The sequence below is a fragment of the Centropristis striata genome, chromosome 7, assembly GCF_030273125.1.
Source record: "Centropristis striata isolate RG_2023a ecotype Rhode Island chromosome 7, C.striata_1.0, whole genome shotgun sequence".
NCBI lineage: Eukaryota > Metazoa > Chordata > Actinopteri > Perciformes > Serranidae > Centropristis > Centropristis striata.
The window spans coordinates 18187892-18295051 of NC_081523.1; the positions used below are offsets into that span (position 1 = coordinate 18187892).

At 38.9% G+C, this 107160-nt stretch overlaps 2 protein-coding genes across 2 annotated transcripts; both read left to right on the plus strand.

Annotated features, from left to right (window-relative positions):
* Positions 1-18352: 18352 nt before the first annotated feature.
* opn4xb (opsin 4xb) lies at positions 18353-28364 on the plus strand. Its single transcript, XM_059338168.1, has 9 exons — positions 18353-18519; positions 21172-21305; positions 21417-21620; positions 22527-22698; positions 23204-23365; positions 24596-24703; positions 25937-26099; positions 26495-26641; positions 26727-28364. Exons 1-9 carry the CDS (start codon positions 18353-18355, stop codon positions 27123-27125), a joined length of 1656 nt encoding a protein of 551 aa, XP_059194151.1. The 3' UTR covers positions 27126-28364.
* Positions 28365-31023: 2659 nt separating this feature from the next.
* On the plus strand, positions 31024-102940 carry pdlim5a (PDZ and LIM domain 5a). The gene is made up of 13 exons (XM_059338146.1): positions 31024-31149; positions 40178-40423; positions 56663-56814; positions 78281-78320; positions 79076-79500; positions 84002-84174; positions 84579-84615; positions 96165-96247; positions 99183-99384; positions 100718-100898; positions 102150-102270; positions 102496-102611; positions 102851-102940. Exons 2-13 carry the CDS (start codon positions 40325-40327, stop codon positions 102938-102940), a joined length of 1719 nt encoding a protein of 572 aa, XP_059194129.1. The 5' UTR covers positions 31024-31149; positions 40178-40324.
* Positions 102941-107160: the final 4220 nt, after the last annotated feature.

Consider the following 107160-nt stretch of genomic DNA (forward strand, 5'->3'; position numbering starts at 1 on the left):
AAAAAGAGTATTGAGTGAATCAGAACAAGAAAAAACAAGACTTTTCTTCAGAGAGGCAATCTTCCCCTTAGGTCATTCAAGTTCCTTTAGTTGCCGATACTTCAGCTGTGTTAAAATAAAAAACACTCAACAACATGTGAAAAACCCACACAGCAGTTCAGCATCTAAGAAAATAATTTTTATCCCACTTCTAAAGCACAGTGTACAAACCCACGGGAACACAATGTTAAGGAAAAGAACAGTCTGCAAAAAAAGAGAAAAAATACATTGAATTCCTATGTGTATATATTTATATTTATTTATTTTGACTCTTAACCAGTGTCATTCATTGTTGTTTCTGGAGGGCCTTTCAATCAGAAACAAGCTGACACGATTTGACATTACAGAACATTCTGGTTGCTTTGTGACCTCCAGGTGGTTTCAACATTTTTTTGTCATTCTTCAAAGATAGGGCAGTTTGATACGCTTCTATAAGCTGCAATACAACCATCTATACAACCAACTAGGACTTAATTAGTCAAGTTGATGTTATGTAACGTCGATCCAGCCAATCACTGTTCACCTATGGTTTTGACGTAAAGAAGGATAATGGGCTAATATGTTTTGTTTAGATGTTTTGCTACATCAGTACTGAAGCTCTGGAAAATCACATTTACTTTAGGTTTATTTAACAGGCTACTGATTTCAAGTTCTTCTAATTTCTTGCAGCCTTTTTTGGCAGCCTCCCTCAGGCACGTGGCAGAGTATTGGCACACATCACAACACCTGTCCTCATAAAGTGTTTACAGGGTGTTTCCTATGCTATTTAACCATTATGAACAAGTGAGATTCATCATTTGGCACAGCTGGTTAAAATAATATTTGGATTGCTAAGAGCATTAGTGCATTTGGAGTTGACTTCTCAATGTTGCTGCATGAGGTCCATTGTCCTGCTTAAATTCAGCACACAGCTCCATCACATTAATGTAACTGTGCCACTGATTAAGATTATCCTTGTGATGTAAGCTGCTAATAGCTAACAGATAACCTACATTGGTGTCTCATTTGCACATAGCTGAAGAACACATGATACAGTTAATGGAGGCCAGAGCGTTGCTCAGTGGAATTTTTTATTGAATTGTAATCGATGATGCAGCTGCTGCTGCTGTTGGTCTGTCCTGCCTCCTAAACACATGCAGGAACACTTTCAGGAAAACATTTTTCTGCGCCTGAGCGTTCACTCTGAAATACTGAGAGCAGTGCAACTAATGAATCCAGCTGCTTCAGTTACATGAAACTTATATGTATTCAGGTCATCCACATATAATCACAGTTTGAGGTTAAAGGTTACCTCTGAAAGATTCACTCTAAATCTGACACATTCAATTCACTGATAGTGAGCTAAGAGCAGGTGTTATAATTCTGTTTTATCTAATCAATCTGTACGTTCCCCTGGTATTAATACTGTTATCAGAACAGTTACCTAACCTGGACGCTACTCTAATCCATTTTCTCAACTAGAACATTAATGTCAACTTGAATTTCATCATAAACCATATTATCTACACCGGGACCACTATAACCTTATCCCACTCTAAAGGCTTGACACATCCAAATCACAGATTTTTTTTCACTGGAAGGTCGAAATAATTTTATCCTGTGTTATTTACCATAGGGGCAACTTTTGCCGTGTTTTCTCGGACATGAGGAAACCAGCAGTGCCGGTCCCCCTCCCTGAGCCCAGCACCACCCAGTTCATGCTCTATGTACAGGTGTTCAGCTATCAATGCCAGCCCTTTAAATAAACACAGGTTCTATCTCCAGACCATAACATTTCAGTTACACTTAGGGTAAAAGAAAATCAAAAGGCTGTGGAGGTAAGAGTTGGTGAGCCTCAACCTTGCAAACCGTCTGAGTAAAAACAAACTTTTTATGTAAGATTATATTAAAACAATGCAAATAGTTTGAGGTGTGAAAGATTTCACATTCATTGCATTCTGTATGGTGACCTGGCTTTTCTATTGTTGTGAAGGAAGATGTAGAACTGGGAGAAAACCATACTCTGTATAAAATAAGTGGACGTAGTCACAGTGATGTCACCCGTTGGTTTGTGGACTGCTGTTTTGAAACCTTAAGTCTGACCTTTTGACTGTGGCCATCTTTGGCTGCGTTCAGATTGCAGGCTATTTCTGATTCAAATCAGATTCCTACTCAAATCCGATTTTTAGGGCTGACTGTCCACACTATTTTTAGCAAGTGTCCAAATCGGATATGGCTCTGTTCAGACTGGGCCACATTATTGACTGATCTGACAGGTTGCCATAGTAACGGCATCAGACGTCATATAATTGCGACAGCGATAAGAACAACAACAACAGACATGATGGAGGCAGGTCACCTCAGTATATTGGCCTTATCACTGTCCAGTAGAGGTGCACAACATCTCAGACGCACCAGGGGAGAAACCGGGCGGATGGACGCCCCCGGCGGGCCACATAAGTCGGGCGCGGCTGCCGGTGGACACCTCATCTCCGCGCTGCCGGCGCTATGCGTAGAGTGAAGTCACGGACAGTCAAAACCGATCTGAGTGTTTGGAGCGGTTCAGACTGAGACATATCTCTCCAAATGCGATCTGAAACTACCTCCCGAAGGTGGTTTCGATCCGGTCTGCAAAAATCGGATTTCATGTGATTTGTGAGTGTTCAGACTTCAATAGAGCCATCCAGTTCCAATCTGGATGGGCTAAAAATCAGATTTTTGCTGGCAGTCTGAACGCGGCCTTTGTTGCATGGAGCCAGAAGTGACCATTTCTGAACAAAAGGGGGCGCTAGGGAGGACTATAAGTCATGTTGTATTGAGGAAGAATTCCAACAAGCGATTAAGATCATAAATACATTGGGAAAGTGTTTACTGAGGTAAAAAATCAACTGAGAAGTAAGATCTCTCTCATAGACTTTCATACAATCAGACATGCAATCGCAAATAATGCAGGTTTAAGGCACTTCCACATTGGCTTCACTTTTCAGACCCGGAGGTTGCCACTTGGCTGAGACAGAAATGGAAACACATCTTGCATTCATTAGTGTGGAAGTTTACTTTCACCTACTGGCTTCTGTTTCTCTGTACCGAGTTATCTGGCCGAGTTGGAGAGCCTCGAGGTGATGGATGAGAATACGAGGAAAAGTGACTTGACCTTTGTCTTTGTCCACAATTCTGTCTCTGCTCACAAAAGCCTTGAGGAACTGTGTTACCAAACAAGGTGATGTTCTGTTGGATCTCTAGTCCCCATGTTCACTACACTAACAGGAGCAGACTAGTAAGTCCCACCAAATAGGGATTTGTGTTAGTTTAATGGTTGCCACTGATTTGTCCTAACAACTTACATTGCAGAATCTGTGGAGATGATAAAGATGATAAAGTCAAAGTAATGGGAAATATGTATATCTGTAAATTCAGTTAAGAAATGGTTTATTATAACATACCACTTTCCATCACATCTATTTTTCTTCTATTATTTTGAACTTCCATAGGCATAATACTATCAGTTATCATCAAGTTGCCTGTAAGGACTTTAAGATAATATATAAAGCAGAACACAGTGTACAATGACAGTGCATGGGAGATAAATTAGTTAGCATGTGCCCCATCAATGTTTCAGGAATCAGCTGGAACAAAACACTATAAGACGAGAATATCAGACTCCGGTGCAGCAGTGTGACGCATGAGCCATAATGCTTCTTGAAAAAATATTTAAATCATGTATCCTTTGATAAATGATGAAAGAGTACAGTCCCTCCTCTCAGGCAAATGTACATTTAAACAGTTGAAAGCCAGAGAGAACTTGCCATGGTGCCCGGCTCTGTTTATAGTAAAAGCACAGTCAGCTTCTCCCTCTTAGTGTGAGCTTCACACCAGTTGTTCTTTTATATGTAAAATGAATAATAGATATATTCTACAGACATCAGACAGGAAGTGTGAAATGTTGGACTGAGAGACAGACCTTCTGTCTGCTCTGTGATATTAATCATAAGTGAAGAGAGATTTATTCTTGTTATTTAACAAATCCTTTTTGAGAAACAAAAGATTAGAAAGTTTTAAGGACACTCAGAAATACTCTTACAAATGAGAGACTAATCCTTTAAGCACACAGATTACACGGGTGAATGAAAAGGGATTTTTTCGCATAGTACTAAAGAGACTCGACAAAGAAAGGGAAAAATATTAAACAGCGTAAATGTCAAAAGAGTTTTTTATTTATTTTTTACTTTGAGTGAAACCTGTTTCTTATTTTAATGACATAAATGGCTTCAAGAGGTGTCCTCAGGTCACTTATACAGGTGCATCTCAATAAAGAAGAATATCATAGAAAAGTTTATTTATGTCAGTAATTTAATTCAAAAGGTGGAAATAACACATTATATAGATCTATTAAACACAGAACAACATTTCATGTGTTGATTTATTTGATTCTTCTTATTATAATGAGTATGGCTTACATGTAATGAAGACCTAAAATTCAGTGTCTCAAAAAATTTGAATCTTACAAAAGACCAATTCTAAAAAGTACGTTTAATATGGAAATGTTGGCCTCTGAAAAGTTTGTCCAGCTATATGCACTCAATACTTGGTTGGGGCTCGTTGACTTGAACTACTGGAAATGTACTTGATATTCTAATTTATTGAGATGCACCTGTATATTGACTTCTAGCTGTTATCAGCAAAGAGCTGGTTGAAATAGGCTAATTATCCTGTTCTCCTCACACAGTGTAGAAAAACCAAACTTTTGTTCTTTGTTGCTATCAATTAACCACAGCTCTGCCTGATTACAGGAAAACTTTGCCTTTCAGCTTTCACATTAAGTAACCACTTTCTGAACACATGTGGTGCACAAACAGGGACAATAGTTAGGGCGTCTGGTCTTATAAAAAACATATCCCAATGTTTAACTGAAGCTTATATGATGTTTCAGCACACTGAGTTGGACAAATCAAGTTGTTTTCTTCCAAAATTAAAGTGTTTTAGCACAAAGTTCGTTCCCCCTGACATGAGAGCTAAACTGCCAAGTCAAATAATCTCCAATGACATATGGTCAAAATAATCCCTGAGAAAATGCATTACTAAGCATCTGCCTTTAGTTTTTTGTTTTTTTTTTAAACTAAAGGCAAAGGGATTTTGGCTTCATAAAAAGATGCTTTCGATTTAGGACTGTGGTGCTAAAGTTTACACAACGATCATGTGATTTTCATTCTTATGTTTTATGATCAACATTCTGACAATTTGTTTTCCCAGGAGGAAAATTTTGATTTGTTTCAATAAATCATGAGAGTTTTCATTTGAAAATGACATTTCATGGTTGGAAATTGACTCATGGAGAAAATATACACTTTTAAAAAAGTCTGTCATTTTGGTTCAGTTCTCAGCAGCTATTTAGATATTTGTGCCTGCCGTGCAGCAGCTTCTCATTCAGCATGATGGAGATGTTGCTGCCTGCCTTCATTACGCTTCAGATGCTCTGCTTTGTTAGCGGCTATCCCACTGGTGCTCCCTCTGGTGCTCCCACTGGTGCTCCCACTGGTGCCTGTGAGGACGAGCTGCCTTGTGACACTGGCGTGCTGCCTCAGACTACACCAGCACCCTACAGTCTTCTCCCCAACACCAGGACCTGTCAGCCAGGCAAGACCAGTACAGGTAAGACCTCCGTGGTTTAGTTTAAATATTAGAATAAAAACATCACAAATCATTAATGAAGCAGGAGATAGAAAGCTGTCGGGGGACATTTATTAAGAGAATGAAATCATGCTTTTCCACACTTTACAGATAAAAAGGATTTATATTGCACATATATATATGTGATAATTGTTTAAAGTTAAGACAATTTTTCGTTTGATTTTTTATAAATTTTCTTATTCTGGGGAATTTTCTTCTCAGATGAACAAACTCACCTTATACTTTGAAATTCTCTGCTTGGTTTTCATATGTGGTTTATGTGATTCAGATGTTAAAGAAAATACATGTTTGCCCCTTTATAATCATGTTAAAGCTGATATCAGAACAATTTTTTTCATGTATCAAAATGAGGCAAAGTAACAAAGTTTTTTTGTACTCCTTGGACCTTTTCTATGTGTTTGCATCTGTATGTGAAGGACTGAAGTGCTAACTCTGCAGCACTAATGTTCTGTGGAGCTGGCAAGTCCCTCCTCCAGACACAAGATTTCTTCAAGTGAAACTCAAGTTGCTAGCTGTTAAAGTCCAAAGCCCAAAGTCAATACTGGGCAACAGTCGAAATCATCTGCGGGTGAGATTGATCTTCGCAAGAGAAATTATCTACAAATTCTTATGTGTTTTATATTAATAGTTCACAGGGAATCCACAAGGTGCTGTGACTCATTCCAACACCAACCTTACTCTACAGGCTCTGTCTACTTTATGTATTACTAATTACTTTTTTATATGTTTAATGCTACACAAAAACAAATATATTCTGGTGTCATAGGACACAAATGTCTGTTTTGTGGCTTTTTTTCTGTAATAGCATGATTTTATTAATTTTTTAATAGCCAAGTCAAATTTCATTTTTCAGCAAAGTTTATTTGCCTACCGCACTTTAGAAAGCTGGTGCTTCATCAAATCTGGCCCTAAAGAGATAAGGAGATTAATTTATTTACAAACTGGATCTTCTGTAATTTGAATGCAGCACAGCTATCTAAACCTGATACGTGTGTGTGTACAGTGTTAAACACTCAGAAATACATTTAATAAGAGAAACACTTTGTGATGATTCATCCTCATCTTCTGTTTCTCAGGAACACAGGAGGTCCCAGTCTGGCTACAGATGATAGTGCAGGAATGACTGAAGAGAAACCTGTGGATCTCCTTGTGATGTGTTTTCTGATGGTGCAGGTGCTCACCTGGGGAGAAAACATTTCCTGCCATCTGTTTGGCTCTGACTGACTTTGCTGTGTATCAAAAACCACAAATAATTTTTGATTGTTTCCTTGTAAGGCGAGACACTGCAGGCAATAAAAACGTTTTTTCATGCACTGGCTAACTTTGGGATTTGAGGCTGTTTTGCTTCAATAAGAAGTCTTGAAAGTGGAAAAAGTACAAATGCACGTTTTATTTTACTATATACTTCTACTATACTCTTTCCTAAATTCACTAGACATTAATATGGTCCCTGTGTTTTATATCACACTGCAGAAATAATTGGCTTCATCCCTTTTAACAATATCCATTCACTTACCACACATTTATTATAAATGTATCTAAGTTATAATGCGTCATGCAGTCTTGTCCATAGCTTTTATCGTGTGTGTCCAGTCCCATTTAATACGTAACAAAACACGTGGATGTCTGCAGAAAGAGGAGCAGGGACGTCTTTACAGACCTGAGCTGCCATTTAAAACATCTCAGCAAAATATAACATTCAAAGTTTCCAAAAGAAAGGAAAGAATATGAAGATAGGGTTAGTCATCCCGGCTTTTATCATATTTAACATTCTCCTACAGTACAATGATATTGTATAACAAAAGCCAGGATGCAGTCCTATTCCCTTATTGTTCACAATTCATGTGTGTTCATGCTTGCCCTTCATGTTGTCCTATGCAAACATATTTTATGTATCTGTATTGTTTCCATGATGGTGATGAAGTTAATCCCTGACATCAAAGAGAGAGAGAGAGAGAGAGAGAGAGGCAACAGGAGAGAAAGAGAGAGATCCAGAGTCCTCTGGTGGTTTGTTATTGACTGAAATTCATTCCACTTATTGAAGAGCGAGTTATGACCTGCTTTTTCCACACCACTTGATCTATAACCCAGATTCCCTGTATGGCAGTGAACAGAAACTCTGGCAGATACTAAAGAGGCTTAAAGCATGCATTACATGTGAGATTTAAAGCTCTGTACCATATCCATAATTTCCTGCTTGACTCCATTTCAGCTCCACAGTAACAGCTGCGCCTGAAACCAGAGGAGCAGGTGCAAAGACTGCTTTTACTAAAGCAGGGGTTAGCTGTTAGAATAAATTGTTACAACCAGTTTAGGGCAATTATAGATACAAATCTCACTATCTGTTTACAGTGGAAAAACACATGGGCACAACTCCAAGTTTTAGTGTAATTCAAGGAACTTTCAAGTTAAAAAGTGGTATCTAAGACTTGATTCCTCTGTCTCAAAATTAATTACAGAATCTTTAGCACAGGGACGGCAAACATAACAGCCTATTGACAGGGATAACAGCCTGATGACAGGGATACATGCATGCAAAACTTCTGTTTGCTTTGAAATGAAAAAAAACAACAACAATGTTTCAATGGCCAACATCAGTGCCTTTGAGACTGTCCTCCCCCCAAAAGTGACCTTGTACTTTGTTTTAATATTGGTGGCGCCCTCTAGTGGCCATAATAATTATGATGGAAGACAAGGTGGAAGTGAAGGTATCGAGTATTAAGAACAACAAAATACACTAAGGGCGGGCGGAGGGGTATCGGCTGAGTCAAGCAAACACAGGACTTGACCTGATGGTGTCCCCAGTTTAACTCAAAGTTGATGTTTTATTATAAGATCTGTACGCCAGTTCACTTCTGTGCATAGCTTATGTGTAGCTACATCCTGTCTTTATATATTTTCCTCAATTTTAACCAAACTATGACTTTACTCCTGTGGGTCGTATTAGGAACAATTCTATGATTGGTATTAAAAATTATTATGTTTAAGATAAGATAATAATATGCCTTTACTGATCCCCATGGGGGGAATTCAGGTGTTGCAGCAGCAAAAGTACAGAGTTAAACAGAATTAGATAATAAAAATAGAATAGAATAATAAAATTAAATAAAAATAAATGTTATAAAAAGAAAATAGAATTATAAGACATAAACAAACACCAAAACACACACACACACACACACACACACAATGAATCAAATTAGTTGTTGGTGCCTTTGCAGAGAATCGAATCAAAATTGTGAGACAGTATACTGATTAAACTGATACATGCACCATCACACCTGACCATCACTATGAACAATATCTATAACCTATTTGCCTCTGTGAAGAGAAGTATTGATCTCCAAGTGAATCATGTGCCTGAGGACACAAAGCTGGCCCCATTCAATAATAATTAGTATCTTTTCCACTGGGGGCCAAAAGCCAGCTGTAAAACCCAGGACTTAAGCACAAGAGCTACCAGCTGATCAATACTAATTGACTCACTGGCATGGGATTACTGACCTCCTTTGTCCAGTTCATGCTCTTTCATTTTTACACTGCTGATCTGCACCTTGAAGATCAGAGACATGCGCTTGTAACCTGACAAACTATTATTAAACTATTTTTGTATGATGCTTTCCATACTGAAAACCATAAACATGTAAAAGTGTATATATTAAGTGTTATGAGTAGAGATTAAACTGCAATATTGTCAAGCTGTTGTTATTTTTTATTTGATTAGATTAATTAAACATAAGGCCAAATGTCTTTTCTTCTTAACTACAGTTTTTCACAACCGCTATGACCCATTGTTCAATACTTTTACCGCTTTTTCAAAACTCTTCACACAGTTACCACAACATCAGCCTGTGTGGGCGATACAATTAACACAATTCTTCTTCTTTTGACACAAAATACACACATTTTACACATTTAAAATTAGTTTTAACTCCTTTTACACACAAGCTCAATCAAGACCAAAACAGTAGATGTTAACTGGTGAATTTTCAATTGCTTTCACACAGTTTGTCAAAACAGAAAACCTCATGTTCAAAACTAATGAATTGAAGATTACATTGATCACAGCTTCTGCTCCTTTTTCTTTTTGTCTATTTGGCAATACAGTAATGAATGACAGCTGATTTTTTTTTACCTCTTTACTCTACTGTAAGTCATTTTAATTTGCAATACAGTAAAGTGTTTACTGCAAATCCTGTCATTCACTATCTTCTTCTTTCATACGTAAACATTCTGCAAAGCTGCTCTGACACGGCTCGTTCACTTTCTGTACTGAGTGTTGTACAAAAAAGGACCAAAATTCATGGCCAACAAATGAAAAATGAAGAACATCATCACAAACATTGTCTCTATGGAGGCTATTTTGTCCATTTTTGAATCATTTTCATGTCTTTTCATGTCTTTGTAAGTCATTTTGTGTCTTTTTTAGTCATTCAGTCCAACATAAAATGTGATTTTGAATCCTTTTTTACTTTCAAAACACTATCATGCTCAATAAAGAATTTTACAGTAAATGTTGCAAATGTGAACAAAGGTCGCAAATACAACATATACGTAAGAGGGTTCCATCCAGTTCTATCATTTTATACTAAATATATTTGAGCTTGTCTCCAGATTTACTTGGTATATCATCATCAAACTGAAACTGGCCTCATGGAGTTTACAGCCAGAACTTTAGAGGTAAATTTACAGTAGGGCTCCACGCTGCTTTGTTTTCTAGTCTGGATGATGAAGAAGTCATGCTTTGGAGCTTTTGGAGACTCCAGAGGGTTAATTTACATGTATGATCAATACAATAATCTGTTGATTGTAAAAGAAAAAGGAAAAAAAGTAGATAAGAAACATGCAAAGTGATTCGGTTTGTGTTCTTCCATCAGTTGTCAGTGTTTTTTATGACACGGTGCTGTGACTGACTAAATGTTTCTGTTGGAAGACAACGTGTGTCAGTGTTTTGGTAGATTTGGTCAACTGTGTTAGTGTATTATTGTATTTTGGAAGTGTGTGTCTGTGTTTAGTTACACTGGGTGATTTTGACCATGAAATTAACTGTTTGGGGGATTGTGTGTATCAGGTGTGATGTGCGTTAACAGTTTTGAAAAAGTTTTTAAGGTTCTGACAAACGGGTCATAGCGGCTGGAAAAACTGTAGAGGTAAATTTACAGTAGGGCTCCACGCTGCTTTGTTTTCTAGTCTGGATGATGAAGAAGTCATGATTTGGATCTTTTGGTGACTCCAGAGGGTTAATTTACATGTATGATCAATACAATAATCTGTTGATTGTAAAAGAAAAAGGAAAAAAAGTAGATAAGAAACATGCAAAGTGATTCGGTTTGTGTTCTTCCATCAGTTGTCAGTGTTTTTTATGACACGGTGCTGTGACTGACTAAATGTTTCTGTTGGAAGACAATGTGTGTCAGTGTTTTGGTAGATTTGGTGAACTGTGTTAGTGTATTATTGTATTTTGGAAGTGTGTGTCTGTGTTTAGTTACACTGGGTGATTTTGACCATGAAATTAACTGTTTGGGTCAATTGTGTGTTTCAGGTGTGATGTGCTTTAACAGTTTTGACAAAGTTTTTAAGGTTCTGACAAATGGGTCATATCGGTTCTAAAAAACTGTAAGCCTTGAATGTATTGAATACTGCACTAGAGTATTTATGCTCTAGGATTAATTTTTTTGTGCTTAGTTTCTTAAAGATGGCTCTGAATACATATCTACAGCAAAAGGGAAGGTCTGAAATGTTGGAGGTGTATGTATGTATTTGTCTGTGTTCTACATCATAATGTGTGGTCTTACGAGTCTGGGCTGTGGTGAGTAGGCTCTATATTCGTTGGGAGTGGGATGACCAATTAGTTTGATACCATGGGTGATCTTTAAAAGTCTGTGCGTGTTGGTGACCGTGAGCACAATGACGTTGCGGCAGGCAGCGGGCACTGTTTGGACTAGAGGACATGCATGAATGTTAGAGATGCACACAACGATGCACGTACTGTGTTTCAGTTGTGTGTATCAGGTGTGATGTGCGTTAACAGTTTTGAAAAAGTTTTTAAGGTTCTGACAAACGGGTCATAGCGGTTGTGAAAAACTGTAATTACATATTTCCAAATATGTATTCTAATGCACATTTTATGACATGCAAATTAAATATATATTTTTTTAAAAATACTAAATTTGAGCTGTCATCTAGTGCAGAGTTGGATGTGGAGGATGACTTGCCTCTTTCATCTCTCTCTAATCCCTCTCTAACTCATAGTCGTTGCACATGCACATGTATTAACATGACAAGTGGCTTTGCAGTCACAGTCAATGTGAGGCGAATCAACATCAAATTTGACCCAATTTATGCAATCATAAGTCTATAAATTAACAAAAAAAATTGTTTTTAAGCTTTTGAAAGTTGAAAGTATTTTCAGCTTTATTAGTTTACTTAAAGAGCATATTTGGTAGCTGTTTATCATAAATGTTTGTTTGCAGGAGGCTATGGTCATAAATGTGGAATTATACACATGATAAATCTCCACTTACAGTAGCACTAGATGTTCTGTTGTATATTTCCCTGCTGAGTTGACATAAACATAAACAAGACTGTGATTAGGTCGTCAAGGGCAGCAGGACCCTGCAACTGTAATCCCTAAGAGATCCACACACACACACACACACACACACACACACACACACACCACTTATCATGTACATTCTTATTCCAGGCAGATCAAACACTGGTCCACATGCATGCACAGTGTGCAGATTAAGGCTATCCCTTGCTGTAGGGGCTTAGTTGACATCTCTTTCTAAGCTCTGCATTCTTCACCTCCCTCTATTCCCTTCATCTCTTTTACAACATGTCCAGCACCATAAAAAGCAATGACCAGCAGATGAGGCGTGCTTCCGACCTATGTTCTGTCTGCAATTGTAAGAATATCATTCTGTGCAGAGCGTTATGATGTCCACATTTGCTGAAATGGCATGAGCACCAATATTATAACAATTATTGATATTCTAGACCATACAATATGTGCACTTTATTTAGATTTATGTTGTGTATTGAACCATGCTTCACCCAATGTCCACCCAATGTGTATGTGTTTACATGTTATATAGTCCTCACAGATTAATTCTATATTTTAAAATTTGATGCTGCATGCTCATAATACAGGTTGTTCTTGTTACTATATGAATGAACAGAAATGCACACTTACTCATAATTTATCCAAAAATTGTAAGCCGGAAGCTGCAGCTTATTATGTCTCCAATTAACCTTTAGGCAGTGAATCAAAAATTGTAATTGGGGAACATTTCTTATTGATTTAGTCATTCTGATGTGAGGAAAGGAGTACTTGAGGAAATGAGATGGCCTTGGAAAAAAAGAGGTTAATTAGGTTGTTTATTGGGTCAAACAAACACAGGTGTCATTGCCCCCTATAAACAAAAAAAAATCAATGTTAGTAATGATATCGTTATTTTATGTTATCTTGTAAATTAACTTCTGTTCATAGATATTTCTCAGTTTCCCTATGTAACAGTGTCAAGTAGCTATATTAACCAAAAACTTCTTTTTTCCTCACCTTAACCAAGTACTTTTATTGCCTGGACCTAACCAGGTATACTATTGCTCATGAAGTCGGAATAAAATATTTTTACCTCTTTCCATGAAATGATTGTGACAAATTGATTTATTTTTGACAGATTAAGAGTATATCCTCTATTAATCAATCTCTTGATTGTGATTACTGATGCATTTAAATAGGAATAAACTGAGTTGTATCTGACTGTGTCTTTAAAATAGTGACTGTGCAACCATTTCTTAACGTAAAATTGAACCATCATATGATATGAACCGTACATTAATATGGGACATTACATAATATGAGCTATGAACAAACAAGTCTTAAATATTACTGATTATATTGATATGTTTCACAATTATCTTATTATCTCTCTGATGCATTTCTATTACAGTTTTTTACAACCGCTATGACCCATTTTTCAATACTTTTAACGCTTTTTCAAAACTCTCCACACAGTTACCACAACATCAGCCTGTGTGGGCTACACAATTAACCCTGTAAAACCCAGATATAGAAAAACGCAAAAAAAAAATTTTTTCAACCATTAACATGTTGTTGTAGGAGGCCTTTGGGGGTGAAAATGGAGTGTTTTCAAAAATGTTATGTTTTAGTAAGTTTTTACGGAAACGTTGTAATATTGCAACGTTGGGCTTAATGGGTAGCAGAATCTCCTGTATTTCCACTCATTGTCTGAACAACAGTACAGAACTAAGGATTCATTTGCAGGGTTTTGCTTTTCCCAAACCAGTATATAGCATGAATAATAATCTTAGTCATGTTGTTATGAAGTGTGATTTATTCAAACAAGCACTTTGACATTTATTTACATTATTTACATTTTAAGTTGCAGTCAGTTGCAGTGATAGTCCCAGAAGCAGTTCTTGTCCTCTGAAAAGCAGAGGCAGACATCACACTTGCTGCATTGGGTATTTGTATACCCTTTACTGCAATGTCTGCAGCGTCCTCTTGTCTTGTATGGAAAGTGTCCAGTGAGGTCTCTGCGCACATCCAGAGGGGGGTGTGCACATGTTTTTTTGGAGGAGGGACCGTTTGGACTCCCATCACCCAAGGATGGTCTCTTTACAGCATCAGAAGGGCTCCCTGCTGCGTCTGGGCTCCTGTTGCCTGCCGATGGCCATCCTCTCTTTGGAGTTTTGGGTGCTGTGCCCACCTGATTAGGAAAAAAAAGAATCAATATATCAATTTATATACATCTCAAATACGCATGAAGATACCAGTCAAATATATCACAAACAAGGTAAATAGCAGGAATAGATAATTACCAGAATGAGGGAGGATGCAAGCTCTCTTTGCTGGTGGCATTCTGAAATGGAAAAAATAAAATTGAAACAAATGTACACTGTATATACAAATAGCACACATGCTTACTAGATTCTGGATGACGAGCAGGAAAGATAAGGTGGTGGGGAGACTGATTTCATTTTGAAGTGTTTACACATTGCACTGAAGTAGCCAATTCACACATTTCACAGGCCATACAATACTGTATGATTGATCTATCGTAGACTGTGATTATCATCCTAATAGGAATGCATGTAGCCTCCACCTTACAACCACACCTTACATTCCTGAACATTAGCACCTGTTCCAGAACAATGCAACAAGTGCACCAGGAGCATCCCCCACAACTGCTTTGACTATGAATTGATAGGAGCATTTTCTTATCAATAGAGACTAAGACAAAGGGCAGACATACACAAACAGAATTTCTTTGGTAAAAAGTCCTGCATTCTGTGATAAGGAGAAAATACTGAGAGTGTTTTTGAAGGTGGTTAAAATCATTATAAGTAAATGAAAATGTTTAGATACAGCAATATATCTTTGCACTTTAGTTTCTAATACAATAAATATGTAATTCAATATAAGGCTCAGGCTAGAATGTGTAAATCATGTGTAGTTTAAAGTTATATTGTAAAAATTTTAATTGAAGTTCCTCTCAAAAACAGGGCTGTTTTGACTACCACTCTGACCCAACGTTGTAATATTGCAACACTTATAAAACAAGCTCTAAATAAAATGTAGGGCACATTTTCCACAAACACTACATATGTTCATGTTCTAGACACTGTAATAAACACAAAAAAAAAATATTCAAAGCATTTTACTTACTTGAATCAGATTAATCCAGTCCAGTAAATCGAAGGGATGTTGCTCGATCAAAAAATTGGAAGTTGTGTGACTTCTTGACCCTAGGGCGGGCCTTATATACAAATGTTGGATCCAATCGCATTGTGAGAACAAACAATAGGACCCAATGATCATGTTAACGTGGTTGAACCAAAAAAAAATAAAAAATTTTGAGGTTTTTTGGGGATAACCAAAATTGTTGTAATTCTGCAACACTGGGTCTTACAGGGTTAACACAATTCTTCTACTTTTGACACAAAATACACACATTTTACACGTTTAAACTAATTTTACACACAAGCTCAATCAAGACCAAAACAGTAGATGTTACATAACTGGTGAATTTTCAATTGCTTTCACACGGTTTGTCAAAACAGAAAACCTCATGTTCAAAACTAATGGATTGAAGATTACATTGATCACAGCTGATTCCCATCTCACCCAGCTCAGGTGCTGGGCTTTTTTCAATCACATCACCAACCACATCACCTATATTTATAGGCGAATCTTGTGAGGGAAAAGAACAAAAGATAAGACAAGGGACAAGGTGGAGGACTTGCAAAAAACAAGTGAGAAAAATGCCTAGAGGTAGAGGGAGAGTTAGAGTTAGAATGCGTGGTGGGGCTCAAAGAAGGACCAGAGATAGGGTGACAGATGAAATACGAGCTACCATCATCAACCATGTCACCAACCATGGGTTGTCACATAGAGAGGCTGGAGAACGTGTGCAGCCAAATCTCAGCCGGAGCACAGTGGCATCCATTATCCGGATTTTTCAAGCAACCAACAGGTAGATTACAGTATTCACTGTATTGTATAAGGGCCTTTCCTAATGAACAGTGTAACATGAATTACAGTAACTGTATTCTTCTGGCCCCTACAGTAATATATAACTTTGTTCCTCTAAGGGTTCAACGTTTACGTCCTTTAGAGGGCAGAGGCAGGCTTCTAAATGAAGAACAGGAGCTTGCCATTGTCATTCTGCAAAGCTGCTCTGACAACGGTTGTTCACTTTTTGTACTGAGTGTTGTACAAAAAAAAGGAACAAATGAAACATGAAAAATTAAGAACATCCTCACAAACATTTATTTACATGTATGATCAATACAATAATCTGTTGATTGTAAAAGAAAAAGGAAAAAAAGTAGATTTTACTGTGCTGTGACTGACTAAATGTTTCTGTTGGAAGACAATGTGTGTCAGTGCTTTGGTAGATTTGGTGAACTGTGTTAGTGTATTATTATATTTTGGAAGTGTGTGTCTGTGTTTAGTTACACTGCATGATTTTGAGCATGAAATTAACTGTTTGGGTCAATTGTGTGTTTCAGGTGTGATGTGCTTTAACAGTTTTGACAAAGTTTTTAAGGTTCTGACAAATGGGTCAAATCGGTTCTAAAAAACTGTAAGCCTTGAATGTATTGAATACTGCACTAGAGTATTTATGCTCTAGGATACATTTTTTTGTGCTTAGTTTCTTAAAGATGGCTCTGAATACATATCTACAGCAAAAGGGAAGGTCTGAAATGTTGGAGGTGTATGTATGTATTTGTCTGTGTTCTACATCATAATGTGTGGTCTTACGAGTCTGGGCTGTGGTGAGTAGGCTCTATATTCGTTGGGAGTGGGATGACCAATTAGTTTGATACCATGGGTGATCTTTAAAAGTCTGTGCGTGTTGGTGACCGTGAGCACAATGACGTTGCGGCAGGCAGCGGGCACTGTTTGGACTAGAGGACATGCATGAATGTTAGAGATGCACACAACGATGCACATACTGTGTTTGCATGCAAAAGGGCTCACAGACTGGTCAGCTCATTAAGTGACGGCTGCAATGAGTTACAGACTGAAAGGAATCAATACACATGAAAGGTGATGTACGTGCATCGCTGTGTGCATCTCTAGTTTACAAAGTCTGACCTAAAATGACTGTTAATGCTGACAGTGAACAGAATGTCTGTTATGTAAGGATCTCTTAGTTAAAGGGTTGGAGCTCAGGGCTGGGCCACATTACATGAAGGGGGGTGGGAGGGAGGGAAGAGAGGGAGAGAGAGAGAGAGAGAGAGAGAGAGAGAGGAAGGCAGTGTGTTAGAGCAAAAAAGAGAGAGTATGACAAGAGGGCAGGGCTGAGAGAGCAACACAGAGCATCATGGGACAGTGAGAGAGAGACACATTGAGAGAGAGAGAGATGAGAGGTTAGGAGTCGCTTGTTGCCAAGATAATCAGAGACAGGCCACTGATTCAGAGCTTGTTGCACAGCTGGTGTGACGGGTGACGAGGCTGCAGGCAAACTTTGAGTGGACGGACAGTGACAATGTGCAACGAGTAGGGGATCTGATACACTGGATGTATATGATCAACTCACTAACACAAGATTCAAACAGGAAACAAGAGGTGAAAGACAAGTTGTTGAACTGCAGAGGGACAACTGGATGGATGTTGCTTCGTTATCTAAAGACAACTAACGACTGAACAACTGTGGATGTCATCTTGCATCGACCAGTGCTGGACGAGGAAGGAAAAGAGGAAGTTTTTCTCATTTTCTAGATTTTATTATAGATATTTTCTGAATAACATTTACAACTTGGTAGCATTTGGCATTATAACATTTTTTTTTTGCTCAGAGCACCCTTTTTTAGCTTTTACTCCACATGCAAACATATGGACTTGACATTTCACATCGTCATAAAGTGGACATGTTCCTTCAGATTTAGTGCATGGAGCAAATTGAAGGTTTATGATGGAAAGAACAAGGTCTTCCCCCAGGAATCTTGATCAGTTTATAACTTAATGAAGCACAATCTAAAGAAGACACATGCTTCTCTTGATCAAATGATACTACTATGGAGGCAAGGTACAAGCAAAGCAACGCTGACAGACTGGTGAAGCCACTGCACCCTGCCAGGTTGGCAGTCCTGATGAGGTGTTTGAACCATGTTGTCCACTGAGAGCATGGAGCCGGAGGAAGCACACACCCAGAGCAGCTTTTTCAGTAAGGTGGATGTGCCTGACCATGCTCACTATATCATCGCCTTATTCGTCTTTGTCATCGGGATGCTGGGCATCACTGGCAACGCGTTGGTTATGTTCGCCTTCTATAGGTAGGTTTGTTTGTGGGTTGTTGTTTTTTCAGATTCATTGTAGGGCTGACCGAAAATGTAATATGATTTTTTTTTTATTGAAGATATTGTGATACATAGGTCTACATTGATAATAATACAAACTCAAATAATAGTTGTTGTTTTTTTTAATCTAAAATTTTAACAGAAAATGTGTGTCTTCATTTTGCACTAAAGTTCTTCATTAAATGAGAAAATGCTCCTTTTTGTAATTTGCACAGGATGATGCAAAAATAGACTTCAATATGTGATTATTTTTATATGGACTGTTTATTCAGTGAATTACCAGAAAACTATTGTGATACTTAATGCTAGCGATATCAAAGGCCATTAATGAGGGGACGTTTTTTCCCTTCAGCCCTGAGTCATTGTATGCATCTGTTCTTTTCCGTAAAGCCCTTACAATTTTTTATGTGGGTCTGACTTTTACTCAAAGCCCCGTGGGGATGTTATAATCATTCAGAGTTGTTATGGTTCCAGAGAGCTAGAAAGAGAGGGGAGATTTGATATTTTTGTGGCCTTTGATTGTTCTTGTATTGTGGCATTTATATTTATTCTCTTACTAAAGTTGGTCATTTTTTTTGCTGTCCTTATTTCACCACAGAATGAGATTTGACACGTCTCCATATCTCCAGGGGATCAAAGGGCTTTCCAAAAAGCTGGCGATTATCAGTAAAATAATCTTTGCTTCTTAGTATCCTGGCCGAAAGATCGTCTTAGTTGCATGGCAACAAAATAGCATATGGTGTTCTTTACAGTGTATCTGACCTGTTTCTCTAAGAAATTATGTTAGGTACAGTATAGTAGACCATGTCTTCAATATTATGTAACTTTGCCAGCAAATATGCTTCTGCTGCACAGTGGCGTCAAAGCCATGAGAAATATAAGATCACAACTAAAACCTTTTACCCAATAATTAATAATAATAATAATAATTAGCAGTCCATTCTGTAAGATGAGTTACCTTATATTGTAACATTTCTTTAAGAAGTCAACAAAGAATGTATGTTTCTTGTTGTGTAATTTGGACTAGCATTGACCTCTTATAGCACTACTGACATTAACTGGGTCAAAGATACGAAGTGTGCCTTTGTGTGTGTCTGTGTGTGTGTGTGTGTGTGTGTGTGTGTGTGTGTGTGTGTGTGTGTGTGTTCTAGGGATTGTTGGAAGCTTTTATATTCCATCTGTCCATTAATGTAGATAGATTAAATGGGCTCTCCATTGTGTTGTGCTGATAATTTGTGTGTACTTACTGTAATCAGAAATGCAAATGATGTTATGGGTTCCAAGAAATTCATTCACACACAATAATATATGAACACACACACACACGCACAGTTTAATCAATAAACAGCATGCAGGCAGACAGCAGGTCAATACGTTGCTTAACAAAGCTGGGGTGAATGCAGGTTCATAAAGACTTGACCAGTTCGGCAGAGAGCTTATTTCTGATTCATGCTGACAATTAAACAGTGCTGTGAGTTTATTGGATTATGTAGTCTCACAAGATGTTGAGAGATACAAGTGTAACTCATATGAGCCTTTTCCTTCCTCTAGAAAAAGCATAACTGACAGGCATTTGGCACAGCACACACAATTTCCTTCCCAAAAAGATACAAGCCTCAGAACATGTTGATTAAACTAAGTCTTCCAGCCCAAACAACGACATTCATATGACCCACAGAAGTGTTTTCTATTTTAAGTCTGTGGCCCAGAGGTTAGGAATCTGGCTTGTCGTTGGTTCCGATCCCAGGATTGACAGGCCAAGGCCTGAAGTACCCTTGAGCAAGGCAACAAGGCATGGTGTGTTCACTGGTATGTTCAAAAGGATGGGTTAAATGCAGAGAATGTATTTCCCCATTGTGTGACTGATAAATTAATCTTAATTTAGTGTCCCTATCAGTGAGAGAAGCTCAACAAGTCCTTATACCTAAAAATAACTGTTGCACTTTTAAACATGTGGTTGATGTTGTGAATGTTTGCAGTTTGGTTAAGTTTAGGCACAAAACTACTTGGTTAAGTAAAACACGATGGTTTGGGTCTAAAATGAGTATGTTCATTATGTTGATCAATTTACGTTGATCAACATAATAATGTGATGTAGTTACACATATGCATAAAGTTAAAATAACTCAAGTTTGTTTTTTGGTTTCACACAGGACATGAAGGCAGTCAAAGTTCTTTGCTGATTTCACTGATCCCTCCACCCCATCTCCTCTCTATGCAGACTTTGTCACTCTTTAGACAATGCCAACTGACTTCCTCCTTTGCTTCCCTTTGTAAAAAATACTACAGTCACTAGAGGTCGCGGCCCAACAGAAATATGTGTCATAATAAGCTGCTTGTGTAAAAGACATATAGGGTCTACATTTCTTGGGGAGGACATTTTCTTTATATATATAGTTATTGGCTGTATAGTCATACAGTTGTTCAGAGGAGCAATAATTACACTGACATATGCCAACAGATTCCTCACATATCCCTCTTTAATTTAAACAATATTATTTATTATAGCAATATATTTCCTTTTTATATATTTCCCTGCAGTGCTGCCATGAACACAACAAACAGACTTCAACTTCCCTTTCTTTCCTCCCTCTGTGCGATTGTGGTTATTTGTGTGTATGTGTTTAGTAACAAGAAGCTTCGTAACCTGCCCAACTACTTCATCATGAACCTGGCAGTCAGCGACTTCCTCATGGCTTTCACACAGTCCCCCATCTTCTTCATCAACTGTCTCTACAAAGAATGGGCGTTTGGAGAGATGGGTAATGCTCTTTTGTGTCTTCTAATATCTTTAAATCTTACTTTTATCCATAGTGTTCTGCTCTTGTTGTTGTTGACTCATTTCAATGTTTGTATGTGTTCGTTCTCTGCAGGCTGTAAGCTGTATGCATTTTGTGGCGCCTTGTTTGGCATCACCTCCATGATAAACCTACTGGCCATCTCCATCGACCGCTACCTGGTTATCACCAAGCCTCTGCAGGCCATTCAGTGGGGCTCCAAACGAAGAACCAGCCTGGCGATCCTCATGGTCTGGCTCTACTCTTTGGCCTGGAGTCTGGCTCCTCTTGTTGGCTGGAGTAAGTTTCTCCTACCTGGATGTCTTTTCTTATCATCTTCCTTCCCTTGCCACAGAAGTGCTGTACATGAGTCTAACAGAAGCAGACAAATGAAGTCTTGCAGAAAAAAACCTGCTACCATGACATGATTGGTTTGTGGATTATGGTTTTGAAGCACTGAGTTTGGCTCATCGCTCTCTTGTTCTTTTGAAGCCATCAGTGGCCATATTTGGATGATAGGGTGGTTACCAGCCAGGTAGCACTAGCCAGCTAACTTGATTATCAAGGTGCAAGTTTACTGTGATGTTAACTGGAATTCAAATTTGAAAATTTAAGATGAAACACACTGTGAAAGGGTCAAAGTTCAATGATGAACAAGGACAACACTCAAAACCAAACTCTTGGCTATATATATATATATATATATATATAGGCTATATATATATATATATATATACATGCAGGCATGGATGTGCATGCTGATTGACAGGTCACAGCAGTAGCGACTGCTTTTCATCTATTTTACTCCAAATGGGACCATCATTTACCATCATATGAGCATCATGCTGTATTAAAAGGACTTGGAGCAAGTGATTGATATTTATAAACTTAGTTTGCTGAGGTAATAAATCAATTAAGAAGTAGAGTCATTTTCTCATAGACTTCTTTACAATCTGATTTCTTTATGCACTAAGGCACTTCTGCATTGTCATTCTTTTATGCAGCCTATGAAAAAAACTGGTGTAGAGATTAATGTAAATGATCTCCATTTACATCCACCTGCAGTTACACAACTCTCCTGTGTTCTTAATCTATTGCTCCTAAGGCATTATATAACAACAAGAACATAGATTTGTGTTCAACATAATGTAGAACAATTGATCTTTTACCTGATATCTCACCCAGTCTATGATCTCACTCCTTTAGGCTCGTATATCCCAGAGGGCCTGATGACATCTTGTACATGGGATTATGTCACATACACATTGGCTAATAGGAGCTATACGATGATGCTGTGCTGTTTTGTTTTCTTCATTCCGCTGGGAGTCATCTTTTACTGCTATCTCCTTATGTTTCTGGCTATACGGAAGACAAGCAGGTACTGTTTCTCTTATATCAGACAATGTGAGAATGTGTATGTTAAGCATTTTGTACTGGTTCAGGTGGAGGTTACATGCAAGTCTGGATAACAATCAAAGAATTTAAAAAATAGGACTTTTAAATAATCAAGAAATTCACTTTTCCCCCTCTGTTTTTATTGTTTCTTAACACAGTCCGTGTGTTTAGAAACTGCTTTTATTTTGTTATTTACAGTATGTTCAAAAATGCTGTATGTTGTGCAATGTTAGGTTCATTAGGATGTATCTAAAGAAGTGCAGATTTTCCGTTTCAAACAAAAGAGTTTGTTCTAATGAAGACATTTTAAAAAGTGTAAAAATGTCAATATACTTACAAATGTTCAACTTCTGTCACCAGAAGTTAATATTAAAGCTTATCTCTTCATTTTACGGCAGATTGGTTAACAAAAAACCCCACACTTGCTTCATTATACTGGGCTCTAGCACTCCCTTTAACTGCCCTCTCTGTCCTTTGGCCACCTACAGGGAGGTAGAGCGTCTGGGGACTCAGGTGAGGAAATCCACCCTGATTCATCAGAAGTCCCTGAGGAGTGAGTGGAAGTTGGCAAAGATCGCCTTTGTCGTCATTGTGGTTTATGTTCTCTCCTGGTCACCATACGCCTGTGTCACAATGATTTCCTGGGCAGGGTAAGACTTTTTTTTATGCTGCAGTGGTTTAATTGTGCTTGTACATTTTTTAGATAATATTTGTGAGGCAGCGTCCCTGCTATGTTTCAATCAGTGTTAGTGAATACTCCAACCAGTTACCTTTTTTGGCCAATTATTGGTAAAATAATGGTAAGGACAATGTAACCATTTGCACTCAGTTTATATGCAAGGGGAACTCACTCCATTTTAGCACAGATTCTCTGCTGATGTTGAGTTTCCAGAGGCATTCTTATAACCAGTGTAGTGTGCTACATGCAATATCTGTAGGTTTAAAAGTTTTCCAAATCTCCTCTAGGTCTTGACAAATTTTCTCTTTGCTTATATCTGTGGAATGTGAGACACTGTAGGCAAAAACGTTTTGTCACGCATTATTCAATTTAAGGATTTGTGGGCTATTTTGCTTCCATAACATGTCTTCTTTCAGACTAGTGGAAGTAAAACATCCAAAATACACATTAATATGTTTATTTTTCTACACTTTGTCTATTTGAGTCTGTGTATTTCTCCTAAATTCACTAAAAGTTAGCAATAGATAATGCCTTATTTTTACATTTAAACATATCATTTCTGAAAACCTTATAATAAATAAAAATAATTGTCTTAATGTAAATAATCAATTGAAGAAGTCTTAAACTTACTTGATTCTATCCACCTGTGGTGTCTCCCCTGAAGTTAGAATGTGTAAATTACTGTGTATGTTTCAATAAATTTGCACATTCCACATTGTTTTTTTAAACATAGAAATTTGAAAATACATTGTCAATAAGCAGAAAAAGTTTCCATTTCATGTTTTACTGCAAAAATATAACATAAGAAAAATAACGTTAGCATGTGTTAATAATGTTAATGTTCTTTTCCATCTTTCCATTAATATTTTCTGGGATTTCTTCATGCAATGACTCACAAACTAACCTGTAACATAAAGTTATCCATAAACATGAGATTTTTTATCTGTTTGATCATATTTCTATCTGCTTTACAGTACAAATGTATCTCAATGCATCAAATAATTTATTGCATATTGCGAATGAGGCTCAGCTGGACACATTTAGGAAGCCCACATTCAGCAGGCATGCAGTAATATTAAAGTTCCACATGACAACCATGCTGCATGCTAATCCCTGACTGAGTTGTGCTGGGCATGTGGGGTTATCACGCACAAACAACAGGATAAACATGTTTTTTTTATTGTTGTTCTATCTCATTCAGGCATGCTGACATCCTGTCACCATACTCCAAAGCTGTCCCTGCAATCATAGCGAAAGCCTCCGCCATCTACAATCCTTTCATCTATGCTATCATACACAACAAATACAGGTAAATGAGGAATCTGTCTCATTGCATATATGTTTCACCTTCACTCTTGATCGTCTTGTATTAGATCTCATATAGCTAATATGCATTTGACATCACATATCAGCGAGCAGAAAACAACAACTTGAATCCTGAATATAAGTAAAAAATATCTTAATATAGGAAGAGCTAGGTCAACTAACATCAATGGATAACATTAAAAAGTTGCATTAAATAATTTTGTGTTGGTATGGCCATGCCATTACAATGTGCTGTGAAAGAGGCTTTGTGCTTTTTTAGCTGCAAACCAGGTCTTTAACTACATTTCACTAACAAGAGCCACACCAATAGATGCATGAATTTGGAATTGTTTAATGTGAGATAGAGATGGGCTCTCTCTGACTTAGTAGGAGGGTAGGGGGATGGGATGAGATGTTAGATGAAGAGGATGAGCGGATGAGAGTAAAGGGGAAGGAGGGGAAGGGTCTTGGGGATAGGATGGGGAGAGGGGTCATGGGGATAAGGGGGTAGAGAGGACGATGGACCGGGATCCTCTGAGGGTTGGATAATAAAGTAAAACTTATTAATTCATAAAGTTCTGTCTGGGTGGGGGAATGGAGCCGCCTCTGGGCGAGCCTCGGCAGGGTAATAGCCCCAAGGTCCTGAAAACCAACAATCAGAGAGAGGAGGTAGTATGATAACAACGGATGACATGATAAAGAGAAAGAATAATGAAAGGAAGAAAATGGTTCTTTTGGCTGGGAGGGATATGACAAACAGAGACCAAGAGTAAGGGAACAGATGAGGTGTGCCAATATCTAAAGCTAGTAGTCTGAGTTTGAGTTGCAATAGCAATATAAAAAGACAATAGTTCTGTAGCATAATACTTCTTTGGTTCAAGGTGGTGGGCCTTAAAGCACACAAAGTAGTTATAAGCACTTTTAGGCTTTCATCTGCCTCGCTGTGTAGTAGGAGGTACAGAGGTTGAGGTCATTTGTAATGAAGATTATGTTTACACCAGGCAAATCAAGTTTCAGTTTGTCCGGATCTTATTGGATCTGAATTTAATTTTTAGACAATGCCTGCTCCCTGTAGGTTTCTTCAACCCTGCTATGTGGTCATTTTCCTCTATTTCCAATTTGCATAGTATTTGGATTTATCACTTCCTGTAAAATTTGCCCGATACAATAGTGATGTGATTGCAAATTAGCTATTTAAAGTAAACTATTTATTTCCTGTTGTTCTGTACTTGATTAGGATGACTCTGGCAGAAAAGGTCCCGTGCCTGTGGTTTCTGTCTCCTACTCCTCGGAAGGAATGTATCTCCTCCTCCATCAGTGAGTCCTCTTACAGGGACTCCGTCATCAGCAGACAGTCAACGGCATCAAGGAGTCACTTTATTTTAGCTTCTCCTGACACGGTAATCATTTTTTACATGCACTTTGTTGTTATTTAAGATGGTTTGTATTGGCTATTACTAATGACGATTCTTCCAACAGCTCATTTAGTGAGCGAATTTTAAGTTTTTATCTATTATTTATGAGATAATTCCTGAAAATGATAACCCTTTTTTCACCAGAAGAGTATTTTAGTATTTTCTTTGAGTAATGTCCAGCACCATTGTGAAACGTAGAGCAAATGTGAGCCTTGCCAAGCACGACCAACATTAGCTTATGCATCCGTAAAAATGTAAAGTTTAGTTTTTTAGTTTTTAAAGTTTTTTGACATTTTTTGAGTTTAACCCTTAGAGAAACTTTTATTTGAAGTTAAAATTAACTGCTGATCAAGTTCAAGTTTTTCTTTTCTGTCCTGCAGGTATTAAGGGATGTAGAGGTGGAACCTTTGGGAAGGAAGTCAGGTGATTCCTTCAGAAGCATGCCATCGTATAGACAGTCTTCCAGAGGCAGGTCCTATAAGAAACAATTAGAGCAGAAGTCTACAAAGACCAACGCAGCAGAGAAGGTGAGAAAAAACAACATCAAAATGTATGAATTCAGTTTGAATGTGTTGTGGGATTAAGAAAAACTTTTTTTGTTTTACATTTCAGCATTCATCTACCATGAGTGAATCATCGAACAACTGCGACCATGAACTGGTTTCCAGCTCTCTCACTGTCGCCAGTCTCCCCCTACTGGTTCTCACCAGGAAGCGCAGCCAAAGTCTGACCAATGACATTTCAGATGCACAGGAGAAAAAAGGCAGCATCAGTGATCAACACAGGAGTGACTCTTTTGATTCCCTGAATTTAGGAAATATCTCATGCACTGATCCCAAGGCCCCTCAGGGAGTCCCACGCATAATCGTCATCAGTCCAACATCTGAAAGCAGCCTCATCAAACACGACAGTTTCTCTTTAGAAGACAGTGTTGAGGCAATGGAGAACAATGTTTTTGTCAGCATGAACTTCTCATCAGAAGTCTTTGAGGCCGTGGAGCTTCTCTCTTGACCAGCTGGACTAGGCTGGACAGTGATATCCCCTTGTACTCTTTTCCAATGAAGCTATATTATTTATTATAATTTGTCGCCACCGGCGACAACATCGTTCTCTACTCCTCTCAAGACTTTTTTGGCCATGGACAGAGTATTTCTCAAACTAAATGAATGATTGTTCCTGTTTGTTGACTCATCCTTTGAAGTTATACCACTCTGCTGCTTCAAAAACTGGAGTGTAGAAGAAAAGTTGGTATGCAAAATGAAACAATATGACCCAGCTCTGGTATGCAGTGTGCATTTTTTGTCAGACTTTGGCAGGGAAAGGTGAACCCTGAGGGGCGAAATGGGCTGCAGCATATTCTGTTAGATCCCTTAAAATGACAAGTGTAACAAGCTTGACATATTGGATCCAAGGTGAAGCAGTAAAGTGAAAATATTCTAAATATAGTGTACACTTTCATAAATTTTGATTTTATCCCTGCCTGCTTCTCCAAAATGAGGGCGTGCAGACCATCTACTGTAGGTAATATACTGATTATGGATAAGTGCTCCTTTAATAGGAAAAGGAGACAATTTAAATGAAAAAGAGCAAGATTTCTGGTCATTTTCTTATAAAGTATATATATTCATTTGTTGTCTTGTGGTATTAGTTCCTTTAGGCAGTGTGGATCTCTCTGACTCATTGAAACTTTACATTTTCTTTGTGGTAGCTTTAATATGTCTTCCTCCTTGTGAGGACCTGGTGCTTTGTAGCAAATGCTCCACTCCTTCCGTAAGCTATTCCTTGTCAAAAAATATAATTGTACGTTTTTGTTGCTTGTGTATGTGTTGTTGCCTTGTGTGACTCAGAATCCCATTATCGGAAGAACGCACTAGTAACATAGATTTATATACAGTACACATATGACCAAAGATGTTTACTGAACACTGAAGGATTTTATGATTATTAATATTAAAAGATGGACAATTTATTGCACTTTTTAAAAGTTTTTGTTTTTGTTTTAGACAAATACCAGAATCACTGCAGTCAATGAATGGCACCTCCCTTTGCTCTTAACTGGCTAAATATTCCTAATCCTATTTCATGTAATCATTCCAGTAGGATTTATTTGCAGCAATTACTGCAAGTTCAAAAAGCTCTTGATTTACAGTCAACATTTCGTGTCTGTTTCTTCTGCGTTTCAACCTTTGATACTTGTGCATCTGTTGATTTTATAACTATAAAGATTATGGAGCAACGATGGTGAGGAAACGTTGGAGAAGCACTTTTTCATGTTAGTACATGTGCTGAATAAACACTCTCAATCCACCCTTTGTGATATTTTCATCAATCTGACAAGAACACACATGGTTACACTAATATTTTACTGATTGCAAACCCCAGATTACTTTCAATGACAACACTTCAGCCAAACCCACTGGCCTGAAATTTTATTTGCATGATTAATGCTGCCTGGATTATTGATGTATAGTTATATGGCATGCTATTTCTGCACCACTAAGTCATTAGAGGACAAAAATAATTAATTCTGATAAAACATGTTTGTTTGTGGTGTACCTCTGCTTTTTATCTCAATGCTGTTGTTTAGCAGAAGTCCAGTATTTCAGTGTTGAGGTAAAAATGAAAGAAGAAGAAAGTATTAAGAAGTCATTTTTGTTGAAGTTGAACACAATGAACTGGCATTACTAAATGAAAGTTGGTGCAGCTTTAACTGCCAAATGGACAAGCAGGGAAGAGTAAATAAGTCCTCACGTGGCTCACTGGAGGACTCTTGCATAATTATTCTTATGCTATGTATGTGTATATATAAGAGTAACATGAGGGATTACTGTTTGTGTTTTTGTTGGGGCTGCAGTGTGACCTTTGACCCTAACGAATCCCTCTTCCTCCTCCCTCAGTTTCTCAGTTTTACATGATCGATGATTTTCAGATTACATCTCTGCAACAAATTAAGGCTGACTGTTGTCAACATTTTGTGACTTCTCAGAGATTTCTTCAGTTCTGGAGAAAAAGAAAGACAGAAAGACATAAAAATTTGAGCAGATAGTTGAGGTGTCAGTTAGGCGTCAGTGCCTTTGGTGTGTCCTTTATACCCAGTTTCTTTCCTCCAGTCTGATGCCCCTGATCTCAAAATGCTGTTTCATGTATTGCTTTTCTTATCCTACAACTAATTACAGTGCACGTTTTCACTGTTTGGATGTTTTTTTTTTTTCAATATTGGCGCATTAACATGTATGTTGCATAGAGCTAACTTTAATTGATGTACAAACTGTTGTGTAGTTTTATCAACTGCAGTGGAACATATTCTATGAGATTTTGCATTTCCAGAACTCTCCAGACTGAAACTCTCCATCTATCCACTAGATGCCCCCAGACCTCCTCACCAGCCTCAGTCACCTGACTTCGACATCCACCTGCTCACCTCTTCCTCTCTCCCCAATGACCAAGGTGCTGTTTGATTTTACGCCTCCTGTATTGGATTTTCGGCAGGTGCATGCCAGATTTTACTGCGCAGGTGTTGTACCCCAAGGATATCATTTGAACCCGCGTCATCTGCATCATCTACACTCCTTGCCAGCAAACTGGAACCTACACCTGAGCCCTCACCTGTACCTGTCTGCATCTCCCTCTCCTGCTCTGGTCTTCTTTGCCTGTGGATTCTCTGTTTGGACCTGCTACACATGCCCGTAAGCTTTATTTCGTCACTTTTCCAATTAATAATAATAATAATAAAGATACAATAAAGATCATCACATTTGTAGTGTTTTCATGTAATCTTAAAAGTAACTAAATCTGTCAGATAAATGTAGTGGAGTAGAAGTTACAATATTTAATAGAATACAGAGAGAAAGTGAACATTTGCATAAAACAGTAATACTAAAGTAAAGTACCTAAGGTTATCTCATATGTTATGATGGTAAATGGCCACTAGAGGGGACTAGTCATTCATATTTAGATATCTGAGTTCACTGTGTGGAAGATAGTGCAGTTTCTTCTTTATATCTCTCTTTTAATAACATTTCCAGCAGTGGCTTGATATTAAAGTGGAAGTAAAAGAGCAAAATGTCTCATTAACTTCCACTCATGCAGTAAGAGAATACTGTGTTCTTCATTAAAGATGCACCTGTCACCCCAAACAACTGAATCTAAAATAAAAATCTTCTATATTATCATGTTGTATAATACTAAATATATTGTATTTTATTTGTAACTTTAGTATTACTTATTTGGACCAGAATTTGAAAATGTTTTAATATTAAATGTTTGTGAGACTGATAACTGCCACCTAATTAAGCAATATGATCTATATCATCTATGCTTTCCCAACAGACGGATGTGAATGAGTGTATGTGACTGTGTCTGTGAAGGAGAGAGAAATTACATCACCATGCTGGGAAGCAAGCACGTGCAGGGAAACCAAGACTGCTCCTGACTGAAACTGGAGATCCATAATAACCAGTTTACAAGCAGGACTGGCCTCTGATGTCAGTCATACCTGGCAGGACGCTGCTCTGCCATTATGTGAACGGATGCGACCACTTTTATTGCAACAATCCCACCATGTCTATGAGCCAGTATAGGCCGATGCTGTACTTGACCGACCCCGCCCACGCAGGCATGCGACTAAGCTCCCCGATCTCAGGTTCAATTTGTGTTTATATAGAAAATGAATTAAAGGAGATTTTGCAAGTGAAAGATTAAATTATTATAGGCTATAACGGTGTTTAAAGTTTCTTTAACAAGGTCACACTACAGCTGTCAGTACGTTAATTTACAGTGGAGGACTTTTACTCCCACATAAGTAATTATAAGTGCATCTGCAGGAAAAAAGCACCTTTGCAATCAGGGGGAATGCATTTCACTCCACGTTGACCGCACTCTCATAGTGCGTGCGTAATGACGTCGCTCCATTACTGACGGACCTATCACACAAAGAGCTCAATAAGTGGCGGCGGGTGTATAATAAACTGTAATTTGTCCCGGGACACCGGAGAGGACATACGCAGGAGCGAGACACTGCACACCAACCGACACGGTGAGTAACCCCCTAAAGGACTTTTCTGCTTTTTGTTCTGTAGTTTTGTGGTTTATTTTTGGTTACATTAACTCGTTATCAGCTATCTTTTAGGGGTGTTTTTTCCCCCACTTTTTAAACACAATTAAATGGTAAAGTACAACGCTGAGGTATAGCTCGCTAAATGGTATCACTCCTTTGCTGTCATTCTAATATGTTTGTAGACGTAAATGAAAAAAGAAAAAAAATGATGTGACTTTTCTTCAAAAATGCAAATGCCGCATTCATGATGGTGTTGCAGTTTTCATTCGATGTATTTTAAAAAAACAGCAACACATATTTAATTTTTTCTGTTGTCAAAAAGTAAATCCTAGGCCGTAGTAGTAGGTAAAATATTATATTTAAAGCTTAATTGGTGCAGATAGAGAGAAGATAATGTAAACGATTAAGAGTGAAATACAGATATATTCACATGGAGAGAAAGAGGGAGAGGTGTAGGAAGAGTGTGTGGGGGCGGGGTAATATTGACGTTTGGTCATGCTTCAGTCTGCTGGATGGAGCAGATGCTTTGATCTCCCCTTGAGACCCTGCTAATACTAAAGCTCTGCCTCGGGTCACTGATATATAGGTAGCAGTGGCAAGTGTACACACACACACACACACACACACACACACACACACAGCCTACAGCACTTGACTGAACATAGGTTGAGGTTCAGTTGAATTGATTGATATGTCATTCACCTTCTTCTCTCCATCATTCTGTAATATTGGCTGCCCTACTTCACAGTTTTTCTCTTTCTATCCTGTGTTCATCTCTTCCCCCAGTTTCTGGTCAGTCAACACATAACAGCTGCTGTCTGGTAGAGAGGGAGGAAGTAAAGCACTGGAAAGGCCCATAAGTCAGTGAACTAAAAAGTGTCTGTGTGTGCTTGCAAGTGTATATTTGATATGATCACCCTCAAATAAGACTAAAGGTTATTCTAATTATACCCTGTATTATGAAACTATAAAAATATGTTCGAATCACTATGTTGTTTTGGCAGTTAGTACATAAAAATGTGTCCCTTGCTGTTTGGTGTGCAGGAAATTATGTTAGATGTGGGCCAGTAGATGTCAATCATACTGCAATTGTGAAAAGCCAATGCTAGTACTGCCAGAACTTCAAATCAAAAGGCAAAATGCTTTCCCAATATTTAATATTTCAATTTTTTGTTTTCCAAGATGTTCCTGGAGCTGTCCACCACTGCCTGAAATGTGTGTGTTTTTTCCATGTAGCTCCACCATTTCTGTTATGCATTGCACTGTGTGAAAAAATGTGTCCCCAGCACCAGCATATTGTCATCTTTGAGTAACTTTAAGTAAGTTTGTCATTTTTTAGGGTCAACTGGAGGCTGAAGCATTTCTCCTGTGTAGTTCCTGACAGGGCTGGCAGCCAGAAAGTCAGTCACAGTGGTCAGCAGCAGAGGAGGTTTCACCAGTGTCACACGGGAACTGAGACGTCAGGAACATAGACTGTATAAAATATGGACGTAGTTTCCGTGATTTCACCAATGGATTTCTGCAGAGCCAAAATGAAGCGGATTAATACAAAGAAGGGGCAAAGAGGTGAATTGGGAGGTGGGCTGAATGCAGCGACAAGGCCCTCTGAGGGCATCCGCCAGTCACTCAAAGTGGCCATGCCCTTTAATTATACATAACTTTAAGCCTTAATATAGCCTAAATCAAATGGATGAGTTATATTACATTTCACCCCCTCTCAGTTATGAGGGTATCCGTGAGGATTGACTCCCTTTTGGAGCTAGCTTCAAGTGGCCAGTTGAGGAATTGCATTTTTTGGCACTTATGCATTGGCTTTACATTTCAGCCTTGGAGTTGCTCACATAATGCATGATGACTCAGAATCTTCTGAACTGATGACCGAGCATCGATTTTTAGGGGACAGCGCTAGTGTCAACACACTACAAGCTCAAAACACAAACAGACATACATATAGTATGTAGAGTACTGCAGTGTGTGACCGAGGCAACAATTCTTTAAAGACCTGCCACTGACGCTTTTGCTCATATCACTGCCTTACCAGTTGTTGGGTGAACAATGTAAAGTTTGGAGGAGCATGACAGTGCTCATTAAAGTCCATGACCACCTGTGTTTTGGAAATGTATGTCTTTGAGTTGTGCTACAACAAAGTAGAAAAAGGGGACGTAAGTATTTATTGCTCTGCTTTGAAAGAGCAGGTGGAGGGAACAATTAAGAGCAGCTGATCTTAAGTAGTGGATGGGCTCCTTGAAAATTGTCCCAGAGGCGGCATCACTCTTGGCATTAAGCAATTGTGTTTGTGTGTGTGTGTGTGTGTGTGCACGCACCTGTGTGTTCATGTCTCTGTGCGGCTATTCTCTCAGTTTATCTCTCTTAGGATGGACAATCGTTTGGGCTGAGCTGCCTGTCTCCCAGTGTGTTTGTCTGTCTGGTTGGCTGGTAGGCAGGGAGGAATATTTTCCACTGTGAAAGCGAGCAGTTATAAACAGGGACTGAGCTCAGACAGGAGATACAGGGTTCTGATTGTAAGCTCATCTCTGGATTCAGGACAAGCTTTCAGCAGTATTGTTTTAAAGTACATTGGATTTTGGGAAGAGAGCTCTATCTTGGCTGCTTCAAATCAAGACAAAATCACATTTTATTCCATGTTTCCATGAAAACCTGTGGCCAAAAGGACTTGGTTTGCTTGACCAGAAGCAGAAAAAACAATCTGTCCATATCTAAGGCCTACTCTGTTTATATTAGGTACACCGTGCAAGGATTGTAGTAGTTTCAAAACTACCTTACGTCTTACTGGCATACAGTCATGGAAAAAGTTATTAGATCACCCTTTTTCTTCAATTTCTTGCTCAATTTAATGCCTGGTCAAGCTAAAGGTACAATTTGTTTGGACAAATATAATGATAACAACAAAAATAGCTCATAAGAGTTTAATTTAAGAGCTGATATCTAACCATTTTCCATGGTTTTCTTGATAGTGATTTTGGTTATTATCAAGAAAACCATGGAAAATGGCTGGATATCAGCTTTTATGTGCTATTTTTGTTGTTATCATTATATCTGTTCAAACAAATATACCGTTAGTTGTACCAGGCATTAAAATGAACAGTAAATTGAAGAAAACAAGGGTGGTCTAATAATTTTTGTTTCATGACTGTAGATTCAACAAGGTGTTGGAACATTCCTCAGAGATTTTGGTCCATATTGACATTGAAATTGACATTGCACTGACTTCTGATTAAACTATGCTGTAGCATAGTAAATGTTTTTCCCAATCTTCTATGGTCCATTTCTGGAGACCCTGTGCCAATTGAAGCCCCAGTTTGCTGTTCTTAGCGGCTAGATACTCTTCTGCCTACCTTGGTTATATCGAGTGGTTATTTGAGTAGCTGTTGTCGTTCTATCAGCTTGAAACAGTTTGGCCATCCTCTGACCTCTGCCATCAACAAGGCATTTTCACCCAGAGAATTGCTACTCACTTTAAATGTTCTCTTTTTTGGTCCATTATTTGTAAACCCTAGTGATTTTGTGTGTGTAGATCCCAGCAAATCAGCCAAGAGGCACAGGTTTTGGAGGAAAAAACTGCATTTGATGAATATCGAAAAAGCATTAATATAAGTATGTATATAATTATGTAGATAGAATATTACTAACATTGGTTTGACAGTAAATTTAGCTAAATTAAACTGTTTTTACCAACATACAGCACTAGAATAAACCTTAAGAAAGAAAAGGCTAATGCCACATGCCTACCTCTAACTGTGCAGTATTTACAGAGATGGGTTGGGGGATTAGTTGAGCTTATATCAGTCTGGTGGGGTCAGACTGATTAGATGGCTGGCAGACAAATACTCTCCCCAATACAAACAACCTCACCCATGCTACACGCCTGTCTACCTGTAGATAAGTGTGCATTCACCTGTGAGTGAAAGTAATGTTTGTATACACAATCCTTCTGTGAGTTTGGAGTTGTCTTCTGTTGTTATTCTGTGATTTGTGTGTCTTTTCACACAGTTTATTAGGTCTATCATGCTGCCCATGTCCCTTAAGTCCACTAGTCTAACTGAAGGAAACACAAAAATATCTACAATTTCCACTCTTTTACTTTGCCACTAATCAAAACTGCCTTCACAAGGTGTTTTGAAATCAGTCATTTTTTATTTTATTTATTTCTAATCTTTCTACTTCTAAAATAAAATAACTTCTACTTTTAAGCACATTGCAGTACTTGTTGAGCTGTAGAATACACAATTGTTTGAAGAATGATCCATCAGTTGTTTCAGCAAACAGTTAGATGTTCACACTTTCAGACCTTGCTGTTTCACATCATATTTGTAGTGTATTAATGTTCCTTTAAAAAAAAAAAATGTCTAAAAGGATTTTAAACAAATTAGAATTAATGCTATTCAGACCACAGCTGTTGTCTTCTATTTTGACCTGAAACATATGATTAATACATGTGTGTATGTGTGTGTGTGGGTGGCAGCTGGTAGAATAAGGGAGCGGGATCCCCCTCTTTATTCATGTGGATGATGCATTAAATGTCATGTAGAGGGGCAGATTATCATACCATTAAGGGGTGGGGCTTGTCCCACTGTGTGCATGTGTGTATTTGTGAGCATGTGTGTTTGGCTGGGGGCTAAGCTGTGATCATTAAGCATGTGGAGAGGTGAGCATATGGGGACTGGAATAGACCATTTGACAGAACAAAGGGTTGGCAGGGTGTCTGAGGTTTCGAGCTATAGCACACTCTCTATTGTTAGTGTTTGATATCATTATCCTGTGGCCCACAAATCTCCTTTGTTCTCTCTGTTGCAGTTTCTGGCCATTGGCCATTTTTTTAACAATACAAGCAATTGATCAAATGTTTTAAGACGGTGAAATAGACTGGTGGGCCCATGGGATGGCCCATATTTTAGAAATTATATCTTCATGGGACTCAAAACCAGAACCTTTATCACATGGGAACAACACATTGAAAGGTTATTATAAATCCACCTGCTTTCTCAGCAACACCTGCCCTGTGGCATTCAAGTGCTAGGATTGGCCAGGCTAACCACTCGAGGTCAGTTCCTAACCTCAACCAATCTGGAAACATGATTAAAGCGCAGTACACAGTTATTGATTTATATGCAGTATCCATTTTTATAAAAAAATAACAATTCCGTTTTAGCAACAGTGCAGAGATCAATTGTGCAAGTCCATAGGCCTGTTACTTTTCCCCAGAATCAAGTTTGTACTAATTCAAATTTTTATCTAATAAGAACCGTCTATTATGCTATTGCTATCATTTCTACTTTTAACTCTACTTTAAATTAAAATTATAGTATAAGGACAATATGGTCCTTGTTGATAGCCCACCCCCGGACTGTGTACGTCGAAACCAAACCCTGGTTTACTCCCATGAAATATTTGTTTAAAGTGGATTTAAACACGTCAAATTAGCGCTGAATCCTCTTGCATTAGTTCTGAATGGTGTTACCCTGGTGGGAGGTTTTGCATAATGAAGCCCTAAAAGAAAAAACAAAGTGCCTGGGGACAGAGGTTTGTCTGTGCATATGGTGCACTGTAGTAGAAAACAGTGTGATGTTCTTATAGCACAGCCTAAAGTAAAGGATATGAGAGGTCGGAGTAGAGGGGGGCTTTTGAGCAGCTGGTTCCTTTAACTCTATCACTTTGTGTGCTGCTCTGAGCCTCTACACCTGACTTCCTGTTGTTCTCTGTTTACCCTGGATACCCCTGCACACAATGTTAAATGTGGGATCTTATCTAGAAAGGAAAGAAAAGTATGTTATGGTAACTGTTGTTGTGACTAATCAGCAGTGTGTTTTTAATTAATTTAACAGCAGAGGCTGCTGGCGTTTGCTGGTTTCTGCAGTGGCAGGCCAGTCTGAGAAAGGTAAGGTCCCAGCAGCATCAAACAGCCAGAGCTCACTCATTATCCCTGTCATCTCGCTGTATAAAGAAGCGGTTAGTCCTTTTTACAACAGTCATGAGCCACGATCTGTGCTAATGCTTTGAATAAACACTGTGTCTTTTGTTGTTACATTTGCTGTAAAATTGAAGTTAACCTCATCAAGACCCCTTCAGCTCTGCAGCGGAAACAGGTTTAATGACTCTACCGGGTTTGCTCTGCTATTGTTAAACCTGGCTGTGCTGGAGAAGTGTGCACTGTCCGTATTATAGGCTGACTGTGGGAACGTCCATTAGCAGGTTAATGAAGAGCATCCTGTGTTTATACGTGGGATATGTGTGTATATATGTGTGTATATACGTGTGTATTTAATCTTCTCATAATGTGTATCCCTCATGATGTTATCTTAATAGAAGTGTCAAAGGCAGGTTAAATGTTGTGTTTATCTTTTTTTCTCCTCTCTTGCTCCTCCATCTTACTTCTATGAGCACTTTCTCTTCTCTTGTCTTGAAGCTCGTCCAGTCCCTGTCAGTCCACCTCCTCTAAGCTCATGTCCAACTTTTTTCTCAGGCTCTCCATCTGCTCCTTGATATTTGTGGAAAACTTATTTTGAATATGAACTCATCAGGCTGCTGTAACTAGCAGTTCTGTGAACACAGTCCAGAGCTGTGACTTGGCAACATGTGCTGTCTTTCTGTGTGTGTGTGTGTGTGTGTGTGTGTGTGTGTGTGAGAGAGAGAGAGAAAGAGAGAGAGTGTGGTCAGGGCCAAGAAAGAAATGGGATGAGTGTTTAATTGAGCCACTACTATATCGGTCTAAATACAAAGTCAATATTGATCTGTCTGGGCTAGAAAAGGGGAAATGGATAAAAGCCAGGGCAAGAAGTGCCGAAGGAGAAGAACTGCCAGCTGTCTGGACATAAATAATGAGGAAACTGATAAGTAAACAAGATGGAAATGATGGTGCTGCAGTTTGGCTTTAGATTGCTTACTTCTTTGTAGCAAAATGCACTGAGATTGAGGCAGAGATTAGTTAATCGCTTGATTGGTTATGCTTGGCACTTGGAGAGGCATTTTTGCTGCTGTCACATTTTAATCACTGTGGCCTTGTTTTTCACTGTGATGTAAAAGGCCTGTACTTATGAAAACGGCACAGTCATGGCTAAAAGTTGGGAGAACTCTGTAAAAAACTGTTTTTATTTGCCATAAATTGTAAAAACAAAACACAACAACAGAATATTCTTTGATAATTTATTTTACAAAAGTTGTAAATAATTTAAATCTATATTATTAACAACATTTATTTTTAAAAAGTGTTAGCAATATTGGGTAAAAAAATAAGGCTTTCTACATGTTAAAAATATTAAAGTAAAACCATTCTTACAACCTCTGTGTAAACAGCGAGTAGTTTACTCCAAATATCACAGAATTTTTGTCACATGAGTGTTGCTCTCAGCTAAGTTATTCATAGCTTTCCAGTTTCTTTTGGGACGGCAGGATTTAATGTTTTTTGCAGAATCTGGTTAGTGCAATTGGTTTATTTTAATATAGATAGAAATAGAATCATATCACAATTTTTCATATTGCATTTGTCACATAATTCACTCAAGGTTGGTTGGAAATCTGAAGATCTGACATTAATTTCTCTTTTTACAGTTTCTGGCTATGATTAAGGGTGTAATTTTGGGCAAGTTTAAAAAAGGAAATATGCCTTTCAAATCCAACAGTGGGTTGTTTGGTTCAGAGGGTCAGAAATTAGGTGACAGAGTCAATTCAATGGTAAAATAAAATGAAATGAAATGAAATTGCAACATTAACTTCAGAAGACTTTTATCTCTGTTTTGAGTTTCCAAAATACTTCTCCTCTGGTCTTTTAGTAGTTGTGGCATCAGTGTAACTGTAGTGAAGCAACCACATAACAGGAGTGGAACAAGGTGATCCTGACTTTCCCATCACCAACACCCCAACGTATCATACGTAAGATAACCTTTCAGAGGCATTTTAATCAAAGCCTTTGGGATGTGTTCTCGGGTCATGATCTGGTTACGGCTCGTTCCACCTTAAATGAAGCAGCCTGCAGCACTGAGTCAATGTTCCCAAAATATCCGGATGAAAGATAAACTGTCCCCTCTCCTTTGCCCCTCTCTCCCCCCCCCCATGCCCCCCCCCCCCCCCCTTTGTTATATTCTGTCTGTGCAGTGCAGCTCCCACACTCTTTTCCTAATCCCCCCCCCTCTCCCCCCTTTTTCTGAGTGTCTCCTCCCATCCCCTAATCTCCCCCTTCATATCATCTCCCTCATTTCTCCTCCTCTCCTGTGTCCCACTCACTCCACCCATGGGTGAATCTCCTCCTCTTTCTCCTCCCTCTCTCCTCCCAACCTAACCTCTACCCGTTCTCCCTCTCGCCTCCCTCTTCCTCTCTCCCCTCCTCCACCTTTCCCCTCCCCTCTATCATTAGCTGGTATATAAGAGCATTGCATCCCTCTGTACCTCTCTCACACACACACAGTGTGTTTACTGGGAAGGGGATAGTCCAGGGGAAACTAGGGATTACATTGTCTACCTGCCTGTAAAAGGAATATTTTCCTCTCTGGAATTTCCATTAAAGAGGTACAGCCTTTCCATTAACAATATAATAGCACTAAATGGTAGGAAATGTTCTGTAATTATATTAATGTTAGCTGTGTAATTGTCCTCTGGTGAAGGTTTCCTGGGGGGTATTGTAAGTATTTTATGCTTCTAAACTGCTGCAGCACACTCTACTACGGTTTGCATGTGTGTGTGTTTGTAACGACATCTGCTTAAAAGTGTACAGCCAGTTGCACAAGAAAATTTTACCTTTAAAAATTTTTGTTAGACCATGACAAGTGATTTTGAATATGTGCATTTTTGTGTCTTTTCTGAAAGTGGCTGCAACTATATGTTTTGATAATATATGATGTTAAAATGTCCCTTTCACATGCTTCACGTACCCTCCCTTTGCATTCTCCTCCTGACCCCTCGTTCATCACTTCATTTTTATTCTCGCTTCCTTTGTCTTATATAACCATACAATAACAATTCTAATGTGTGCTTTCTCGTTCATATCTTCCCTCAGATCTTGGAGCAACATCCTAAAGGGAGTCGAATTCTTACCTATCATCAAAACACAGCGACATCACTCTTATCACCTGTTCTGCAGCATATCTTCCCACCTTGTCAGTAACATTAACGGCAAACGCGTTTGACGTCACCCGAGGACACCATGAGCAGCAACTACAGCGTCACTCTGTTGGGCCCGGCCCCCTGGGGCTTCAGGCTGCAGGGAGGGAAGGACTTCAACATGCCCCTCACCATCTCCAGGGTAAGACAGACACACGCACACTCTGACACACATATGGCGTCCACTCCAACACACTCTTTGTTATTATCTATGCAATAAAAGCACATGTCCCTGTTTTATCTCCACACTCATCACAGTGCAGCTGCAGAATACCACATGGCCTATACGTGATTAAATAGATGAAACTATTCCTTTCCCTTTACCTCTGTCATCCTCCTCTCCATCTTTTCACCAACACACTTGTGATAGCTCAGCTGAATCATATGCCATCTGTCATCTATTGACCGCACAGGAAACCTTTTCTCGCTCCTGATGCATTCCACTTCACTGTTGAGTGTCTGTATTGGAAGTGCTGCAATCAAAGTTCTGGCGCACAAATCTCGGCCTCAGTCCCTCTGCTGAACAAGTAACTTGATGGTTCCTTGGTTTCTACGTCTTTCAGCATCTACTCCTAACATTACATCTTGTTGCCCACCCAGTATGCTGTTCAGTCACACATTAGAGCGCACACAAATTTGTTTCCCTCATCACTTTAACTATGGCATGATCCTGAAAACTGATAATCCTGCTCAAGCTTCTGTTCCGTTCTGCTTGGACACTGCAGCTTCACACAAAATACTGTGAGGCGTACATGCACTGCACCCACATACACACATTCACACACACAAATCTCTAGAACTGGCAGTGTGCAGACTTATGGCAACATGAGACTGATGATGAATGGCTTGCCAGGTCCTGTGCCAATCCCCCTTGGGGCCGCTTTGGGTTGCCATGTTTGTGTTATTACTTTGGATGTGATACTTTTCCCACTAACTGAAGCCATGTGAATTCTTACCACAGTTTTGTGTTTGTGTGTGTGTGTGTGTGTGTCTGTGTGTGTGTGTGTGTTTGTGTCTGGACTCAAAATTATGGAAGTGACCGATGAAAAAAAAGACAGACAGAAGACATAGATAGAAAAAGAAAGCTAAATTTGTACAACAGCAACTCTCTATAGACGATCTCTAATTTTGACAAGTAGATGCTGTCACATCTGAAATAAAATAAGATATTCTATATTGCAAAAAAAAGAGAAAACAATTAAGTTAAAATAGATTTAAAAAAAAGATAAATGGAATTTTCTTATTCCCAGAGAAGTTGGCCGTAAGTAAACTATAATTGTCTCAGCAGCCCGCTCTGACCTTTACTGCAGTATCACAATGACAGTTATGTGGTTTGAGGTTTCAAGACGTTGGCAGGACTGTGAGTAAGTGCTGGTGCAGTTTTGGGTGCTGATATAGTAAATGTTTGGTCTACTTAAGGTTGTGAAGTGTACCCTAAGTGGATAATATGACTTCATATGCTTTCATATTTATGGATAATTCCAGATCAGGGTCAGGTCGCATCTATAAATTTCAGCTCCAGTGAGTGATGTCTTTCAATAAGTCAGTGAAATGGAAACGAGGATAAAATAATAATCTTGTATTTCTATTTCTGTGTTGCAGTGTATTAATAGTGGTGATTTCATTGTGCTTCAAAAGGTGTGAATAAAAATTCAGCCAATCAAACCAATGTTGTTTGGACCAAAAAAAAAAATTATTTTTACACTTTTGATTTCTTCCCATGGAGGCAACAAGAAAAGTATTTTTGGTTCAGTCAATTTCAGTCAAAAAAATTCAGTCAGCCTGAATAACCAAAATACAGAATAAACAAAACTTTACCTCTTTCCTACGGCGCCTCAGTGCTCACAGTTCGAGGAACACTCGTTAACATCTGCTTGAGTAGTCAGGGTCAATTGGATCACAGAACGTGCCGCTCACTTTGGTTTTCAAATAGGGATTACTGGTAGGAAAGGAGAAATTAAGATTAGCAGAGGACAGGGAGAGGAGGAGAATGTGACTGGATATTAGGTGACATTGATATGCAGTGCATGGGAATAAATCTACAAAATGTATACAGAGATTAAGGGTGACTTGAGCGCTGATGACAGCTAGTCTATGTGACACAAACATAATGTCCCTCAACAGGTCATTTATCTAGATCTTCCTCTCTGCCTCCGTCATTCTTCTCATACCTTCATCCTCTCATATCTTCCACTTGCTTCTCTCTCTCTCTCTCTCTCTCTCTCTTCGTCTCTCTGTCTATGTTCCTCACTGTTTCATGAGGTAAAATGTGACTCACGTCTCACAAACAGTATAGTTTCAGTCTACATACAAGAATCCAAACCAAACCTACTCTTATCCAACCTATTAAATCCAGTTTCTGGTGATGAAAGGCAGCGTTGATCACTGACACATACACACATGTGCCCATATCCACTGTGTGTTTCTGCTGTGTGTTTCAGACACATTGCTCTCTGCCAGTCCAACCATAGAGTTGATTCTAAGAAGGGGTTATTAGGGAACGCAGCGCTACTGCCAAACCACACTTACCCTAACAGCTGCTGTTGCTAAGCTCCGTACGTATGTGGATATACTATGTGTTTCATTTACGACACAAGCCGTAGCCACGGTATTATCACATTGTGCCGGTGTTGCATCATAAGGGTGACCACATCTGTACATCCTGAGCCATCTGCCCAGGCTTGTCTTTTTCACTTATTTTTTTGTTTTTTACAGTGTTAAAAAAACTATTTTATAACAGGGCAAGATTGACTGTACTGCTTCTCAAAGCGCCAGTCAAACATTTTACTACGCTAACCCGGTTTGACGTAGTCATAAAAGGAGGTATTTGGAGAAGAAAAGAAAAGGTTTTAGCAAAAGCAGGCAGTATATTTATAGTATATTTATTGATAGCCTGCATCACCTTGAACATATGCAGCTTTTTATTTTTATTTTGTATAATTCTGAAATTGGTCATACATTGTAATGCACAGCAAAACAGCTGGATTTACATGCTGGTGCTCTTATTTGGACTGGATGTGAGTAAGAAGAAGGGTAGAGGTCTTGCTCAGAGAAAAGTGGCTGATAATAGGCTTAAAGAGAGTAATGGAAGTGTAAGCTGTAATAGTTTGGCGACACAATTGTGCCTGTAAGCACCAGACTACCTTAATATCCTTTCTTTTAGTGAAGCCACCATTTAATGGATTTGCTGCTGAAACGATTTTGTAGAAAATAACCCTCAGAACAGAAGCAGCGTTAATCCTCATTAAAACCATTTATTGAGAAATCCATTTACTTGTTTTACGGATCAAAGGATTCTCAAGAACAAGGTCCCTCATGCGTAGAGACAGAAAATAGCTGCCCTCTATTCCTGGTTAAATTTACAACACAGTGAATCAATATTTAAACCTTTCTGAGCGTTAGCCCACTTACAGGATCCACTGCTAAAATAATTTAAGGGAAAGCGGCCCAGGGGAGCATGTGCATTAAGCTTCTGAAAATAGATGCATCATTTCACAGGTCAGCTGCCCATGACCACACCCCCTCATGAGGCGAAGCGGTCTTGGATCTGTACCCCTGTTGTAGGAGCTCCTGTCTGGGCTGAATATTGACCAGGGTGCATATTGTGGAAACTGTTACATTATGTCAAGATAGATCATTTTGATTTGATATTTTTAAAGGTTGGGATTCTCTTTATCTCGTCTTCAGTGCTGTTTAAATCAAATATAGTATGTAGTATGTAGATAACATTAATATATTTGAATATTTGAATTTCCCTGCATTCGGTTATGCATAGTCCATGATAATATATGTCATCACTGGATGAATTCTTGCTGAGGGCTCTATATAGAAATGTCTGTAAAGATTAAAAACTGGTTTTGAAGTAGGGGATAATGCCTACTGAGGTGTCCATTACTAGCAATTAATGGGTGACATAGAGGCTGTGGAATCCCTTAATTCCTGATAATGGATAATAGATAATCGTTGGGCATTATCTTGCTTATACCATGGTCACTTGCCAAAAAAAAAAAAAGACCATTAATTCTTTATTTTGATGCCTTTTGAGGTCCAAATCTAAAGTTTTTCGTAAGCCATGAGGGTTGGACTAATGTGATGGGATGTGAGACGATCATATGTTTTGGCAACCAATCAGTGTATGCTAGGGATGGGCGTTTGGAAGAAACCTGCCAACTCGATCATCTATAACGTTAACGATCAACTAATCGATTAATCACTGTTTTTATGCATAATCCAGTATGTATGAAAACATGCATACTGGGCAAAAAAAAAAAAAACATATATATATATATAGTACTATGCAAATGCCTGTTTTGATTATGGACACTTTTATTTTGACCGACAAAAAGTTAGTTTTCACAGTAATCTTGCATTTTGAAATGCAAATGTTTTGTGTTTAAATAAGTTTTGGATCAAATAAACCTAGTAATTCATGCTAGCAAGTTTAGCTAGTTTTGCTCAAATTAATACTGTTGTGTTTATGTGTGTTTTATAATTGTTATTGCAACTTTCAGTTTGCAAACTGTAGCTTTATCCAACTTAATTCTCAGCTCATTGACTTATTCATGAGGCCGCAGAACTGAACGCTCGGCCGTGTTTCTTAACGACCATTAATCGATCATCGAATAATTATTCCCATCCCTAGTGTATATCTAGACCATGGCATAGGAATTGTTAACCACAGTTAAATTTTGTGCTTTGACTAGAGCAAGATGACTGTGCAGCTAATCTACTATATAGACAGCTAATCTATATTAAAACCTTTTCATGGAAGCATGCCGTTCTTGGAAGTGAGTCAGCGTTGGCAGACTTCCGCCTCCCCAGGGATGCTTCAACAGGCGATGATAACAACTAACCACAGTGATGGGTCTATTTCAGAGACTGCTTATTTCTATACATAGTCTTTACTTTCTGCCTTTGTGCATCCTGGCCTCTGTTTTTCGTCCTCTTACGGTAAACGCTCTTACCCTCACATTGCATCACCGTCCCGGCCTCAAACCTGCGACTCCGCCTTAACCTTTCATACCAGACGACCAAAGCCAGTGGACAGCTCCTCCGTATAACTTAATAATACTTAAATCTGTCTTAATCAAACAAGTCCCATGCTTCTCTCTGAGTATCTGTCTATCTTAGTGAAATACTTCCAGAGCCAGAATCAACAACTTATCATTTCCTCTCCCACAAATCAATCTGTCAGTACTGATGTGTGTATGCTTGTTGGCGTAGACTTGTTGTATTTGGACAGTGTAACAGACTGGACTTTTCTGCGTCCACAGCAGCCCGAGAATTAATCGTACATTTCTTAAAATTTGAGAGATTTGACATCGCATTTCAAGATTTGGCATTCAGGTATTGTGGCTTTTTGTGATCTTCAGTTATTAATAGTTATTTTCCAAGCATTGGTTTGTTGGTTGGCACCATTATAGCAGGGATGAGTTGACAGAAGGGAGAGGGATTGTTATTTTAAAAACATGCCTGCTTCTCCATATTGCACGTTGACAGTTATCTGGTCCTACTGGTGACCTCACTGAGGCGTTTCTGTCTGCACCGGTAATGGACTGACTAATCCATCGTTAAAAAAAGCCCTATCAGTGTCACATGCCAATACAAAAACCACACATCATAAATACTCTCTGCAGTCCTAAAGCTTTGAGGGTTCTTCATATGGGGTCACAATCGAAATGCTGCTTGAATGTTTTGTGTTGGATAGTGAAGAGACCTCATGAGGCATTTCATCAAGTCACTCAGTTTATAGTGGTCAATTGAAGGACATAACAATAAACTATAAAAGACACTGAAAGAATAATCCTTTAAAAGATGTTTTGGAGGATGCTGCTTGAGTGTTGCTGGAATGAACAGAATTATTTGAGGCCAGAAAACTTTTATGACCCTTGGCAGAGAAGCTCAGCCAGGTCTTAGCATGCGCTGCAGTGACTTCACAATGAAGAGGCTTGAATACACTATTGTTTAATGCGGCTATAATGTATTTTCCACAGTAGCTGCTAATCCGGCTGTGTCTCCTCTGCCTTCCTCTCAGGATACCGGCCTTATGGCTGGTATCATGTTTATTCATATTAATATCGGTTGACTACAAAGACAGATAGAAATAAAACTTTAATGGATGTGGGTTAAGGGTTCAATAGAAAGAAAACAGCTGTAGCTATCCTCTTTCCTCTTTGGCTTTTAGGTATCTCTTGATGCTTTGTTTGGACGTTGTTCAGAGGACTTTAGACTTTGAAGTCTCACATCTAATGAAAGAATAGAAGATAAAAGTAGTGAGGGTTCCTGTTAATACTCACTGATGTAGTTCAGTGGTTCCCAACACTTTTGGGTCTTAGGTACCCCCACAGCCCGATCAGATGAACTTACATACCCCTTCATCAAGTCCCAATGCATGTCCCGAATGCATAACAACAGTCATTATATAAAAATTGATATTGTTCATTGATCTGTCTGTCATTTTGGCTGGTTTGTACTAAGACATTGTACTAAGACATTGTACTACTAAGGGGGAGTCAATACAAACAGTTTTCACTTTTTCTCAGATATTTTTTCCTCTATATTTTAAGGCAAACAACCCACATTTGTCTGCTATCATGAACCACCTAAAGTTCTGAAATACAGAAAACACTTGCTCAATGCTATTCGATATGACTAAACTAAATCACATGAGTCTCAATTGTTACAGGGTTAGCTACGGTCGTAACACACATAAAAACACCTTATCAAACAGTTTTCATGGCAAATCAACTATATTACTGTCAAACAACTGTTAAATATTAATTTCATACCAAGAATGTGGTCAGATAGCATTTTCACGCCTTCCCTCGGTCATACCTTCCTGCTTAGTTGATACTTTTAGCTGCTTATTTCTACCATTTATTCATTATTTAAGCTACCTGTTTAAACTTCTGTGCTCACTGGCTAACTAGTTTAGCCAGTATTTAGTAATACACTCTGCAACATGTAGTATTCAGGTGTTACAGCTCATATATTCCTTTAATTAAATCATAGTTACCTAGTTTTTTACCTAGTTACATAGTTGTTGTTTTTTGTCACATTAGTTTTGCTGCAACAGTTTTTCAAAGTATCCCCTGGCAACAGCAGAAGTCCCACTGTGGTACGGCTACCCCTGGTTGGGAATCACTGATGTAGTTCACTTCTGGATGGCTCCTTAAGGACATTACACGTGCTGTTGTGTTTGCAATGAGGCTTCAGCTGCCACTGTGACCAGAAAGCCCTTGATTCTCATGCCTTACTAAACATTCAAGCATTTTTCATTCCAAGAGTCTCTGGATGAAATCCTCACCCTCTGAGCTTCAACTTGATTAAAAGCATACTGAGTAATAAAACTCACATTATTTCTCCAGAATAGAGGAAAAATAATTGTTACTCTGACTCATGTTAATGTTTTCTGGCCAGTTTTCTCTTCTCAGATGTTGACTGTAGTGTTCCAATTAGAACATATCATAAACAAGTTAAACACGATATAACCTGTAACCTTAAACCACCATTTTGGATTAATTACAGCCTCTGTAAGTATGTGCCACTGATGACGCACACTGTGCGTTCATATGGAATAAGAACAATCCAGTCTTGTGTTAATACGGCTGTATTCCTGAGTGTGTGTTCACCAGCCCTGCCAATGCTCAGTCCCCCAGCTCCATGACAATCACATCATTGAGTCTGGCTGTGAATGCTGGCTTGTTCACTTCTAGTTTACCATAGTGCAGTTAGTTTTTACAGCGCAAAAATAATGTCATGTGGATTTGTTGATGCTGGTCCTGTGTGTAGTTTTATAATATAGCCCTTTGTTCATCTGTAACCCCCTGACTCCACGTCCATGTAAAGGAAACATCAACCCATCAGAAGTTGAATACTGTGAAAGTCAGAAATATGACGTGGTTAATCACTTCCAGCAGGTATATTGTGACAGAGTGTAAGAGTTTATACTGTGAGTGCACACTTTTCCTTGACCTGCCTTTTCTTTTACTTCTCACACAGTTAGTTATGTCGTGCTTCCCTCTAAACTACTTAGAGTTTTTGACCCTTAGTAGCGTTATGGAGCGGTTTTGTTAAGCATACAATTCCACTGATCTACAGGTGGAAGTAAAGCCCCAAGGAATAAAGCAACGTCCCAGCAAAAGCAAGGAAGAAGGAAACTGCTTGCAAGTAAACATGGGGTACATCACATCTCGAGTAGCGAGGGTGAAAAGGTGTCCTTAGCAGAAGTCTGTTCAGCTTCTGTGACATATTTAGTAACTATGACACAGCTGGAATAGAGAAGCCATAGCAAAAAGTAAATATAGTTTGTTATAAGTTGTAAGGAAGTTGTCACAGTCTGGGAGATCAGACAGAATACATAAAAGTATTCCATTAGACTATGACAAAAACAATTAGATGAGTCAGCTATGTCCCATGTCATATGTAATTAATGTCACTTTGAGATGGCGGCTCTGAAGCACAGTTTTTTATATTGTTAAATGCCTGTTGCTGTTTCTTCTTTCTGAAGAAACACAAGGAAGGAATCTCAGATGCACAAACTGAGAAATGAAAAGAGGGGAATGATTTAAATAATCTATTTCAAGCTTAAAAGACAATAAAAATTGGCTCTGCAAATGTTTTGAGGAAGGAAATGCATTCAACAAGATTGTTAGACCTCACAGATACACACAGTGTGTTGCGGTGAGCTACAGTGAATGTAAACAGGAACTTTGTTTACAAGAAAACTCCACAGGGCACCTTTAAGCATTTACTCTCAGCTTCAGCTTTAGTGCACGTCGGGTTGTTATCTGCATCATTTTTCATGAAACAATTACTTTGAAAACCCATATCAAAGAAATCCTTGTTTTATTTTTTGTGGATATAATAATATCAGCAGCTTAATCCTAATAACCTGGATCAGAGTTGCATCATGCTTCATGTAAATATGGCAGATCTCTGAGCCAGATTGTCAACCTCGTGTGCAGAGCTTTATGTTTAATGTGTACAATGTGTTCTTGTGGGTTTGGCAGTCGGAGCTGCAGTGAGCTATCTATGGGAACTCCATCTGATATAGCATTTTCTTATTAAGCTCTTTAGCATTAACATAGAAGTCAGGCAGTGATTATCAGACAGCGGTGCATACATCGCTTTAGGCAAAGAGAATGTTATTGTTTTACATGCTTTTATTAGATTGAAAGTAGGTGTGTGTGTTAGTGTGCCAGCAGGGGTGGGCATGTATGGGTACACATGTGCAAACACACCATGCATATATACTGTTACAGGAATGTCGAATCATTTACAGAGATTCAATAATGGTCAAACTTGCTGTATAATAATGACATTGATTCTAACTCCCAATTGGAGTGTTGGCTCCACTATAAAGAACATGATCTGCAGAATACCTATTGTTCCTCTATCTCTTTCTCCATTCTCTACTTTGTATTGTTGTAGCATACTCATACAGCAGACATTTATATACATTACTGTTGAAATGCAATGAGCTTTAGATTCTTTCATCTGATCATCATTTTCAAAAACTATTAACCCTGGAGCAAACAGTCCGCAAGCACCAAACTTTTTTTATCATCATGAATTACTAAAAGGGCTTACTGGGCACAGGCTCAGGGGCCCAATGTGTCAATTCCCTATGAACATCGCAAATATTTCATTTAAAGACACGTACCGACCAGGCAGTGACTCCAAAAACATGTGCATTTACTACAAAGAGGCACAAGACGATGAGAAAGAGACACCAAACAGCGGCAGAGACACACAACGAAAATCAAAAAGCCTGAAAAAGGAAAAAACAACCTCAAAGAGACACAGAGTGACCACAAAGAGACATAAAATTAACATAAGATACAAAAAACAATTACGAAGTGACACAAAACTACAGAGAGATGTGTAACAACTACACAGAGACACAAAACAACAACAGAAAGAGGCTAAACACCTGTAAAGTCTGCGTCTAGTAGAGGTGATGGGGCCTTTTTATGTCTGTGCCCGGGGGCCCATTGTCTCATAATCCGCCCGTGTTTCTAACAGCTGAAAAAGAGCAGTGGATTTTGTCGGATAAACACTAGATCCCGTTTCAGGTATTTCCATGATGCAGCTGACAGAAGTGCATGATTTAGCTCACTGAGGAGTATAAATTGTGAGTGAAGCTTTGCCTAACGCTGTGTAATACGTGTTACTGATGACTAGGTTGAGGTGATGTCTGTCCCAGCTTTTGTCTCCTGCACTTTCTTCACCTTCCAGTTTCTCTCTTCACTAACTTTTTTCCATCTCCGTCTCTGTACCGCTTTTGTAAGTCTCACTCACCTCTATTTTTCTCGCACTCCGTCTCAGACCCTTCAAACTCTGTCTGTACTTCTTCCTATAACTTTTTTGTCATTATTTTGCTATTTGCTTTGTTGCTAAGGGATCGGAGCACTGAAGCTGCCATGCTTTTTTCGTTCACATGTCGCGTTTTAATATCAATACTCTGGGAGCTAATAAACAGTAATGTTTTCATTAAAAAATGGTGGTGATAGGAAATGATTACACTATATTCCCACAGTAAAATATACAAAAAAGGATTTCTTCTCATGTAGATCACACTAAGAGATACTGGATGTTGGGCCTGAGTGAAATAAACGTTTTTGAAGGCTGGCATATGGAGGCAGCATTGTGGATGTTTGAGTTACAAAGAACAATCTGGGTCTTTCGTGTCTTCTGCTCTCAGAGTTTCAATCATAGCGTGATGTGAACCATCTGCCTGTCATCTCTGTCACTCAGTGTGCTGAAAGCAGCCATTGTTCAAAGCACTCAGACTGGTCAGTGTATGTTCAAACCAGACAATGTTTCAGCACCCCGGCTAGCCCTTATTGCTATGTGTTGGAACCAGTTGACTTTTTCAGAGCACTTAAATCAGACAGCGTATGTGTTGAAAACTGACGTTGCTGGAAGCGTAATGGTAAGTTCATCTGTGAAGGCTTTAACACACTGCATGTGTTTTTCTCATTATTTTGAATAAGTGTTGACACAGAAATTGACCCTTTCACTTTTATATACAAATATAATAAGGCATGAGAATTTAACACAAAGGTAGTTGGAAAGACAGAATATCAGGTTTGTTGTAAAGAAACCATGTAAAATCAGCTTCTATATATTTTGACATATACTGTGGTTGAAGCTGCATAAAACATTGATTTTTAATTATGGCTATTTGAAGAGCAGAAGAATTCCATCTGAATAATACCGTATTAATTACATTATACGCTTATAAAGCGGCTGTAGGAATTATGACACCCATTGGGTTCAAGCAGTAAGTAATGTGATGCTGCTATGAAGCCACAAGGTCCACAGAGGGAAGAGGATGAGTCAGCAAAACCAATCATAATTTCCTATTTCCGACTGACAGTCAATGTTGTTTTCTTTTAACCGTGATCATGTTCGTCCTCTAACCTTAATCAAGGGGTTATTATGGTGACCATAGTGATGAAGGTCCTCTAACCTTCGTCATTTTAACCCAAACCGAGATGTTTTTCCAACATTAATCATTTACTTATTTGAGTCCATGATCTTTCCCTTAACCAAACCTTAACCATAGAGTTGTCATATCACAAAACAGATTTTTATTCTTTTTTCATGAATAGGGTAGTTGTGTCATTTAAAGGGCAGTTAAGAACAATGTTTTTTTGTTGTCTTTTAATTTAAAGGACTTGTTGGTATCTGAACACCTGGTTCATCGGCGTATTTAGCAGAACATTGTTACTGTAGAAAAACATTAAAAGAGTTTAACAGCAGGCTTTTTTTGGTAGACTCATTTTCTGACAAGGATCCAGGCTTCTATGTCTACTTAGCCATTCTTCTAATCGGCGTAAATTGGGATTGTGAGTCACAATCTGACAGCACTGAGGTGAAGTAAAGTTTCAGTTCTTTTTCACAATTAAGAATTCCTAAACTGTAAACTCGCTTTTCTCCTGTGTTGGAGTTGTCCTGCTGCCGGGCCAGTGTATTGTTGGCCAGTCGGAAGGTTATTAATATAAGTCGTGTTATTCGATGTCCCTGCACATTTGGAGCTGAGCTCAGCTGCTGTCAGAGTGTGCATGATAGCAACACAGCAGGAACGCACATACATGCACTGTGTTAGCGTCTCCAGTGGATATGTGTGTAGTGTGAAAGCTGCTGTTTTCTGTCATGACCAAAGCAACAGAGCCATAAATCACATACCCTGGGAAACTCCAAGTGCTTGGCTTGTTGCAGAGACAGATTATTTAGATTTCTGTTTCTGATTTGCTCAATGATTTCTTGCACTCTCTTTGATATGAAAATTGAAACTACTTTGAGCTCTGAAATCTTTTTAATCATAGTAATTGAAAACAAATGTTTGCTTTTGGAAAGACATTTCCAGCCAGCACGAACAGTCTCTTTAGACTTATTTGGGAAGAAGACGTACGGATTAAATACATTCAACACAAATTAAAAACGTTTTTATTCTCCGTCTGTTTTCTGGCCTCCTGTTTAGTGTCAGTGAAACTTTCTCGTTCGGAGGCAGACTACTTTAATGCAAAGGGAAGCTGAGTTAGAGCGGGTGTTTCTGTATGATTTTGGAGACAGAGAGGTGGTGGTTGTGTGTGTAGGGGGCAGGAATGGAGCACTAATTGGAGAAAAACATGTAATTGAACATTTTGTGGTGAGCATTTGGGCCATAACAGTGCCAGAGTGGTTCACATGAACACACCCCTAAAAATGGGTCAAAACCAGGATAAGTTTTCTCTCTTTCCTCTCTGTTTCCCTTCTTCCTTTCCATCCACACTTCTAATCACTGTCAAGTCGGTCCCTCATTACTCTCTTCTTCCTGCCCTCTGTGGTTGTGAGTGCTGGTGAGTGATGTTGCGTGTGTTGGGCTAATATGACTATAAAAGGTTGGGGCCGCAGAGCCTTAACACTAATCCGGGTGCAGAGCCTCTTTTATTAGCCCGGCCTGTGTCTGTCTGTCTTTGTGTGTGTGTGTGTGTGTGGGGTTGTGTTTGTGTGTAATTGGGGGACAAAGATAGAAGAAACAGACACAGAGGAGGGATGTGACGCACCAAAGACGACTGAACCCACGTTGCACCTTTTCATCCTTGCCTGTCGTTTCTCATTCAGCAGAAACAGATTTTCTTGTGAGGGCTCCAGATAAAATCGCTGCTGCTGAAGTGATATATGGTGGTTACATGTAAGAGCCACTTCATAGCTAAAACAACCACAAAAGTGGTCTGTGTGCATGTGTGTGTGTTCAGTGAAGTGGTCTGTGTGGTCCTCTTTTCTCTGTGTCAAAAGAAACAAAATGACCTCACTCCCCCTTTAGACACACTTGGACCTTCAGTGTGACCAAGAATGGTCCGAATTACAGCTGCAAGGTATTTTTGTTCTCTGAGGGCTTATAATATATGTATAATATCTAATAAGGCTGGGAATTTTTTCTATTTTCTTATTGCCCAATCATGGATAGTTGAGGTTGACAATTGCTGACCCAATTGCCAGGAGTACTGCTGGTATTAAATAATTAATTTTATGTTTGGCACATTATGATTGAAGTTGGAATTTAATTTTGTTTCAAGATTTCAAATAATCTACCTATGCGGGGTTCAACATCTGATGGAACTTGGAATCATCGAACCTTTTAGCTTTCTGCAAGCAGTTCAGTTAAAGTAACGTGGAAAGAAGAGGAGGAGTGTCGACTCCTCTCTTCAAAAAAACAGATCCATTGTGAAAGTGTGTCTGTGCTTGGTGCGACATTATCACAGAATCATATTCCATTTAACATTTTTATATTATCTTTGATATCAACATCAAAATCATATCCATAATCTTATCTCCATGACTCTTATAACTCTTATGAAGCGCAGAGCAAAGCTATTAAGGGGGCTTTTTTTGGCAAAGAGTGGCAAAGATACAGAGTGAAAGGGGGAGACAGAGGGGTAGACATGCAGCTGGATTCAAACACAGGCCACCCAGAGTAGAGTTTTGATGAGCAAACATATTGAGAGTGGAAATGCAGGGTGTCAGATCCATGGAAAATAGGCGGCAATCAGCCTAATGTCTTACTTTCATTTTATTAACTATATAACAAATTAGGGATGCACTGATTAATTGGCTTAATCTTGATACTGGACACAACTCAGTAATGTGCAGTATTGTGCAGCCCACTGCTCCTTGCATGCTGTGTTGACTTGTGTGTAAAAAAGGATGGGTTAAATGCAGAGGTTAAATTCCCCCATTGTGGGATTAATAAAGGATAAATCTTAATATTAGTCTTACAACTCTGGCATAACAGAAGAGGGCAACAGTGTGGTTTGTTTGAAAAAAAAAAAACTGAAAGAAAATGCCCCTAACCAAATTCAATCTATATGAATAATTGTTATGAATTATTTTTTTGTTAATGATACCTTCACATTGGTCATACAGTAGCTACAGGGCTTTGGCGTCATGGGAAAAAGACAAGAGTTAAAGTGTGTAACATCCTACACACATTTCCAAATTTGTCCCTGTCCTCCCTCAGTCGACTGATAAGAATGGCTCTGGTTTATATGACACATGCTGCCACAATGTATAGCCTTGTCTGTTGGTGACAGTTACTGAGTTTAAGACAGTAATAATACAAAACAGATGCTAATACAATATTAGTTGCAGTATCAGAAACAACCCAAAATGTCATATATTTATGCAAAACAGATTATAATTTTGTTTTTTTTGTCAATGTGATTATATTTGTGTCACCATTATTTAACTTATTTAAATAATATCTCACCTGTATGAATGTACTTAAATATCACATACTTTAACTTAGCAGGGAGAGCCTCAACACATAAATATAGAACACAGAATTACACATTTAATCTAATTTTATTTTATTTCGGTGCGGACTGTGGTTCCACTTGTGTGCCTGTTAAGTGGTTAGTTGCCTCGCAACTGTTCTCCAACACTTGTTTACAATATCTGTTTAGCATTGCTCACAAATAGATGAAGTACAACAGCAGTTAAGGGTGTGGAAATGTTCCAGTTGTTCCCCCAGCATGATTATTATAATGGTATATTTAACATTGCTGTCAGAACAGAATTGATACAGAACAGCATTAGTGCGTGTTGAAGCCATGTTGAACAGCAGGATTGATATTAAAGTACCAGCCCTGCTGTTCAACATGAGTTCTTTTGTGTGGCTTGAATCTGGTTCAAATTAACCAGCTTCCCCCAGAGTGGAAGTGCAGCAATTAAACTTTGTTTAGATGCAGATATTTGAAGCATACCTCCAAAAGTCACGGGAGACACTGAAAACCAGAGACAACTGTGCAAGTATGCATGGTTTATGATGCATGCAAAGTGATCAAGAGATGAAGAGATGTCTTGTTTCTAATTGCTGTTTCCTCAAAGCCAATAAAACTGGTATGCGTCTACACTGTGCAGCATCGTCTCATTAGCTATTTGTCACCTTTTTACTGCATTTTTTAAAGAGCATAATGGCGTAATTGCTTTTACTGGAATAAGATTCACTTGAGTTGATCTGTAGTGTGTACCAAGATAAGCTTCACTGGTTTTTGCCCACAGAAGGAAAAAAACAATGACCTCTTATTTACTCTGCTGCTGTTGGAATTTGGCTTCAAAATTTCAATAAGGTCGTGCAATGTCCATTTCCTACATGTTGACTTCCAATATTTATAATACAAATCCAGCCTCCACTTTTTATTGTGATCTCTTTTTATTTCCAGTGTTCAGTCAACCAAACATTTTTGGCTATTAAAGGTTCAGTAGGTAACTTTTATAAAGGTAACATTGTTATATTTGATGAAACTGTCACTATAGCCTGACAGTAGTATGAAAAAGATAATACGTAAGAAAGTAAAGCAGGTTCCTTCCAGTTCTCTTAATGGTATTTGCATAAATTACTAATCAGAGGTGTTAGGACATAGTGACAGTTTCAGACAAAAATTACTTTTGTAAGTTATGTACTTAAGCTATCTGAAACATTGTCAATGTCTATACAGTATGTTTATAAACCCCCACACACAAAAAATGAGTTGGACATTTGGACACAAGGATTGCACTATGCCCTGGATCCTTTTTCTCACACATGCTGTGGTTTAGGAACTTTTCCATTTCCTCTAACAAGCCATGATCCCAGTATGATAGCAGGTCATAAAGAAGAAACAAAGGTAACTCAAAGATGAAGGCTCATGCTATTAGACACGCATCAGTGAATGTACAGTAGACCCACCATCATGTGGTAAAGGACCAGCTCTTTCATTAGCTTTGCCTAAATACGTCTGTAATGGAATGGATCCATAAATCCTGTGAGAAATACAGAGAGAAACATGCACTTCCCATTCTCCTGCTTAATAATCCTGACTGTGCTGCTGTGGTTTTTGTGTCTCTTCAGCTGACGGATGGCGGGAAAGCGGCTAAAGGTGGCATTGGTATCGGAGACATGGTTCTGTCTATTGATGGCATCGCCACGGAGGGCATGAACCACCTGGAGGCCCAAAACAAGATCAAGAGCTGCACCGGCAACCTCAGCCTCAACCTGCAGAAGTAAGCTCACATTTTGTGTGTGTGTGTGTGTGTGTGTGTGTGTGCTTGTGTTTCCTACATAGTGAGGACCGGAAAACGTTTTTAACCAACAAAGTGAGAACATGTTTGGAAAGTGAGGACATTTTGGCAGGTCCTTAATTCTTTAAAGGCCCTGTTTTTAAGGTCTAGGGTTAAATTTGATTAAGGTCAGCATTAGGGCAATGGTTGGGGTTAGGCATTTAAGTTGTGATGGTTAAGGTTAGGGTAAGGGGTGAGGGAATGCATTATTTCAATGAGGGTCCTCACAAAGATAGATGCTTGTGTGTGTGTGTGTAGTTATAAAACGGAAACAAAGCCACTTCACTTAACAATGATTTAATGTGTGAACCTTAGTGGGAAGCCATTTATCTCGGTTAAAACACAGAATCTATACATTCCCTTTTAAACAATCCCAAGAAAACCCATCTTTGCACCAAATTTAAAGTCCATGCTTTCCCTTTGAACCCCAGACATCCCGCATTCAGGCAGATGTTCACTGTTGTTGTAGGAGTTAATCTTAGCTCTAACACACAGCAACACCATTAGTTCTGCCTGATCTCCCGTTCCCTTAAGGAAAGAGGAATAACTGAAATCACAGCGAGAGCATCACACATGTGGACCACCCCCTCCTCCCTAAGGCCTACTCCTCACTGTTTGGTGGAATCCTGTTGTACAGTGGAGCTGATTTATCACAAGCAGTTGTGTTGGAGCGTTTATGTGTGTGTGTGTGTGTGTGTGTGTGTGTGTGTGTGTGGGGCTTATATTGGTTCTCATGTGGTTTGAATTGTCGGGTTCTTTGGCAGCACCTGTAGGCATGCGTGTGTTTTCATTTAACACTATGAGATGTTCAAGGCTCCTACACTTGTCCTTTTTGAAAGTAGGAACAGATTTACACTATAAAGGACATTCAGAGCTTTTTGATTTTGCTGTACATTAAATCAGTTAGTTGGCTTAATTGGAGTAATAGTATACCCAGTGTGTATTGGAGCTTCTCTTGATCTGCGTCTGCATGTCTGGTTTTTGCATGCTGCCTTTCCTTGGTAACTTTTCATCTTTCTTTCACCCCTCCCCACATTTGAGGCTCACCGGGCATGTCCTCTAATTTGTGTCCAAATGATGACAGACCAAAGATGTTTTGCTTTTAGTCGAGTGACAGACCACATACTGTAATACCGCAGAGCTTACAGTAACTCAAGGTCAGTGTGTGGGCTCCTGTGAAAGAGGTGACCAAACTCTTTTTATGATGAGTGAAGCAGGTCTTAGAATAATACTCAGCTAAAGGTCATCAATGGATGATTTACCTGTCGAAATGGAAGTTCATATTCTGATGGATGGTTGAGGTTTTTACCCTGAAGGTCACCAAGTTTCGCTGACAACGATGTGGAAGATATATAACCAATTAATCCAGCAGTCATTTGATTGATACCTTCAGGATTTCAGCCAGTGTATTGCAAGCACGGCGGCCTGTCAGCACTAAGCACGGGGGATTTTAAAAAAAATGTAGTTTAAAGATGGGTATTTTTAAACTAAAATGAGTAATAAAGTACAAGTAGAATAGGTCAGTCTTTAAAGTGCGTAGGTTGTGTGCGTAACATTATCAAAAGTGCAGTCGAGAGAGAGAACGTGTGTGTGTGATGGTGAGTATGAGTTATGAGTAAGTTAGCAGTGACCACATGTGTGTGCAGTTTAGGCTATTTGTTGGGGAATTAATGAGTGTTAGCCCCAAAGTAAGCAGCAACTTCAGCCCAGGCTCTCTTTGGGCAGATAGACGTTAAATAAGCAGCTCCCATCCAAAAAACATTAGAAAGTAAAGCTCTTCTTAGCATTTTGATAAAACATCAACAATGTTTTCTTACTGATTAATGTTTACAATAATCACTTTTAAACAGATTAGAGCAAGTGTAGTTTGGCAGTGCAGAATACTACCATGCATGCATCTGCTTATGTAGTTTGTCTCTCTGAAGCTGCATTCAAACATGTGGATCAGACGACTAATAGATTCAACATTTCTGTGCTTCATCTAAGGTTTGGCATATAGTAAAAGAGGGTTGATCCGATCTTGGATCTCAACTAAAACCTGCCAAACGTAAATATGATTTATCATTATCATTGGCACACTGTAAATCTTCTCTTAAAGGATAGTTTGACAGTTTGGGAAATATGTTTATGCTTTCTCAGAGGATTGAAACCACTTTTCTGTGGTTAGCTTAGCTTAGCATAAAGCCTGGAAACAGCTAGCACGGCTAAGCTGCCGCACTACAGGAAAGCACTGTATCTTGTCAAGAAATGGCACATTACCTCACATAAAACCACAAGCTGTCATTTTTACACTTCATTGTTTGTGCAAATTAAACAACTGTGATAATGTAAATGATGTATTGAGCTTTACATGTGCTGTTTTTTAAAATCTAAACTCTGAAGAAGAAAGTGAATAAGCGGTTTTCCTGAATTGTCAAATTGCACGACCAGAGCAAGATTTGTATCCGCCATAGACTTTTGTTTCCAATTACTTCATTAAGCACCAAAAGAGCTGCCAAGTGCCGGTGTGACCTAACAAATCTCATGTAAGCGTGCGTTTGTTTGGAGGAACAGTTAAAGGATTATCTGTTCTGCATCGCTGTGTGTCTGTGGCAGACATCAGCCCTTCAAGGGTTGATTCATGCCCTATTGGAAACACATGGACCGGCTTGCTTCATTAAGTAGCAGTATTATATTATTAAGGCTGTGTGACTAGGCAGCCACTTCGGGGACAGCTGGCTCCAGCTTCTGCTTTACTGGGAAGCTTCGGGGTCCAGAATGATTGACAGTAATCTCTCCGCCTTCTCCAGACTTCGTTTACAAAAAGAAGATCAGAGTTTCAAGGTTTCTTTCTGTTTGTTGCTTGGCACTCGTTGGCACTGTGAGTTAGACATACTGTATATTTAAAAAGTGTCATGCCTAGGTCAACATCTGGACTTTAATGGGTGTACATGCGTAATGGAAAGAACCAATCTTGTCTCTTGTTTCTGTTTTTTATAGGCGTCGCTCGCTTCTCTTTTCATTTTTCCTTTCTGCCTGCACATTTTGATTGGGTTTGTCACTGGGTCAGATAGCAACAGGAATGATAACAGTGAGGAGATACGGAGAAATGTTAACAATGCATGTGGTGTCTGTATGTGTGTATTTTAAAAGAGACAGGTTGTTATTCCTTCTCCAAATAAACGAGTGATGGGGAGAAGAGATGGACAGCAGATGTGTGGACAAGGACAAGACAAGGAAAAGCTGTAAAATAAAGTTGAAGACTTTAAACTGATATGAAGCTGTTTTTGTTGAGGTTATAATTATTTTTAAGGATGACATGGCAGATGCAAGGAGGGCCAATTTATCCTGTCACTGACTGGAACAGAACTGGGATTTATTACCTGAAAAGTAAAGCCAGATAAATGCATGAATGCAAACACCATGGTTACCAGTGTAATCATCACGCACTAACATTCATTTAGTTGTCTGTGAGACTTTCTTTATTTCGACACTGGAAAACATATTACACCAATGTTGTTTTGGCACCCGTCACCTACAATTTCTCTTGCTTTACTGCAAGTTTGTTGTTCCATTCATTTCAGCTCAGATCAGCCAATTTTAACTATAGACTGTTTAAAATATAGCCACGGTCTCCGTGACATCGGCCTAGGTTTCTGAAGAGCCAATTTGACACTCCCCGACCACCACCTCCCCTCCCTCCCATCTTTGTTGTTAAAAATACTTAAAATCTCTCAAAATGAACAAATTTACATGGGGGTCTATGGGGACCGACTCACTTTTGGAGCTAGCCTCAAGTGGCCATTCAAGGAACTGCAGTTTTTGGCACTTTCACATTGGCTTCATTTTTGCAGCCCTAGAGGTTGCTGGTTGGTTTCATCTAATCTAATCAATGTTAAGGCAGGTGTCATGTTCAAATAAGCAACAAGAGGTCTGTTTATTATTAAAACAAGCAAAAAAAGGACTTTGCTGAGAAGCAGATTAAAGATGTCTATGATTTTCTGTGACTCATTTTGCAAACTCTTGCTTCAGATTTTTGATGTAGGTTCTTGCAGTGACCCTATTAACTGGTTTCCTGTTAAAACTGCAGCTTTTCTACATCACACAGATTTTGTTATTGGAAAGAAAATACATCAAAGTCTGTTTTATCAGCTTCTTTCATCTAGGAATGATCCCTCTTTTATTCTTTCATGGGAGTTTTCAACTTTAATAGTTTCCATCAGAAAACAGACACATTTTTTGGCTTTTGTGTGAGTTCCACTCCTACATCTTTACATACAGGACTGAACTATGTTTGGCTACAGCAGCAAGTGTCTGGCAATGCAGTGTGCAAATTGAATTACATGGCTGTAAGTCTGTCGCTTTATCACAGCATGACTGAGTGATGGACTTTCAGAGATCATCAGCATCACATACTGTTAAATACTATCAGCCTCAGTACAATAACACGACACATTTCCTGCATCTGGGAGTTGTAGTAATGTTGACGTTGTGTTTGTTGTTTTACTTGACCTTGCAATCTTTGCCTGAGTTTTTCTTCTGTCTAGGAATGCACTCTGTATTGTCATGTTGGAAATAGCTCTCAAAACACTGTGTGTTAGTTCATGACCCTTGGAGCCTTTTTGGCTTTCTGTCAGACAAGGTCAGTGTGTGAGTGTGTGTGCAGCTCTTCTGCTAAGAGAGTGATGTTTAAACACTGAAAGAAGCAGAAACAGGAAAGAAGGAAATATGGAAAAAGCTTAAAGAATTTAAGAGAGGCAAATGGAAGTAAGTGCATGGCAACAAGATGAAAGAGAAAGACATAAACAATGATGGAGATGGATTCTCCAAGGCTGACAGTTTGGGTAAACCGTGGATCACCCTGCTCGATGGCACCAGGAGAGAACGTTAAAACATCACTGCTCCATGTTTAGATTCATGGATGTCCATAAAGTTTTACTGATGACTTAGGCACAGCTGTGGAAAAAATGGAATGGAAAGGAATTTCTTTTGTCACCGAATCATTTTTTCTGTTTTTATTTTTTTACGTCAAACTGAATTCTATTTGATGAGACCTATAAAAACAACTATCTTGTTAGCTAGACTGTTTTACTGTGACGGAGATATCGACACATGGGGAACACATGTGTTTATAGCATGCACGCAGCGCGCACGCAAGCACAAACAATGGAAACACACATAGCCTGTCAAAAGGCTGGCTAGTAAGGTTTTATTACATTCAATAACTCTCAATATTTCTAAGGAGCAAGAACAATTGTATGAACTGTTTATACATCAAAAAACTGCAATAAAATATTATATATAAATATTATTTTCCACAGTCATAATAAAATCATCTCAGTTCTGATCATCAGGAGATGTATATATACCACAGTTTTTTTAACAAATAAAACCCAATGTCAATGTTGTCAAACAAACACATGGAAAACTCCGACTTACCTCAAACCCTTCCTTAAACTGCTATAAAGTACTACATATCAACATTATTTTCTACTTTTTACTGTTGCGAAAGTTTTTTTTTTTTTTTTAAATAATATTTTTTCGCACTCTGGTATATGTCATTGACATGACAAACAACATTGATTTTAATGCACTGCCTCAAAGACTGCAGTGCTCCATAATACATCAACAGCAATCAGTGGAAACCATGAAAATACCATGCTTTGCCCCTTAGCACAAACATGATAAAATGCCTCAATCTTGTAAAAATAATTACATTTAAAAATATATATAAATGTATAATGTTGAAGCCAGGGCTCTGATTAAAAGTATGATATAACAGAAATTAAAGTTAAAGTTTTAAAAATAAAAAAAGAGAAAAAAAAAGACAACCTTGCCAAATTGTATAGAATATGCATTTACAATGATCAAATAATGAAAGAATCTAAATAAAAAAATGTCCCTAGTGTAGCCTATAAGGGTCTGTGGACAGATTCATGCTGATAGCTTTGTCATTAAGTGGTCCCATCAGTATAGTGCAATCACAAAGTTTCAACACATAAATTAGCCTCTTCAGCAGTGTCATTATTCTCTTTAGAGGTACAACAAAGTATTAAGCTGTTAAGTTCAACCAATCACCCCGAGCCTCAACAAAACCACCTTTGTATTTCACTGTTATGCACTTCAGCTGCCAGTGTCTGGTTAAATGTTTTATTCCCAACAGTAATGTCTTTTCGAATTTGGCCCATTTGACGATTTAATGGTCCAGTGTGCATGTGAGTGTTTTTCTCCAGTGATGGCAAGGTCTCAACATCTTGATCTGTTTGATGGAGTTTAAAGGAACAAACTGAAATTTAGTTGACCTGAAGCACTCACCCACATTTATGTAGGCACATCACAGAACTGCAACTGAATGCACAATTTGAATAAACACAGGATCACGCAAAGAAGAAAGGTTCTGAAGCGGCTTTTGTGTGGTGCTCAGTTAATTGGGACCACTTCTTCTTTTTCAGATAAGAGATCTCACCCTGTTGAAAGGACCTCAAACAGGATAATTACAGTGTTTGACAATCGTGTTCTCTGTGACTGAGAGCCTCAATGGTGGAGGCGTCACATTTATAATAGTGGAGTCTTATATGCCCATGCAGGAAGCCACAAGGACAGGCCATAATAAGTCATGGTTACACACAATCAGGTTTTAGATCTGTGCGGTAACGCTGAGTTGCAACACTGGTGGTGTTGTTTTGCTGCGGAGGCACTGATTTACAGACACCCCCTCAACCCCACACACACAAACACACATGCACAGACACACACACACACACACACACACACACACACACACACACACACACACACATAGTGCAAAAATGCACAAATGCACACATCAGTCAGCAAGGAAGTTTAGCTTACCTCAGCACTCTGTGTCTTGCACATTATTTGCAGTCACATGTTACATACATGCAAAATTAAACTGCGGAACTGAATATTTTCGCGCCTAACGAAGACATGCACACCAACCCTCAGACACACAAAGACACACACACACACACACACACACACACACACACACACACTCACGGATCCCATGGCAGCTGCTTGAGTTATTTTAAGTCTGGAAGTTGGCTCTGGGTGCTTGGGGAAAGTTTATGTAGGGTTGGGGTATACGTTTTCATTTTGTTTACATAGTGTTCTCTGAATAGAGACAACGAGATCCCCGAGTTGTACGTGCTATGTGCTGATGCTTGTGCACAAACACTGACTTGGCTTGGCCTAAAATGTTCAGCTGTAAATTCACAAACTGACACACATATGTCCTCTTAGATCTAAGTGTTTATAATCTAATTATCCTCACAATGGAATCCGATATTGTCTGTGCATATATGACTGATGGCCTCTCATTGTCAGAAATATGAGAAAGTGTCAGTTACATAATTAGTCTTTTGATGCATGTGTGCAGTATGTTTATAGGCAAAAACGATACTTTAATCAAATGATCTATTGCCTGTTTTTAGCTTACACTTTGAAATGAGACCCAGAATGGGCGACATGCTTAACTTGGAACTGACCCGCGTGTAACAAGAACATCGTGTTTGGCTTTCAAGAAGAGAGATAATTGGATTCCCTGTTTACAAAGGACGGAGAGGCTATGCTTTTACAAAAATACCTGGGTTAATGCAACTACAGTTCAAACAAGTTTTCCAGAGGGAAGAAGGGCAACTATCTAAAAGAGAGTTGTGGAGGCTGAAAAATATTTCACTATTGAGAAAAAGTGTGATATTATAACATTAAGAGTCCATGCTCTCACATGATAGCCATTAGTGCAATGGCAGTAAATTGTTGTAGTGTAATTGTTGTAGGAAAAATACCTGTTATTTGATTTGTATGCTTTTAAATCCATTTTGCATGTTATTCTTTGGGATGTCATATACTTTTCTTCTGTGTTTTTTAATTTTTATCTTGTGCTGCTTCCTTTCCTGTACAGGACTTAATTGAAAAAGAGATTTCAAATATCAATGGGAGCAATCCTGCTTAAATAAATACATAAATCCAAAAATAACAAGGTATAGTACAGGTTTGATCAGTTAGAACTTGTGAGACTTATACTGTTGCTGCAGAAATTCACAGCCTTTTGCAAATCCTCTGTACTCCCAGACACCCCGTGCAGCTGCCATTGTCACTTACTCGGCTCTGATATTTGCCAGAGATGTTCCAAAGCCAAGAGTGCTAAACTGGGCTCACCTGTCTCTGTCTTTCACTGCTCTGTAGTATTTATTAAATATCATCCAAAACTGATGGCCATCATCTTTGGCTGGGCTTTTAGTATTTGCTAGTAATATCCTAATACCAAGAGAATGCAGCCACAGCTCGACACACCTGTGTCTGTCTGTTTCTGAGTCTGTCCTTTTCGCCAAAGAAAACACAAATCCCAAGAACATTAGGGGTCTGTGAAGGTAGCCCACAGACATTCTGAAGCCAAGAACACTGTGTTAAGCTCATCTGTCTCTGCTTTTTTAATTCCTCTCTACTATTTGCCAAATATCTTAGTGAAAGCCAAGAGCACTCATCTTTAGGCCAGCCAGCATTGTTGAATGATTCCCAAACGGGCCACAGGAATAGTGTGAAGAATCATCTGGACTGATTATGAGAGAAAAACAAGAAGAAGTGCTGAATAATGATTATAAATGAGTTTTAGGGTGTGAGGCACAGAATATAAACTGTACACTCAGCAGTTTCTTCCATATAAAATAAACTTAGAATTATAGTTACAAATGACTCTATTATAAATTGTAATCAAGATGTTTTTGTACTCTTGTCCCAGGCGTAATTTGCCATCTTTTGTTTTAGTTCTCACATTTAGCTTTTGGTCTACTGTGTTATCACTTCAGATTGGCTGGGATATATTTAAAGGGGACCTATTATGCTCATTTACAGGCTCTTACTTGTATTTTGGGTTTCTTCTTCAACATGTTTACATGCTTTAATGTTAAAAACACATGATTTTCTCAGACTGCCCATGGCTGCTTCACCTTTATTCACCCTCTGTCTGAGGCGCTCCATGTAACACCTGTGTCTTTGAGCCAGACTCATGTAAAATCAGTCTGCTTTAATTGGTCCGTCTCTCAGAGTCTTCCCCATCTATGCTCTTGGTGCCTCTGTATTGTCGTTCATTGCAGCCGAGAGGATGACTGAATAGTATAGCGGCATTGCAGCACTTTTAGTAGGAATGTGATCCAAAACTGGGGAAAAACATTGACAACCAAGATTACAGGTTCCCCTGGCTTGTGCATGAAGCTACATATACAAGTGTATGTAAACACTGCAGAAACATGCTTAGAGTATGAATAGACATCAGTTTGAATAAAAGAAAAAAATATTCGAAGAGTTCAGAAAAATTGAGGTTTTTGCTCTCAGGAAATGTATCTACATACGTTTACCACTATATTTGAAAGTTTGACCTAATTTAATATGATGATTAATATTATATTGTAGCATTATATTGTATATATGGTAGAACCCTTTTAAATCAAGCCACTCTGTTTTTCTTGGATCACATGTAACATATCTGTGTGTCCATTTGAGTCAGAAAGATAAAGTATATATGTGTTACTTTTCAACACAACATACTCTATGTTAATTCAGACTATAGATGTAAAATATTCTTGCTATATAAAGATGAACATATTGATGCGGACGTTCTAAGGTGTACCTTGTGCACTCTCATCTCTCCCTGACATTTTTCAACCATTGTCTTCTTCAGGATCATCTGTTCAAAATACTATGGTTTTATAGTGGAAAAAAGAATCTGAAAGAATTCCATAACTTCAGGTATTTGTTCAGTGTCAGAGCCAGGATAATTTTATGACCACTGCTGTATCACTGTCGCCTAAATTTATAAGCCATGTGACTCGTCGCTCAGAGAACAGCTTGAGAGAAGTGCTCTTGCGTGTGTGTGTTAGAAAAAGAGCCAGAGAGAGAGACATAGTAAAAAAGGGGCCAGGTAAACAGAAACAGAAACTTGGACAATGAACCGAGAATCAAAAAGAAGATGAAAAAACATTAAGGAAAATAAAACCAATAAATCGTGCATCCCTGTGAGTGAATCCTCTGAGTGATTCTGACGCACATAACCCTCTCAGCAGACCTAAGGCCAGATGTTGAATATGGAAAACACTTCCTGGTCCAGCTGCGGATCATTTTGATGGGCAGGCTGTCTCAGCGCTGAGTGCTGGACCCAGCTGGAGTGCTGTCTCTTTAGTCTATATTTCTTTCTAACTGTTTGATGTACTGTGTTGTTTCTGTTTCTGCTGCCTTAAAAAATAACTGAGAGCTGCCAGAGAGAAAACTTGAAACTGTAAAGTAAACGGCAGAAAATAAAACTTGCTTTCTCTCTGTCACTACATTTCAGATGTACCCTTTATTATTCCTCTGTTTATTCTTCTGCTGAAGACACACATTGATGTAGTAGGTGCATAATTTGAGACCATAGTTCAGTGCCAAATAGATCTTACAAAGCCGCAGAACAAAAGGCTCATTAATCTTGAAAATCTGCTTTAATTCAGCCCATTTGAGGCCCCCTATGAGCATGTGGATGTCCTCATCCAGTTTGGGCCCCCTGTACTACTGGTTCCCCTTCCAGAGCCCCAGCATGTACTGAGTTTGCCTTCAAGGCAGAGATTCCTTAACTCCCTTTGTCCAGGACCTACACTTAAAGCAATGCAATCCTTATCTGACTCTCATGAAATCACACCAGGACTTTGGTTGTCTTGGGTTCAGCCTGTGTTGTGTAATTTCAGAAACACGGTTTAGGATGTACTTTAAATAAGTTTGACAGCACTGACATGGCTTTGATAAACCCAGATGTGCTCTGGGGATCCGTCCAGTGTTTCTCCGCTCCCCAGGTTGCATGGTTCTGGTCAAGATTGTCACAGTGTGTTTGTCAATCAGCTGCAGTGAGAAAGAAAGCTCAGTTTTGTGATTTCGATGTGTGTATATGTGGTTGCCGTGTGTAGTACGTCTTTCGCAAACAGGCTGGCAACACTCCAATTACAGTCCGTGGAGTCATTAGTTTATTCAATTACACTTTAAATCTTTTAAACGATGATGGCATAGTTCAGTGTGGGAGTAGCCATGAAGTGTTCACAGAGGTATGGCAGAGATTTATCAGGTCAGGAGTCATTAACAATGACTGAAAATGCTTTAAACATGCCATGTTGTGTTGCAAGAAAAATGTGTTTTGCCATTTGAGTACATGACTCCATGCCAGGGTGTGTTTGTGTCAGTCCTTGCCCCGTGCCTGTGTGTCTTTCTAAGCACCTCAATGTGAGCTCCTCTGTTTATATGTACAGTTTTTACTTCTTGGTCAGTCTGCTACGAAGCAGAGCTTTAAAAGTTTAAATTAGATTTCAAAAGACAACAGTCCTCCCATCAACTTCTTTTACTGCCCTGTGACTCCAGAGACAGTGCAGACAGTCAGACTTTCTTTCCCCTATACACACTTCCAAACATTACAAATTCATGTGAAAAGAAAACATCTGACCAGAGCTTTTAAAGGAGATATATTTTGCATGAATTTAATGTAACATAAAATTACTTTTTACGATCTTTGGAAAACATATAAGAAGAATTACATGCAGTAAAAGACTGTTCATGTGTTTTAGTGCCTTAAATTATGTGAGACTTGGTATGCCATTGGATGCAAGCATTGCAGCAGTAACTCTTCTTCTTTGGTGTCATCAAAAAATCCATGCATTGTGTTAGAATTTACAATTCTTTTTGTCAACACAGGTCAGTGTTTGTGGCTCATCATTTTATTTCTTACACTTATTTTCTTATATTTAAATACATAATATATAACCATTTACTGTTTATCTCCTCAAGGGGGTCTCTCAATCATAGTTTTTGTCTTTACTACCATTTCCATCACTGTAGTCAACTTCTAACAGTTTGGATTCCTTCAGTGGATTTTACAGAGAGCCAAATGATCCGCAGAGGTCTCCTCCTCTCAAAACCAAACGGAGCCTCTGATTAAAAACAGTAAAAACACTGAATGAAACCAGTTTGAGTTAAAAATCAGCGTTTCTCCGACTGTGTTTGGCGGACAACGGATGTCGTGAAGGGATCGTGAAAATATGGCCTAAAACTGAATAAAAAATACATTTATGATATATTATTTGCGATAATGTATGGACACAACTCAACAAAGACATTTTAGAGGGAAAAAGTGACATATTATACCTTTATTCTGTTTTCATACAATTATTTTAGTCTTCTAATGTTTATTTAGTGGAGAGGTATTAGTTATAGAAGGGTTAGTCCCCCTGCTCCGGTGCTCTGTTGGGGTTTCCATGTAGTACTGTTGACCTTCAGGCAGTTGGAGACATTGCCTCCTTTCTCTTGCCCGGGTAGGGTTTAACTAAATGTGCCTGTTTCCTCTCATGGTCTGCTTTTAAGACTCCTCAGGGTACCGCTCCACTGCTGGGTGTTTTTGGTAGAAAGTGAGCTACTATAAAATGTGCTTGTTTGTTGCTATGTTACCACAGGAAACACAGTGGCTGTGTTGCATGTTTTGGCATTTTCTGTCAGATTTTCTTCTGTTAAAAAAAGGACACTCTGTAATTGTTATCAAATCTCTTGCTTATGTCTAAAGATGTTTTTTTTTATATAGATTTAGCCAAAGGAAAGATATATAAAATATGTCTTTATGTACATCTGAGTACCAGAAGAGCCATCTTAAAACCCACCATACAGAGAGAGATACTGACCTGAATGTGAGAGTCAGGTCAAGTGTGTATTGAGTACAAGTTTTTGTTCAGACAGCTAGTGTGAGAGCCTCTTTTATAAAAACCATAGCAGACTCGTACCCTCAGGCTTTTTGTCTCGCCATATTGATTCTTCTTTTCTTCTTGGCAGAAGATAAAGAAGCAACAACAGTACAGCAAATATATATATAAAAATAACACCTCAATTCCAACACAGGTTTCAACATATTCTCATGAATGGGTTTTTGTGATTTCTTACCAAAATGTATCCAATGTGGTTCATAGGATGCCCTACAAAATAATGGTTATTTTAAGCACAGGACAAACATGTGAGTATCGCTTTTTTTTAAAAAGGAACTACTTGGATAGGTTTAGGCAACAAAACCACATGTTTGAGGTTAGGAAATATATCAGGGTCTGGTCTAAAGTAACTACTTCTGTACGTAACTTGACACAGTTATATCAGTGATGCAGAAGAAGGGTTAAGACATTTCTAACTGGACAAAAACGCCAGTCTCCTGGGACAAAGTCCTGGGTTCGTGTCCTCCACCTCCCCTCCTGCTATAACCTCTGCGTTACATAAATGGACACATTTTGCGGGATGGCTGCAGACTTTTATTAACTAGAAACCATTCTAGAGCATTTTTCTTCTGTACGTGACTACAACTGTTCAAACATACTTTTAATTTCCTCAAAGTTGATTTAATGAACTCATGTTTTTATAGTGAAACTGCTCTAGTTCCACCATATCTTGTTCCTTTGGTCTGGTCATCGTCAGAGCCTCTTTTAGGATCTTATGTGATGTCATACTCTGCCTCTGTGGAGATAGCGGTGGGAAGCAGTGGATAAGGAAAGGGGAGGATCACACACACACACACACACACACACACACACACACACACACCACCCACACACACACACACACACACACACACACACACACACACACACACACACACACAATAAAAAAAAAACCTACAGTACTTGTGATCTGTGGGTGACCCCTGACAGGTCTTGCCCAGTGAGGACTGATAAAGACAGGCAGACTCAGCTCCAGGATCTATTTAAAGGCCAGTTACAGATAATCGCACACACTAATCTTTAAATAGCGGAGAAATAACACAGTTGTTTTTGGATTTAAGCACACCAGCAAAGGAATTTTACACCAGCTTGTGAAATCAGGAGTTATAATCTTTGTTCACTCATCATCTCTCTTTGAGTATGTACTCATAGCTACATCACCCTCTATACCCCCACGCCACCACCACCACCACAGTACACACATACACACTGTTGACAGTTAAACACCAAACCACACGTGGCAGTAATTCTGCCAGTCACTCTGCTCTTACTCGGTGCCCTGGCATTCTCTCCTGGTCACGTTGGTCTGCCTGCTTCAGTTTAAGGTAAAATTACCAAAAAAAACCTGAAACCAAAGCAGCCCTTTCTTTCTCCTTTTCCCTAATAAGGCACAGAAAAAGAAATAAATAGACAAAGGCTCAGAGAGTGTGTCCCACCTTCGGGAATGACGACTGCATATGTTTTCGAGGGCTTTGTTTCAATAATCGTTATCACTTTTGTTTAAAGAACAGTGACCTCATTCTCAGGAAAGAGAAAAAAGACAGGAAGAAGCGGGTAAGAAGAGGAGATAATTACATGTAAATCACAACAGACAAGGATGAAACGGTGTAGTGACCGACTAAAAAAAGGTGAAGATAAAAGGGAGACCGGAACAACAGTTCGGGTAAAGATTTTTATTTAGTTAAAGCCATGTTTTACTTGAATGACCCTGGGGCACAGTTGTGCCTGTACATAAATTGCCAAGCTGCTAAAGTCCCTGATTTACACAGTGAGGGAGGAAGTCCCTCTCCTGTCTCCCCCCGCTTTGAATCATGTGTTTCATTCCTGAATCTGTTGCTGGATTCCTCTTGGGAAAAGGAAGGACCAGCTTGATCTTATTGCACACATGGATGCACAAACACACAAACCATGTTACCAAAATGATGCCAAGTCATAGTACCTTTTCGTGTCTTCTACATTGTACTATATATATAAATATATAGAGATTATATATAGAGATTTCTTGCTACCTAGTTAAAATTAAAGGGGAATTTCAGTATTTTTCAACCCAGACAAAATTTTGCCATGCTTTTATGTCAGAGTGACTAATGGAGATAAACATTTTTTTAACTCCAGTATTGAGTGAGAGTGAAATGGGCTGTAATCTAAATGTAAATGGCTTGTTCTTGCCACTGACAGCCTCATATTGTTATAATTGACTAGCAGCATTATGGAAAGATGAAGTCTGGTTCTGAAATCTTGCAATCCGTGAGTTGCTGCCAGAAGATGTAGGTTAGAGGAGAAAAAAAGGCCACTTCTAGTGAAGGTAGCATTACATTGATGCCGCTTTATTGCCCTTGTAGCTCAACTCAGGGCTGCAGATTACAGCACTGAAGCTCAATACTGGAACAATTTCAAAATTGTTCTACTTATTACTCACTTATTACACAAAATGTGGGAAAACAGGTTGCTGGTTGAAAAAATATTGAATTTCCCCTTTGAAGAGAAGGAAGGAAAAAAGGAGAGAATAATGAAAAAGGGTAAATTTGAATGATATAAAAAATGAAATTGATTTATTCAGTATTGACGTAAAGTGTGTGTTGGACTTCAGTCGGATTAAATTATTCCCTTCTGTCCTTGGAAGGAATGCAAAAGTCACCACAAAAACATACAAGAGCTGCCAGAACATGCCTCAGCAGGACAAATTAGGCAAAAATCGAAGATAAGATCACGGCTCATAAAGAACCAGACGGGATTTGAGGCGAACAGGACCAACTCTAAAAAAAGAAAGCAGAGCCATTTATAACTGGGCCAATAAAGTTCAAGTTTTTCACACATATGATATTTGGAAAAAAGAAAAAAGTGCAGTTAATCTAAAAATAGTCCCGAACACACATGCTGTGTGACTGTGTGTGTGTGTGTGTGTGTGTGTGCATTCATTTAAAGCCTATTTGCAGGTGCAGATGCTGCAGAGTGTATAAACTGCTCCTTGTAGTCTGTGTTATTGCACTACCCCCGGTAACATGTCCTGGGCCAAGCCGTCAAGCCTGAAATCACTGTCACCACTCCCTGCATAATACAACATTGTGTGTGTGTGTGTGTGTGTGTGTGTGTGTGTGTGTGTATTTTTGTGGGTGTATGTCAACTGGGCCTTTGTCCATTTCTTTTAACGAGTCTGTCATCCAAATGGCAGCACACTTTATTAGAGACCTGCTTCAGGCTGAAATATAATGATGTGTGTAGTTGTTTCAATGAGACTGACAGATTGCAAGAAACTATATGTTGTGTGTGTGTGTGTGTGTGTGTGTGTGTGTGTGTGTGTGTGTACAATCTTTCAGAGTACACCCATGTGTGGAGTTTTTTGTGTTTGGGTAAACAAAAGCTGTCGGGTGGAAAATTTAAAACACACTCATTTATGAGAGGTCACACACATGAAGGCATTGTGTGATAGAATCATTTCCACTCGTAAAACTGCTTCTACTGTGTAGCTTGTGTAGCATAGAGTGTGTGTGTGTTTACTGGTGTTACTAACAGATCCCAGCGAGTGTCACCTCCACCTAAACCACTTCTGCCTCTTGATCAACCCCTTTCTATCTATGAAATTACACACACACACACACACACATACACACACGCAACAATCTCTTATTGATTCAGTATGGCTGCTTGGTTGCTGGTGAAGCTGATGGCATGTCGGGGCACAGCCCTGGAAACATTGGCCAATGATCTCACTCTAGTAAGAATAGACCGGAGAGATTAAACACAAATGCACAACTGAGAACCGAGAACAGCCGCGAGGACACGGGTGATTTGAGAGGAGATGAAGAGACGACATCCTCCTCTTCATGACGGATCAATTTTATGTCATGCATTAATGTAGGAAAAGCTGTAAGGAGACTTAAAACACCATAACACGAATATATGTGGGTGCATTAAAACAGAATAGGCATAAATCTTACAACAGTTTACTTTTTTAGACTTGTACAATAACTTCAGATGAGGAGATGTAGATGTTGTCCTGAAACTCACAGAATAATAGAAAACAACTGGGGCAGTCAACAATAGAATGCAATTCAACACCACACAAAATGTGCTCTAATATTAAAATACAATTGTATTCAGTCAATACCGAGGATCATTCCAAAACATCTAACCTGACCCTACATGAACCTGCATAGTTTCTGTCCATATCTGACTTGAGCTTGAACCAAGGCAGCGGTTTTTGGCTCGAAGCCTAATTAAAACTCTGAAATTCCACTTTTAAAAAAGATTTTTACAAGCTAAATGTGTCAGTGTGGTTACAGCCATTCATGGGATTATCTCTAACAAGCGCCTTCTTGAATGTTAAACACAAAACAGTCATATACCATATTAAATAGAGATTTGGAGTGGTGAGTCATCACTTTCATAACTGTTGACGGCAACTGCTGTCATAGTACCCCAGTTCAAGCCGGGTGAATTTTTCAGAAATTACAGCCTGGCTTTGCCTGGACGCATCAGGTTAGGTTGGGCCTAATCAGGCTCAAGCAAAGAATCATACTGTTTACAGTTTTTACTGCTGGTCTGGATCATATTATTTCTTAAAATATCTGTCTTTTGTTCATTCCCTGTCATTTCTGGAGACAGTGAAAACTGAACAGAGAAAATATGATGAGCATGGTGTCAGTGTTACGTATTTCCTAAAAATAATTAACTAGGGAAACATCAAAAATCATACAAAGGAAACTAAGAAAACATGTTTGTGCACACGCAAACCCTGATGACCATTATTCAAAGACAAGTAAAATACATTTTACTGTAGATGACTTGTACATAACAAAATATGGAAATATGCTTTAGCTCCACCACTGTAGCCACAGTATACACTCGCATGCGGTAAAATATCAAAGCAAAACCAAAATGTCTGTCACCACAAAGAATTGCTGGAGAAACACAGACTCGCAGTAACACGAACAGACCAATCACTCTGTTATAAGATATTCTATGAACACGAAACAGAGTAAAGGACACGTAGAGGCTGACAGCTGACATGGAACATGCACAGTTACAAATGCAAACACCGAAAACAGAATCATGTTTTATACCAGCTGCTCTTAAACTATGAATCAAATGAAACTGTTAGTGGGAAGAACACACACATGTACACGTACAGCCCAGCAAATGTTTCCATTTGGTGTGCAGGAGGTAGACATGCTTGTCACCGTCACACTGTCAGTGTCTTTATTGCATCCACTTACTCTCTGACCCTTACACATTTGAGCTATGGAGAAACATTCCAGTGGCAAATTGTGCTGTTGTTCCTCTGCTATAGTAGAGTTTTCAGTATACACCCAATGGAGCATAAACACTTTTTCTAAGGCTCAGCTGACACAAACAGCTAATTACGTTTCGGGAAGATCAACCCGGATAGTTCCAACTCTCATAAATTCTTCCAAGTTCATGCCAACTCTCAGCAACATAAAAGGCATTTTAATAAAACAGTAGGTTGCTTCTTTAAAAGCCTAAAATTACCTTTGACTATGCAAATCCCCAGAGAAAAGGTTTGAAAGCCTCTGAGTTAAATTAAACTCTGGTTCTCATTCACATCTTTGTTTCCCCTTCCTCTTACCATATGACCCCAACACATTTCCATGTTGGTGTTTCTAGTTATAGCAGCAGTGTAATCGAGGCTACAGCACACAGAGACGGTGGTGGCGTATTTGAAATGCCTACCTGATACCCTGCAGCCTATTGTACCAGCTGTGTGTTAGTTCTGTCTTAGTGAAGTTAGGGTGTAAAGTCCATACTAAAGGATAAGTTGAAACTGTTAGTTTGGTACTGTGATGTTTGGTCGCACCACAAAGATGTAGGTTCATCTTAGCTACTCTGGCATAAAGTCCACACTAACCAAAATATTATATAATAAATTTAAACTGCTCGATTCATTTTTTTTTTTCATTGTTATTGCTATTTAAAATTGATATAATCTTATTTTATTGTCGGGCTCTGTGAATCAAATCAAGAATAAGCTAGCTAGTCTAGATTCAAGACTTTTATATGTCATTTGCTCAGGCACAAAAATGTACTAGGGCATTGGAATTCTTGTCTGTAAAATGCCTATAAAAAATATTCACCCCCCATTTTGTTGCTTTTACACATGAAATCATGGTCAATATAATTTGGCTTATTCTTGTCCCATCACTCAGTTTGTGAGGACGGCCAGCTCAAGGCAGATTGGTAAAATATAAAAAGTAAATGGTAAATGGAGTGCACTTATATCCAAAGCGCTTTACATTACAGACTGCAGTCATTCACCCGTCCACACACACATTCATACTGGTGGCCGAGGCTATCCTTAACGGTGCCATGGTCAGGGATCGAACCACCAACATTCCGATCAATGGGCAACCACTCTACCAACTGAGCCACATCCGCCGTCAAACAAGTGCCAACAAGTGCCATACTCCTTTCATTTCTTAATGATGGATTTAACTGAACTCTGTGGGATGTCCACTGTGTTGGACATTTTTTGTAGCCATCTCCTGACTTATACTTTACAGTGATCTTTTCTCTCAGTTGCTTGGAATGTTCTTTTGTCTTCACGTTGCAATTGTAGCAGATTACTGATGAACTAGAGACAGTGTTTTTTTATACTATAATCACTTGACACAACTGTATTAAGGTGATCTCCAACTGTGACAACTAGCTGGACATCTGCTGAATTAGGTCAGTTACTTTAGAGGGGGTAAATATTTATGCAGTCATATATTTTACCTTATATATTTTTTGATTAATTGACACTATTTTTGTAAAAAAAAATCATTTTTCACTTTGATATTGGAGATTGCCAATTCTTGGCAAAAAAGTCAAATTAAATTGACCATGATTTCATGTGGAAAAGCAACAAAAGGGTGAAACATCCAACGGGGGTGAATACTTTGTATAGGCATTGTATCTCGTACACCCCATGGTCCCTCTGCCTCACTCCCGTCAGCTAAGACTAGTTTGCCTTAAAGGAGAGCCGGTCGCACCTACGGAAACTTAACTCAAATTTAGCCCGTGCAAACCTCAGTGCTGGGAAACACAGTGGTGGTGCAGCAGTGTTGAGTCTAACCTGGGTAACAGCAGCAACAGAAAGTTTGCTGATCTAGCGGGGAGGATGCTAAAGGTCATTGTCTGCTTTCTTGCTTAGGCTTTGTTTTTCTTGAAAAAGATATGATGTCACACAAGTTGTAGATGACCACAATAAAAGCCTTTTTATTATATTGATTCAAAGATGAGGGTCACAGGGTGGTGTAGTGCACTGTCGCCTCGTAGCAAGCTTCCTCCCACAGTCCAACACATGCAGGTTAGGTCAATTAGCAACTCTAAAATGAATGGAATGAATGCTTGTCTGTGATAGTCTGGCGAGCTCACGCTCAATGTCAGCTGGGATTGGCTCCAGCCCCAAGCGACCCTACTTTGGATAAGCGGTTAACGATAATTAATGAATCATTTAGGCATTCAAAAATCGATTGAAAAATTGTAAACTAAAATATTGTGATACTTAAGTGGATCGTTTTTTTCCTCACCTGCTGAAATATTACCAGAGTTGCTGTGTGACTGCACAAAATAGGTTAAAATCCTTTATGATCCTCACATTTCATGTCAATGGAACAGGCATTATCAGGACATTGTTGGCAAGCCACTGAGAAACAAGATGCAGGGAGGAAAAGGCCAAGTGTATGAGTAGCTGTGTGTGTAGACTGATATGTTTTCAGCTACTACAGAGCTGTCGGTTCAGATTTACAGAGGTGAAGGACATGAACCTCCCTCTGGAAGTTTCTAGAAGGGCTGCTCTGAAAAGAATGCGGGGCTGCTGAGATTCACACGTCTTCTGTTACTGCACAGCTTTCTTAACCTTTAATTTACGTTAACCTGTGTTTTTTTCCCCTTTATATCATGTTCAATAAAGCTGTGATGAAGTGCAACATCCATTTAAGTTACATTCATTTGTTCCATGTGTGGAACTGTCCGAACATGTGTATGACATATATTAACTGTCAACAAGAGTGATTATTCAACAATAACTGCTTTAAATAATCGTTTTAGTTCATTTTGCATCAATGAAGCAATGTCCTATTTTGCATCAATATCAATATCACCAGATGGGTCAACTAAAAACGCTATAAACAGATGAAAAATGATCCGTATTAGGATGAAGTGCTAAGCTGATGTCACCTCTGAGGCAGTTTAACAGTGTGGGTAATTACAAGTATGTTCCTCAGATGACCTTTAGGTGAGCTCATGCCATCAAGAGTATCAAAGAGCAAGAGTATCAGATTGATACAAGCCTTTATATACTAAAAACAGCTGCCTTCAAAAGCACACATATACTGAAAGAGGCCCCCATTTTTCAGCCCCTGCAACTTAAATTTCATAGTCAATTTTTCTATACTGAGAGCTCAGGTTCAGTCATAATTCACCATAACCCCAATAAGATCTAAATATTTTACAGTATGGTCTTAGCAGCTTTGAATGCCTCTATAAGTCTTGTGTTATTGTACCCATGCAGTGTCAGCTAACTGCCATTCAAATGTATAAGAGTCCCTTTTTTTTTTAGATATCAGAGAGAGACATTGTCAAGGTGAATAAAACATAACTAAGCAATCATTACTCATTCACTTTCTCTTCTCCCTCCCTCTCTCCAGGGCCTCCAGTGTTCCTAAACCACCTCCTGTGGCACCAAAGGTACTGTAACACAGCACGTCATCGAAATAACAGAACATTTAAACACTTGAGTGCACAGCATGTCTATTGTTAGATACAAACAATTATGAAATATTAATGTTTAATTATTGCAAGGTACACCAGGTGAAAAAATTACCTTAATAATGACCTTTAAAAATAGTGTAAATTTGAAGTGATGATATAAAAACTGTTCATTGTTTGAAAAATTGTATAATAATTTTCTTTGGTATTAAGTGCTGAATTTTTTTTTCTTTACCATTAAGATATAAGTTTTGCTTACTGACCAACTGTGGATTTACTGGGAAATAGGAAAAAAATAAATGTGAAAAGTTATTGAATCAGTGATGTATTATGATAAAGCAGAAGAAAAAATGATTTACCTGGGGTACTAAGTGCTTTGAATAGTTTTGTAGTCACTACACCCTTCTGAAACGATGCCATACAAACATTTTTGCTGCATGAAAGCTACTTTTGTCTTGATTTATGTAATTGTGTTTTTTTCTTTAGTGTTATTATATATATATTTTTTAAATTGTTAATAACATAAGTATACTGATGCTTCCCTATCCCCAGAAAATTCCTAGAACACATTTACAGCCACTGAATTAAATATTCTTGAATTGAAACTTCATTAGATGGACAGATCACAGGCTGTATCCAATATGAATCCTATGGGACGAAGCATCAGTATAGCGTGTGCTGTGTCGTGATTTGTTTTCCGTTTGTATTTGCATGCTTTTCTCTCATGCCGGTAGGACGACCGATCAGACATCATAAAACCAGTGGCCCTCACCCATCCCCCTCCACCGTCCCATCCCCACCCTCACTCCTCCAGCCCCTCCACCACCCACTGCAACAAGACCTCCAGACCTTACGGGGGCTGCGGAACAGAGTACCCTTCCTCACAGTCCCCTTTCGCTCCCTTCATACCATCGCCATCCTCTGCCTTCACTCCTGCTTCCTCCAACACCAGTTCTCCTCTTCCTCCTCCTCCACCTCCTGTCTCTTACCCATCCTCCTCCTCCTCCTCCTCCCCCCCTGTCCTCGTCGCGCCCCAGCCGTCAGTGTATAACACACCCATCAACCTCTACTCCACTGAGAACGCATGTGAGGTGGCCATGGGGCAGAGGCGGGGTCTGTTGGAGAGTCAAGGCGGAGCCTTGCCTTTGCACCTTAATGGGTGAGTGGCGCTCTCTCCAGCCAATCAAACGAATCCATTCTATGCATTTCTTCTCCCTTCAACTTTCCCCGTCTTCTGTTGAAGCTTTCAGATGTGAGATGAGATGCTCCTTGGCCTGTACAATAAACAATTAAACATAAAACAATAATAATAAAAACAGCAATGGCAGTAATATTTAAACAACAATAAAACAATTACAAATAAGAACAATAATAAAAACAACAATGACAGTAAGAATAAACAACACTAAAACAGTACAGACAAAAATTGGCAACATTAAAAAAAAATTATGAATATATTAGGGGTAGACCAGTTTTGAGATGTGACTTGAAGGTTGACAGTGTTGTTAGAGACCGGATGTACTGAGGGAGTTTGTTCCAGAGTCGAGGGGCAGAGAGCTGTTTCAGAGTTGTTTATTACATGCAGCTCACTGATCGAATAACCAGAATTGGAATCTTTTCAAAGTTTTTCGACATCATTAAATCAGACCCACATGTCTGTTTTGTTTAGAAGGGAAAAACAGATTGAAACATATAGTGCACACTTTACTGAGATCCACAGTTTGCAAGACAAGCCTAATTATGATACTTCTGTTTGTGAGTGTTGTTTATTGACAAGTGAACATCACATGTTGGCAATCTGATGCAGGTTAGGTTGCCATTTACCAAACAAATGTCACCAAACAGAAATACTGACAGTTTTTTGTGTACAGTGTTATAAGTACCATCCTGGACAGACTGACATGTAAGCAAACTAAAGTGGGATAATGCACCGTTTGTTTACTGTGGCAACTTGAGAACGGAAATTCTGTACTGAAAGATATTTAATAGCCGGGGTCTTGCGATGGAAAACTGGAGACTTTATGAACATTAATTGGGCCTCTGCAGCCCCGCTGAAATATTGGAACATAATAAAACATGAGCTGACGTTTTTCAAGGTTGAAATTTTAGAATTTCTTTTTTTTATAGCTACAGTTAAAGTACATGTAGAAAACTATAGTGCATAGTCAAAGTGAAACATCCCTGGCTGCCTTCATTGTGTCATGAATCATTCATGATATTCTATTTTTTTTGTGTCTCCTAGTAAAAGTACACACTTCTTCTCATCGAGGTCAGGTGTTTGAAGGCATCACCACATTTAAAACATATTAGTTTTTACTTTCATTTGAAGATGATACTACAAATAACAACTTTACTCACTCAGGGTGTCTCTTTACATATTTCCCGCCAACATCTTTACCCCCTCTGTTTCTGTCTCTTCATCAGCTTTCCTCTATTCTGAGGCATAGTGAGGTTAACTGTGCTGCGATGCTGTCACTAAGCTGTGTATATATAGCCTGCATTGGTAACTGAAGCTGTGTGGCATTCTCTTTGCTCTTGTAGCAAATCAGTCAGTCAATAAAGGTTTCAGCCTTGAATCCGTGCAGATTTACACATACATACATTCTTTACAGACCGACACACCTTCATCAAGCCATTTTTTCATTCACTTGTTCATTCATTCTTGCAATGATTCATCTCAAATTAAAACAAGGAGGAAATACACGGATGTTTGTGATTTATTGCATTCAAATGACCAAATGCCAAACTTTTTTCTGTTTTCTGAGTCATCCTTTCTCCGTTCATCTTCATGTTTACACTCTCTGTGCTCTTTTCTGTGGGCAACACAAAAAGGATCAGTGGTTTCTCTTACTGTGACACTCAGCAGACACCAGTGATCTGCACAATATAATCTTACACCATAGCCGTGCACACATGGACAGACACACAAGCTGCCTTTCAGTTGGGTACACAGCATTCCCCAAGTATCCCTGATGTCATTTAATAACATGACATAGTTTATTAAAGCAAGATCTGGATCTGTCTTCGGTACTTTTATGGCTTCCACTTGCTTTCATGAAAACATTTTTTATCTCAATGTTCTTCTAAACTTTTTAAATCCTATTGTCAGTGACTGTGTAGCCTGGTCTAGTGGGCATACATGTTAGTGCACATATGAGTACCAAGTACGTTCAAAAAGTGACTCCACTGAGCATCCAGAAGCTTCTATCAGTAGGGAAGGAGAGCGAGAGCTGTGTGGAGGAAATCCCTGCCCAGACTCTGAAATATAAATATGCTTTGAATGTTGTTTACAGAACCTTTAATCAACAACAACAACAACAACAACAACAACAACAACAACAACAACAACCACATTTTTCTTGTAACACTATAAAGAGCATGTGCATTTCAGTTGGTGGGGTTAATATGTAGAATGATTTGGAGTCCAGATATATATAATTTTAAGAAAAAAAAAAGAATATGAAAGATAAGAAATATGTTTATTAATGGCCTTATTGATATTGATTGAGAGTTTCCTATACAGTATATTTACAGTTAATTGTATTTAGCTGTATTTTTTTTAACTTATGTTACACGTTTGAAATAAACAAATCAAATCAGGTGATCAAATTATATATTCAGGTTCAAGCGGTTACTTATTTCCAGAATCAGTTAATCCATCTATATACATATATATTAAAAAAAATCTATTTCTGAGGTTACAGTGTGAGACAACATGTCTGTGCGTGCTTGCATCGTGCTTGCCTGTTTGCATGCTGTAAATGAGCTGTGTGATTCGTTTCAGAGGGGATGATCGAAAGACCGTTTTCAATGTCTTTTGGAAATGTCAGTGTTCTGTCTCTCTCTCTTTCTTTCAACCCTTGTTCTTCTGCTTTGCAGACTGCAGCAGCTCTTCAAGTCACAAAGTTAGTCTCTGAAGCATGTCAGGTTACGAGCGTTTGACTGTCTGCCTTCATTTTTACTCATCCACCCTTTTGCTTTACCCGTCTGTCTACTTTACCATGCTGCATGCATTTGCTTATGATTTTACTGCAGAGCATGAATCATATTTGCAATGTTTTATAGTTCTGTTAGCTTATTCTGATGCAGTACACATGCATTCAGCTAATTAAAATTTAAAGTTGTGTGTGATATAATATGCTGAGGCTATGCTATATTTCTTACTGTAAATCACAAATATGATATTGGCAGCACACACACACACACACACACACACACACACACACACACACACACACACTATATCGTCAGACACCAGTATAACTGTAAGTGTATGACCAGGCTCACACAGAGCCGTCAACACTCCCACACCCACATAGCTGCTGCTATGACAAGAATGTGTTGAGAGACACTCATAAATCAGTCTATTCAATGTGCTAGGTGAAGGTGTTGGTGAGTGTGTTGGTGTGTGTGTGTGTGTGTGTGTGTGTGTGTGTGTGTGTGTGTGTGTGTGTGTGTATTTATAGGTGATTTATTGACAGCAGGGCCTGAAAAGTCTTCAATGCCCCTCTGTGTGTATGTGGGTGTATTTGGCGTGAGGGTTGATTTATAGACAGCCAATCAGCACTGCTGCCTGTTAGCACCCTGTTGCCAAGGAACATTGTGGATTCATGCATTCACAAAACACAAACCATGGATTTCAATCATAATTCTCCTGCACACTCGTGTTTTTCATGACTACTAAATTAAATTATTCTATGATCTTTTACTGGCCAATTTAGGAATGACTATACTTTTAGAGGAATCCAGACAATCCAGCAGCACCACCATGTGGCCGCCAATAGAACTGACTTTAAATATTTTATGTATTTATATGTATATACTCCATGGATATTTTGGCTCAAATTTTGCATGCATTGGTAGTTATGGTCCATATGTGGGGTTTTTTCTAACTTTCCTTCATCTATGTTCTACTGCATGCTTGTTAACATTTATTTTAGTTATTTATTTTTTCATTTAATTAATTCTTTATACTTGTATCTCTTCTTCTTCTACTTTTCTTCCCTTTTAGTGGACCTCAAAGTATTTTGAAGTAAGTCTTTTCAGATTGTCTCTTTATGACTTTTATGAATGTTGCTGTTCTATTCTCCCCTGCCTTTATTCAGCCTATGCCTGTTTTCTTCTGTTTTGCTTTTCAAGAAAACCCCCACCACCAAGGTATCAGATTGGTTCAGATATGGTCACCAAATGCATTTAACCAAGTGTTGTGTGATTTTCACCCCCTTTTCCTTGTCTAATAAGCACAAATTCTTGGTGATTTTTTTTACTGTGTGCCACCTTGCCACCTCATATATCATGGAGTCTTAATAAAATTCATCTAACAGAATCATTGTGTGTAAAATAATGCAAATTATTCTACTGTATATCAATTTAAATCCTCGGTTGAAATTAACCTCCTTAAAAAAGACTAAAAACAGCTTTGTCTCGCAACACACTCAGAGAGAAAGCGCCTTATACGTACTTACAGTAGTAGGTCAAGGAGAATAAAATGTTTTATTGGATCCTGCAATATTAAAAGTTCTACATTTCACTTTTATATGCTGTAATACCTCCAAGAAATGACATCAGTCTCCATCTCTATTACTCTGATCAATTATATGAAAGGGAGACTGTACAATTAAAAGTACATTTGCTGATGTCATCCATCCCTGTCCTTCCAGAGTTCCAAGGAAACACATTGTGGACACAGACATCCATTTTTACCATGTGCCCACTCATGCTGATGCTAGCAGGAAGCGCATAATGGAGGACACAGAGGACTGGCGCCCTCGCGGCGGCACCACCCAGTCCAGATCTTTCAGGATTCTGGCTCAGATCACCGGCACAGAGCGTGGTACGTTCAAACACAGGGACAGCCTTTGTAACAAAAAAGTGTTTCACCAATCAATTAATTGCAAACATTAAAACTATTCATTTCCAGCTAGTCGACACTTAATTTCAATTTAAGTTTGTTTAAACTGATCCGACAGCATCCAATCATGCTGCAGGAGAGAACCAAGAAGAACAAATACATTTTAAAAAGCATTCATTATATATGTTTTTATTAATATATTATTACTCTGTTGCTTAAATGGTATTGCATTTAGTGAAAAGCACATTATGACTTGTTTAGGCTTCGAAACCCAAAATTTAGGACTTGAGACTTGTCAGTCTTGATTTGGGACTTCTCAGGTGGTGCCGCTTCTGGTACAAACCACAGTATATTCTTTAATGGACTTTCTATTCTTTCCCTTGCAGCTCAAGATGAGGAAAGTGATGCAGCCAAGAAGACAAAGTAAGTGCAATGAAACTGCCGACTGTGGTTTTAATAACCCCATCATCATTTTGTTTGTTATTGTATGAGTAAGTGCATTGTGTGGCTTAACTTTTGTACTGTTATTTAGTATAACCCACTCCATGGGGAGCCTCTTACATATGAGGGATACATGTACACACATGGAGCCACTGAAAATCTGACTACATATCTCTGTGTCACAGCTCTGGCAAATGTATTGATGTGGTGTGGCCTCTTCCTGTCTAGACTGCAGAGAAAGGATCACATTTGAGCCATTAAGTCAAAAGCCAGACCTCTGTGCACTGTATCTCCATTCTTAGTTGCTCCAAAAGTTCAGAAAGCAATTTCGAATTCAATCCCCCTCTGAGATTGCTGAAAGCTAAAATGTTTTCACCTGTGTACTGCTTACCAATCAAAGTGTAGCTTCAAATGATGGTGTGTGTGCTCCTGCTGGTTGTTTGTGCTTTCGGTTATGGATGTGACAGCCATGCACTGCTGCATGTTGTTCTAACCTGTGATTGTGTTGTTGACAATCATGGCTCGACCGTCGGTGTTGTTCTCAGTGTGATGTGATCCATTGGCTGTTCATTGCTCTTGGTGGTTAGTGGCGATACGTGTGGTCACTTGTGATAACATGCAGACATTCCTGCTGTCTGTGGGTGTTGGTGTGTGGCTTCGTGGTTGAATTCATTCATCTTATCAGTCCATACTGGCCATAATTCATGGTCTGCACTTAGACCTCATGATACAGGAGGTTCTCCTGATATTCCTTACTCCATTTCTCTCTCTGGAGAACTGCTCATATCCACCCCATTAAAACACCCCCTGTCTATCATCAGCTTCTTGTTTTGTGATAACAGCCCTTACAGTGTCATCAGGCTTCCCTTGTGGCATGGCTTACAGTGTCTTTTTGCAGATTGTCAGGCAACCACTCTACTTTTCCTAAATCCTTATTTTCTTTCTCGTTTGGTGTGTTCTTCTTCTCTTCTTTTCTCTCTCTTCCTGTGGCGGCAGAGTGAACAAGACCACTCGGATGGTGATTGGTCCTAAGTACAACGAGCTGAGAGACTGGCACCACGGAGTGTCTGCTCGCACCCTCAATGTCCAGTAGACTGTGTGTGTGTGTGTGTGTGTGTGTGTGAGAGAGAGAGGAGAGTGTGGTTGTCTACCTGTGTATGTGTGCACTATATCAGTTTGACTTCTGTAGGTGGTTGTTTATGAATGTGACTGTTGAAGGGATAAAAGCTTGTGGACTGATGGCAATAAAGGAAATAAAGCAGAGTACTGAAGTAAACGCTTGGAGAAGAACTGCTGGAGTGTGTGTGTGTGTGTGTGTGTGTGTGTGTGTGTGTGTGTGTGTGTGTCCTTCCTTCACACTTTAGGTGGCTGCACTGTGCACTAGCCTCATTCAGACCTTTAATTAAGTGTTGCTTATGTACTCGGCCACACCCCTGACTCCAGCCCTAAAGGTAAACTGTAGATGCATAAATACTCACTTTTATTAGTGCGCTTACTTCATTATACATGAATTTGGGTTTGGTTAAAACTTTGTATGTTCCCTTCTGCTTACACAGGCGTGATTTCATGGAAAAAAGAGTTATCTGCATACTAATAAACACTTAAAACATTCATTTGGACTCACACTCTGCTACACATAATCTTCTTCTTCTGACTTTACATAGTGTAGATTGTGATAGAGACAATACACAGGACCTGTTCCCACTGTAATGACAAGCAGCTGAGGTGGCCTGCTGAGAGTTGTACAGGCAACATTTTATGAATCACTTTTCATTATCATAACACAGAACACATAAACACAGAACAACATGGTGATGCACAGATAATCTGTGCATCACCACGTTGATGCACCATCACAAATCTCAGACATTAAAATTCTGCAGCCTATTCTGTTAGTCTGCAAACAGCTAATGAGAAAGAAATACATTAAAAAAAGGACAGACAAAACTGTTGTCCCACTCATTTACAAATGCACCACATTGCCTTCCGTACCACTGTAATGTAGATGCAGCAAAAGAGTGTATTTCTGAGGTCAGTGAACATAGTAAATCTGGCCTTGTGCGAGTGCATTGAAGACACTTCAAACCTATTTAAAAGCTTTAATAGCTTGTTTACAGCTGTTTTATCTGCCAGCACTGGAACGCATGAAATATGTTGGCATCTGAAAAATGGAAAGAGCGTTTTTAACACGTACGTAGTGTGTGTACAGTAAATATAAACCAATAGCTTATGCTATGCTGCTGGGATGTAACCCGATTGGTGCTGTAATTCATTGTGTGGTATATGCAAGTAAGGAAGGCTTCTTTCAGTGAGCAGGTTGTTCAGCTTTGATGGTGTGCAAAGTGACTGTATAAATGCTATAATGCTTGTAATGCAATGGTTTTCATTTAATGCCCTTGCTATGTAAAATATTTCTCCAGTGCCTTTACATTAATTTTACCCTATGTTTACTTTGCAAATTTAACAATGGTTTCTTCTTTGTAGATTGTAATGGTGTGTTATTTTAAAGAAACAGCTGGACATGTAGTGGCTGAAATATATCTTCTGTGTTTGAGTTTGAAGAAACTATTATTCTATATTGTAGCTAATAAAGTGATTACCTTTTTTTCTTGTTTCCTTTTCTTCCCATCTTTGGCGTCCATTTCTGTCCTTACTTTCTTTCCTAACTCTTTTTTTTCTTCACTCTTTCTTCTTCTAGTTGTCTCACTGAATCTGAAACAAACAGTGGCGAGGTCAGGTATAAATCACCATCTAAAACTTGTGACACTTTTTATCACCTGCTCACCTGTCAGGCTAAACAGCAACACTGTAGCCACTTTTAGACAAACAACAGCCACGTAGGAACTAACTTACCATGTCTTATAACAATAATCATATCACAATATAAAGTATCATAACACTTTATAACTATAATGCATTGTCAACTCACTTTTAATGATAAGGTTATGATTAGCCTAACTCCCTACCCTAACCCTATAATCACATTAAAATGCATTATAACACTAATTATAATGCATTATGAAAATACTTTAATGTATTAAAAGTATGGGAATTATATTACATGATGACCATTGCTAAAAAATAGCCTGGAAGTGACCAGCAGCCATGAAGTATTAGGACACATGACCTTATAAGTCATTATAAAATGTCTTATAATATGTTATAGAGTGCCTATAACTATAATGATACAGTGCTATAAGAAGATTATGTTTTAAGTAAGTTTATAATGTATTATATATATAGGCGTCACAGAATGATTTATTTGAAATGCATAGAAAACTAAGTTCTAGTGCTCTGCTATCTGTTTTCTGCCAGTGACAGATCCCCAATGCATCAGTCCTCTGAACATGTAGGGGTTTCACTCTCTGCCTTCAGAGGAATGAATGATGCAGAGGCCACACCCACATCTGATCACATTGATCAGCCACAGCATCAGGCTTCAGACTCATCAGCCAATCAACAACTGCCAGAGGAGGGCGCTACAATCCCCAACCATGTCCTCATTTCCAAACCGGGCAGCCTCTTAAAAACTCAAGAGAACAATGTGCCTTCTACAGGGCTCCACCACTTAGTCGCCATCCCAATTACATATTCAACTTCTGCTAACATGATTTGTCAAATACACCCAACCCATTTGTCTAACATGAACTATCCATTAGGCCCAGTGTTGGTGCCTTTAACATACACTGGTTCAACCCAAAGTCAGACACCATCATGCTATACCCAAAGGCCAAATTGCACTTCTCCTGATGCACTGTTTATGCCAGCCAACATCCCACAATTTCCTGGGCCAAGTCCTGTCTGTACCCACACTCCAGCATCCTGTTTACCAGTTTCTAGTGTATTACCTGCTCAAGGACTTTACATGTCACATAGTAGCAACTCCTCATTAGTGCAAAACCAAGCACCAGAGGCTTCTTCTGATCCCGTCCCTGTCCATAAACCCGCTGCTTCACAAAGTGCATCTACAAAGCCACTTAGCTTTGGACTGCCCACAGCAGACAGGTACATTAAGCTTGGGATTTTTTATGAAAGCTCACAGTATTACCCTAAAATGCATAATTGGTCCCAAAGAAGGCTTTGCCTCTATTAATTTCCTTTACTTTTGGTACCTTGGTCTAGCAATTCCCTTGTGACATCACTAGAGGGCAGCACAGACTCAAAAAAGTCTGAGTCCAATGGGCGTTTGACCTTTCCTGATGGTGATGACCAGAAATCATTTAGACAAGCTACCAAGTCTCAGAAGACCATTCAGCTTGACCTTTCTCCTCAACAAAGGTGCTGCAAAACAATTCTAATACTTGAAGTAAACTTTTCAGTGACAGGTCATTAAATTGATTCAACTATCTGTCCAATCTGTGATGTCTGCCCCCTCAGTTTCCCTGTCCAAGTCAATACTCATCTATCTCATATATCAGCACATCAGCATCTGCTTTCTACCAGACCAGTCAGGTACAGTATGATAAGGATTTTTACTTAATTGTTACAGGAAATATACATTAGTTCACTTTACCTCTATAGGGACAGTGCCACGCTTTCTGAAACAACGTTGTTACGTCATTTCTTCAGTATTTTATGTGGAGACATTTAATATAATTTTGGTTGTGTATTTGTTAACAGGAGAGAGCTCCTGTCAAGTCCTCTAGACTTCCTGCCCAGAGCAGCCCCCTGCCCTCCTCCTCTCACCCCCAGTGCCCCCAAACAGACCACAAGAAAAACACACGCCGAGCACAATAGTCCAGTGCAGGCGAGGTAAACTGTGTGGCAGTGTGTGTGTGTGTGTGTTCACCCTGAAAGTGTCCTTCTGTATAGTCCCTCTATCTTTATTAGAACCTTTTCCTCTTTCTGTCTCACAATTGACATCTTGGTTCCATCACAATTTCCTTTTCATTCTCTGCCTCCTCTCTTCCTCAATGTGCAATGACCTTGTCAGAACAACTTATCAGAGCAGTCCTTGGCCTTCTGAGAGGGCAGTGTCTCAGTGCTTATTGGACGCCCTGCTCATCACTCCAGTCACTCAGACTCCATCACTACGCTTGAGGAAGAAGAAGAAGCGTCGTAGCGTCAGTGAGCTACACCTGCCAAAGAATAAGAGGTAGAGGGGGCAGACCTGGACAAAACTAGTTTTTATTGTAGAACTGGAAAGAGTTTAGACTGTGTGAGAATTGTTGTATTAGACTGTTTTAAAGCAACTACAAGGAGGATTTTGATTTTGGCGCTCCATTTGGACAAAAGACACCTTCTGTTGTAAAGATCTTGATCTGGCCTCACTCGCATTTCTTTGTTAAACAAAGATGCAACCTTTCTTTATTAGTCTTACTATTATTTAAGATAAATAATTGGTATATGATGATGGTGAAACAACGTAACCTTTAGCCACTTTAGCCTTTAACTAACACAAATTCATATATTCAGGATTTATTTTGAATCTTTTCAAATCCCACAATTCTCTCCATCTGTTGAATGACCGACCGAGGTTGACTTTTCATATTAATCATATTCAGCATTTATTAAATACAGTTTTGTCTGGGTCTGAGTCCATAAAAGAGTGACAATACTACTACTACTAATAATAATAATAATAATAACAATAACAATAATAAAAGCTAATTCACTGTGTATATTAATGTGATGTGATGCACGAGCCGTCACAATAACACCACTCATTAACAAATTTCAACAAGGAAGACGACTTAAGATGGAAAATGTTAAATATTGTACTTGTACAATTTGAATATTATAACTACCTGTAATGTTGGCTGTGTATCTATTTTTAACTCAGCCTTTGAAACAGTAAATAGCCTCTGAGTCCACTGAACATGCTATTCATTGCAGTGAAAAAGCTGTGTTTGGTCAGAGCATGCCAGCACCAAAAGACACGGTCCATATGTCTCTGCGGAGACAACTCATACCAACTATGACATTCTGTGGTCACTGTGAAACAACTTGGCAGCATCTCACAGAGATCACTCATTGGCTAGTGGACACAACTGTACACATTAAAACCGTGAAGTATGAAAAGTGTGTGTGTGAGGGTTTAAGTGGGTGGATGTCTTTGTCATTGTGTCTGCGTGTGTGAATGCACACGCATGGATGGTATAGTGTATGTGAGGTTTGAATTTGATCCAAAGAATATCACAGTGCTGAATTATAGAGCATCTGCTGTGTGGTGGAGAGAGCTGCTGGACAGCAGTCAGCTCTGTTAATGGACCATTTGTTCAATGTTCAAACCGAACCAACACATTTATGAGATGCATAATACAAGTTCTCGTCAGAGCTACAGTACACAAGAGGTTACTTAACATATGTAAACAGTTGGGGGACTGAAATGTATTCTTTTTTCCTCATTATTGCTTAATATGAGCAAACAAGGCGTCTCATTATTAGGCAGCATGCAGTGCAGAAAATAGACTTCAGAAAAGATAGAAACAGAAACAACAACAGAGATGCAGAGCAAGGCCACCAACAGGGTAGTGATACATTATTTAAAATCTCAAGGTTGCACTGTATTATTGTAAAAAAAAAAAAAAGTGCAGAATAATGAGATGAAACAGGGACAAGATAGACTGATAAAAAGGAAATAAATGTATTCCTCTCTCCCTCCGTCCTCCAGTCCCTTTTTAATTATCCCCTCAGTTAACAAGGTTCATATGTGGCCCAGTATGTCCAGATGGTCAGCACTCTAACCGGCTACTATTGAATCAAAACAGCGGGGCCTCCATTAATCAACCAATCACCGTCCTGCAGAACACAATTAAGTTCCTCTATAATTGGCCTGATTGGTGGAGAATATTAACGAGCTGTGCTGTAATTGGCTCCAATGAGTGAAGGACTGGGGTGCATCTTATTTCCTGCTCTACTTGTCACCTGTTGTTAGCCAATTACCATAGCTAATGTGAATGAATGTTGTTAGCTTGTTCGCCCAGATAATTTGAATAGATGGCACCATAGCCTTTAATCTCACAGAGCATTATAGCTTAGTAGCAAGATGAGGAAGATGTCCTTCCTGTTCTTTACAGGACTCTTGTGCTTGATAAGTTGGTGCCAACTGATGCTCTTGTTTCCGTTTCCAAACAAAGAAAACAGATTATTATTATCAAGAAAACATACTGATATTTGCTTAAAGGGACAGTTCACCCCAAATCAAAAACACGTTTTTCCACTTACCTGTAGTGATATTTATCAGTCTAGATGTTTTGTTGTAAAATTCTGTTAATCCAGAGAGAAAATAGTTCCAACATGAAACTGTTCACAGCAAGGTCTCTGGATTATTTTAAGTAACAGGTCAGGATCTCTGGAGAGTTATTGCTGTTCAGTTTTTCAAATGTCTTTTTTTTTTTTTAGCACTTTGAACACCACAGGATGAGTGCTGCCTAGTCTCGTTAGATTCTAAGGAAGGCAGAAATGTCTACAGTGATATTACCAACACTGAGCAAGTCACACCAAAACAATCTAGATCAATAAATATCACAAGAAAGAGAAAAAAAATATGTATGTTTAATTTTGGGGTGAACTGTCCCTTTAATTTGGGTACTTAAAATCAGCAAATTGGGGATCAATCATTGGTTAAATTGCTCCCTTTTAATATTCACAGTAAATAATTGCAAGTAGATACTGATTTGGTAACCATTTACTTAAAGTATATACAGTAAACTGTGAGGTTAATGCCACTTGTTGATTTAAAGTTTACTTATAAAAATTGATCAGATGTATGGATACTAATTTCATTCATGAATATTACAAAATCGGAGCAACTGAAAGTTGAAAGAACAGAAATACAAGCTTGGTGTAGGTGCAGAATTGTAATAACATTGTAGATATTTGGCACTGTCTGCCTACTCCCTCTGTGTCTATATGTTAGTTAGTGTACACTGTATCCATGGCTCCTACTGCCAGACACATGGTGTACAAAATGATAACCAGATAATGAGAATGAAGAGAGATGCTCTGCAGTGTGACAGTCTCTTTCCTATAGAGAGTACTTAGATCAGGACTGCATCAGCTAAAGGCTGATTAGCTGGAATCAATGCTAACACAACAGCGTGCTGGGTGCATTTATCACAATCCCTGTCACTGTGCACTGTAGCCTGTGTGCTCTTTGTTTAACAGCGTGGATGCCTTTTCTATTCCTGTGTCATTTCAGTTGACATTTTGAGAGTGTTATTTTCTACTTATTTGATAATAACAGCTACTAATGGTGGAAATATTATTTTTTGAAAGCTATATAACCATCAATCTTTCTTATTTCTGTGATATTTTCCTTCTCACACCAAAGGGTGTCGTGGCATCAGTCTGCCACAGAAGAGGGAGACCCTCTCTTCTCTTCTCCCGTCAATGCTGTCTATGTGTTTAGGTAAATTGAATGTCTCCTCTTCTTTCCTCACCTCGTGACCCGTACATTTGACCACACGTCCCACAGCAGCTTTTCCAGTTTGAATCAATAATTTTAGAGCTTTTCCTGGGTGGTAAACCAAGTGCCCCCTCTGCTCTGTAGGGACATTTGAAGTAATGGATGCCTGAAATGTTCAAATGAAGTGTGTGCACGAGGAAATACCCCGGCTGAGGCAGGGAGGGCAGCTGAAACACAGAGCATCTACTGAGTGTGACATTCTTTCTCTATCTTTCTCCCCCTCTGCCTGTCAATTCAACTCTCACAGTTTCTATCACTCTCTGCCACTCTTTCTCACTCACACAAAACATGCAGACACAACTCAACGTAACTATGGCTGCAGTTGCCATAACACTTGTCTCCCATGAGTCCCCTAACAGCCAGGCACAAGGGGAAGACAGCAGTGATCCAACTGTTGGCATCAGCTACAGCTATGCATTATGGGTGTAATACGTCTGGGGAGAGATCACCGGCCCACCCAGGCTTCTCAACTGGCGCTGATGGACACACACATACTTGAAAACACACACACACACACACACACACACACACACACACACACACACACACACACACACACTTGATGTTACTCATAGAGAGGTTATTCATTTTGCACCATATATCAAAGCCAGTGGATATATGAGTTTGAGGCTCCATTTGATTGAAGAGCAGAGACATTTTGCTCCATTCCACCAAAAAAGCGGGACAAGCTTTGGCATCCGACTGCAGACAAGAAGTTAAGCAGAAAATTACTTTCAAAGCCTGTCTTAGTGTTTTTGAACCAAACCTGCAAAAAAAATGTATTCAGTCAAAATAAGTTAATTTCAATGAAACGGGGAAACTTTTTTTCTGAAAATGCACAGTGCCTTTCATTGTTTTTGTATTCAATTGATTATTTATGATTAATAAATCAATGGTTGTGATTTTAGCTATTTAATGGTCGGTTATAGGGCTAGGTGAGATGATTTGAATTGTAGTCAGTTACTGGATACAAATAACATTTTTGTAATTAGTAACATAATCCACTGAAATATAAAATAATGTAATCCAATCTGAATACTTTTGGAAAATTTCTAAATCAAAATTTTAAAATACTGGAAGTTATACCAGAACAAAATAATTGGAGTCCCCATATTTCTTTTTTTTAAACATAACAAAACATTTTAAATTCGAATAAAAATCAAAAATCATATTAACCCCACAAAAACAGCAATCTGTATTTTAGGCGGATCAAAGTGTATTTGTTTTCTATCCAAACACTGGTCAGTTATAGTTAATGGACAATCAGTCCTAAGTGAACTGAAATTTCCCTGATGAACAAGTGTCTCTACAAAATAATTATATATAAACCTCTTAAATGAAAAAACGGTGCTTCCCTACATCGTAGATCTGAAACAATGTTTCTGTTTCCCTATGAACAACTTTAACAAGTAGAGAAAGTGGAGGGAGTACTTTGCTCGGAGACGCATTTTGTTCTGCAAGAGAACGTTTTGACCCGAGAGAGAATGTGTGACCTAAAAAATAATATATAGCTTTTCTAAATGTTTACATTTCTTTAGAGACAAAGAGTGTCACGCTGTTCCACAGCACTGTTCACTGAATATGAGCTGAACTTCTATCATAGCACTTGCTAAACTTAGTTTATCTATTTTGTGTAGACAGCTGGTCCTGTGAGGTCATTTTCCCTATTCCATCACTTTAATTAGTGTACTGGCATCGTTTGATGTGACCACCACTAAACTTTACTACAGAGCCTGTTAAAATTACGCAGCCTTTGACCCAAATGTGAAATTTAGTTTTATTTCTTGGGGCCCATGGAAATGGACTGCTTATGTCTCCGCGGGGATTCGTTCAGTTTGTCTCTTCACGACCTCAACTGAAGCGTCCAAACACATACTTTGTGCATTCAGAGGAGACATATGGAACATCAAGGAAGGTGGCAACAGTGTTAACCTGTATATATGGTAGTTGTTTTAAAAATCTAGAAATGATCCACTGAATAATGTAAACTCTATACTATACCATAACAACTCTTCTCCACCATTAGTGCTGCCAGTCTGGTATCTGTCTACAGCACATCTGGACTGGGCACTTTTGTTCATTACACCATGCTATATTTCACTCCACCGTCGTCCATTACTCATTTGAATTGATATACTGGCATCATTTTTGAATGGGTGTGCTGTGTCATTAGTACTATACAAACCTTCTCGTCTCAAATCCATCATCAGGCCGGTGGCCTGGACTCTGTTCTCCTGTGAAAGTGACACATGGGCAGCATTTTTGTTCGTACCGTACTCACGAGTAGGAAGTGCACTGTGAAGTTGAGTAGTGTACTGTTTTGGCTGTAGCTGCATGCTGTGTTTTAGTTGGTACCATATTTGTCTCCACTCTGTCAGCAGGTAGGTGGTCTGGAATCTCTCTTACTGTATTTTGAAAGGAAATGGAAAAATTAGACTGTACTGGCGACAGCCGGGGCGGAGACATTATGTTTTTGGGTTTTCTTTCTGTCCCATTCTCAAGAACATGATAAATCAGCAACGTCTTGAGGGAATTTCTTCAAATTTAGCAGAAAAATCCACTTGGACTCAAGAATGAACAAAGCTCAGGGTCACAGTGACCTTCCTCTTGTTGTGAACACAATATCTTATATCAAGAATGTGTTCAAATTTGGCACATATTTCTAGTATTAAAGATCAACTGATGGAGGTCAAAGGTCAAGGTCACTGGGACCTCACAAAATCAGTTTTTGGCCATAACTCAAGAATTCATACACACACTGACAAAATTTCACACTAATGTTTTAATCATATAAAAATATGAAATTATGACATTTATTTCTTAAAGGTCAACTTCACTGTGACATCATGATATTATGCAAAAACACTTTTCTGGCCATCATTCAACACCATAACTCAGGCACAGAGGGAAAGACATTTGGTTAGATACTGAACTGGTGACACTATTGCTGCGTGCTCACCCCGAAACTGTGATTGTATGGATCCCCTGGGCTGCCTCATTGAAAATGTTTGTGAAGCATCCACCTTTTAGAATTTATACCTTTTACATTTACTTTATGAATTTAAATACAAATGAATATTTATTGGATTACATAACATTTCCATTTTGTCTCTCCACACAGTGAGGAGGGAGAGGAGCCAGAACTCAATAGCCACGAGTCTGCTGTTGTCAAGACCATGACCAAAGGACCTGCTTTATTCAAGGGTAAACTGTGTGTGTGTGTGTGTGTGTGTGTGTGTGTGTGTGCGTGTGCGTGTGCGTGTGTGTGTGTGTGTTCTCTCCTGTCCACTCAAGACAGCGGCACATCTTAAATGGCTTTTCATTTACTTTTTCACACATTCATAGTGAACACTGGTTATTTCCAGATGTCATTTTTCCACCCTTTATAAAATATGATTCATGAATCGTGGACCAAGCCACAATTGGCATGTGTCCTATTAACTCACTGAAATAACATTTGCGCCTTAGTGAACACATTAAAGAATACAGAATATATACATAATGCATGGGTTTCAGTGACAAAAATACATTTTTGTTCATCGAGCCAACTGCTGCATGAAATCCCTTGAATAGTACATGACTGCCTAAATCCACTGCCAATTCCAACAAAAGTACAACTGTGTGCCTGTGTGTGAGTTGCTTTCACTGAAGGCATGTTGCGGTATTTTTTCACTAAATTAACTAGTGGAGTATAATCGGACTAAGGTGCATGAACTGTTTTCTTAGCATAAGTCATGGTGAATGCATGCATACCTGAAATGTAGAGTCCCCCAAAATAGAATCCTTAAAATAAACATTCATTTACGAATTGAACTAAATCTTCTTTTAAGTATGTATTTTGACTGATTAATATATTCTCCCCTGCAGTTAAAAAAATGTTGTTTTTTTCTCAAACAAAAAAATGTTTGCTTCCAAATCCCGGCATAGTGTAAAACTGATTTACTGCTGTTGGATTGAATGTTGTTGCAGCCAGTTAGCGAAGGGAAAGAGGCTTATTTTCCGTGCTTGAAGCGTGACATATGTTGTGAAATAGGTCATTGCAGACTTTCTTTTTCTTTTCTCCTCTTTTTCCTCTGTGGAAGCCCATTAAGCAGGCGAGAAGGCCCTGCTCTGCCTGTGGCGCGTTGCTCACTCACACGTGCAGCAGTTCTACTCCGTTAGAAAGATAATATTTACTGAAGGGAGTTATGAATAAAGTTTTAAAGGCAGGCCACAGAGCTGCAATATAATGCCGGTTCTCCATCTGTACTCACCCCATAGATTCTGACACTGAGTGTCTTTTCTTGGCATTATACTGTTCATCATGTACATGCCAAAAAAACGGATATATTTCTGTCTGATTTGTGAATATTTATCTATGAAATAACTGCTACAACTATTACCCCATCCAGTCTGTGAACACACTCTCCCAGTTCTCATCCTGATGTAACTGCCACTCATTTAAAATCGTAAATGTAGTCACTTACCCGGGGACCCAGGCTCATGAAAATAAACTACTAGCTGTATAGTATCCTAACAGCAGTAAGCCGCTGACCCATTTTGAATCCTGAGCTGCAGTTAAAGAAACCAGCCACTCTCTTGTTGCAAATAGCCATTGTAAAACATATTGACATGGTGTTAGAATTTTAAAACACACACACACACACACACACACACACACACACACACACACACACACACACACACACACACACACACACACACACACTAATGCTGTCACACACATCCTTCACTTTCCTGCTACCCTCATTCCTAAGGCACCTTCAACATACGTTCTGGTTTGATTAATTGCAGCTTGACTAACCTCAAACCTCAAATTATTGACCTAAACTAGCTCTTTTGACTAGTTCGTCCAAGTCCAGTTTTTACTAGAAGTATCGCACTTGCTACTTGCATGACCTAAAAAGCACTTGCGTCCTAATGGACTCAAACCTAACCCACGGCACTTACTCTAGCTATGTTTCTTGACTTCATCCTTGCTTTTGTTGTATTAACTCTTATTTGTACGTCGCTTTGGTTAAAAGTGTCTGCTAAATGACATTGTAGAATTGTAGACTAGTATCCATTCAGGTGCACACTGCTTAAATAATGTGCCCATTAGACCACCTCTGAATGTGGTCTGAGCGATCGGAACCTAAATGCATCCTCAATGTGCTTTGAGTGCTTTTACACCTGTATGTAGAGCGGTCTCCTTGTGCTCAGATCATCCATGATGCATATTGATGTGTGTCCTTTTGGGCTGCAGAAGGCAGTTGTTTTCAGTGAGAAAGAACTACAAAAAAATCCCACTGCAAATTAGGCATTTAGCAGAAAAGTAGTCAAATATGTCCCTCAGGAGGTGGAAGAGACAAAAAAGCTAAAAGACAATGAATCTTTAATTCAGGTGTGGGCTGAAACACGACTCCAAAATAATGATAATGATACTCTGATACTCTAATGATACTATAACTTCTGGATGTGTAAATAAGTAACTGTTCGCTTACAAATTTGCTAGATCAACTTATGTGCCCCAACATGGTCAAAGAATTCAGTTATGCAGGTTTAACCTGATGAGTGTTCAAATAAATGCCCTACCAGTAAACCCAGATCCATCCCTAGCCTAACATACACTTTAACATGGTAAAAAGGCAAGCTCCAAAAGTAGCCCTTTCCTCCCCGTGCACACACATACAAAAACAAATCTCCATCCACACTGTGGAGATCAAAGGCCGAGCTACATGTTTAGCCAGGTGTGGGTCTGGGTTTTAGCTGAGGGAATGTCTTGGTGGTCTGTGTGTGTGTGTGTGTGTGTGTGTGTGTGTGTGTGTGTGTGTGTGTGCGTGTGCGTGTGCGTCTGTGTGTTTGGTCATGTGTATGCATGTGCTATAGGAATGTGTCGAAGGTGGAGTGAAAGATTCAGGGAAGATTGATGCTGTGAATTCATGGTTGTGACAACAGTAGTCAGCCAGCTGCATGCGCCGCCATGACACCTGCTGGGTGTGTAGACAGAGAGGGTAGAGGTCAAATAACTTACACACCTGGGAAGAAAACACAAATGCACACATATCATTTCTGATGTTATAATACTCACTTCTTTGTTTTCCATTTGTTCATCCTCTATTGTTTCTTAACCAGTATAACCTTCTCTCGTCTCCTTCAGGTCACGGTCCGCGGCCTGGTTTGATCACCCCATCTTTCGGTATGAAGGGTAATGGAAGTGCCAGTGTCCCAATGAGTCCTGTCCCAGCGCGACCTTTACCTCAGCCCCACCCGAAAGATGAGGACACCCTGGTCCAGATGGCAGAACATCACCCTGCTGGGACTCGTACACCCATGTGTGCCCACTGCAACATGGTCATCAGGTGAGGGACATGAGCTCTGTCGTCAGGATTAAGTGAGGCTGTCATGACCATTTATAGTTAAAATTGTTAAAGAAAACAGCGTACACCCATGGTGTTTACTTTCATCATGCTTATACACTGCTTGCTCAAGGATAATAAAAAAAAGATGCAATCTCATCAACTTGGCTGCACAGACATCCATTTGAACTCAAGCAAATTAAGATAGGAAAGGAAAATATGTCCACTTCTCAATTATTCAGTGTCTCAATTCAGCACTTACAATAATTAAGTGGAAACAATCTCAAGTAAATAATCTGTGTATGAAACTGTAGAACTACATTGATCTGACTGCAGTGTCGATAAGGGGAAGAGGAATTAAGTTGCACCTGCAGTCAATCAAACTGTAGTGATGTTGCACACGTACGTACACACATACACAATATAGACTGACACCAACTCCTTGTTATCCTGTTCAGTATTTTACTTCATCCTGTCTACCTCTCTTCTTCTCCTGATTGCCCTAGCACGAGCGTTATCTCCCAACTTGTGTCACCTTACATTAGCACTAAGGATAGGGTAGCTCACATGCTAATAGCTGGCAAGCTTGCACCACTATCAGAGTAGCTCAGATAAGCACAGCTATTGTGTGTTGTAAATTAGTCTCAGTTGTTTTCCCACTTTACTTAATCATCAAATGGACAGGGCCAAGTTGCTGTCTGAGTCGACGGAGAGGATGTTGGTCACAGTAGACCATTTGTGACGTCAACACGTTGCATCTCTTAAATGTGATCCTTGTATCTGAAGGAACTAAGTGTTACATGATCAATTGCTCAAAAAACAATGAAGATTTGAGAATTCTATATACATGTAGATATTAAACTTTGGACTTTTGGACTGTTCAATAGACAAAACCAACAATGTGATAGTTTGACTATAGGTCTTAAAGGGAATGGCATTTCTCACAATTTACAGAAATATCATACAATAGAGTAAGTAATTAATCTTGTTTAAAAAATGTAAATGAATCAATAATAAAGATGATCACTTCCTCCTACATACATTACTGTTTCTACTGGCTGTTTTTAGGGTGTTTATGACACCACTATGTACAATCATTACCGCCTTGATCGTTCGAGTTAATTATAAAAAAAAAATACATAAAAAAAATACTATACATTCTAAATGTAAAATATTATAATGAACTTGATTGAATCGGATGTAAATGATAATATTTCACATAGCAACTCTCTTAGAGGAGAAAAAAAGAGCTGGTTTTTTTGTAGCTTGTGGTAAAATTAAAAAAACAAACTTGATTTCCACTTATCCTGTTGTCTCTGCTTGTCTTTTTCCCCAGAGGGCCGTTTTTGGTAGCAATGGGGAAATCCTGGCATAAGGAGGAATTTAATTGTGCCCACTGTCGTATTTCCCTGGCAGACATCGGCTTTGTGGAAGAAAAGGGATTTGTCTACTGTGAACACTGCTATGAAGAATTCTTAGCTCCGACATGCAGCCGCTGCCGGGCCAAGATACTGGGGGTGAGTTGGTGTGAAATGATGGTATTTTTATGTGTTACACAAACACACTAATACCAGCATATACTGTATACCCTGGTGAAATGTCAGGAACTTGTGACATGAAAAAAAATATTGCCCAAGCCTAACATACGTCACAAAGAAGGTCCCAGCTTGGGTTTTAAGGTTTCTATTGACTGACGGTATGAGAATAATAATTTGTTTTTTGAACATTAAAAATCATGTAAACATGTTCTAGTAGAAACCTAAAACACGTTGATTAAAGTAGAAGTATGAATCTGAAAAAGTCATAATATGCCCCCTTTAAATCATCCTACCTCTCAATGAGAGTTAGAATAGAGGTTGACCCAACATTTAAGCACATTATTTAACTAATGTATGTGTATCCAAGCACTCATTACTCCGGGATCTGTTTCTCTTCAAACCTTCCTCTTTTTTCTTCATATAACTTCAGGTAGTCAAGGGTCATGGTAATCAATAAGTGATCAAATAATACCATGAAATGCACAGGAGTAGACATTACCAAAGGGTTCATTTTAAAAGGTACCTCTAACATGCAGAATTAATGCATATAAGGCAAATGTAGGAAAGCTATAGGTTTAGAGAATCTCTATAGTGACCACCACTGAAACTCAGGAATGTAGTATATGTTCGGATGTTAGGAGAATTAGGCTTAGAGGCCTAGAGGCTGCAGGTGTAGCATGAACCCAGAGTGTCAGGAAGCTGAGATCTCTGCTCTCATAACAGCCCTGACATTCATCCCTCACGTGTTCTAACCTCTTTAGCCTCAATCCCTTTCAACCCTCTATTTCTCACACATCTTCAACCAGCTTAAGGCTTCTTATTAACCTGTTTTCTCACTCCCTCTCCTCTAATCCTTCATTTTACTCCGGCCCACCAACTTTCCATTGATTCCCTGTCCTGTCCTGTTCTCACAGTTTAAGGGTGGGAAAGAAAGCAGATTGTCTATTTTAAGCTTTGTCATGTGGCCCCACAAGAAAAAAACCACAATATTTAAATGTGACATGAGAAAAGGACAGACTGTAGGAAAGGTTGTGTATTCCTGACACGTAAAAAAAAAAAAAAAGACTGATGAAAGAGGGATTGATGATAGAAATGTAAGACTTGGTAACTTAATAGTCTTTGTATCCTGGATCTTATTCCAGTTATGGTACTTACACACACGAAGACCAGTACTCCAAATGAACTGCTTGATGCATTCAACTAACCACACTGTTTTCTTTTTGCACTCAGGAGGTGATAAATGCCCTCAAACAGACGTGGCACGTCTATTGCTTTCTGTGCGCTTGCTGTCAGCAGCCAATCAGAAACAACACCTTCCACCTGGAGGATGGAGAGCCGTACTGTGAACAAGGTGAGTGATGATGGCTCTGAACAATGCGCTCATTGGACACATTGACCATGTTGATAGTGCTGATGAAAGACGTCTGAGACAAGAAGACAAAAGTCAGTGAATGGAAAGACACAAGTAGTTCTTTTTTTTGAATGGACTTTTATTTTGGTTTCAACAAAAATTATTTGTGAATGAAGTGCTGATGTTTTGTTCTGTATGTGTCATGCCGTGTTGCTTTGTCTGTAGACTTCTACAGTATGTTTGGGACCGGATGCCATGGCTGTGAGTTCCCTATTGAGGCGGGAGACAAGTTCCTGGAGGCCCTTGGTTACACCTGGCATGACACCTGCTTTGTCTGCACTGTAAGTGAAGGCTTCACAGTATGTTAATACTTTACAGTACAGTTAGTTAGAAAGACTGATATCCATCAGACCTGCATGCCTTTGAATTGTGATGGCAAGACAAAGCTGTAAACATTTATGTAAAAATATATATATATTTTAACCCAACCCATGATCTTTTCCTAAACCTAACCAACCTACAACCATTTAACCACATGTTTAAAACTTTCGTGTGTGTGTGTGTGTGTGTGTTTCATCAGGTGTGCTGCACCACTCTGGAAGGCCAGACCTTCTTCTCCAAGAAAGACAAACCTCTTTGCAAGAAACATGCTCACACACTGAAGATATGACTTTCCTCACAACTTTCTTAGCAATACATCCTCCCTTGGTCGAGGTGGCCTCTTGATAATTCATGTAACAATAAAACTCAAGCAATATTTGTACAAGCAAAGTGGTCAAAATAAGGGAAACACTGTTTTGTAGGTAAAACTGAACTTATTCATGTGCAGAGACCCAGACCCATTGTAAAACATAATCTACAGTATCTATGTCATATGATTTCTAAGAAGTACTGTTTTTTTGTTTTTTTTTATTTCCACAAAATATACTGATTTTGATCTGGATTTTATTTGGCCATGCACCCGAAAATAGAATAGTTAACACCAGTGTGTGTGTAAACTGCATCCACCAAAGTCAGACATATAATAATACTTTAATACTAATACATAGTCTAGACTTTAATCTTTAGTTTCTCAGAAGCATGACAGTGGTTAAGATCACCACATTTACCACTGTATGTCACTGATCAAGAGGCTCAGGTAACCTGTTAAATTAAAATGTGTGAAAATATATATTCATACCCATAATATAGGAATTCAGATGGATGAGGATTTTTTTTTTTAATTTAACAAACGGATCCATAGCGATTAGGACATGTTCAAGAGAATATTAGCCATCCAATTTCATGCATCAATAATTTGGCCTTGTGCTTTTTGCTTTATCGTTTTTTGATACGGATGAGCTAGATATCTGGGGTGACTGTGAAACCTCTTGCCTTTGATGATTTCTCAGAATTATTGGATTTTTTTCTGTATTTTTAAATACATTTGATGTATTTTATTTTGATTTGTCGAGTGAAACCTGTTTCAAAACGATAGGTCACATTTAGACACTTGATTTTACAACAGAATTGGCCCTTAATATAAATATATACATATAAAATAGATACATGTATAAAAAAAATAAAGCCCATATTATGTATATCTATTTATTTCTTCTTAAGACTGACATACATATCTTAACAAATACAAAGTATAGGCAGAATATGTTTCCTTTACTGAGTGCCATATAATTTAATGAATCCAATTCATATTTTACTTATTTTACCTCAAGCTATTACATATATATTTGTTTTGTGTTTTATATTAACTGCATTCATTTCTAGTTGATTCGATCCTCCATATGCTTCATAAAAGTGTCTCTTTCTCTCCTGGCCTGCAGGAAAATAAGGTCAAACATGCAAACTATAATCCTTGTAACTGCATATTGTTTTTATGTAGAGGTAAGAAATGTTATCTTACTATATGTATTTAACTGTTTGGGTAACTGGGTTTTTGCTTTTCAGGGAACGGTGCAGGGAATGGATGGGGGGTAGTTTCTTCTCTGTTTTTAGTGTCTCACGTGCCTGTCCACTAACTGTCCCAACATGTTGACTTGGAGATATTTACTTTTCATTATGGCTGAGGGGGACGTGGTCTATATTGTTTAGTTTTCACACACCAGAACAAATGGCAGAAAAACACACAACAGGAGTTTTACTTGGACAACGATGTGAGTACAGCAGTAATCAAACATGGTAAAAAATCTCACCAATACTACAGTTAAAACTGTTCAAAATGATCTGAGTTGTTTAATAAATTATGTGCTTTTAAACCACCAAGAGAAATATCATGTGTTTCTTCATGTTTGCTTTCTTCTCAGTGAGTGTAATACTATATACCACACCAAACTTCCTGTATTATTGCTTGAGAAACCACATGGCAGTACAGAGAAGTCTGACATAAGTAGTGTGAAATGCAGATTTCAACGCATCTCCGCTATGCTGAGAAAGGTCAAAGGAGTCAGAGATAGAAAGAAACAGAGAGGTGAAGTGGATACTGTGAGAGAGGAGAGCGTGACATGGACGACACCCTGCTATTAAGATCCTGTGAATGTGATTATTATACAAACATTTTTATTTTTATTGAGTTATTACAAGATAACAAACCCAATGTTCACATAGAGACACAGACTAACACCAACCCCTACATGGTTGTCCAGTTTTGAAAAAAAAAAAACAGGAAAGCTTGCCAGATCTTATGACACTTTCTGGTCAAGCTTAGTTTTTAGCTGTGTAATGATAAAGCCAATACTGAGTATCTGCTGATGTGCTCCCTCTGATAAGGACATTGAACAGGACACACTGAAGTAGGCCTACGAAAAAACTAGTCAATCATAGAATGGGCTTTATACAGTTTTGAAAAACAGAAAAAAGTAATTCCACCAACCAACAAACATAATTTTTATGTATTTATTTTTAAGAGGAGATTAATGTGTTAAGGCCAACATGGTGGTGTAGTGGTTAGCATTGTTGCCTCACAGCAAGAGGGTCGCTGGTTTGACTCCTGCGGGTCTTCTGTGTGGAGTTTGCATGTTCTCCCTGTGTCAGTGTGGGCTCCGTCTTCCTCTCACAGTCCAAAAACATGTACTTAGGTTTAATTTGGTTTCTCTAAATTGTCCGTAGGTGTGAATGAGAGCGTGATTGTCTCCATGTGTCAGCCCTGCAATAGTCTAGCGACCTGTCCACGGTGTACCCTGTACCATGTTAATGTGCCTTACAGAACCAGATCAGCAACAGGTGCCCAGCCCAAGCTCTCTAAGAAGAGGATGAACAATTCTCGACCCCATAGGTGTACAGGCAGCAAAATACCACCAATATTTATGTTTCAGACTGTCCTCCCCTGCCCTCTAGCGGCCGTTATAGTAATGAATCGTGGCGGGAGGTGAATTTACCAAATGTCGGACTATCACCCAGGAGAACGGGGTTCATGTCCCATGTGAATACAAAAGTAAACTATTTAAACACAACAGAACTTCCCTGCATCATGTTTTTACATAATTATGCCACTTCCGATAGTCACATGACCATTGTAACATTGACATTTTTGTACATTCATTTAGTGTTTAAACTGTCTTTTATTACGCCTTAACAGGAAGTTTTTTGCCCTAAACCATCAGAGGTTTTGTAGCTGAAATTAAACGAAATTGCAGGCTTTTTGTTTTTAAAACCGTGAACCGTACATATAAGTATAATGTGAACTATTTTCGGAATGCTCCGCTCTGCTCTGTACTGCAAACAGCAAAGCACTCAACAAACAACCTATTCTGTCGTTTAGGTTGGAGATCTTGTTGCTCCATGAACAATATGGCAATTTAAAGAGAGATCCCTCTCCTCGGATGGCTGTGTGTGTGTGTGTGTGTGTGTGTGTGTGCGTGACTTTGTATGTGTGTCTGTGTGTGTATGTGTGTGCGCGTGTGTATACGTATGTGCATTAACAAATATATATTTATGAGGACCAGTTTAAATTTTACACCAGTAAAGTGAAAACATTTAAGTCTCACTTTCCAAGTGTAGATGTAGATGTCTTAACCCTGAAAGAGCCCCTTTCTAATTGCTGTTTAAGACTTAAGACTGATTAATCCTTATAAGAATACAAGAACAAATGTGTGTGTTTGTGTGCATTTCTTGTAATTCTGGAGCCGGGGATAAGAAACGCTTTTTTGTACCACTTCTTCTTTTTGGCGATCTAGTTCTCAATATCTTCCAGCTGGGACCTCATGGAGCTTTCCGTCTTCTCTCACTCCTTCTCCTTTCCTTACAGAGTCTGTTACAGGGCCTCTGTGGCCTGAAGGAGGGATGACTTTTCCTCCTGCCACTCGATGCAATTACTCTCCAACTGCTGCTTAGCCTTCTCCAGAGCAGCTATTAGGGTGTTGTTCTCCTATTTTTGCTATTCAAGTTGAGACACATTCATTCAATGTCTCAGTCTCCTCCAGCAAGGAAAGTTTCTCCTGCTGCCATTAGTAGCGGTCACTCACTCACTGATCTTAGATCTTTCTCTTAAGAGCAGCAATGAGGCGTTTGCTTCCTTTTCCCTGCGTCTCCAGCTTGTTTCAGGAAACTGAACTACTGAACTGTCCCTTTAATGATGTATCTCCTCGGTCAAATACGTTAAATCTACTCACGGTTCCACGCACCCTGCTTGAGTCTGTGGCACCTAGACTAGCCTATGGAAATATTTGCCTCCACCCTTACGGTTTGCTGTTTCTATGGACTCCTTTAAAATTAAGAGAAAGACCTATCTTTTTAGACAGGCGTTTGGTTGACCCTCCTGAAATTAAAAAAAATTATATATATATGTATTATGTTCTCCTTTTCTTCTGTAAAGCACTTTGTGATTTTATCTGTGAAAAGTGCTCTATAAATACATTTTACTTACTACCAGGGCCGGTTCTAGGCAGCATATATGAG

Coding starts and splice junctions, on each gene's coding strand:
- opn4xb (XM_059338168.1), top strand. CDS start 18,353: ATGTTGTCCACTGAGAGCATGGAGCCGGAGGAAGCACACACCCAGAGC. Junction 24,704..25,936: donor ATCATACACAACAAATACAG/GTAAATGAGGAA, acceptor GTACTTGATTAG/GATGACTCTGGCAGAAAAGG. Junction 26,100..26,494: donor TTTTAGCTTCTCCTGACACG/GTAATCATTTTT, acceptor TCTGTCCTGCAG/GTATTAAGGGATGTAGAGGT.
- pdlim5a (XM_059338146.1), top strand. CDS start 40,325: ATGAGCAGCAACTACAGCGTCACTCTGTTGGGCCCGGCCCCCTGGGGC. Junction 99,385..100,717: donor CACTGCAACATGGTCATCAG/GTGAGGGACATG, acceptor CTTTTTCCCCAG/AGGGCCGTTTTTGGTAGCAA. Junction 102,271..102,495: donor AGAGCCGTACTGTGAACAAG/GTGAGTGATGAT, acceptor CTTTGTCTGTAG/ACTTCTACAGTATGTTTGGG.